The sequence below is a fragment of the Plecotus auritus genome, assembly GCF_963455305.1.
Source record: "Plecotus auritus genome assembly, chromosome: 1".
Classification (NCBI taxonomy): domain Eukaryota; kingdom Metazoa; phylum Chordata; class Mammalia; order Chiroptera; family Vespertilionidae; genus Plecotus; species Plecotus auritus.
Window position 1 is genome coordinate 57289206 of NC_137770.1, and position 121896 is coordinate 57411101.

General features: G+C 43.7%; 2 protein-coding genes across 5 annotated transcripts; both read right to left on the reverse strand.

Annotated features, from left to right (window-relative positions):
• Positions 1-5908: 5908 nt before the first annotated feature.
• POLR2M (RNA polymerase II subunit M) lies at positions 5909-15002 on the reverse strand. Its single transcript, XM_080662482.1, has 4 exons — positions 14744-15002; positions 12531-13172; positions 9916-10120; positions 5909-7607 (listed from the first exon to the last, which is right to left on the reverse strand). Exons 1-4 carry the CDS (start codon positions 14854-14856, stop codon positions 7461-7463), a joined length of 1107 nt encoding a protein of 368 aa, XP_080518608.1. The 5' UTR covers positions 14857-15002; the 3' UTR covers positions 5909-7460.
• A 15722-nt stretch (positions 15003-30724) lies between these two features.
• Positions 30725-118759, reverse strand: MYZAP (myocardial zonula adherens protein). Of its 4 annotated transcripts, none has more exons than XM_080662447.1 (13): positions 118588-118750; positions 105093-105179; positions 91825-91980; positions 88858-88950; positions 85882-85995; positions 82449-82601; positions 79087-79212; positions 77936-78064; positions 74207-74286; positions 72456-72561; positions 48968-49051; positions 38645-38745; positions 30725-31703 (listed from the first exon to the last, which is right to left on the reverse strand). In XM_080662447.1, exons 1-13 carry the CDS (start codon positions 118660-118662, stop codon positions 31604-31606), a joined length of 1404 nt encoding a protein of 467 aa, XP_080518573.1. In that variant the 5' UTR covers positions 118663-118750; the 3' UTR covers positions 30725-31603. The 4 variants fall into 4 exon arrangements, with proteins under 4 accessions (XP_080518573.1, XP_080518575.1, XP_080518574.1 ...); XM_080662448.1 differs by lacking the exon at positions 30725-31703 and adding an exon at positions 37593-38158 and having other exon boundaries at positions 118588-118748; XM_080662449.1 differs by lacking the exons at positions 105093-105179; positions 118588-118750 and adding an exon at positions 101412-101652.
• Between the last annotated feature and the right edge of the window lie 3137 nt (positions 118760-121896).

The following is a 121896-nucleotide window of genomic DNA, read 5'->3' on the forward strand; positions in this document are numbered from 1 at the left end:
TAAGAAACCCAAAACACCAATCAGAAAGAATATATGCACCCCTATGTTCATAGCAGCACAATTTACAATAGCTAAGATCTGGAAAAAGCCCAAATGTTCATCATTAGATAACTGGATTTATAAAAGCTGGGGTACATTTATACCATGGAATACTATGCATCAGTAAAAAAGAATCTCTTACCCTTTGAGACAGCATGGAGGGACCTGAAGGGTACCATGCTAAGTGAAATAAGTCAGTCAGAGAAAGACAAGTATCACATGATCTCACTCATATATGGATCTAGTTAACAAAATAAACTGATGAATGGAGTGGATCCAGAGACATGGAAGCAAGGAACAGAGTGCAGCATCTCTGAGGGAAGGCGGGAGAGGGTGGGTGGGTGGGAGGTAATCAACCAAAGACCTTGTATGCATATATGCATAACCCATGGATGCTGACAGTGGAGTGGTGGGGGGCAGTGTAGTCTGGAGGAGATCAAGGGGGGAAAAGGATATATGTAATACTTTCAAAAATAAAGATTTTTTAAAAAAATAAAATAATAAAAAAATAAAATAAAGTTTATATGAAAAGGTCAAAGATACCCAATCCACTCTTAAAAAATAGGATGGCAGGCTTTACTCTAGCCTTATCATAGAGCTGCCATAAATAATGTGGTGAAATATTAACACAAATAGATTAATGGAATCTCAGAGAGAACCCAGAAAATAACAGACATATACATACACTTAATACGCGGAAGTGCATTGCATGATGCCAGGACAAGTGGCTACGCAGGATACTCCCTCACACAGCCACAAATAATTTCCAAGTGGAACCAAAGATGTAATGGGAAATGTAAAATTATGAAACGTTTTTCAATGAAAAAGATTTTAAAAGGCAAGAGAATACTTTTATGACTTCAGGATAAACAATGATTCCTTAAGATAGAAAAGACACTAAACATAAATGATTGATAGACTTGCCATTAAAATTTAGAATTTCTGTTCATCAAAACCACCATGAAGAGAATGAAAAGTAATCCAGAGAGGATAAGGATATTTACAACAAATATAAGCAAATAATGATTAGTATCAGGAATACATCCTCCAAATCAATGAGAAAAAGACAACAGAAAGATGAAGGAAAGACTTGGATGGGCACTTTTTAAAAGAAATCCAGTGGACAAGAAACATATGAAGATGTTCAATGCCATTCCAATAGGGAGGTGCAAAATAAAACCAAATGAATATCTACTGTAAAAACATATTGGCTAAAATTAAAATCTGGCAATATCAAGTGTGGATGAACTGGAAGTGTCATACATGGTGGATGGGTCATGGTGGAAATAGTCAATGTTAAAGATGTGCACAACTTCTATTTCAGCTCCTAGGTAAATATCCTACAGAAATTTATGTGCACAAAGATACTTATTGCAGCATTGCCTTTAATAGCCCAAACTAACACTATCATAGAAGTGACTATAACAGAATGGTATTAACAGAATGGCACATGAAACAGCAATGAAAATGAATAAACCACACTTACACATGATGTGAATTTTATAAACAATGTTGAGTGAAAGACACTAGATACAATATACACTATGATTCCATTTTTGTAAGTCAAAAGTCAGCAAAACAAACTAAATAGTTGCATAAATAACTGGTAAAACCATTTTTTAAAGATGAGGGAAATATTACCGTAAAGTCAGGAAAGTAGTTATATTTGGTGGGGGGGGGAGAAAAGGGGAGGAGGTAACAGGGGACACACAGGGAGATTCTGAAGTACTGGCAGTAGCTTTTCTGCATCTGGTTTGTGATTACATAGTTGTTTGCTTTATCCATTAAAAGGCACACCTGTGGTTTTTGTTTGTTTGTTTGTTTTTGTTTTTTAATTTAATAAATCTTTATTGTTCAGATTATTACAATTTTTTCTCCTTTTCCCCCCCGCATAACTCCCCTCCACCCGGTTCACACCCCACCCTCTGCCCTTACCTCCCCCGCACTGTCCTCATCCATAGGTGTATGATTTTTGTCCAGTCTCTTCCTGCACCCCCCCATACCTTTTCCCCCTGAGAATTATCAGTCCACTCCCTTTCTATGCCCCTGATTCTATTATATTCACCAGTTTATTTTGTTCATCAGATTTTTAATTCACTTGATTTTTAGGTTCACTTGTTGATAGATATGTATTTGTTGTTCATAATTTTTATCTTTACTTTTTTCTTCTTCCTCTTCTTAAAGAATACCTTTCAGCATTTCATATAATACTGGTTTGGTGGTGATGAACTCCTTTAGCTTTTTCTTATCTGTGAAGCTCTTTATCTGACCTTCCATTCTGAATAATAACTTTGTTGGGTAGAGTAATCTTGGTTGTAGGTTCTTGCTTTTCATCACTTTGAATATTTCTTGCCACTCCCGTCTGGCCTGCATAGTTTCTGTTGAGAAATCAGCTGACAGTCGTATGGGTGCTCCCTTGTAGGTAATTAACTGTTTTTCTCTTGCTGCTTTTAATATTCTCTGTCTTTTGCCCTTGGCATTTTAATTATGATGTGTCTTGGTGTGGTCCTCTTTGGATTCCTCTTGTTTGGGGTTCTGTGCGCTTCCTGGACTTGTAAGTCTATTTCTTTCACCAGGTAGGGGAAGTTTTCAGTCATTATTTCTTCCAATAGGTTTTCAGTATCTTGCTCTCTCTCTCTTCTTCTGGCACCCCAATAATTCTGATGTTGGTACGCTTGAAGTTGTCCCAAAGGCTTCTTACACTATCTTCAACTTTTTGGATTCTTTTTTCTTTTTGCTTTTCCGGTTGAGTGTTTTTTGCTTCTTTGTTTTTCAAATCTTTGACTTGATTCTTGCATTCCTCTAGTCTGCTGTTGGGTCTCTGTATAATATTTTTTGTTTCAGTCAGTGTATGTTTAATTTCTAGTTGGTCCTTTTTCATATCCTCGAGGGTCTCACTAAATTTATCGGCCTTTTCTAGGATATTCTTAAAAAGCCTTACAACTGTGGTTTTGAATTCTATATCCAGTCATTTGTTTTCCTCCATTTCTTTCGTTTGTGATCTGTTTCTTTGCCTCCGCATTTTCGCTGCTTCCCTGAGTTGGTAGGGTAGCTTTGTGTGCTAGGTTTCCTATATGGCCCAGTGGGTCAGCCTCCCCAGTTAACCTGAGGTGGATGGACACTCTTGGTGCACCCCTTTGTGGACTGTGTGTACAGCCTTGTTGTAGTTAAGTCTTGATTGTTGTTGGTATCACTGGGAGGAATAGACCTCCAGGCCAGTTGGCTGTGAAGATCAGCTGTGTCTACAATGGGAGAAGTTTGGTGCTGGAGACAGCCTTATAGGATTAGACTTGCAAAATTGCAAAAGCCTCTGTGCTCAGCTTGGATGGGGCGGAGTCTCAGGGCGGAGCAGACAGTCTTGGCTTCCCGTCAGCCCTGCCCTTGCGCGCGCGCCTCCAGACCTCTGCCTTCTGCGACTCCCCTGAGTTTCCGCCTTACAGTCCAGATTCCCCCTGTAAGAGCGTGGGTCCCCAGGGGCTTGCCCGGAACTGGGGTTCAGTGCAGTCGGAACTAGGGTTCAGTGCAGTCAGGAGCTTCCGACTCCCTTCCGCTAGGGAATGCCTGCGGCAACCTCCGCATTCAGCTTTCTCTGCGAGCACTCGTGTGCGTGCGCGCGCGCCCCTCCAGACCCACCATGGCTCCCCCAGGTCTCTTTGTCTCTGAGCCTCCGTGTGCCTTTCTCTCTACCTGACAGTCCAGACTCCCCCTGTATGTGTCTGGGTCCACGGGTTTCGCCCAGAACTGGGTTTCAGTGCAGTTGGAACTGGGGTTCAGTGCAGTCGGGGGCTCCTTCCCCCTACCACCAGAGAAAGTCATCCAGGTACTCAGCCGTCCTTCCTCTCTGCGCACATCTCCATACCTCAGCTCTCCTTTGCTGCTCCTCTGATTCTCCGTGAGCTTTCCTCTTTCCTTCTAGTTGTAGAATTTCCACTCAGCCAGCCTTCCTGTGGTTCTGGATGATGTCCGTTCTGCCTTTTAGTTGTAGTTTTGAAATTGTTGTGCAAGGCAGCAGTTTAGGTGTTTACCTATGCCGCCATCTTGGTTTCTCCTTCAATGCACACCTGTTTTATGTTATATTTTATAAAATTAAAAAAGCTGTATTTTATAAAATTTTAAAGAATGAAGGACTTGTACTACCAAATATTAATGCTAATTAAAGCCATAATTATTGAAAAGTGTGGGGAAAACAAAATAGGTCCAAGACACTAAAGACATCTATGACTATTCTATGGCAGCAATACAAATCAGTGGGGAAATGGTGGTTTATACTAAACCAATTGATCAACTATTGGCAAAAATTAAAATTAAATCTCACCTCATACAATATCCCCAAATAAATTTGAGATGGATCAAAAATTTCCTTTTGAGTTAAGGATAAGTATAGAAGTGAAATTTTTAAGAAGTACTAGAAGAAAATAAGGGTAAATATGTATCTACCTTTAGAGTGGGGAAAGCATCAAGCACAAGCATACCTGCAGAGGTAGAATCCTAAAGAAAACTTCTACATTAAAAACACCATGAACTGTATTAAAAGGCAAATAATACACTAAAACAATTACAACAAAAGATTGGCATCTTAATTTATAAAGAACTTATAAACCAATCAAAATCACAAATTTTCCAAGAGAATATAGATAATAGAATATAGAATGCCCTCAAAAATGTATATACTAGTAAGTGGTCAATAAACATGAAAAAAACACCCAACCTTCATTAAGTAATCAAAGAACCACCAATTTTACAGTTTTCCTTTTCTGCAACTATTCAATTTGCAAAGATTCTGAACAGCAATTTTCAATTCTGGTTGTTTGATATATTGCTAGTGGGAATGTAAATGGACACAATCTTTGTGATGAGTGATATATATGTCAAGATTTTCAAAAACTTACCTTTCACCTAGCAATTTCACTTCCAGAAAAAGATCTTCTGGAAATAAGTCATTTTGTACATGTGTGATTATCTCTTAAGATGTTGGTAGCATCATTGTTTAGTTATAATTAATAATCAAACTGTTAAACACTAAGTTGATTTTAAAAGTTATGGTACACCCCTAAAATGCAATAGTCTGCAGCTATCTAAAATGCAAAATATTTATTATGGGAAAATGTTTACAATATATTGAGCAGACTGTGAGATAATGTATACTGTGATTGCACTATCCTATATAATAAAAGTCTAATATGCAAATTATCCCCTCAGCCGGTCGTTCGACCGCTTGCTATGACGTGCGCTGACCACCAGGGGACAACGTGGAACACAGTGGAGGCTGGCATTGGAGGCACTGCCAGCCCCAATGGGCCCCGACGGGCTCCAATGAGAGCAGGACCATGGCGGGATGGTGGAGCAGGTGAGCAAGTGGCCCCAGGTCAAGGCAGGTGCGAACGGGGGCCCAATCACTCTGCTGATTGCCCCACAGATGGCGACCAGCAGCAGTGGTGGCAGGGGGCAGGGCCACCACCCAGCTTCTAAGCACTGAGGGAGTCTGGTGGGAGGCCCTGGCCCCGATCAATCATCCTGCAGGCGGGATGGTAGAGCAGGTGAGAGGGTGGCACCAGGCAGGGCTGTGGGGCTGTGAGGCTGGGGGTGCAAGCTGGGTTCCCGATCTCTGCAGGCCACCCTGAGGGACCCACCTGTGCACAAATTCATGCATCGGGCCTCTACTTGAAAATATACATGGATAGCTATGCATAGAAAAAAATATGTACAAGTACATATATCCAAGTGTTCACAGAACCTCTCTCTGGATAGCAGAATTACAGGAATTGTGCATGTATACATGTGAACCCTTCCACCTTATCCTACTTTACAGTCACACCAGTAACATGTATTATTTCATCCTCTTAACAAAAGAACATCGAATAACTTTGTTGTGAAATCATTTACTATTAGTTTTATAAACTAAAAATAATGAAATTGTTAGCTCAGTATGGTTTTGTTTTTCTTTTTTTTTTTAAATATATTTTTATTGATTTTTTACAGAGAGGAAGGAGGGATAGACAGTTAGAAACATTGATGAGAGAGAAGCATCGATCAGCTGCCTCCTGCACACCCCCCACTGGGGATGTGCCCGCAACCAAGGTACATGCCCTTGACCAGAATCGAACCTGGGACCCTGCAGTCCCCAGGCCGACACTCTATCCAGTGAGCCAAACTGGCTAGGGCTAATAATTTGTTTTTCTGGGGGTAATAGGGGCTTGATATAGAACTCAGCCCTTACTCTCCTTGTACATCTGACCTAAATGTATTTTCCATCAAATTACATATATGAAAAGTCTCTTTTAAAGTTAAGTTAAATTTAATTAAGTACCAGTAACACATCACCATTAAAATTTTGAAGTTGCTCTAATTAATATTTTATTCTTGCTTTCAATGCTGTTTAAAAGCTCCAACATATTAAAGAAATGTTTGATAACATACATGTTAATTTCTCTGGAGATAATCATATAATCCTACAAACATGAATATATAGATTGAGGTTTCTGCAGCCTACATATGTATGTTTCTTTGGGGGGGAGGGAAACAATGTATTGACAAATAATTCAATTGTAGCTTAAAAACAAAAAAAAACCTGTTTTTTTCACCAAACTGAATCTATTATCTGTTAAGAGCAATGAACTCAAATCAGGTCAAGTATATGAACAGCTACTCCCTTCACCTCATCAGTCATCTTAGACTTTCCTATATTTCATGTTACCCTAGGCAAAGCTGGTCATTCAGAGAGACCATCCACCCTCCAACATGGACTAAAAATAGTTATATACAATTTTCAACTGAGCAGGTTGGCACCCCTAACCCGCACATTGTTCAAGAGTCAAATGTACTCCTTATTCGTAATCAGAAGAAAGATAACATTCTTCCAAGGGAAGACAGAAGAAGGAAACAAACATTTAAGCATTTTTCCATGAGTGTCTTCCTAGGTATTTCCCATCCAGTACCTCAATAAGCCCATGCAAACATGCACAGAATTCTTTAGACTGCTCCCTTCATTACTCAAAAGAAGAGGGAACTATATCTTCCTAATTCATTTTAGGTGATGCCTAGGACAACTAAATATTTCACTGAAAGGCATGTAATAAAAGCTATTTGATAGAGGTAAAAAGAAGGGAAAAAAGCAGTCACCTGCTTTCATTTGGCTTTAGAGAAAAAAAATGTTCTTTACTATATACTAAAATATCAGACAACACACAACACACTGCAAAACTTTAACACAATGTTTAAACACAACATTCAAATGTTAAACTTTTCCAGTACATGAAAGTTATCTTCTGAAAGACAAACTATTTTTATAGCTACTGTTGCGTAACTTTATAAAATTATTTCCCTCAACATCTGACACTGATCTTGATACTTGTTAGAAAAGTCTGATGTAAGAAAATGACATCTCAACAGGCAGAGTCAGGAGAGTATCCCAATGCCCATCTTCAGAATTCTCCATCAGAGGACTGATCATCATCTTCATCCCTTACTTCTCGGTATTTCCTCGAAGACTCCCCTTCTGGATTATAGCTCTGCATTTTAATATTCAGTCTTTCAGCTAATTTTTGTGCTGCGAGCTTTGCTTGCATCTCCTTTAAAATAAAATGTAAAGCAAGAAGTTACACACACATATTTTCCCTACAATTCCTAAACTTAGAGCTCTACAGCAATGCACCGAGTCTGACAGCTGTTTCTACCACAGACGCAACGGAGCTGTGCTGGGAAAACTACTAGCCTGCTACAGCTCTAGTTACAGATGTCCATTAATGAAGTGCATGGAAATATCCCACCTCTTCATGAGAAACTGAGTAATCAGTTCACACTACAACAGTTATAAATACAGATATATTTTTAAGTATGTGGACACACACATCCTATCTAATAAAAGAGTAATATGCAAATTGACCATCACTCCAACACAAGATGGCTGCCACAAGATGGCCAGCAGGGGAGGGAAGTTGTGGGTGATCAGGCCAGCAGGGGAGAGAGTTGGGAGGGACCAGGCCTGCAAAGGAGGACAGTTGGGAGGGACCAGGCCTGCCGGGGAGGGCAGTTGGGGGCAATCAGGCTTGCAGGGGAGGGCAGTTAGGGGCAACCAGGCTGGCAAGAGAGGGAAGTTAGGGGTGACCGGGCCAGCAGGGGAGGGTGACCAGGCCTGCAGGGGAGGACAGTTAGGGGCAACCAGGCTGCAGGGGAGGGCAGTTAGGGGCAATCGGGCCAGCAGGGGAGCAGTTAGGCGTTGATCAGGCTGGCAGGGGAGTGGTTAGGGGGTGATCAGGCTGGCAGGCAGAAGCAGTTAGGGGCAATCAGGCAGGCAGGCAGACAAGCAGTTGGAAACCAGCAGTCCTGGATTGTGAGATCGGGCCTAAACAGGCATTCGGACATCCCTCAAGGGGTCCCATTTTGGAGAGGGTGCAGGCTGGGCTGAGGGACACTCCCTCGCCGTGCACAAATTTTGTGCACCGGGCCTCTAGTGTGTATATATACAAACTCATAGAACAATCTGAGCTATCAAATGTCAAAAATCACTAATGCTATGCTGATTCTCCAACTGACAATCATCTTTCCTAGATTAAATCATGGCTTCTAGGCTTATGAGTTACCTTTCAATGCCACAATAAAAATCAAAAAGTTAATACTGGAAAGCTGACTATGCTTCTCCAAATAAAGTCCTAAGGAAATTACTATGTAGAAAAGTGTCCCAAGTAAATTCCAGATTCTGGCAATGTGCTTATATACACCCAAGGATAAACCACCAATGTATGGCAGGCAGCAATACTCATTTCCAGTTCTGCCCTTCACGTTCCTCGTGCTTTCTCCCACATCACAGGAGCTCCTTTAGGACCGTCCCCTCAGGCCACGGACATTATGGAAAAGTAGGACTGAAGCAGGAGCTACTACTACTCTGCCAAGGAAGTCAACTTCAAACTGAAGGGTGTAATTCAACCTAAAAATGTCTTAGGACCAGCATTTAAGACCATATAGACAATTTTTAAAAAATTCCTCAATGCTATGGTTGTATATAATGCACTGAGAGGAAGAAAAATGGCTTTAAAAAGGAGTGCCTTGACAATGCCAATCCATGCCAACTGAGCTTTTATGATAAGCCAAGGCAGAATAGCCTTGGTTCTGTATTAACTGGTAAATACTACCTGATTAAAATCTAAGCAATATTAAGATGTTAGGCTACTATTTTTTTGGAGACTCAAATTATTACTAAATATATCAAACCCTTTCTTTTCTCACTAAGGTTCTCATACCTGTTTTCTTCCATCTCATTATTCTGTACACAAATTGTCAATATACATGTTTAAAGTTCTATGTAGAATGTACAGATCTTCAAAAACAGTCCTATACAAACATGATTAAGTCACTATATGTAGGAGATTCTTCTATCTTCACAAGGGCCTGCCGATTAGGCTTTTAAGCCTAATCCAATTGTCTGTTGGAACACAACACTGTTCCCCCCGCCCCTTTATGCCCTCCCATGTATCACAGGAGATGGAAGCCGGAAACCACATTTCCCTGGTTCTCTTTGCAGGTCCTGGTTAGATGCCACCACTAAGCAGCTCTCCCATGGGCTTTATAAGGTAGAAAACACAAGTGATACTACTGCTGTCCTAAGAGCCTGGGCTTTCAGAGATGTGCCATGTTGCAGCATTTCCTGGTGAATACCAGTTTGATGCTGCAGGTTGCTGTGATCACCTCCAGCTGCTTCCTGCAGTTCTAGCAACTTCAAGACTGAAAATTAGAGGCACACATCCGAGAGATGACGGCACTCATCTGCCATTTCTCTGGTACCTAATCTCTCTGTTAAATCCCGTCCTCCCTGAAGTAAATTCTGACTTACATAAGTAGCATCCAACATACAGACAGTAAACAAGTAATACTCTTAAATACCTCATAACTCTGTTTCTGCTGTTGCTGAAGTGCCAAAGACTCTTCTATGGAGAGCAGCTGTGCAGGCAGATGGTGCAGTGGTAGAAGCCGAGCCGCTGTGATGTCATCGAGATGCTGCTTATCCCTGCGGAGCCTTTCCTCTGAGGAAATAGGAGACCCTCTTCTCTGCTGATGACTTGATGAATCATTCTGTTGGGAAGGTAACCTGAAGGAGGGAAAACTTATATCACCTTTCTGTAGACATACATCTACCACACTCTCACACAAGTGGCCTTCAACCGTAACTCTTTGTGCTTTCCTTCTCTCTTCAAATCTTATACTTGAACTGAAGCTACCGTTTTGTTTTGTTTTTCATTCAAAAAACATTTGCAAAAGGGCTTACTATCCAGTAGAGGGAAATAGTTATCAACCGTTTCAGCACATCACAGGGGTGGGACAAAAGTAGGTTTACAGTTGTATGTCCAACAGTTCATTCCCATATTATTTATTAATGATTGTACTATTTTCCATATGAACTGTAAACCTACCCTGTATAATACCATAGGTACCATGATTCATATCTATATATGGTACATGGGAACATAAAGAAAACGTCAATTCTAATGGGAGACAGGGAGGTTGTCAGAAAAACTTCAAGATGGTGAAATCTGAGGAGTCCTGAAATAGTGCCCATCAAGAAAATAAGGGGAGGAGGGCACCCCAGCAGAGGGAGAAGCGCATGGCTGCAGCACACTGGAGGTGCAAGAGGGAGAGTACAGAAAAGGCAGCCAGACAAACCCGGGAAGTAGACTGGGTCCAGACATAGTGAAAAGCTCTATTCTGGGGAACAGGTTCCGATTTGATTTTACAAATTTTATTCTGGTAGCAGTGGAGAAGATGGACTGGTGAAGAGTTAAGGCGTGAGGCTGGAACAGACCATAGTTATAGCCCAAGAGGGTAATAGTCCTCCCTTAGGAAAGAGGATGAAGGCAAAGAAAATATATTATGTAGGCCTTCATAGCTAGAAGATATCGAGATGAGGAAAAAGGAAGACACCTTGGGAAGGGGAGGGGAGATGAGGAGGTGACACTAATAATTAGGAAAAATGGGGAAAAGTCAGTTTGGGAAGAAATGAGTTCTATGTACGTGATAAACCTGAGGTGCCATGGATACACACACAGTCACATTACATAGGTAACTGCAGTGTAAATCTGAAGTTCCAAAAAGACCAAAGCTAGAGATAGGAGCGTGGCAGCCTCCAGCATCCTGGTGGCAATGGAGCCAGAACATGCAGGAGGAGGCAAGGAAAGAGCAGAACTGGAGCCTTACCCCACTTTCCAACTGCCAAGCAGCTGTTCATGCTCCCCTCAACCCCTCTGGCCCATGGCCTTCTATCAAGGCCCAGCCTTTCCTGATCTGCTGTAAGTGCACAGGAGCTCCTTCTGTTCAACTTCCTTAACCCCTGGTAGCCCTCACTGCTACTCCCATTCCAGCTCAATGACAGGATCACAAAACTGGGATCAGGGTATTCTCTGTTATATTTTTGTCTTCCCAGCAGTGAGGAGATACTTCTTTGCACACAACATGAGAGGTTACTTAATCAAAGATTACTTTTTACTCCTAACTAAAATTAATGTAACATAATCCTGGTTTTCTAGACTAAAGAAATAAAATGTTTTGAGGTTAAAACTGGAGTAGGATTAAACTTTAAAGTCTCTTTATAACAATAAAAATGGTTTTAGGTATTTTTAACTAGAGGTCTTCAGTTTTTAAAAGGAAGGCAGTAGTGATTCCCCTATGTATCTGATAATGCTACACCCTTGTAAATCTAGGCCTTACCAGTTCCTACACCCTGATTTGAATGCCACATTTGCATACAAATAGGTAACATTCTTTCTTCAAAGAGCTTTTCTTTCTCGGAAGAGCTCAGAAACAAAACTATGAAAAGGAACTTAGAAGCAGGGTTAGTTTGCGTCCTACCCCAATCTATTTTCAGGTGTTTTTTTTTACCTCTTCTCAGCTTCTTTCCCTCTGAAGTTGTTATATGGTTTGTTCTTCCAAGTGTGTAAGCTCTGGGTCCTCATCTAGAGCCTAAACTCTTTGATGAGCAGAATCTGTACTTCTGTGTCACCAAAGCACCTGCTGCTACATCCATGAGCACACACAATATTTCTGCTGAGAAAGTCTGTGGGCTCCTGCAATTGCTTTTTCTTTGGCTGACATTCTAATCAAAGGGGGAGCTGTATACCAGAAAATGGTTCTGAAAAAGTCATAATAAATTCTGTTTATTATAAAATATTGGCTAAGTATCCTGAAATTTAATACTCCATCTGCTATTTAAAACCTTTTCAATTATTTGGCTAAAATATTAAAGTGTTTTCCAACATGAATCCTCCACTCCAGGCAGGCCAGTCTCACTGTTTCCACAGTACACTCATTCCTAAATACAAGTAGTTCTCACACAAAGTCCACTGAACTTAAATGTTCTCCCAATTTTTTGAGTTTAACAAATATTATGTTCCTGTGACAGGTCTGTCTCCAAGGGTACTTACACATTGGTTTTAAATGTTCTCCCAATTTTTTGAGTTTAACAAATATTATGTTCCTGTGACAGGTCTGTCTCCAAGGGTACTTACACATTGGTTTTAAATTTACGTGGTGGGGGCACTGGGTTTCTGGCTCGCATGTCTAGCACTTCCATGTAATGAGGTTTCTTCTGTGTCCCACTACGAAGGCCTGTCAAGTTCTCAGTCCTCGTGTTTTCTTCCGAATGTTGCTCATCTGGGTCTGCAATTGTGATCCTTTGTAACTTGTCAATAAAGAGGTCGTCGGAGCTGGTAGAATTATCTTCTGCTGGACCTAAGACAGGATGCTGAGGGAGACACTCAGTGGCTTCGGGTGAGGAAGGTGCGGTGGCTCTGTTGCTGGAAGCTGGGCACTTGTTCACTGGGTACCCAACCTGAGGAGCCTCTTCATCACCTTTGTGACTAGAATGAACAAGTCCCTGTTGTGAGGTTGTTTTAGATGACGTGATGTTATCTACAGAAGAACAGCCAGGAACTAGTGATGAAGTATCAAGTATCTGGTCAGAATTCTGGGCCTTATCTGTGTCCACGTCAACTGCGATTGCTTTTTGCCTTGGTTTACAGTCTAAACTAATGGGATGAAACAGTTCACTTTTTCCTCTAACTTCTTCACGTTCTGCAATGGCAGCTTTCAGTTTGACAACAGAGTCTAAGATCTTTTTACCGTTGTCGGGCAATCTGCAAATGAATTTTCTGTCAAATGGAAAAGAACATGTATGCATTAGAGCCATGTTTTTAAACTTGAGATATAAAGACAAAGCATTATCTTCAAAGGGAAAAAAAAAATCTATCTTTATGTGACTTCCAATTGCCCCGAAGCAGGAATGTAATTATCCAACTACCTGCCCCCCCAAAACAGGGAAATCCTGAAAGAATGGGGAATATGCCTCATTTGTCTCATCTAATTAGAATTTCAGCAAAAGTCTTTTATACAACACTTATATAAGATATTCCAAGAATCAACAAAAGTATGAATGATCTACAAGACCTTTCTGGGGAGGGGAGGTGGCCGTGTCTGGAAGGCCCAAGTATTTCCATAATAATACTAAGTAAGACACTTTGCCATTTCCACTCCCATTTTCTCACATGGGTACAGTGGAGTCTTCCAGAAGCCACAGGGATATGTGGTTATCACTGCTCTGGCTAATAGAATGTGTGAGCTTGTATATTCTTGTGTTTTAAAGATTTCTCACTTGTAATTCCTAATACATTGGCAAATATCCACAGATATAAAACAAGAGCTCTTTGGGATACTCAGTAAGTGGTAAAGAGTAGAAAAAGGGGTCCTGAGACCCCAAAGTTAATTTGCTGCCATGGATGAAAAACCCATTCTCAAAGTCAAAATACTTGTGTCTACTAAGAAGCCCCCAAGAGATCATTTGTCCCTTTTGCTGAGAGTTTCTCTTCTGATTCCCTTGCTTCAGCCACCCAGTAAATGCGGAGGGAAGGTTACACCTCAGGCCCTACATTCTTTCTCCAACACCACATTCATTCCCGCAGTTTCCACTGCCAGCATCCCCGCCGGCGGAGATTCCTGTATTTCCCTAGCCTTCTCCTCTCTCTCGGGCCCTGCGACCACGTTCTCCACAGATTACAAACCTCGGCCATCTCTGCCAACTACCTACTCAAATCAGTCCAAGCCCCACGTCGCTTCCCCAGCACCACAACTGCTTTTCTGGTTCACGTTCTACCCCCTCCTCGTGGGGTACCTCTATGAAAATACCCTCCCACTGTCGTCAGCCTCTCATTCCTTCGACGCGCCCCGCACCGAGCTCACGTCGGCTTCCTTTAAAAACACGCCCCTTATCGTGCCCCTGCTAAAATCCACCCAGTCCGCCAACTGGAGGAGAGGCAAACTTTCTCTGCCTAACAAACCACTCTTTCCACCCCACTCTTCCCATCCCAGGGATTCCGGTAAAAACAGGATTTACAGACGAAACTGCGAAGGTGTTTGGGATACGATGTGGGGGGTGGGAGGCACAACCCTCGTGTCAGGAACCCACACAGCGGCGGGTAAAGAAACCGAGGAGGAGCCAGGCAGCGCGGGCACGCTCGGCGGGTGCGCACACGAGCCGGCCCGCGGGGGGAGCGCAGGGGCCGGTCGGCTCCGCGGGTCACGTAGGCCGTCCGCTCCCCGCGGGGCCGGCCCGCAGCTGCCGGTGCCCAGGTCACCTTCCCCGGAAGGGAACAGGGGGCGGGGTGGGAGGGTCACGTCCAGGAGCCAGAACCAAGCCTGGCGGTGACTCGGCGGGACCCAAGCTTACTCGTTGCGCAAAAGTCTCTCCTGGCGCTTCAACATCTCCCGCAGCTCCGCCAAACTCCGCCGCCCCAAGTCCTCGGGAGCTGGGGGCTCGAAGCCGCGGGGCAGCGAGGACATTCTGCGGGGGCTGAGGCTGGCGGGACGGCGGGCACTCGGCTCCCTCGTCAGCCCCCGCTGCCAGCGCCGGGTCCGCGGCCGGCGGCGACTCTGGGGCACTCGAGGGCGTCGCCATTTTCCCGGAAGGACTGGTTTTATTCGAACCGAATCGAGCTTTATTGAAACGCCGGAAACAAACACAGACAAGGAGAAGGGGGTGCCTGGAGGAGTGCGCAGGGGCGGAAGTTTCGGAGGATGACGTCGGGCCCAGCCTGGGCGTGAGTGCGCAGGGGTTTGTTACTTCATCTGTCAATTCAAAAAGTTCTGCTCTCTGTAATACTGTCAACAATTAAATAAAAATTGAATTTAATTTTAAAAAGTTGTACTCATGCCCAGCTGGCGTGGCTCAGTGTTTGAGCTCGACCTGATTGCAGGCTGGACCCCCAGTGATTCTCATCATTGATGCTAATATCTATCTCTACTTCTCCCTTCCTCTCTGAAATCAATATATATATTTTGAAGTTTTACTCAGTGCCACCATGACCCCAACAATAGCCACAGCCCCTGCCATTGTGGAGTTTACGGAGTGCTGGAGAGAGCAGACATCAGTCAAATAATAAGACAATGTAATGGTAAGATTGGTGTGGGCACCAGGGGAGGTATCTGAGAAGGGAAATGTAAGTCCAATCATGAGTGATGAGTTAGCCATTGGTGAGGTTGGGGACTGTGCAGGACCCGGCTCGGGGAGGCCCTGGTCTGTGGTGTGGTGCCCCCTTGCCCGAATGGAGTCCTCAAATGTTAAAAGTGGGAAGGATCCATAGGGACCATTCACTTTTCTTAATGGGACTCTGTGGCATGTGGACCCAGACTTTTATTCATTTGTGGCACTGCCCCAGGCATTGCAAGACATTTGGTGTCTGGCTTCAGAGCCTCTCTTAACAATTTCAGATTTTGCCTGTAGAAAAACAGAGGCACAAAAACGGAAGTAAATATTCCCAGGGCACAACACTAGTGACAGCACCAACTTTCAAACTCAAATGCCCAGCTGCTCTTTCTACAACACCAATCTTAAAATCCCCTTCACTTTATGCCTATTTCCAATGTTTTAAATTTGTTGAAAGGTGTTGTGTGTGTGTGTGTGTGTGTGTGTGTTTTAAGGCTGTTGAGAAGAGGAAGGCTGTGTAATAAGCACCACACCTAATTCTTACCCTCTCTTTATAATTCAGCTACCCGAGCTGTGTCCCAAAGGAAAGACTAGGAAGCATGCAAGAATCACAAGAAATATCAACTGGGAGGTTTGAATGGCCCCATAATTTCCAACACTGCCTCTCCATTCTTTGATATGGAAAATTTATATTTTCTCAGTCCTATGTAAGGTGCTACAATAAACACAGCAATTCCCTCCAAATCAGACAGATGCTCTAAGTAATATCTGAAGCTACCCTGGGGAGCACAGTTGAAGCCATTTCTGTGTCCTCCCAATCTAGTCCATTCAGATCAGATTAACTGATGGATCACAATTCTCAACATAAGCCCTACTTTCAAGGACTTCAATAACCTGCTCTAGCCCTAACTAAATAAGAAATACTGGAGTAAAACCCTTGGCTCAGGTAATTGTCCCCTGGCAAGCTACCCCAAACCTTCCTCATCTTGTCCCTGGGCCAAAGCTGAGGCCTTTATTACCCCACAGGAGTGAACCTCTTCTTCTGATCCTGTACCACAGGTGTCCCAAGACGAGGATGCCTTCTGTCAAGCCTCAGAATGTTGCCCCCAGCTGTTTTCCTCTTGTGGAAGGCTGTGCCTTTTCCCCTGCCCATTATAAATCTTAGCTCAAGTCTCACCTTCTCCCTAGATCCGTGGTCGGCAAACTGCGGCTCGCGAGCCACATGCGGCTCTTTGGCCCCTTGAGTGTGGCTCTTCCACAAAATACCACGGCCTGGGCGAGTCTATTTTGAAGAAGTGGCATTAGAAGAAGTTTAAGTTTAAAAAATTTGGCTCTCAAAAGAAATTTCAATCATTGTACAGTTGATATTTGGCTCTGTTGACTAATGAGTTTGCCGACCACTGCCCTAGATTATCCCAACCCAAACTGCTCTCTTTTGAGCATAACTACAGTGTTTAATTGAGTTAGAACCTCACTATATTAAGCATATTATGCTTTTCCAATTATGTTATGCATGGTGATTTCTTTGTCCTTTCTGATAGAATTGTAAGGTCAGGGAATTCTGTAAGGGGGCTATGTTTGTACTTCTGTCTCTCCTAATGCATATTGACTAAATCTCACTCATAATTTTTCTTTCTGCCTTCCCCCCATATTCCTCTTACTCTTAATAAAGTGTCCCATTCATATTTAGAAATCTTAAACTTTTTATATAAATATTAATGATAATGACTGGAGATATTGTCTGTGGTATGGGATAGAATCTTTTACACAACCTCGCTTAGGACTTCAAGGTTTCATAATGAATATCTGAATTCATAACAACACCCACACACAAACTTTCTAGTTCTAAGCTTTGGATACATAATAATGAATAAGATGAGTTTCCTACCACACTCAAACATATATTCCATCAGATAGTATAAGTGCCACACAAAGATTTAATCAGGTGATGTGATCAGGAGTGATTGAGCGGCTACCTTGATTAATTAGATGATTGAGGTTGGTTTTTCTGATGAGGTAATTTGTAAGCTGAGACCTGAACGACCAGAAGCAATTAGCCATGGGAAAATTGACATAAAAACATCTCAAGTAGAGACAAGAGCAACTACTAAAGCTCTACAACAAGTATGTCAAATTCGCGGCCCACAATGAATATTTTTGCAGCCCAGCCAATATAACGGTATATAAGAAACATTTGAATTAAAAAATTGTAACTTAATTTTTGCAATATCTTGTTATACATAATTATTAATAACGAATTACAACGTTCACTAGTGACTGATAACTATAATTGTGTTGCATTCATTTCCCTTACGCACCTTACTGGCACCATTTCTCTCCACTAATACTAGCAGTGAATATTTTAGCAGCCGATTGCCATGTCATTAGTCTTGTACTGACTTGTTTGGTGTGCGCAACAGGAAATATTTCGCTTTTGGAGAACAAGAAAAATAGGCTTATTTGCATTACGCTTATTAATTTGTGCAGTTATTCAGTGTCTGGTAAGTTAATGTTCAAGAAAAAATATTAATTTTTATTAAAATGTTCTATTATGTTATGTTAACGACTTACTCATTTATTTCAGCCCTTTGTATTCAGCATGTCTCTATCAAAATAAACCTACGTTTCTATGAAAATTGAAGCTTTTGTTTTATTGGGGCCCACGTAAACTTAAACTTTGTTTATTTGGCCCATGTTAGCCTTTGAGTTTGACATGCTTGCTCTACAAGGAAAAAGAGCTCAGCGTGTCCAAATAACAAACAAACGAAGAGGCAGGGCTAGATGTTGCAGTCCTTTGTAGACTAAGACATGGAGATTAAATTTTATTCCAAGAGAAATGGGAAACCACCTGTCATTGCCAGCTCTAGGATGACACCCACCAGTCCTGCCTTGGTCTAATCCCCTCCCGTTGAATGTGGGCCAGACTTACTGATTTGCTTCCAACAAATAGAATATGGTCAACAGGATACAATTGGCGAAAGTGATGGGGAGTCACTTCAAGATTAGATTATAAAAGATTTGAACAGACATTTCACCAAAGAAGATGTACAGATGATAAATAAGTACACAAAAGGTGACCAATGTCATTAGCCATTAGGAAAATGCAAATTAAAAACACAATGAGGTACTACTACACAACTATCAGAATCTCTGAAAGACTGATCATGCCAAGTGTCGGAAAGGATGTGGAGCAATTGGAAGTCTTATACACTATTAACGCCAATGTAAAATAGCACAGACACTTTTGAAAACAGTTTGGTAGTTTCTTAAAAGCTGCCATGTGACCCAGCCATCCCTCAGCTAAATTTTTACCCAAGATAAATGAAAGTATGTCCATGTGAAGATTTGTAGATAGGTATTGATAGCAACTTTATTTGTAATAGTCCAAAACTGGACACAGCTCAATGTCCATCACTAGGTGAATAATAAACCAATCATGGTATGTCCATTTACTTGAATACTATAGTCCATGCAACAACTTCAATGAATCTCAATTATAGTCAGTGAAAGAAGCCCCCCCCCAAAAAAAAAGAATTTATGTAGCTTCTAAAAAATGCAAACTAATCTATTGTGTCTGAAAGCAGATCAGTGATTGCCTACTGATGCGCCGTGGCAGGGAGAGGGTGGAGGGAAGGATTACAAGGGGCAAGAGGAAACTTTGGGGGTGATAGATATGTTCATTATTTTTATTGTTGATAACTCACAACTTAACACGTTGTACAGTTAAAATATGTCCAGTGTATGGCATGTCAGTTATGCCCCCTAATTAAGCTGTTCAAAGTGCATCTCTAGCTTTCATCCTCTTCTTTTTTCAGATACTAGCTTCCTCAAAGACTTATCTACACTCTCTGACTGCACATCTCCACCACTCTCACCAGTGCCATGAACCCTCTCCTGGTTGCCAAACCCAAGGAGCAGTCTTTTTCATTTTTCTCCTCCTTGCTGTATCTGACCCTGTTGACCACTTTCTCCTTAAAACTCTCTCCTACCATCAATTCCATGTTACCAGTCTCTCCCGGATTGTCAAATCTGGAGTTTTTGTTCTGATCTAAAATTAGAGTCAGGGTAAGGACCTGACCACCTCTGTCCCAAAGGTTTCTTAGGTTCAACTTGTCCAAAACTGAACTGATATTTTCCTCCCCCAACCTACTCTTCCTTTTAAAGCTCCCACAGTTTGGTATGGCTCAGCTCAGTAGTTGGGCGTCGACTTATGAATCAGTTCGATTCCTGGTCAGATAATACACCCCAGTTATGGGTTCCATCCCCAGTGTGGGATGTGCATGAGGTAGCCAATCACTGATTCTCTCTAATCATTGATTTTCTATCTCCCTCTCCCTCTCCCTTCCTCACTGAAATCAATAAAAATATATTTTAAAAAATAAATACAAGAAAATTCCTACGGTTTAATGGCAATACCATTCACCTAGTTGCCCTAACCAGAAACCAGATATTCATACTTGACTATTCTTTTTCCTTCAACCCAATTGATCACGAAATCCTGCAGCCTAAATTCCTTCTTCTCTGTACCCTCTGCCTCTTGCCAGCCTTTCAGCACCTCCCCATACACCTACTGCTGCCTCCATTGTCTCTGTCCAAGCCCTTCATAAAAGCTCCTAAAAGATCTCCCTACCTGTAGCCTAAGCTGTCCTGTTCCTCTGCTGTCAGATAGTTTTTTACTTAAATCTAAGTTTGCCTCCTTCACTTGGGATACTGATTGGAAAACACCAATATTGATGCAGCAAAGACTGGAAGTGTTTGATTCCACACTTGTTAGGCCTCTCAGCACACAGAGATGGTCTGTCCCCACATTGGATTACTGGAGCAGGGGAGGGAGGGGGCGTGGGGGAAGTACGGCAGGGGGCCAGGGAGAAGCATGCCCAATCTTTCTGCCTAGAACTGACCATCGTGGCTGTGGTGCATGGTCATCGTGGCAGTGGCATGTGAGGCAAGTGTAAATTAAAAATTTAGCCCAACTCCTGCCAAGTGGCAGGAACTCGGGCAGCACAATGATGGTTAGTGAGAGGTTAGTCCCAAAAGAGAATTTAAAGGAGTGGATAGTCAAAGATTGAAACCAGACAAGGCCATTAGAAACAATGATCACCAACAAAGGAGCCTGTGATGGTTAATTTTATGTGTCAACTTGCCTAGGTCACAGTGTCCTGATATTTGGTCCAACATTAGTTTAGATGTTTCTGTGAAGGTATTTGTTGGCTGAGATTAACATTCAAATCAGTAAACTTTGAGTAAAGCAGATTGCCCTCAATAATGAGGATGAGTCTTGTCCAATCAGTTAAGCCTTTGCTAGAACAAAGACTGGCTTCCCCTGAGCAAGAAGGAACCCTGCCAGCAGATGCCCTTCGGACTTGAACTGCAATGGTGGTTCTTCCTGGGTCTCCAGCTGCTGGCCTATGTTGCAGTGATAATCACGAGAACCAATTCCTTAAACTGAGAGATTCATTTTACAGAGTCAACCCCATTAAGCTGTTAGAAAAATCAAGGCTTGATTGATGCCTGGACTTCCGGGTGAGAGAGGGGACTGAGAAGAGGGAAGACTAGCTTTTGGTCTGCCCTTGCTATGTGCTGGGCACGTGGAGAGGAGATGGGAACCAAGGGTCATAAACAGATTCAAATAAAATTCTATTTTCTTTCGTGTTGTTGTTTTTTAAGCATCCATTTGGGAATGAAACATGCTGAACTTTCAAACCATAGCAACCATAGCTAATAAAAAATTAATAAAGAATGGTAAACCTAAGACTTTATTGAACAATAATAGCTGACATCTGCATACCATTTACCAAACCTCCTCTTCCAGTCACTCCCCAAACTGCTTTCTCAGGTAGAGCACTGGGGACTAGGCTCACGGCACAGAGGGAAAGGCAAGTGCTAGGACCTCCTGACCCCTCCCTCTATGGGCCAGTCTTGCCCTGCTGCCTCTTCTGTCTGTCCCTCAGCATAGAACTTCATAAATAACTGACAGGAGCCCTGGCCAATTAGGGAAGAGAAAGTAAGGGAGGTAACAGGGAGTTGGAACTAGGTATGAGAAAAACAGAGTGAAAAAAGGAAAAAGAAAGGAACTGGTAAAGAGGGAGACAAACAAGGGGACGGGGTAGGAAGAGTAATAACATTTCTCTGCACAGGAATCAGAAACAGAAATTTTCATAGGAAGCTTTGTGCTGAGGAAATCACAGATAAATTCTTCATTTCCCTTCCAGCCCTAAAACTCTATACTTCTGCAGAATGCCACATTTCCCCCTCTTTGTATTTCACTGTGATCCCACTGCAACAAAAGGTTTTCCTCACCACCCAAGGGCTTAGGCTGTAAAGAGAATGTACTCCACACTAAAAGTAAATTCTTGCATTAGTTATCCAAACTGTTTGAAATGAGGGACCAAATTTTCAGCTCCTATCTCCCTCTTTATCAGCAAATAGTAATTTAAGGCCATTTACCAGCGCTGTGGTTCCCAGCTGACAGACTGTGGCCTATTAAAATTAATCCTGACAGAAGATCCTTGTTGCTTTCTCCAAGCATATTCAGGCAGTGGGTTTATGAACAGGATGCACAGCGGCCCATCCCAGAGGGCTGGCGGGAGGAAGCGCGTTAACATGGCCGCCTACAGCTTTGTTTGCTCAGCTGCTTGGAAAAACTAAGACTGAGGGAAATGGGATTAATCAAGAGGGCAGTTGCCCATGGAAAAAAAAAAAAAGAAAGAAAATAGGAAGACTCTGGTGAGAAAATCCCAGCCAAATAAGGTTCAAGTTGAAGGGAAAGAATTTTTTTTCCCTCGTCAGACTTTCATGTGGTTGAATGTTATTTGGTGTCCAATCCCCCATTGCAGGCCACCACCGTGTTTTATGATCTTTTTGATAGTGTGGGAAGAGATCATTCAGAAAAAAAATTACTAAATGTTTGATCCTCTAAAATTGCATGTGATTTTGTTTTTTAATTAGATTATGTGACAAATTGTGGTTGAATAACATCTTACGATTTTTTTAAATAGTTATTAATTTTGAGGGAGAGGGAGAGAGAGAAACATTGATGCAAGAGTGAAGCATCCATCGGCTGCCTCCTGCACGCCCCCCACCAGGGACGGAGCCTGAAACCCAGGCATCTGACCCAACTGAAATCGAACCAGAAACCTTTCAGGGCACAGGATGACATTGTGCACTAAAAGTGAGCCACAAGGGCTAGGGCCTATGATTTTTACATGAATAAACTCACAAACCAGAAAAAAAGTCCTTGAAAGATCACACGTACTGATCTTTGGTACAGACGGCATAGGCATTGTAGCTGAGGCTCCTCCTCTTAGTTTAGAAGAATCTTGAACAAGATTTAAAATATCTTCCCCTCCCCTTGACTTACTTCATTTTCCTTTGACAAGTTAGCTGAAATCCCACCAATAAGATTATTTGGTTAATAAGTATCTTCCTTTCAGACCATAGATCTTCTGGAAGGGTTGTGGCCTATCAGTCATTTACACATGAGTGTGAATTTGTTCCAAATTGCTTTCTTACAAAAGCTTAGCTGAGGTGATGACTTACACTAAAAGAGTAAAATTTGATTGGTGGGAAAGGGAGAAAATGGAATTAATTTTGAGTAATCGGAGAGGAAGAATAGACCAGAGAGTATTGCAGCAGTGAGTTTAGGATAGCAGGAAGATCCCAGAAGACCTCCTCACCAAGATTTGGAGAATATGTAGGGCAGCCCAAAAGGAAGGATGTCAAAACCAAACTTTACTCAGAACTGGTTCAAATTCCATGCTAGAAAGCAGGATCTCCATGTAAATGGGGCTTATCTAAGATTTTTCATAAGACATCTCATACATTGTGTATCACAAAGTCTGGCTATAAGAATTATTTCATTACCCAGCCGGTGTGTCTCACTGGTTGAGCACCAACCCATGAACCAAGAGGTCACCGGTTCCATTCCTGTTCAGGGCACATGCCCGGGTTGCAGGCTCGATACCCAGTGGGGCATGTGCAGGAGGCAGCCAGTTGATGTTTCTCTCTCATTAATGTTTCTATCTATCCCTCTCCCTTCCTCTCTCTCTAAAAAAATCAATAAAAACATATATTTTTAAAGCAAGAATTATTTCATTAGTAAAATACATTCAGTATGTTTATACTTCTTTTGTATTTGAGGAAAAATGGTTTCACATACATTTATCAGAAAACAGAAAAGAAGTTCAAGGGAGGTAATTTGTAAGGTCACCAAAGGTGAGATTACAAGATTCCCTTTCAAGTTTCATCAGGGAGGGCGTGGGAGTTGTGCCTTTAATGGAGGAAGGAAGGGCCTCTGCAACCATCAGCACACCTTATGTCTCACCCTGGGAAATATGATGTAAATCAGAGGCCATGACATAAAGAAACTGGTGATCAGCAACAGGATGAAGTTAGAGAAGACTGACTACTCCTCTCTTCTTGCTGGACCTGGCCAGAATCAAGTGTCTAGCCACCTTTCGCGTTCTGTCTTGCATGAAAAGAGAACACAGCTCTGAAAAGCTTCAGCTAGGGGAAGTAGAAAAGGAGGAGCAAGGGATGCTTGTGTAGAGTCAGGGGAATTATTCGGGGGAAAAAGTCCTTCATTTTCTTCCCAGAAATTTGGAGGAGAGAACAGTCAGGCATAGTATAAAGGACAATAAAGGTATACCAGATCAGAAAATGAAGGAATGTGGTGAGATTTGTCAATCCCCAACTATGCTTTTGGGGGGAAAGGGTTTGCATGCCACTAACTTGGTGAACAATTTGACTTCTCTGGGCCTCAGTTTCCTCCTGTTTAAAATGAGGGTATTGAACCAGACAGATTCCAAGATGCCTTTCAACACTTAAATTATATGATTCCAGTATGATTAATGTTATAATGCATTCTTTGGCAACATCTGCATCTATTTAAGCTCATAAATGTTGAGAAGAAATATTTGGTATGCAGTAAACCAGGAAGCAGGTAGCTCCCTTTAAATAAATATTCATCCAACACTGATGAAGTTTCAGGTTTTATCAACCTTTGCTGGACTCCCACAGTTGCCCATATCTTATGAGACTGGATAATGTTTCCCATCACCTAGAATTCTTGGGCTTAATTTAATTTTTATATCTAATGGATGACAGCTCTGAGTAATTTAAGATTGTTTATAAGGTTTTTAAAAACTGAAGTTGTCAAAATAGCAGAAGACAAGCAAACTGTAATTAATGATGTGGGAGGAACATCATTCCAAGCAGACTGGAGGAAAAGATGATTTGAAGGAATAAGAATTTTCTTTAGAATGCACAGAAAGAAAAACAGACAATGCAAAATTATGAATTTGAGTGACTTTAAGATAGACATGTACTTCAATCTGGGTGAGCATCCTCCCCACCCCCTTCCCACCAGCCACTCACCCCCATTATCCTACCCTAGACCCTTCCCACCTTCATGCAAACTTCCTGGGCTCCAGGGCGTTTGAGTTTGGGTGTGTGATGCAGGTATAAGTGAAAAATTTTGCCCATCTCTTTTCTGAGAGGCTACAATTTATAGCACAGAAACTTCCTAGATTACTAGCAGAAGATGTGAACTTGTTATAGAAAAGTGTTCTTTCCCTCTAAATCTCAGTCTTCCTAAGACTTCTGTGATTTAAGAATACCCACAGCCAGGCAGAGGTGGCTCAGTGGTTGAGCATCGACCTATGAACCAGGAGGTTATGGTTCCATTCCTGGTCAAGGCATATATGCCTGGGTTGTGGGCTCCATCCCCAGTGGTGGTGGGGGGGGGGGGTGTAGGAGGCAGCGGATCAATGATTCTCTCTCATTGTTGATGTTTCTGTCTATCTCTCCCTCACCCTTCCTTTCTGAAATCAATAAAAATATATTATTTTAAAAAAAGAATCCCCACAAGTGGTTCTCAGATAATTCATAAATTTAATATCCCCTCATATTATAAACTTCATTGAGACTACAGGGTTTTGTTTTTATCCCACCCCCCCCCCACCCCCACTCCCTGGAATTAAGTGTGAATTTTAATTCAAAAGGACAGCCTTTCTTTGGGGAGAGGGGAGGCCAGTTTCCTTATTTTATAGTCAGACTAATAAGTGCTCTAGTCCAGTGGTCGGCAAACTGCGGTTCGCGAGCCGCGGTTTGCCGTTCTGTTGACTAATGAGTTTGCCGACCACTGCTCTAGTCAAAGCATCCTGTTATTTTGAACAATTCCTAAAGAACTGTTTTCGAGCATCTCAAACAAAACATAGGCATTGTTCACAAAGCTTGATATAACATTTTTATCTATGACAAAAGCCATTTTAAAAGGTCAAAGAAAATTGCGAATTTTTATGATCAGTGTAGACACATTAGCATCTTTATAACATTTCCTACTCTAAATTCATATTGGAGATTTTGTAAGGAAGAAAGGTTAACTCAAGATAACCCTTAATTTATTTTCCTTCAGCACCCCAAAAATGTTTAAATAAATTAAAGACCTTTTATTTTTAGAGTTGGGCCACAAAGTGACCAGTTAAGGTTTTTCTGGCCGAATGTGTTTTGTTTAGGAGGTGGCAAGTTAAGAGAAAAGGGGGGAATTAAAACATTTGCGAGATGCCATTAATCTCCAGCAAGAGCCTAGAGTTGTTTTTTCTCCCTTTCATTTCAGAACTAATCCAGCTTTCTGTTATTTGGCTCAGAAAAGTCTTAAATCTGTAACAAGAGAGTAACTTCCTGTTCTCAAGAGTAAGGCTGCCAAAGAAAACATTTACAAGAAAAGTCCCAGGGCCAAAAAATTGCCTACTAATTATTTCTCAACCCGCCCCCCCCACCCCTAATGCAGGAAGGTGAATGCTGTAAATGCTGTATGTTAAAACTCTAAAGTATGTACTGAAAAATTAAGAGAAAACCCCCAAGAACTGTTTGCCATTTATTTATATTTTATTGCATCCAAATTACATCAGTTTTATGGCCCTTGGGCACACATTAAATATTTCTTATAAACTTTGTTGGGAATTCCACAAAGATTATACTGTACCTTTATCAAAATACATTATGGAAGTTTTTACCTGGTACCTTCCCAGCTGAAGAAGAGCGAAGTCACTCCTGGTTCCAGGAGCTGACCTAGTACTGCCAGCGAGGCTGTGATGTTGCTACGAGCTGGCCTGACATTCACAGGCAGGTCTTGGCATTCTCCTTGGTGACCTATCTATCCAGTGCCATCCCATCAAAACCCCAGCAGCCCTTTGGTAGAAACTGACAGACTGTAAAATTCATATGGAAATGCAAAGGACCTAGATTAGCCAAAACAGCTTCAAAAAAGAAGAGCAAAGTTGGAGACTACCTGGCTTATGGTAAAGCTACAGTAACCAAGACAGTGGGGGTATTGATGTCAAGACAGGCAACTGAATCAATATAACAAAATAGAGAGGACAGAAGTAGAATTATGACTGTATGGCCAATTGACTTTCTACAACGCTACAGGGGCAATTCCATGGAAAATCGGTAGACTTTTCAACAAATGGTGCTAAAACAATTGGATATTCACATGTGAGAAAACTTCTTTCATTGATACTTCTCACCACATATTAGTAATCTAATTCTGCAGTGTCCAATTACCCCCAAATTTAGCAGCATCTACCTCTGGTCTCTTTTCAAATTTGTATAGGAGGAAAAGGAGACTAACTTCCTGCTTATCCAGCCACTACCACAATCCCCTACTTTCCTTCTGTACAATGTATGTCCAATGAGAGGAGATACTGGCTTTGCAAGTATTCATGGTGCCACGCCTCCTTCCCAGCAATTACTAGTAATCGTAGCAGGTATCAATTACTGGCATGCCTCTGGTGCAGAACTGGAAAATTTTCCATGCTATTTCATGTGATCTGCACAGCAAGGCTATGTGCGGGGTGCAATTCCTTTTGCTTCCTAGGCAAAACTTCTTACTGGGGCCTAACCAAGGGGGTATTGTGATTCAGTGGCAGACCTGGGACCGAGTCCAGGCCTCCCACCTGTGTTCCGGAATCAGACAGGCTTTGAGTTTGAGTTTCATCTCTTTGAGTTTCAGTTGCCTTATGTACAAAATGGTGGTGACATACCTTCCACACAGGACTGTTGTGGAGAGGCAGTGCATGTAAGCTGTGCTGCCTCAGCAATCTCGGGCTCCTTTACTTCCCCCACCAAGGCCCTTTCTGGAATACTTTTCCTTTGTAGATTTCTTCATGCTCATCAAGGTTGGGAATGATCCTCTCCAAATTATGTATGGGAAACTGCTTCCAAGGTGCTTACATCACTGGAGAGACAGAAAATCGATGTGAGGATAAATGATTAGCTATGAGAGTAGGAAAGGTGGGCAGAGACAGCCAAAAGTCAGGAGGAGCCTGACTCACTGGGACAGGTTTTGGTATTGACAAGGTCTTGAGGTGCACATTTGTGTTTTCCTAGCACCTGGCACGCAGCACCTGGCACACAGCACCTGGCATGTGCTGGTTGACCTGAACTGAACCGCTGAGTCTGGATGTCAAGAAAAGCACCAGGGTCTGATGTAGCCTGAGCTCCCCACCCCTTGCTCTGAGGACCACCCTGAAGGTCCTAAAGCAGGCAGATAGCATTTGCTAGGGAGAAAGTGGGTGCCCAGAGTAGACATACTGGTACATCCTTGGTTAGTGTGCCCTCTAATGGGGACCATGTCACACCCCCCTACTCCAAGCACTTCCCAAATGTTCTCCTCTCCCTGGCTAGCTCTGAAATCTGCCCTCCGGGGCATGTCCCACTCAGATTCACACCCCATAGCCTGAACTTCCCTGTCTCATAGCTGGCTCTTGCTCCTGGCTCACTAAGCAGCAGGCCCTCTCTGATTCCGGGACCCGGGGGACAACTTCTCCTCTGAGCCCAATCCTGTTTCCTGTCAGCTGCCAGGCACTCTCTGGGCCGTGGAGATGCTACAGGCCTGCAGATCACACCTGCAATCCCTGAGCTCAGGTCTCCAAAGGCAATATCCTGAAGGAACTTTCTGCCGGCCTGTTTGGAGGACATATGCGTCTGCTTAAAGCAAGCAACTTTGTACATGCCTTCCTTTCTCATCCCCAATGCTGGCAAAGAGGCTGAGAAACCACATTCTCATTCTGTGGGTGAGAGTTTCAATGGATTCAAATTTCCACAGGCCAAATTGGACCTAAATATACATAACTTTTGACCCAGCAATTCCTTTTCTAGGAATTTATCCTGAGAAAATAATTAGGCAAATGTACAAAGACATATTGTACAGGATGGTTCATCAGAAGATTGTTCAAAGGGAGCAAAATTCCAACAATAAGGAATAGGTCAAGAGAATCATAGAACATCAATAAATTGGAATCCAATTAATTATAAGAAACAATGGTGTAGATACATAGAATTACCATAATAAGTGCAAAGTAGTTACAAAAGTATGCAATGGTAACAGGCGGCATTTATTGGGTGCTTGCTATATGCCAAGCACTGTTCTAAGAACCTCACAGATGTTAACTTGCTTAATCATCACACCAACCCCACTTAGGAAAGAACTGTCACTGTCCCCATTTTACAGGGGTTTGAAGGGATTCTATAAGTGGCTGAGCACATTCTGCATCTCAGAATAGGAGCATATTTAAGAACAAAACAAAATAAATGGTGTGTGTGGGTGTAAGGAAATCTGGAAGAACTAGAATAAAAGTATTAACTGAGGAATAGTATAGTATGGGATGTTATCTTTTTTTTAAGTTATATATACTGCTGTTCTTCATTTCAATAGAGTAAGTTTGCCATGTCATGTTAGAGTTCATTTTGCCAGTTCTACACGTGACCCGCTCAGGAGGAGATGAAGAGTTTGACTCTTTCAGGTAGTGGGTCAGGGGTCACTAGAGTTAATGTTGACAAAGGATCAAGAAGGGTCATCTCTATTTCATTTCAGTCTATACTGCTCAGGAACTCACTTTGTCTTTCTGAATCGTTCAAATAATGTTCAGAATTCTCTACATGTTAAAGATATATTTAAAAATGCAAAAGCCCCAGCCCTGGCCAGGTGACTCAGTTGTTTGGAGTGTCATCCCATACACCAAAAAAAAAAAAAAAAAGGTTGCAGGTTTGATTCCCAGTCAGGGCACATACCTAGGTTATGGATTCCATCCTCAGTTGGGGCGTGTAAGGGAGGCAGCCAATCGATGTTTCTTTCTCACATCAATGTTTCTCTCTCTCTCCCCTTTCCTCCCTCTCTAAAAAAAAATAAACAAATAAATAAAATCAATAAACATAACGTAGGGTGAGGATAAAAAAAATACAAAGGCCCCAGATAGACCACCTTTAATGCTATAGAATGATCCATTGTATTCTTTGAATGTAAAATTACCCACTAATTTTTTCCCTTTTTCGTTCTTATTTTAGGAAAGAGAAAGGAGGGAATGTGGCGGTGCTCACGGAGCAGTGTTCATCTCTGCCTTGCTCCCATTAAAACCCACATTCTTTCCTGTGTGGCATTTCATTTAGAAATGGCTGTCCAGCCAGCTTCTCTAGAAGCCTGGGGCTCCCAGTTTTCTCTGCCACTCCAAGTCCAGCTTCTCTCTCCCGTTCCCAAGGGCTGCCTTTGTCCTAGATGCTCCTTTTCTGGGCATGGTTTCTCACGGCTGGGACATCCCCATGAGGGGAACCAGGAGGCAGCAGAGCCTTAAAATTAAACCTTCAGAATGAAGCAATTGCTCCTGCGCTCAGCACCCGGCCAGTGCCTCTGTGTGAAATACCTCGTTTGGCACTCACATCAGCCTACCAGGTAGGAGTGATTATCCCAGGTTCTTAGAAGATGAAGCTTTGATGACTGACCAAGGTCCTACAATCATAATTTAAATACCAGTTTGGCTTCAAAAATGCACATTGTCCTTTTTACACTATCCTGATTCACAGGGATTTACCCAACTGAGTTCCTTTGCTTTATTCCTTTGGTGCTTTATTTTTTTGAAGTAGGGAAGTAAGAGCAGAGGGGAATTGGGCAAAAGGGAGGGTGATTTTTTAAAGTAAAAACTACTTTTGTATTTTATAACCATGTATCTTATTCTTTTCAGAAGGAGAGTTAACTAGTTAAGTTTCAGAGTTTAAAAATACACACACACACACACACACACATACACACACCTTATGGTTCATAAGTGCTTCTATGGATTATGCTAACTGAAAGCTCACCATGCCCTGACCTTAACACCCACTCCAGAGTCTGATTCCACTCTCGACCCCTTGTCCATGGTCATGGGTGAAACACAGAGACAACATCAGTAGAACAAAATATACGGCATTTATTAAACAGATGTGACACGGGTAATTATAATATCAGAGTAGAGCATGCATGAACAAATTACTCATTCGTTTAACAAAAACACCAATCAATACTGAAAACATGACATGATTAAATTTCCATAACATACAAAATTCTCTTTCAGTTAAAATGAGAAAGAAAAAAAATCACAGGTCGAATAAATACAGTGATTTCAGCTGGCTCCGCAGAGGCATAAGGCACAGATTAAACCAAGGGATCGGCAGGTCAGAATGAAGCATGTCTGCCCACACGAGGACCATCTCCAAGGGTTCCCTCAATGCTGCACACAACCGAGAGGAGACCGACCGCACTTGTGCTGGGAACAATCCACCCCCCACCCCACACCCCACACCCCCCATCAAGTTCCCCGGGTGCCCATGCTCTTGTGGGCAGGCTTCTCTGTTCCAGAGAAATACTGCCTCTAATACTTTTACGGGTAAACAAAGCCTTCATGCGTAACAAATGGTCCTGGCCGGAATAGCATGAAATTTCAAATGAATGCCCTTTTTCCTCCCAACTGAAGTCTAGTAAAACAAAATAGATTGTGAGGGAATTCTTCTGACAGGACTTCAGCGTATACTACGTGGAAAACTAACAATGGCCCAGGACAGCAGAATAGGCTGGTTGGGTGTTTGAAATATGACCTTGTAAACCTCTCTCCTGCCCTCCCCCTCCGCCTCCACTTTCCTTCACATCTTATGAAATGGATCAGAACCGCAGCAATTTCCATTCTGGCTTAAACTGCATATACGAAGAAGCAACAGTCACCCTTTCCAGACTTCGAGCCATCGGGTCCCAGGGCCTTTGTCCATCTGTAAAAAGTGCACGTCTCTGAGGGCCTAAGTCAGAGTTTTCTTCATGGTTAACTCCAGGACTCGTGCGTATGGGGCATAGTTCCTGGAAGGCATTGCGGAGACTTCACGGGTCCGATGTGCTTCGCTGAGAAATGAGAAAAGGCTGGTGAGGAACATGAAACAAAACTCTCCATGCTCTTGGGTAAGTCAACTCTAGGAAATAGCTTTTCGACACTTAAAAATAGACGGTAATAATGCAGTTGAATATTTCATTTAAATGTTACAAAAGGGACCATTATTTGTAGCAAATTGTACAGGTTTAGCACGTGCAAGACATCCACGATTTAGAAAAATATAAAACATGCATTGAAGGAACTCATAATTTGGTGGGAAAGATACGTACATAAATCATTTTAAGATTATGTATTGGGCACAACTCTAATAGAGCCATAAAGAGCTCCATTTGCCCCCTCAGATCTACTTTCCCCCTTCTCCACTCACTCTCAGCCCTGAGAAGCTGATCTGAAGGTCAGCATCAATGGACTCCCTCACCGTTCATTGGGTCATTTGACCAATTGGGACATGATAGCGGGAGATGAGAAAACAGGAGGACAGAGAGGTCAGAACATTTGTTCCCTCCTGGCCAGGTGGCAGGTGGCAGGTGGCAGGTGGCTATACTCCTCTGGCAAAGGCCACAGGTACAGCCCTACCCTCTACCTCTTCCACTGGCTTTCACCCCTGCCTCTTTAGGCCCAGACTCTGCCACTGTCCTTTGCTTATCTTCCTTAAAGGTGTCCAAGTCTTTACAAATAGTCCCTTCATTTAAGTTTCTTCAATATTCCCTTCCGGCCAGTACCCTGAGAAATTAATAGATTATGGGCAAACTGAGGGCAGAACAAGCTAGCATCACTAGGAGGGCATCTGGAAATCCGCACAGGGAAGGTGAATCTTGGAGGATTCCCAGGCATTCCTCAAGTGGGCAAGGAGGAGACGGGAATTCCAGGCAGAAGAAACAGCATGTGCCAAGCCAGGAAGGGTGGACACGAAGGCCGCAGGTGCGAAAGGAGACACGCTTGGTTCAACTGGAGCAAAGACTTCAAAATGGAAAGTAGGCAAAGCTGAGATGTGGTGAAGGGCCCTTTGTGCTCCCCTAAGGAGTTCAGAAGGGGACAGAGAGGCACCAAAGGCTTCAGGGGTTTGGGGGGGTTTTAAACTTCACATGTCTCTCCCCAACTGATTCAATACGTCCTTTCCAAGCCCTCCGCCTTACCCTCACCGTAACACCCTGAAAAGGCCTGTCACACAGGCTTCTGACACACTGGGAGCACCCCCATGGCACCCTCTGGTCCATGCATTTGTCTCCTCTGCTGGGTGTCAGTTCTTGAAGGGTGAAAACTGCATCTCACTCATCTTCACGGCCCCAGAAGCTCACTCAGGCCAGGCACAGAGCCCTCACTCCACATGCAGGTGACGGAGGGAACCAGAGGACGAAAGATGCTGAGAAGGATGCTCAGAGTGTCACCTGCCACACTGAGGAAGCCACAGGATCTGGCAACCCAGGGGTCCGCAGTGACTTCACCAGGCAGGTTCGTGGAGTGCCAGGGGCAGAAGCCAGATGGCCATTTCTGCCAACCACTGTGAAAATTCCCTATAACAGAAATGGTCTCCGGTGACAATATCCTAAAAGCTGTAAAGTGCAGAAATATTTATAAAGGTGGACCTTCCGGGTTTCAAAAACAGGCTCATACAGCCCAACCAAAAAGAGTGAGGTATTTTATTCAGCTGATCGCTAGGAAACAATAAGATTTAAGAACAATAAGATTTAAAAATTTTTCAACCATATAACTGAAATTTAACCATTTTCTTTAACACATTAAGGCTATTGTTAACCATTTATAAATCCATAAAGAGGAAATTCCCCTGGGGGAATGATAGCAGAATCAGCAACTAAAGTTGTGACAAAAGCTACTTTGTGTTCTGGTCTCTGCAACAGAAATTTGAAAATGTGGGCATTTTAAAGTGCTTACTGTGTGCTCGGCACTTATGACCACAGGGAATATTTTTCATTAAATTGTACCTATTAAGACATAATTTATGAGTTTGCTGGAAACCAGGTTTTACTCGGGGCAGGAGTAAGAGGCCTCTTTTCTTTTGTTATTTTTGTTTTCACTTTTCTCTGTGAACTAAGGTTAGCTGACCTGAAATTGCTCTCCATGGCTTTAATTAGCATACATCAAACCTTTCAAATAAAGTGGTTCAATCTTTTATTTTAAAAATAAGAGTTTAAAAGCCCCTGAAATCACACTGAGTACCTTCTCGCTTCTTCCCCTTCTCCTTGCTCCATTAAGAGATCCTTGCTGTCCAGGAATTTGTGTAGCAGAGATTAGATGAAGGAGGGGAAGGATTTGAAGAGAAGAGCCTGGAGGTTGAGAGGTTAGACATGACACTAACTAACCTCAGGCAGTGGGAAAAGAAAGATATGAAGCAAGTCATGAAGGAAAAGGACAGCACTGTATGAGTGAGTGAGTCTAGGAGCAAACAATCGTGTCTCAAAGGTGACTGCAGTACATTGAACTTAGGTAACTGGGAAAGCAGTAGCAGCAAAAGAAAATATGCAACTGTGGTCACTGCACTGGGGACCCTATGTCTCTCTCTTACTCATCTCAGCAAGCTTCTAAGGGAATTACTATCTTGCTATTCTAGGTGAGAAAACTGACTTGCACAGCAGTGGATGTAGAAAGAGGAGGCAGATCCAGGACCTAAACCCAGATTTAACTTCCAGCAAGTATTCAACCACCACTAAGAGAAACTGACTTTGATAGAGGGACTGACTGGCTCCGTGATGGATCCCGGGGTATGAAGATCAAGCAGACATAAGCTGGGAGCGTCCAACAAGCAGCAGGAAATGAAGACTTGTATGCAAGACAGAGAGATTCAACTACTTCATGGCTCAGCCACAGGGTAAAGCCAGGAGACTGGATGCCATCTTTGTAGGAACTACTGTACCAAGCTAGAACCATGAGGAGTTCCTACAGTGAGATCTTAGAGGAAAAAGAGGATCCATCAAAAAACACGACGGACAGGCCAGGGAGGTAGGAGAGAACCGAGAGAGGAAAGTCCTCCAAGGGTAAGAAGCAGGCATTCTTCTGCTAAGAAGGACTATCAAATGCTAGAGCGGGATGGCTCCAATCAACAGATATACGTGCCTATTATGTGTGAAGTACTATTCTAAGTAGGTCCCAGAGAGACTGCAGTTAGTGAAATGGATGAAAATCCCTGCCCTCATGAAGCTTACATTCTAGTGGGGGGAGAGAGATAATAATAACAAAGAGGTAAAATATAAGCAAGAAATGTTTTTCCGAGTCCTTTATTAAATAAACGAGAGGCCCAATGCACAAAATTCCTGCAAGGGACCCGGACGGTCGTTCTGCTGTTTGGTCTAATTAGCATATCAGCTCTTTATTATATAGGATCATAACATAATACAGATCAGCTGCCTAAGACCCCACTTGGTGTATATCTTTCATTCAGTCAGTCATGAAATAAATGCTAGACCAGGGGATGGCACCCTAGCATCCCTGTCAGTAAGATACCCAGTGTTGGCAGTGATGGGGGAAATGTGTGTGTGGGGAGGAAGAAAGGAGATGATTAAAGGGGATTGATGGCTCTGTAAGTAAGGAAAAGGCTGATTTCAATTCTTTTCAGTAGTGCATCAATATAGAGCAGCTCTAACAGACAGATGCTATTAGCCATAGCACAGCTATAGCCCTTGCAGGTGTAAGGAGAAATGAGTCGTAGGGCTACCCTACAGTGAGATTTTGTGCCGGGGTCTGGGACCCGCTGGGGCCACTCTGATGTCTCAGCTGACAGAGCCTCTTCAACCACTAGGCCTGTCTAGAGCAGGGGCGGGCAAACTTTTTGACTCGAGGGCCACAATGGGTTCTTAAACTGGACCGGAGGGCCGGAACAAAAGCATGGATGGAGTGTTTGTGTGAACTAATATAAATTCAAAGTAAAGGAGCGGAGGGGAGAGCAAGAGAACCCTCCGCTCTTTCGGCCCCACAGCCGAACAGGCCGGATCCGGCCCGCGGGCCGTAGTTTGCCCATGGCTGGTCTAGAGGGTTTCAGACCACTGATAGCTTAACTGAGGAGCTCAATGCATACTAAAGCACTACGCCCTTGAATAAGCTATTAATACATTTAACAAGGTCATTAATAACCACCAATAAGAATTAACTTGGATACATTGTCTTAGCACACACAAATTCATTTATATTTGATACAATGTCTTACAAGTAAAGTCAGAGATTTTACTTGGTTAATAGTAATAATAGCTATTATTTAGGAAGTGCTTAATTTAGGTCTAGTTACCATGCTAAACACTTTGTACACATGTTTTCATGTAATCCTCTTAGCAGCCCTCTGAGATCTGATATTGTCATCTTCATTCCCATTTTAAGGTGGAAATCACTGAGGCTTAAGAGAGATTACGTAGCTTGCCCAAGGCAGTGCTCAGCTGACAGCTGGCCGGTCAGGGCACACCTGCAGCCCGAGGCCCCCAGCCAGACCACACTGCCGAGTCCTTTGTGGGAGAAGAATAGGGAGTAAGAACCAAAACCCGTACATCCCTGAGGCGTAACTCAGTACTTCCGTTGATCTAAAACACTGTGGAGGAGCCTGTTTGTAAAATATTCTGGAACACACCATGAATCTTGTATTGGTTAGACGCAAGTCTGAAGTCCAAATAAGAACCAGGAATTTTGTTGGAACATACACAACACAATTTAGTGACTCTATTTATTATTTTAAAACCACAAATGTACCACACCAGAACTCAGAAAGCCTGGTTCTAATCCGGGCTGTGTGGCTTCCAGTCGTCACTTTATCTCTCTGGGCCTCAGTGTTGGTGTCTATAAAACATGGGGATTAAGCTAGACCAAGGGCTTCCAATTTGTTTGATCACAGAACTCTTTATTCAAACAAAATCTTACTTGGAATCCAACTATAAAACACACTAAAAGCTGAGTTCTTCTCGGTTTGTTTTCTTTTGGTGATGGTGGTGGTGGGGAGGGGGTCCGCACAAGCCAGCTCCTTGCTAATGTCCTCGCCCCAAAGCCCTAGCACAGAGCGTGGCGGTTCCAAGAAGCACAGGTGGAAAACTACTGCCCCAAATTATCTCTAAAGGCCTTGTGGTCCTCACCACCCTGGCTGGCATGGTGCCTGTCACATAGTAGGCACTTAATAAATATTTGTGAGGAAACGAATGAAATATTATTCTGCCTTTTCGGAAATGTGGATACGTAGTTTTCATTTCCTCTGCTGATTGACCCAGGTAGTTAAAGTGCTAAGATGGATCCTGGGGGAGACCAAATGTTACATTTATGGAAAAGCTGCTTTCAGATACTGAAGTGGCTTCCAAGTTCACCGTGGCCATAAGTTAAGGGTCTGTCAGCACTTCCATTATGAAAACCGCTTTGTGGTTTCATGACTTCGCCATAAAAGTTTGCTTCAGGCTATCCTTCGGCATACAAATTGAAAACCATGTTTTAAGCCAAAATGTGGGAATTAGAAAACAAACAACTGATTGGTTTCAGACATAGTTTTGGACCTGTCCTAGCCCAACAAGATTTATTATGTGGGCAATTAGAGTGGACTAAGTCACTTGGTTCTTAAAAAATGAAAAGGAGGGAAATGGCCTAACTATATTTCAAAAGGAGTTCCTGAGTATGATCAATAATTTCTTTTTAAAATTTTTCATTAATTTATTGAGAGAAAGAGAGAGAAAGAAAAAGAAAGAGAGTGACGTGGCATTGTTGTTCCATTTATTTACGTATTCACCGGTTGATTCTTGTATGTGCCTTGACCAGGGATGGAACCAGCAACCTTGGCAGATGGAGATGTTGCTCTAACCAACTGAGCTACCTGGCCAGGGCGCTTTTTGGCTACACTTTTATTATGTACTCTGTATCCCACATGGATGAGACCTGGGGTCTATTTACATAATCTTCTCCCCCTTTTTTCTTTCTTTCTTTTTAAAAAACTTTTTCTATTAATCATATCGGAGTGATGAAATTTGCCTTGCTTTTACCAGAAAACAAGCAATGTAAATGAGAACAACGTGACCTTGGTGACCTAAGTCACAAGCTACATGTCATCAGCATCCTTCTTATCAGCTTGTTTTATGTCCTCTTTGAGTCAAGCACAGTTGTGAGCACCTAGAGACGGTGGGTTGGTTACAGGTTCCCAGGCTCTAATCTTACTAGGACGAGACCTAGGCATGGGCATGTGGAGCTTAACATTGAATGTGTCAGTCCTCTAGTGCGGAAATGCAACTGAATGCAACAGGCTATGGTTATGGTATATCTGCTCATGACTGAAGCACATCGTTTATTTATGAATCTGATTCAGTGCTTGACAATATTCTGTTATGGTGCTGGGGCATAGATGAATTTTGTTCAAGATTTAGACTCTCCCTCCCTCACAGGTCCCTCTCACACTGTTGTAAGTCACTACCAAATATCTATCTCCCCTTCCAGGCTGCACTCTGGGACAGGAACTAAATCTCATTCTTCTCCATGTCATAACTGTCTGGCACAATGTCTGTGGAAGGAAGGAAGGAAGGAAGGAAGGAAGGAAGGAAGGAAGGAAGGAAGGAAGGAAGGAAGGAAGGAAGGAAGGAAGGAAGAAAGGGAGGAAAGGAGGGAGGGAGGGAGGGAGGAAGGAAGGAAGGAAGGAAAGAAGGGAGGGAGGGAGAGGAGGGGAGGGGAGGGGAGGAAAGGGGAGGGGAGGGAGGGGGAGGGAGAGAAGAAGAAGGGAGAAATGCACTCACTGATAGTGGTACTCAATCTCTCCCTGAAGTGGCTCCCCAGATCTCTCCTTTACCTTCCCTCCCCCCTGAACAATGTCCCCCCCCGCCCACCCCCTGCAACTCCCACAGAAACCACTCAGATGCTTCAGCAGTCACCACTTATCTTTGAAGAAATATTTTTGATAGAAAGAATGCAATTCTCATCATAACAGCTCAAGAAAGTATTTTTTTAAGTCAAAGAAGAATTTGAGTCAGAAAAACAGGAAATTCCAAAATACCTGGGTACAAGATCACAGCCCACTCCAACCTCTCTGGTTTCCACTTCAGTCTTGGACTGGGTTTCTATTAAGTAATCCAACTTGCTTTGTAATTCATTATTCTAGAGATGCGGGAGAAAAGAGTATTTTTAATAAAGCAAATATATTCCCCCACAAATATACATGATATAATTTATATGTATTATCAGATTTTCCCCTATGACATGGACATCCATCACAATGTATTAATCAAGCATCTCTTATACAGCAGGAATTGAAGAAATACATAGATTGGATTCTTACAGGTAGCTTTCTGTGCATGCACATACATATGAATCCAATTTTATATAAATGGAAACAAACAAAATATCCTGATCTACATATTAAATCTGTTTTTCACTTAACAATTTGTTGTGAATACCTTTCCACATTTATTAGTTTTCTTTTTATAACAACAAACTCTTTTAATGCATTCATAGCATTCCACTGTATAGATGTACATTATTTATTTAACTTATTGATGGGAATTTAGATATTTAGTGCATTTTTACAATTATAAATAAGGTAAGTTCAGCTTTTAATACTCCCTTATTAAACTATAAAATGAGTAACTCTATTAATTTAATTTAATGAGAAATACCTCTATAACTTAATAATTAGTATTTCATAGGTGTGGAAAATTCAGAATCTCAAACATATAAAATAGAACAATCTCTTTGGGATTGAAATTAGCATTCTAATTATTTTTTTTCAAGGCAGGGCCAAACATTACGTAGGTTGATGATCACATGCTCGGGAATTGGAAATTTGCCCCATGGGGAAAATGAAGGACAAAGGAGCAAAAAAAGTTGAGGATATTGGAATGAAAACATGAAATGATGGTGCCTAAAATCTAATGGACAAAAACTTACACAAAAAATTCAGAAAGCGGTTAACAGTGGTTATCTCTGTATATTGAGATTTTTAGATGTGTACTTAAAAGTTCTACTTATTTTCTATAATGCTAGACTACATTTTCTCGTGGCAATAACCATATATATCTTACTGGTTATATCCTCAGAGCATGGCATGTAAGAGATGCACAATACATATTTATTGAATAAAAAATGTATAAATGCTTTTACATATTATTTGCATAACTAGAAAAAAAATGTTTCAGCATTTGTCTTCTCTTTAAGTTGGAGCAGAAGCTGAGGCTCCGTCCTAAGGTACTAGATAGCACATAAACGTCTCAAAGTTCTATGGAAACAGAGACTTGTTTGTTGGAGAGGAAGAATGTGGGTTACAGCTCAGAAGCTCCCGCTCTGAATGGGTGCTTGGATACAAACTCCTGGAGGGTGTAAAGAGCCATGAATTCTTTCCAATAAATGTGAAGTGTAAAGGAAGGGAATTCAATCCAGATTCCCTAGCAGCTGACAAGCCATGACAGACCTGCAGGCTCCGAATCTATCCCCTGACACTCAGTATGGGAGACCCCTGCTGGCTCCCTGCCAGGGGCACATCAACATTCTCTCTCGTTCCCCCATCCTCCTCCCCCATCCCCCCCCCCCATCCATTCTCCCCTGTTCTCTCATACGTAAATAGATTATATTACACATACTTTTGTACTTCGTTATTTTCATTTATATAAGCATTTCCTATTATAAATATTTTAATGGTTGCATTATATTTTCTCTTAATCTCTTTAAAATACATATGATTTTTAAAATAAAAATTACAACAATATATTGTGAGTTTATAATGTATATAGATTCAATACATACAATAATTGCAACAGCAGGGGGAGGGGTAAATGGACCTATATCATTGCAGAATTTCTACATTTCACATGAAGTGGTACAATATTACCTCTAAGTGGACTGGGAACCCTTAATGATGTATATTTTAATACCTAGAGCAATCACTATTAGAGAAAAGACACACAGCAAAATTCCAATTGATAAATTGAAATGGAATTCTAAAAAATATTGAAATCATTAAAAGAAAATGGGAAGCAAAACAAACAAAAACAAAGGGAATAAAAAACAATAAAATGGTAGACCTAAATCCAACAATATCAGAGTAATTAAATATCAATAGACTATATACTCCAATGAAAAGACAGAGACAATTAGAATGTATAAAAAAGCAAGACCCAACTTCATATTGTCTATAAGAGATGTACTTTAAATATAGAGGTATAGTTCAGTTGAAAATAAGTGGATGAAAAATATATACGATGCAAACGCTAAACATAAGAGGGCAGGTCTGGCTATATTGATAACAGATACAATAGACTTTAAGACAAAGAATATGAACAAAGGTAGTGACTAACATTTCATAATAATGAACAGGTTAATTCATCACTAAGACATAGCAATAAAAAATGTGTATGTACCTATTAATAGAGCATCAAAATACATGCCATCAAAAATAACAGATTAAATAAAGAAATGGACAGTCTAAAACCATAGTTACACATTTCAGAACCCCTCTCAGCAATTGATAGGACAATTATGTCAAAAATCAGGAAAATATAAATAATCTAAGCAATATTATTAACCACCTAAATCTAATTGATATTTATAGAACACACACAAAAACAGCAGGATACACTCTTTTCACAATATTTAACCGAGAGAAACCATATGTTGAGTCATAAAACAAGTCTCAATAAATTTAAAAGAATTAAAACCATACAAAGCATGTTCTCTGACCATAATGTTTAAATTAGAAATAAAAAACTATAAGATATCTAAAACAAAACAAAACACACACACACAACCACAACTATTTGGAAGTTAAACAACACACTTCTGAATAATGCATAGGTCACAGAAGACTCTCAAAGAAAATTAGGACATATTTTGAACTGGATGATAATGAAAATACATCGAAGCTTGTGGGATGGTAGCTGAAGCAGAGCTTAGCGGGACATTTATAGCTTTAAAGGCTTACATTAAAAGAGAAGAGAGGTCTATAACCAATGACCTAAGGTCCACCTCAAGAAGCTAGAAAATGAAGAGCAAAGTAATACCAAAATAATTAGAAGGGAGGGAATAATGAATGTCAGAGCAAAACTCAATAAAATGGAAAACAGACAATAAAGAAAATAAAACTAGAAGCCATTTTAATTTTTTAAAAAAAGAATCAACAAAGTTGGTAACCCAATAGCTAGACTGACCAAAGAAGAGGAGGGGGAGGGCAGGGAAGGAGGGTGGCACCGATTATCAGTATCAAGAATTAAAGACATACTGAAAGGAAGCAGGTGGGTATCTAGGTGGGGAAAAATCATCAATCTTTACACTTCATACAAAACACAAAAATGACCTCCAAAAGGATCACAGATCTAAATTAAAAAGCAAAAACTATGAAATTTTTAGAGGAAATCATAGGAGAAAATCTAAAGATTTCAGAGGATGCAAAAAGCATAAGCCATAGAAGGAAAAAAAGATAAATTGAACTTTATAAAAAATAAAAACCTAAACAAAAATACCTTCAAAATATATCCAGAAAGTGACAAAGCAAATGGAATGAGAGAAAATGTTCACAATACATTTATCTGACAAAGAGCTGGAATCCAGAGTATACAAAGTACGCCTAACACAATAATAAGAAAACTAAAGAATCAATAAAATAATGGGCAAAAGGTTTGAACAGACACCTCAAAAAATAGATATATAAATGGCCAATAAGCATTTTAAAAGATGCTCAACATCCCTAGTGACCACAAAATGCAAATAAAAATCACAGAGATACCACCAAATAATCTCTAACATGGCTAAATTAAAAAGACTGACAATACTCAGTCAGATGTGCAGAAACTGAAGCCCTCCAACTGCTGGTAGGAATATAAAATATTACAACCCCTTTACCAACCTGTTTGACAGTTTCTTTAAAGTTAAACCTACATCTACAATGCAGTTATTTGACCTAGGAATTTACACAGGAGGAAAAAAACATGTCCACATAATGATTTGTACAGTAATGTTCATAGCAGCTTTATTCAAAATAGCCCAACTGGAAACAACTCAAATGTTTATCAACAAGTGAATGGATAAATGCATTGTGCTATATTCATACAATGGACTACCACCCTGCAATACATCTGAAATCATAATGCTGAGTGAAAGAAGAGTACATATCATATGATTCCACTTACATAAAATGCAAACAGGTCAGAGTGACAAAAGTGTCCCCTCCTTGAGGGAAAAAAAAAGTGATTGCCTAGCAAGAAAGATTGACAAGGGAAACAGAGTAGCTGGCTGGGGAGTGAGGGGAATGTTCTCTTTCTTGATTGTGGTGGTGGTTTCACAGGTATATATGACTGTCAAAACCCATCGCATTATACACTTCATTTTTGTAGTAAAGTATAATGACATACAGCATATTAGTTCCAGATATACAACATAATGATTCGATCTTTGTATATATTGCTAAATGATCCCCATAGTAAGTCTAGTTAACATCCATCATTATGCACTTTAAATAGGTGCAGTTTATTTACATAAATTAATATGTATTAACGTTGACAAGGGAAAAAGAAAAGGTGGTGAGAGCCTGAACCTGGGTAGTACAAGGAAAGTTGTAAAGGGAGGGACAGATTTAAGAACTACTTAAAAATAAAATGGACAGGGCCCAATACAGGAAAACACAGACTGCCTGCTGCTCCCAGTCTTACAGAATTCGACTAAACTGGACCGACAAGAGCAGCTCAGACTGCCTACCGCCTGGCCTGTGCGCTTAAGAGGTTGCCTCTAGGATCCGGAATCAAGTTCCAGGGTTTTCCTGCTTTCAAATACCACCACCTTGTGTTTAGATGTGAAATGCATACCCTCCACTGGCTCTGGAGGCTGGGTGTCTTCCAGGAAGGAAAAAGCTTGGTATGGCACCTTTTGGCAGTCTTTTGGAAATTATGTCACAAATGCATGGCAGCCACCACCTCCCCCGACTCTCTCAGGCCCGAGAAACAAGCAGCAAGGCTGTAGCACACACACTAAACAAGAATGTGTGTCCAATAAAGTGCGTGCATGGAGCCCTGATGCCTGAGGCTGCTGCCCCACTAGTACACAGGGAAGTTAATGAGTCCCAGGAATGCACAACAGACATTTATGGACCACACAATACACATTAAATGCAGGATGGACCAAACCAAGACATTTGAATCCTTCCCTCTGACTTTTAAATGCAGCTGTACATGTAGGATTTCCAGCAGAAAAAAATACGTAAAATGGGATTTATGCAGAATTTCAGAAAGCTTACCAACCTAATGAAGATGTATGCTTGGAATTTTATTTTATTTCATTTTTTAAAAAATATATTTTATTGATTTTTTTACAGAGAGGAAGGGAGAGGGATAGAGAGTTAGAAACATCGATGAGAGAGAGACATCGATCAGCTGCCTCCTGCACAGCCCCTACTGGGATGTGCCCGCAACCAAGGTACATGCCCTTGACCGGAATCGAACCCGGGACCCTTCAGTCCACAGGCCGACGCTCTATCCACTGAGCCAAACCGGTTAGGGCTGGAATTTTATTTTGAGAATATCTTCTATATCAAAAGTAGGAAATGGGATATTTCTTATTCAAGAGGTGAGCAAATGAAAATTTGGAAAAAAGAATGGGCATATTTTTGTATCAGGAAGATTTGAATGAGTTGATGAAAAGGCAGTCTAGTGGGGCTAGGCTAGACAAATTTGGGGGGATCTGGTTGGGGTGGGAATTGCATAAGCATCAGTAAGTACAAATGATGAACCAGGGACCAAAATTATCCTTATTTCTCTATTTAAAAGAAGAAGGGGGAAGAAGAGAAGAAGAGGAGGAGGAAGAAATATGTATCAATGACACCTAGACAACCGAAGAAATAATAAACACATATACTTTTCTAATCATGTAGTATTAACTAATTTAATCTCTGTAACAGCTCTGTGGAGAGGATGCCATACCAAGAGAGGACTTCCATTTATAGATGAGCAAACCAAGGCACAGAACAGTTAAGTAATTTGCTCAAGATCACGTAAGTAGTAAGTGGCAGAGTTGAGATTTGAACTCAGACAGTCTGGCTCCAGCGTCTGCAATTGGGCCCTTAAAAGAAAGTAGCTACTTTATTAATAAGACAGAATATAGGAACTTATCAAATTTGTTTACCAAAACTTTTCAAAGAGATCTGAAACACCATTGGCAAAATTATGGCTTAAGGCATGGGGTGAAAAGTCACAGTATAAAAATTACTGGTATTAGAATAGATCAACATAATAGATATTTTTAGTACCCAACAGAACCCTGTATTGTAGAGCAATGTAATTAGATAAATTTGGAGAACATTGGTGTGACCTCATGATCTTAAAAAGATATGCATTTTCCCTAATCCTGTTACTAAAAAAATTGCCAGATAGTTAATCTTCAATGTAGTTCTCCACTAAAATGAAGCAGAGTTGCTTGGAGACAAGCCAGTGTCCCACCCTGGGACAGGACAGAAACGAAATGGGTCTGGAACACTGTGTTGTTCCTGTGCAGCAAGAATGACTCCAAGGTCATAAGGAACCCTGCACCTGGGCAAGGCAGTTAAGGTAGCAGAACTCTCCCAGCTGAGTGGCGGCAATTTGAGCAACAAAACAAGGAGGAGGAGGAAATAATTATTATGGAAACAAGAAGAGTCTGAGAAATGTCCTGTGTTCATAATGTAACTCAAAAGGAAAGTTAATATAAAGTGTACAAAAATATAGTTTTAATAAAAAAAGGAGGGTGAATATAAGATGTGACAATTTGCATAGATTTTTAAAACTAAGTTAAGGTGGTGTAGTTTCTTTTACAGAGTATTCATTATATGTGTGCTTATAAAATGTCTGTGTTAAGGAGGAAAGAATAACAAAAGGAATCAATTGTAAGTCAGGTCATCCCAGCACATCAGAGCCCATGGAAAGACTGGTTGGCCTTGGTAGTCATACAACCAGTTAGAAAGGGGCAGCAATTCCATGGCATTAGCGGTCGCACACAATGAGCAAGGAAGCAACAGTCAGCAGTGTGTCTGTAACACGCTCAACTAGTCACACAGCCGAGAGAGGAAAACCAAGTACTCAGACTCACTCTCTCATGTCCCAGGAGATGAAATCTCTACATGGTCCAACTACGTATGGTGGAATAGTAATAAGGAATGTATTCATTTCCAATAATGCTGATGACCAGGTCAATGCATCACCATGACTACGGGTCCTGAGTGTGAATCACCCTGAAGCCACCTAGTCCTATGACCTAAGAATCAGCAGGGGCCGAAACCGGTTTGGCTCAGTGGATAGAGCGTCGGCCTGTGGACTGAAGGGTCCCGGGTTCGATTCCGGTCAAGGGCATGTACCTTGGTTGCGGGCACATCCCCAGTGGGAGGTGTGCAGGAGGCAGCTGATTGATGTTTCTCTCTCATCAATGTTTCTAGCTTTCTATCCCTCTCCTTTCCTCTCTGTAAAATACCAATAAATATATTAAAAAAAAAAAAAAAAAGAATCAGCAGGGGACCCACCCACATCCTCTCTCCTTAGCTATTCAGAAAAGGATTCTATCTCCTTTGGATCTGAGAGGTCACTGCTCCTGTCCGGAAAGTGCCCAAATGATGTTAAGTCTAAGAAAACACAGAAATAAGTAAAACAATCACCTTTAGAAGAGAGAAAAAGCAAGAACAGAAACAGTGAAGAAATAAACTAGACTTGTAATATTTAAAATTTTAGAACAGGTTAAAGTGTAAATGTATTATTCAGTTTTGTCATTAACTTATTACGTACACGTTTTGTCTACTGTTTACGGGGGATGTTTGAAGTGGTCCAAAGAAATTAGCCATACTAACTTTGTAGTGGAATTTAAGTAGGTTAAGGGAATTTCATCTTTTCAATTTATAACCAGTCTTTAAATGCTCAGGAAAAACTGGTTCTCACAATCTTGCTTATTAGATACACACAGCAGACACTGCCAGCCCCATCGGTATCCTCTGGACACTCCCCATTTCCTGACACCCCACTGGGACACTTTACCTGCGGTTTCCTCGGGCCTCCAGAGTCCCATCCTCTCTGCCCAGGGCAGATCTGCCACAGCCCTTCCCCTCTGCCCCCCAGGCGCAGACCTCAACCAGTGGCTGGCGGGAGTGAGTGGATAAAGGCCCAGCTTCCTGAACTTCTGGGAAGGATAACGCAGAGCCAGGGGAACATCTCCTAGAGACCCCACAGTAGTACCTCCTCAATAAGGCCCCCAGGACTGGCTTTAGGCCCTTCCCTGTCTCACTGCCCCACTCCCCCAGTGGGGCTTCCTGGGATCACCTCCCAAAGAAACTGGTGAGCTGACACCCACATCTCAGGGTCCAGACAATCCAAATTAGGAAAGGAGATGTGTTGAAGAAATCAAGCATTAAACAGAACACAAATATGTGTGTGGCCTTCTCCATGCACACTATCCCTGGGGACACTTCATAAGCTCCAGGAGGAGAGCTGGCTTGAGTAGCCCGGCCAGGGCTGCTGGGCACTGTCTCTCCTGTCTGCATCTCTCTCTTCTCTCCTGTAACCACCCTCTCTCTAGACCTATGAGCTTCCACTGCGACACTCACTGTCTGACTCTCACTGGGCACGGTGTGATTCCCCTCACGGGAGCTCTGATTTCAGAGGGCAGCCTTCACAACAGAAATGCCCATTGATAGGGCTGGAGCTGGACCCAGTGACTGCAGAGGAGGAGACAGGAATGGCACAGGGCAAGTATCGACTGACGCAGCTGTCAGGACACTGAGATTCCTGGGCCTTGAATCTGCTTCCAGGGCCCCATGGGCACTAAGGGACTGCTGGTTATGACTTTTGTAGGCAGTCCCTCCAAAACAGAGTAAATGAAGACCCAGCTCGCCACCCCGACAAACATACTGGTTAAGAGCTCAGGCTTTGAATCCAGGCTTACCCATCTCTTCCACCACATTGGGCATGTTCCTTTATGCACCTACACCTCAATTTCCACTTCTGTAAAATGGGGGAGAATATAATCTAACTCACTGGGCATCCTCTCAATAAAGAGAGAACAACACTAACAAGTTACAGGTTAACAAGTGCTCAGTACCTGCCAGGCCCTCTCTATGCATCTCGCAGCACAGTCACACACACACGTAGATGCAGCTAACATTCGCATTTTATAAGAAACTTTCCCCAGCATCGCCCAGCCAATAGGAAGCAGAAGTCTGATCCCACTCAACGTCAATGTTATACAGAGGATATAGAAAGTCATTAACAGTGCCCAATAAGCACGAGGTGCTTAATAAATGCCTCTTCTTTCCTGGCCCCTTACTTCATCCTTCTCTCCTGGACTGTCCCCAAGGGAAAGACTATAATGAAGAGTCAGACAAGGCGAGATTCATGGAGGTTCAGAAGGAAGAGGCTCAATGCCAAGCTCTTAATACATACCCTTCAGAGCTAATAGATTTTGGCTTCTCCTCCAGTTAATACCTAAGCCCTCAATTTTTTCCCCAACTCCATAATTTCCTTCTCTGGAACTTATATAAAACACCAAAATGATTTTCAAGCCAGAAAGTCAGGAATACTAAATAGCTTTAAAGTTGCGGGTGAAATTAAGTCACCGCTAAAACGTGTTGACTTAGTTTCCTAGAAGAACATTGGATTGAGAGCCCATCTCTCCACCCGGCCCTGGCATTACTGAGCTGGGTGATCCCGAGCAAAGCACCTGCCTTCCCTGTGCCTCCTCTTTAAAAACTGGTTAAGCCCTAGCTGATTTGGCTCAGTGGATAGAGCGTCAGCCTAAAGACGGAAGGGTCCCAGGTTCGATTCTGGTCAAGGGCACATGCCTGGGTTGTGGGCTTGATCCCCAATAGGGGGTGTGCAGGAGGCAGCCAATCAATGATTCTCTCTCATCATTGATTTTTCTATCTCTCTCTCTCTATCCCTTCCTCTCTGAAATTAATAAAAAGATGTTTTTTTAAAAAAATAAACGTTGGTTAATACAAAGATAACAATCCTGCTCTTGCCTTGCTTAGAGCTGCGGAGAGAATCGTGTGAGGAATGCATGCGAAAATACTTCGCAAATTATGAAGCACTATACAAGCGTGGGCAATGATCAGTATTAATCAAAAGCTTATCAGGCTTGCTAAGGAAATTCTTGAACAAGAAAAATGAGAGCCTACATCAGAGGTGAGCGGCAGGCGGGGCTGAGGAGAGCCAGGTGGCAAAGAAAAACTAGCTGTCAGAAGCTCATTTTCAGTGCTGGCAGTTAACCTTCAATCCATTTTATAAGGCCAGGAAGTAGCCATATTTTTAATTAAGTGTTGATGGTAGGCTCAGCAACATAAAATGTAATGGTAGGGAAGACACACCAGCTTAAAGAAACAGCTTCTTACCTCTCCTTCTAAGAAAGATATCTTTTCTAAAAGCTGCAATATTAAGAGCTGCTTCTGTTGCACCTTTTTCTTTAATGATTCAATCTGGAAAGAAAACAAATTAAAGATTGTTAGTCAAAAATACAGAATTGTACAAGTTAATCCACCGGAAGAGATGCCTTTGATTTTCATTTAAACAAGACCTATATATTGGTTCTGTGTGTTCCATGGAACAGTATGAACATGAGAAGCTCTGTGAAAAGGGAATTCCGTGCCCAGGTAAGCCTGGGACATTAGACATGATTTTGGAATCCCATGTCATTAGGTATGTGTAACCTAACCTAGTCACACTGATTTTGCCGTGTAACCCTTATTACCATCCCACAGAACATGCTTCGGGAAATGCAGATTCAACTCTACATAAAATAACTCCTCAGTTTAAATATATGAGGTACCCAGCATATCAAACGTACAGCTCTGTTATTCCTGTTAGTGCTTCATATTTGCTCAACCAGGTGTCAAAAATTTTGGTGTGGGGAAAGGGTAACTGTCACTCAAACAGCTAATGAAGCTCAGAGGACTGGGGACTCCTGTGGCCTGGGGTGAGCAGGGAAGGCTCCCTAAGAGACAGGCTTGAGCTGGGCTTTCACCTTTGCTTTTTAATACATGTATTCTCTCTTGGACTCCTCTTTGCTCTTCTTTCACATATCATGTCTCCATAGACAAACCACAGATGCCCTAAAGCATGACCCAAGGTACTGTGTACCAGGCCGTGTCTCAGAAACTAGTGGGAATAGCATGTAGGTTCATTAAGTAACTCAGGATTTTGAAGAATGCACTAAATTTCAAGCAATCTTATATATTAAATTTGAACATTTGCAAAATCGTTTTTAAAAACCCTTTCAATGCAATATGACACAATTCCTATAAAAAGTACAAAAATATAATTGCATCTACCCTTTGACTCAACAATTTGATTTTTTTTTTTTTTTTGTTAATCCTCACCGAGGATATTTTTTCCATTGATTTTTTTAGAGAGAGTGAAAGGGAGGGAAGGAGGGGGAGAAGGCGAGAGGGAGGGAGGGAGGGAGGGAGGGAGGGGGAGAGAGAGAGAGAGAGAGACATCGATGTGAGAGAAACACATGGATTGGTTGCCTCCCACACATACCCAGACAGGGGCTGGGATCAAACTTGCAACCCAGGTATGTGCCCTTGACCAGAATTGAACCTGTGACCCTTCGGTGTGCGGGCCAACACTCTAGCCACGGAACACACCAGCCAGGGCAGCAATTCCACTTCTAAAAATAGATCTTGAAGGCATATTGGCCAAAATATGAAATGACTTAAACAGGATTTTGTTTTTTTTAGAAAACAAAACTCTATCAATAAGTGGCTGGTTAAATAAACCATGGTGCATCTTAGCACTGGATGTCTATCTAACCTTCAAGAAAAATGAAGATCTCTAAAACATTGATCTGGTGTATTATAAGGAATACATGGTCTGCTAGCATTGGTGTAAAATAGGTGAGGACATATGAATGCATACATATTTGCAAAAGAAAATACTGCAAAGATAAAAACAAATCTGAATTTAAAAAAAAAAATAGTTTCCATAGGGAAGCGGAGAAAATTAGAGGACATAGAACAGAAGAAATACTTTTCTGATAAAACTATATTACATAGGTTTAATTCTGAAAGCATATTTTATAGATTCAAAAAATAAAACTAAACCAAAATGGACAAAATAAGTGAATCCTAAAACTTGAAAACAAACTGAAATAAAGGAACTTAACTGTATAGTAAATTGGTGAAAATAATTAATCCAAGCATTTTAACAAGGTAATTTGACTATATTTTTTAGTGAAATGTATTCTAAAGATAAACAGAACTGCAAAAAAAATCTCTCATTCACTAGGAAAATTTTTAGTAGTAATATCAGTATTGTTATTTTTAAACTAATATATTGTTAACATCCTATATGATAAAGAGCTAATATGCTAGTTAGACCGAACAGCAGAATGACTGTCTGGATGACCTTCCAGACAAACCCGGGGCTGTGAGGGCCGAGCCCCTTGCACAAATTTCGTGCATCGGGCCACTAGTATTTTATATTTGGAATCAAGATTTTTAGTGTAATAGAAAGAAATACAAGTATGAAATCAAAGAAGTAAAAAGAGTTTTATTAAATTTGAAATAAAAACTTAAGTAGGAACTCATAATATTTTATTTTCTTTTGTTAAATATGCATTTCCTAACTTTTTCCATGGAGAAAACTTAAAAATAACAATAAACACATAATATATGCTGATTGTGGTCTTTAAATACCATTCCTCACCAAAAAGACACAGGACATCTTGAAGAAATGGCCCTTTTCATGGGGCAAAAATATACTAAATGAACCTAGACACCTTGTTATGCTTGAAAACAAGGACATGAAAGGTTTTCCCTGGGCCAACGTTGGGACAATTTGAGCATCAAAAAGAATAATGAATGGGATTGAATGGAATATATATGAGTATTTTATGATTCTTCAGAAATAAAACAGCAACTACTCGCTGGACACCATTGGAAGTGAAAGGGCACAACCCCTTATTTACAAACTTGGCAATTTAGAGGAAAGAATAAACCATTTATCCTGCCTTTCTTGTACAAACTGCATTTTGAGATGACTAAAAAGTCCTAGTCTATAAGGGGAAAAGTTGTACTTTTCAGAATAATTCCAGTTAATAAATGGGGAAAGAACAATAAATTAGAAAATTTAAAAAAACATACATAAAAAAAAACAAAACAGAAAAAGAATAAATGAGGAAATCACCACTATGCAACCCCCATGAAACAACTGACTCGAGCAACCACCATGTATAGATGAAAGCGTGAGGGGCAAAGCTGATGAGGAACTTTACAACTGCTTCAGCCTGCCACCATCTGAATCCATCATCAACCTTAGCATCATTAAAAGTGGGTCAACCATACACTGCGTGCCCCAAAATGATGCAAAATAAATCATACAGCAGCACCACTATGAAGTATTCTTGCCTCCCCTCACACACAAAAAGTTGAAACTGAATCTAGGAGAGCTTCTAGAGCAAATAAGGAAAGAAAAAGTCAAATCCAGAATGTGGGAACTTTTATAGGACAACCAACTCAAGGTCCCTGGTGGAGGTAAAACTGGTGGTGGTGGGGGGTCGGGGGTAAAGGAGAGCAGCAAGCTGTAGATTAAAAAAACGTTAGAAACATAACAACCAAATGTAATGGACCTTCTCTGTGTGCTGATTGGACCAAAGCATCAGTAAAAGACATTTTAAAGACATTTCAAAAAATATTATCACAGATTGGTTTATTCAATGATACCCAGGAATTATCATTAATTTTGTTAAGTGTGACAATGGCATTATCTGTATAAAAGCCTAAGTGACCAAATGACCATTCGACCGGTCACTATGATGCACACTGACCACCAGGGGACAGATGCTCAACACACAGTATTGGGCTCCCTCCTGTCCGGATCACGCCTGCAGGGATCGGGCCTGTGGAGATTGGGCTCCCTCCTGTCTGGATCAGGCCTGCAGGGATCAAGCAAAAGCCGGCTATCCGACATCCCCCGAGGGGTCCTGGATTGCGAGAGGGCACAGGCCAGGCTGAGGGACCCCATCGGTGCATGAATCCATGCACCAGGCCTCTAGTGATTATATAAGAAAAAGTCCACATGTTTCAGAGATGCACGGTGAAGTATATAAGAAACATATGCAGGATGTCTGGGAATTGCTTTAAAATAATTACATGAAGCGGGGAGAGGAAAAGAAGAGACAAATATAGCCACATTTTACTGTTGTTGAATCTGGGTAGTGAGTCTAGAGAACTTCATTGATTATTCTCTCTGTCCTAAGTGCATTTGACATTTTCATTATAAAATATTTTAAATTCCACCCAGTGTCAAAAAATATAACCCTCCAACATGAAAGCAAACCTTACAAAATAGAATATCCGAGTCACACTTAAGAAAAATGTCCAATGTTGATAATAATTAAAGAACTTAACAGTTTGAAAGAGTAATGAGGTATCCTTTAATACCTATTAAATTTGCTCCAAACTATTGACTGAAGAAATCAGTGTTGGAAGGGGTGGGAGGGACAGCTACTCTCATGTGTTGCAGGTGGCATTGTAAATTAGAATGACCCTTTGGGCAATTCAGCAATAAATATTAAGAGCCATAAAGCTGTTCGTACCCTTTGACCCACTAATCCCACTCCTGGGAATTTATCCTAAGGATATAATTCAGATGTAGGAAAAAAAGTTATATATACAAAGATGTTCTTGCTCCTATTATTTATAATAGAGAAAATGGAAATAACCTTAATGTCTAGCACTAAAGGAATGGGTAATAAATTACGGGATATCAATTGGATGGAATATATTACACCAACGCTAAAAACAAATATATTGTAAAATGGGAACACGTTTATCAAAAGCCCAGAGGGATAGAAAAACAAAAGTTTACAATGACGAAGGTAAAAGCTGCAAGAGAAGTTAGATAAACTAAATCAGTCTGGGGTTGGGGTAGGATTATGGGCAAAACAAAAAAGTTATAATGCTTAAATTTCAACGTTTGTAGGAAAATTTTCCAAAACTCATCTTTATAATGGTGTTCCTTTTTCATTCCTCCCTTTAGAGTTTAAGGTTTTTAAAAGTTGACTTTTAAAATCTTAAATGATAGGTAAAATGGGTTCTGAAATGAACTAAAATGTTCCAGGAAGGTCAGAGGCAATATGTCATCAAATAACCTAAAGTAACATAGAAAGTAACTTCGCGCACACACATTTCACCGTCTCTGAAGTGATCAGAGGGGTTTGTAAGTCAAGAGAAGAAAGAGGTGCGGTAAGGGCACCCTAATGAACAGCTCATGGGAGCATTCTAATTTAAAAAAGGAAATAAATACAAGGCAAGATGTCATCTGCAGAGAGCTGAGGGGAGCATTCTGAGCATTCCAAGGGACGAGAGGGTTGGTTCTAACGAGGCCCCTCATTCTCGGGAGAGAGGACAGGCTGCGGGGAGGATTTGGGGTGCTCAAGTTTCTGCCCAGGCTCATGTTTGTCCGCAGCTGATGCCTCATGAAGTGACGTGCTCTTGTGCGGAATGAAAGCTGTGCGTGCACATGTCCGTTCAGCCTTGAGCGTTTCTTACAGAAGCATCGTGTACAGGGCCTTCTGTGACCAGGGATGGCCTGTTCAGATTAGGAAAAAGGGCAGTAAGACTAGCAGGCAGGGCGTGGCTGGCCCCTTCTGCCCTGCGGGTGCCAACTTTGAATCCCTGCTTAGTCTGTCCTGGAGCCTGCCCCTTGGAGCACATCCCAGGCCCTCTCCCGAGTGAGAAGGTAATGCTTCTAAAATAAGCTGACTTGCCTGCTTCTGGGTTTGATAACGTTACAGGTAACAACTGACTTCCAAATATGACTCTTTAGCCACAACGGCTAAATCACACATTTGTGTGGAAAATGGTGCTATTTTTGACTGCCCACTTCAAAGAGCCTTGAAATATTATCTCAAAAAGCACCTAGCATATGATAAACACTCAAAACATTAGCTACTACTACCGCATTACTGCAATTTCTCACTCAGACTATGAGCTCCTTGAGAGTAAAGACCTTGGTCACCTTTATATTCTCAATGAATGAATGAATCAATGAATCCATCCACCCATCTCTGAACAATCCATCCCTAGACTTCTGGGGAGAAATTGTCTGGAACAGACTCTTGGAGAACTTGATGAACCCAGGTGAACATGTCCCCTCAAAATCAGGGGCCTCTCAAAATCCAGGGTGCGAGCAGCTTGTAAGTAAAATCCATGTGGTGCCTTTGCCCTCACTTTTTGACGAGCTTAAGCTTACAAATTTGACCTTCAACAGGTTTATGTGCCCTTATGGAGCAGCATTTAGGTCACCCTTCGTGAGGTGGCGGTAAATGACCAGGTTACCAGGCTCTACTCAGGGCATCCGGAAATGAGAAATTAGAAGCACTGGCTTTCCAGACCTCACCTACTTTATCTATACCAGAAGGTAATCTTGTTGCAAAAGTTACATTGAAATATACAATTGTAGGCCCCCTTATAGAACAAAGGGAAGAACCCCATCTTGGTAAAATCTGGAACCTTTTAACGGATGTTAATAGAATCTTTTCTAATTTTTGTCTTCATGAGCATGGTTTTTGGTAACTCAAACTGCATATATGTCTTGCAGCCTAATTGCTCATGCAGGATATTAGTTCTGTAAGACAGTGGTCGGCAAACTGCGGCTTGCGAGCCACATGCGGCTCGTGAGCTGCAGTTTGCCGCTCTGTTGACTAATGAGTTTGCCGACCACTGACCTAGACTCTCGATTCCAATAATTACAGGCTGTTGTTGTTCCTTGTGATTAAGCCCCTATCCCAGTGGTCGGCAAACTCATTAATCAACAGAGCCGCAAACCGCAGCTCGCGAGCCGCATGTGGCTCACGAGCCGCAGTTTGCAGACCACTGCTCTAAGACTACAGGCCAGTTTAATATTTAAGGAGGAGAGGAGGTCTTAGGACTGATAATGGCTTTTCTTCACATTAGTCACCATTGAGTGGCCTGCATAGGTGACCTGGGTTAAGCAGCCCCTCTTATCCACAGCCACACCCTGGAATCCATCCTGGGCAGAGCTTTTATAGAAAACCCAACTTCTAGGCTCTACCCTGAGAGATGCTGAATATCACTCTCCTACTTAAAAACCCATCCAAGCTTCTAATATTCAAACATCCAGCCCTCTGCTGTGGTCCCACTCTATCTCCCCAGTTTTGTGTCTTGCCTGTCCTGTCTCACAATGAATCCTACAGAAAAGCCACTCCATCCTCTCAACACTCCATGGACACAGAATGGTCCTACCTCCATCCCTCGGCATGGGCTGGTGCCACGCTCCCTCCCCTTCCCCACCAGGAAACCTCCCTCTGTCATGAAGAACTCAACAGTCACCTCTCACTTGTCTTCCCAAGTCCCTCAGGCTGGCCTTGTGTCTCCCTCTTCTGTTCTACCTCAGCCCTCCCAGCAAACCCTTAGGACAATCACTGCCATTTACCATCCTTTATTCACATCTTGCCCTTGCACGAGACAGCAAACCCATCTGGGACAAATGTTCAGTGTATCAATTATCTTATAGGAAAGAGCAGTTCTCTGAGGAGATGAAATCACCCTTATCAATCCACACGTCTTTATAAACTGCTTTGGAAATAGATTGCTAGTGAAAAGGATTCCTCCTAATTTGTTTCGAAAAGAGCTTATGTGTCAACCAGATCAAAATGAAATTGTACAAAAATTGAATGAAGTCCTGTTATGTATGGATCCATACAACCCTGGAGGTTGCAAGGCTCTCAGCTTCCTGGAGGTTTTTTCCATTAGTGACAGATGTGGGACACAGGTTGTTTCATGTTAGACGACAGAATGTGATACAGGCCTGTAATTAGAACTGTGAGGACAGCACCCAACTGTGCAAGACTCGTGAAACATAACTCAATATTGAGGTTGGGGATGTGGCAGAAATGAAGAAATGTAAGAAATGGCAGCAGCAAATAAGTATTAAATGCTAGGTAGCACTTGACGTGGTTTTTAAAGAAATTGTGCTTGCGATGCTTTCTTTTACCAGCTGGCGACTGATAATATGCAGGTATCTGAAAAATGCCTTACATAAGACAGGAAACACACTGAATGGAGTACGATGCTAGGAGTTACGTTATTTTTTGTTTGTTTGTTTACTAATAAGTTTATGATATTGTTTATTTTCTTTGAAATTTGTTTTATTTTGTTTTCATTCTAATTTTTAAAAAATATTTATTGAATTTATTGAGGTGATATTGGTTAATAAAATTATATAGGTTTCAGGTGTACAACTCTACAACGCATCATCTGTATATTGTATTGTGTATTCACTACCCCAAATCGTCTCCTATCACCACTTATCCTCCCTTTACCTTCTTCTGCCGTTTTCATTCTAATTTTAGGAATAACCAATTAAAGCCCACAGGCGCTTTTATTCAAAACCAGGGTATGAGGGCGGTGTGTGGTGGTAGGAAGTTCCCAACCTCTATCAGCAACACCCCTGCCTTTTTACTCCTTCCCGTGGGCCCTCACTTAGACACACTTCCTGCTTTAAACCTCGCTGATAAAGAAACAAATCCTTTTCCCATTGCAAGACATATCAGAGAAGAAGTGCCAACCGAAGCTTCTCATCAAAATGAGATCATCAGGGTTCTGAATTCTAGGTCAAAGTAAAGCAATATGACACTTTATGGTGAGTCCCTGTAGACTTTTCACAGGACATTATAAGCTGTGAGATGACTTGAAAATTTCACAAGAAAATAACTCAAGGATCCCCATTATTGTTTTCAAAATGCCTAGAGGTCCAGTGAACCAGGGAACTGCCCAGGGCAGGGATGGGACAGGACTGGCAGGAACCTTCCAGGGCTCACTCAGGCTTCAGCACCTTCTCCCTCGGCTTCCTCTTGTCCTGACAGGGCCTCGTGTGATCTGGCAAACGGTTGTCTCTATTTCCCTCAACAAAACAGGAAGCACGCGGGACCCTCCTGCACCCTCCATGAAAAATGGGGATAACCCGCATTTTACACTCTTTCTCCTGAACAGGTATGTGTGTTTTTAATTTTTCCTACAGTTTCTCTTAATTCTATTTTACAAGTCTTGTGACATTGTCATTTCACAGTAATGCGTTTTAAAGTGCATCCTCCTCCATAAAGACGACCGAAGTAAGAATTTTAAAAATAATAAAGTTACCCTCTTTTCCTGAGAAATAATAAAGCATAGAGAAATACGGCACAGCCAGAACCCGGCCTGCACTAATGCAGCCTGAAAGGACAGCTTTAAAAGGACAAGGAAAATGGTACATTATCTCATTTTGGGGGGAGTGAAGGAAATGAATTAAGGCCACAACAAAATGAAACTGAAAAATTGCTAAATGAAGCTCTGAGTGGGGAAAATGAAAAATCAATGAAGGGACAGAGAGAAAAAGGTACATTTTTCATCTTCATGAGCTTGATTGGGTTTGCAGAAATTCATTTTCAATTAATGTGTCTTGTGGCATTCAGCCAGGCTGGATATGAACAGGGCCCATATTTTAATCAATTTTTTTCTATTAAGTTTGAAGTTATATATAATAATAGAACTATACCATTCAAAAGGATCAGTTGAAACTGGCTTCTGAGGTAAAATAATCTGATTTGGTTTGATTTCTATCTTATATTAACGATAACTCAACTTCCCTTGGAGAAGAGCGACCCGAGTCTCCTGGCGCCTAAACGTGACTGAGCTATATACACATCAGGGAAGGATGAGTAAACTGGCCCTGCGACCTGCATGCATTCACGGGGAAGGAAGAAAGAGGGGTGCCCTGGGTACCGGGGCTTTTGCTGGGCTAGCTCACTATTCTCAGAAACAACCCTAAGAGCAGTCATCCCCAAAGAGGAGGAAACTGAGGGTCCTAGAGTTGCATCATCGCTCATCCCTCAATAGTCACCTGTGATCACCTCTGCAGTGGACCCAGTGTCAGGTGCTGAGCGAGGAAGACTTCGTCTACACCTTCACAGAAAAAACATCCCAGGGAGGAAGGCCGGCAGTAAATAGAGAAAGAAATGCAAAAGTGGGTGCAATAAAGCGAGCAGGCAGAGGGATGTTTGGTACCCCCTGAATATGGAATGCACCTGCCGGCTGCTGATGGGGAGAGGAAAAGGTTCAGAACACAGGGCTAACGACCCGCTCACCCCAGCTTGCAGTTACTTTCCAGGCTTTAGCACTGGAATTCTCATGTGCCAGGAACTTCTCGGTCACAGGCAAATCAGCACAGTGGTCACCCTGGAGCTTGAAGCTGGCAGGCCTGCGATCCAAACCACATCATCTGATAGCAAGGCTCTTTCATTCACACCACACTGATGTTCAGAGGTTGCCTCCACCCTCCCTGGGTGACAACCTATCGCTGTGATGCTGCCCAGAAAGGAGGCAAAGCTGGGAAGAAATGCTGGGGCCCTAAGTCTTGAAGGCTGTTCTTTCTGTTCTGTGACTTTAGAGGAGGAAGGTGGGATGGAGAAGAGGGTGCTCTAAGCGTCGCTGTCCCTGTGCTTTCCTCGGTGGATGCAGGATCAGGGGCAAAAGACCACACACTGAACAGGAATATCCAGGGAAAGAATCATTGGAGATAAATGCAATGATATATGTATATGGTACCCAGCTCCATACCTAGCACAAAGCTGGAGCTAAAAAAAATAAAAGTTCCTCAGAAAGCCAAGAGACATATGATAAATACTCAAAGTAACTAATCACCTGAGAGATGCAAATAAGAATGACAATGAGATATCACCTCACACCTGTCAGAACCGAGGGTGGGTGGGAAGAGATCAACCAGTGAACTTGTGTGCATATATGCATAACCCATGGACACAGACAATGGGGTGGTGAAGGCCTGGCGGGGAGGGGGACAGGAGCGGGCTGGAAGAGATTAATGAGGGGAAAAGGAGGACCTATGTAATACTTTCAACAATAAAGATTTAAAAAATAAAATGAAAGTTCCTAAAGTTCAAGGGCCCTGAATATGGGCCCTCACTTGCACTGGCCAGGACTCTCCTGGGAGCTTCCTAGCTGCCCTCCCTGCCCCTTTCCCCCACCGCCCCCCCAATGGCCCAGCACCCCCTAAAGAGCCATTAGGAATTGAGAGTAAAGCAATAAAGGACATTCTCTTGGCTTAGTGCTGATAACCCACCACAACTGGCCTCAACCCACATTTCCAGCCTCTTTATTAGGATTCCCTCCCACAGTCTAGTCAAACTAGATTAGTGCTCCCTAAACTCACCCCGCACTTACTGGCCTCCATGTTTTTGTTTATTCCATATCTTGTCTGGCATGTCCTTTTCCACCCACTCAATCCCAGCCTAAAAATTTCCAATCCATCCTGCAAGACTGGGTCAAATATCACCTCCTCCCTAAAGATTCCTGCCCACACTGGAATTAGTGAGCATGCATTCTACCAGTCACTCCTCACAACCACCTCTGAAGCAGGTGCTGTTTCATCATTTCCATTTTGTCGATAAGGAAACAGTGTTGGAAAGAATGAGTAACTCACTAAAGATATAAAGCCCACCCAGGAACAGAAGCAGGACACAAACTCAGATTTCATTTATTACTCAACGTCTGTGAGCTTAACTACTGTTGTCTCCAGGTTCTGTGCCTCGGCACCCAGATCATACCCCTGCGTACAACATCACATTCTGCCTTGAGTTCTCACAGGTTTTAATGTCAACCAGAAAGCCCTTTGAGGGCATCAATTGGACCTGGCTCATCACCCGCATCCCCACTCCTGACCCTGAGGACTGGGTTTCCCGCAGACTTTAGCACAAGGGCAGGAGTGCAGAAATATTTTTTAATGTATATTTTTTATTGACTTCAGAGAGGAAGGGAGAGGGAGCAAGAGGTAGAAACATCAATGATTGGCTGCCTCCTGCATGCCCCACACAGGGGATCGAGCCCACAACCCAGGCCCTGAACAGGTACTCAACCGTGACCTCTGGGTTCATAGCTCGACGCTCAACCACTAAGCCATGCTGGCTGGGCAAGAACAGAAATATTTAAAGATAGTGGCACAAGGGAAACATCTCCAGCTTGATAGAGGTGGCATGAAAAAAATCAGTGGGGCAAGGATATACCATTCAATTAATGCTGTTAGAGAAACAAGCTTTCCATGTTCTCCCACTCCCCCCCCCCCAAAAAAAAAAATAACACAGAGCCCTATTCATATCACATATACAAGAAATAAATTCCACATGGATTATTATTTATTTGTTCAATAAATATTTATTGAGCATCTCCTCTAGGTCAGTGACTATTTCAGGTTTAGAGATACAGCTATGAACAAAACAAACAAAAGCCACTGCCCTCGGGGAGCTTACATTCTAGTGGAGGGAAACAGAACAAATAAATAAACAAAACAGATAAGTGTAGGACGTATTACAAGAAATAGGATAGATAGGTATGAAGAAAAAGTAAGAGAAGGTATGAGTGGGTGGGTGGGGGCTGTAATTAAAGACCTGGAGATAAAAACAGACCTCTAAAACTATTATAAAAATAGCCTTATGATAAACAAAAAAGACACACAACACCACACAAAAAGTTGGTAACTTTAAACCAAAATTAAAAACATGTATATTATACCAGACATCATAAACAAATAAAACACACTGACTGGGAAAAGATAATGGCATCAAAATATTTTTTGATAAATTATGAATATTGATAGTATACAGAGTTTCAACAAATCATGTGGGGAAAAAAGATAAACAACCAAAGAGAAAAATAAACAAAGACATGAACAGCCAATTCATAGACATGAAGCCTGAACGGTCAATAACCTTGTGAAGACACTCAACTCGCCAGTCGCAATGAGTAATCAGGCTGATGCAAATTGAAACCCAAACAAAGAGATATTATTTCACAAATGGCAAAAATTATAGTCCAACAGTGCCAGGAGGTGTGAGGATGTGGAGAAATCCACCTCCTCACACATGACTGGTGGAAGTGTATGTTTGCTTTGGAGATCAATGGGCAGTACCTGGCAGAGGTGAAATTGTGCCTACCCCGGGCTCTGGCAATTCCTCCTCTAAGTATATTCCCCAATTTGAGAAGCACAGAGACATGTTTGGCATTGTTTGTAAAAGAATAAAAATTTGGAAAAATGCTTAAAGTCTATCATTAGGATACAGTATCCTATATTTACATAGTGGAATATTAGAGAGCCATTAAAATGAATAATTTAGATCTATGTGTAACGACATCAGAAACAAAACTGGGAAAAGAACTTGCAAAATATATACAATAAATTTTACTTATTTACATAGTATAAATAAAAATGTACATACATCTTTTATCAATAAACTAAGCTATATGCTGATAATAGACACATATGTAGGTAGTAAAAGCATCGACACATGGTCTGCATAGAGACCAAATTGCCTCTGAGGAGGGAGGGTGGGGGGAGAAGGAAAAAGATCAGAACTGGAGAGGGATAAAAAGAGAAACTCCCCTTTGTACTGTTTTCTTTTATTTAGAAAAATCTGAAATATATGCCAAAATGTTAACATTTGTCAATTCTAGAGGAGAGTACCAGGGTTTTTGTTTAAATAACTCTCTATAATTTTCCACATTAAAAATTTTTCCCAAATAAAAAAATAGAAGCAAAGAATGAATGCTGGTTTTGGAATCAATGAACCCGAGACCAACATCTTTTGCTAAGAGATGGATGGCTACTTATTTTCTAAGACACTAAGTCTCAGTTTCCTATGCCAAAAAAAATTGGGCTAATAATACCTTCCCTAGAGGTTTAGTGTGTGTGGGACTGTGAGGTCTTGAAACCTGAGAAACACCCAGTAGGTGGTAGTCACGTGGACAGGAGCACAGCCTCACATACTCTCTATGGGAAGATCGTGGGCACCTGGTCTTTAAAAAATATTGCAGAGCCAACTAGAAACAATCTCAACAAAGAGAAAGTGGGTTCAGTGACATTGACAAAGAAAAGACCTTCTCCCTTGAAAAGACAATCTGTATGGTGAATACATGTATCAGTACATGTCATACAACGAGACTGCAGTAATCCTTTCAATAATGCATAGAAGAAAAGGCTCCCACACATATGAGCTTTCTGATACCTTCTAAAAACTACATTTTAGATAAAGTATCTAAGATTTTAAAATAAAAACATGAGTAATACAACATTAAACACTAGGATCTGAAACCATAACATTTTAATTTACTATAAATACATACTGCCTCAAATTTCTGAGTAGCACCTTTTTTGGGTGGAAGCCTGAGTGACCATGAGACAAAACTGTAGCCTTAAGAGCCAAAAGCTAATGATCCAGTTAAGGGGAGGAGCATGGGTGGGTGCAGCAGAATGTGAACACATAACTCAGGTGTGACAGGCAATAAGTCAAGTTCTCACCATCACAATCCTGGCAGCAAAGTGCGAACTGGACATAGGCAAAGGAGGGAGGGGCAAGTGAAGGGAGGTCCTGTCAGGCCAGTTGGTGATCTCCAGGTCAAGGAGATCACCAACTGGCCGAGGAGCTAGTGCCAGTTCTAGGGGGATGTGGATGGGGTGCCAAGGGCATAACATATTGGAGGCTCTCAGGGTCCTGCACACAATCAAGGCCCCCCTCTTTGCACAAAATAAAGCCTAGTTGGCCTCCAGAGACTGTCTGTCACCCACAAGAGGGAAGAAGCTCCAAGGGCAGAAGGACAGCACACGGTTCTGGGAGAAAGGCTCACCTGAATGATCCACTTTCTCTACAAGTCATGACATTTCCATTTCATATTCTTCCTTCCTTCCTTCCTTCCTTCCTTCCTTCCTTCCTTCCTTCCTTCCTTCCTTCCTTCCTTCCTTCCTTTCTTTGAAACTAGGTAATGAATCTATGCCACTAGAACAAATGCTAGGAACTTTTCCACCAGAGACTTAGAAAAACATGAGGGGAGTGAAGGTCTGTAACCCTATGAACAGTGTAGGTTATAACACTAGAGTGGCATCTGGGTCAGCAAATCTCAAATTTGACTCAAATCTCCCTAGCAGAAGTCTGAGTTCCCAGCAGAGTATCTGGGGACCTGCACTGAAACAGGATACCAAGGTAGGTTAACTGCATTAACAGTTCATCACTAATCCGGGAATTTATTCATCTGCTTCCTTTCCTGTCCACTGCCTGCTTGCTTAAGCTGGACAGAAGCATCTCAATGAAAGCCCAAAGGCAACTATTGACAAGAAAGCATCTACCTGTCCACCTTGCCGTGAAGAAGTGGTGGGAGTGGAGAACATCAAATTGACACTGTCCCCTTAATGAACTCACTCCATTAACCTAGTCTACTAGCGTAGGTGGGCTAATATCTCCCACTGATTATTATTACCACCACCATTGCTGCTGCTACTAACTAGATTTAAGCAACACTACATTTTGATGAGATACCAGCACCCTATAAAAATAAAGCAGGCATGAAGCATATTTCACTTCAATATATTTCAGCCTAATACATGTCTCTCATCATCAGCTATACTTCTCCTTTTCATGAAGTTAGTTGAACCGTCTATTCAGGCAAAATGCCTGTGGTGATAGAAGTCAACCAAACTCTCCTTAAAGCAACAGGAAGAGTGCTAAGTTGACTAGTGCTATTGATCTCCACTCAGAGAGGACATCGCTGGGCCACCACTCACAGATAAATAAAAGCAAACTACATGGACACTCGGCTGCTTCTGTATTTTCAGGGGTGTGATCTGGTGGGAGCACTGGAGTTCTTCAAGCCCACTTCCCGTCTCCTTAGCAGGGTCCTCGGCAGCTTCTCCATACGCAAGGCTCCATTCTCCAGGACCTGACGACCAGCCTCCACCTGGCACTTTCCAAATTATATTTAGGACTATTTTTCATCGTGGCTCCTTCTTTGATGTCTAGGAACTCAAGTTTCTAAAAAATGGTCTGTGGATCTTTGAACCCTCTTGACTCTGCAGTGTGAGGATGTAGGAGTTGAGGTTACAGTACGTGGTGTTTCCACAAATAAGAGCCCTACATGGTCAAGTGTTCCTTTTAATAGCGTGTCCTTCCTGTTTTGTTCATCGGCTCATCAGATACATGCCACCTCTTCCCAGCAGAGAGTGCAAGTGTTCTTCTAATCACGAACAATACAAGGAATTGCTTCCAACCCAGGGCAGGCTACCATTTTATCATCTTCCAAAGAGCCGGAGACTAAATCTGGAGAAGAGTTCGTGGGACATGATCTGGAAACAGTTGAATTGGGTGGATTAGGGTTGCGGGCTCAGTGCTATGGCTCCTTCCCCTTCCCCCATTTGGCTAATTATCAGTGTTGGAGATTACACGGAATCCTCTCAACACAGGGCATTTGGCAAAAATGTACTTTTGTGTTGTACATTTCAGCACAGCACGGGATAATTTCAAAATAAATTGCTAATAAATGGCTGATCCATTTAAAATGGAAGGTTCTTGGGATGTAGAGAATTGATTTTTTAAAATTGCTTCGTGTATAGCCCTGGCCAGTGTAGCTCAGTTGGCTAGGCACCATCCCATGCACCAAAAGGTGCCAGCTTAATTCCCGGCCAGGGCACATGCCAGGGTTGCAGGCTCTATCCCCAGCAGCGGGCATGTGGGAGGCAGGTGATCGATGTTTCACTCTCACAGAAATGTTTCTGTCTCTCCCTCTCCCTTTCCCTCTCTCTAAAAATCAATAAAAATTATTTTAAAAATGGCTTTGTGTATAAATATTCTACTCAAAGGACAGATGGCTAAGCTTGAACGCAGCACAAAGCACAGGAGGAGGAAGAAGGTTACCCAAAGACCCATAAGATTGCCAAGGAGAGAAGTCCTGTGTATCGGTCAAAAAATCAACCCAGTGGCTTTTGCTTTTAACCATTTAACTTTACCTTTGGTATTCACAGCAAGAACCCACCCATCAGTAGTAGTAGTAATAATAATAATAATAGCAGCTAATATTTATTGGGTATTTCCTATGTTCCAATGGATATGCTGTATTTTCTATAGGGTTGATCCTTAAACAACACAGATTTGAATTGTGCAGGTCCACTTATAGGCAGATTTTTTTTCAATAAATACTTAAACTATAGTTTCTCCTCCTTATGATTTTCTTAATAATATTTTCTCTTCTCTAGCTTCATTTATTATAAGAATACAGTATATACTACATATAATACACAAAATATGTGTTAATCAATTGTTCATGTTATAGGTAGGACTTCCAGGCAACCGTAGACTATTAGTAGTTAAGTTTTGGGGGAGTCAAAAGTTATACACGAATTTTGGACTGCATAGGGTAACCTACATGTTGTTCAAGAATCAACTGTACATCACCTCATTTAACTCTTACAAAAAATCCTCTCAGATATATACCGTTATTGACCTTGTTTTACAGACAAGAAACAAATAACTTTTTGAAGGTCCCACAACTAGTAAATGTGAGCATGTCAGCTTCTAGAAAATCCATGCTCATCTCCAGTTTAGGTACCTTTCACTGTAAACCCATAAAGTTTACTCCTTCCTCTAACTTACTTCTCCAGGGTCTCTAATGCAGGGGGTGCATACAGATTTGGGGCCTGGGAGGTAAGTTATAGGGATTTGCAAAAAGAAAAGAGAAGCCCAGCTTTGCTGGCTAGCTCAAGAGCCGGAAACTAGTAACTCAAACCTCAACTCCCCAAAGAGTTACTAATCATCTATTCTCCCTCATCCAATTTGTCTCCTCAAAAAACTGTAGAGTTATAACAAGAAATTCACTCTTTAAAAATCTAAAGGATGATAATCAAATACTTTCAAAATCATTTCTTAGGAACTGCAAAAATGTTCTTCCTCGTCTTGCACTTGAGACGAAGTCATTGTTAATACTATTTTTTCAACAAGGTATCGTGTGTTTTTCTTTCTAAGGAAGGCCAGTGTGGCCAAAAGTAAGGACTTCTGTAGACAGAAGTGAGTAATTTAAACCAGGGCAAGGCTGTACATATGCACACACAAGCACTGGGGAAAGAGGATCCATGCGAACCACTTTTGGTCTCTTTGTTAGTGGTAGTTCTCGGCTTCCACTGGAATTGGATTCTGTCCCTTTAAGTCTCTATTATCTGTTTAACAAGTGTGCCTAAATATACCTGCCTTAGTAACAACGTCTCTCTAGGTGGCCATGGATAGCCTCTGGGAAGTTTTATTGCCTGGACACCACCAGGCCAGCAGAGCTATTAAGAGTGAGCCATCGATGGGGCTTTCTAGATGGAGCTGTCTAGATGGGGCTGATAGGACTTCAGAGGGTCACACACTTGGACCAGCCTCCCACTTCAGTGCTCCTGGTCCCTGCTGGCTGGTCTCCTGCACTTTCTTCCCTTGAGCCCTTCCTACCAGCTTTACTGCCAGCTTCTCACCTCAGGCACAACAGCTCCTGAGGGAGGCTGGCTAAATGCGCTGATGACCTGAAAACTCAGCATGGAAACGCATGCCACTGTTTTAAGAACCCGGAACATTGGTCGTATATTGGAATCTTGTGGGGCTTAAAAACCAACCAAAAGCACCCCCAATCACCAGTCCCTCCCTCCTACTCCCATCTGCTGGGTTCTGGAATTTTTTAAGGCTTCCCCGTGATTCTAATGCGCTGCCTGCATTAGAAAATCAATTCCTTGCACCTGTGCACTCATTAAACATCTAAATTATACAAGGGGGTCAGGGGTGCAATTGCTTTCTGCAAACGAAAACTCTAAGGAAAAATGCCTTCTCTGGAACTGAAAGGAAACCTCTTCAGACACTTGCTGTTGGAAGAAACATTTCACCCATCACAAACACAATGGGAAATTAGAAGGCCATGATGAAACAAAAGGATGCCTATGACTGAGGTGGAAAAGGTAAAGGAACTCTTATTAAAGTACTATGTATTCAGCTGAATAATATCATTGCCCACTGGCAAAAATGTAAGTCTACCCTTTTTGAGGGCAAATGAGAATTTGCTTTTTCCTCCAGCTAATTTCCCCTTGGCAGAAAAACCGCTGTGGTTGGCAGGAGACTGGGCCTTGGTGAGCACAGGTAAAGAGGTGAGAATGACCCTCTGAAGGCCAACTAAAGACTTAACACTTGAAGATGTGTCAAGGTTCCGCCCTGCCCTTTGCTCCTCCTTGAGTCCGGGTTCCTTTCATGGCAAGCTCAAGAATGCAGCCTGACTGAGGCACAGGACCTATCCCCAGTGCAGCTTTTCAACAGAAGCAGGACACCCCAGCAGGAGGTGTCTGGAGCTCAGATGACACCACTGGGGAGATCCAGAGCCACACCTGCGCCTCCCCACCTGTCCCAGCCCTGCACGGAGAGTGCTGGCGGGTCTAGTGGACAGATGGATGAGTGAATTTCCCCACAAGAGCTATTTCTTTCAGTCCCTCTATATCTTCTGGCAAACCTTTGAAAGTCTAAGGAGCATATGTAGGGCTAGTTCTTTTTTTTCTTTTTGTCGGAGTTAGAATCAGTTAGAAGAAGGAGTGATGGAGGGAGACACCAGTCCCTTCCATCCACCCCAATAAAGATCTAGCCTGTGGGGGTATTTGGTCTTACACTTCACACAAAATTCTTTGAGCTGCCTTTTTCCAATGAACTTGGCCCCATAAGACATATATTAACTTTTCATTTCTAAAAGGCCCATTCTGCTCTTTTCTTAGATGTGCAAGTCCTTACTGAAACATACTGTCCTACACAATGAAAATCAATTACTGAGCTATGGATTGCAAAACCTAGGCTGGGTATATTTTTGTTTGTTTTTATATATTTTTATCGGTTACATTTTATTCAGATTGTTATATTATTAAGAAATTGCATTGTACTGAGGTGGAAGGAAATACATTGCCTATCAATTTAAGATTCCAAGGACCTCATGGATGATTGGAGCTGGGAAAAGAAGCACATCATTTTAATAAACGGAGTTTCTTCATAGACACTGGGACGAAAATGACACCAACAGTGGGTGGAGACTGGATTCAACCGTTGGTGAATGTGAAGCTACCACACTGACAAGCTTTCAGACTTCCTGGGAGGGAAGGAAAAGGGACCCTGACATTTGCTGCCTCTGTTTCTAGGTCAAATTGTCTTAATGTCTGGAGTTCATGGATAAAAATATATTTCTCTTCTAAAGTCAGAGTTCAAGATTCCACAAGTAACTAATTCAGTGGTCTGGGTTTCTGTTTTGTTTTGTTCTTAATCCTCACCCGAGAATATGCCTTTCACTGACTGTAGAGAGAGAAGTGAGAAGGAGAGAAAAACGTCAACTTGAGAGAAAAACATCAATCGTTTGCCTCACGCACATGCACTGGCCCTGTGGTGCACAAGACACTCTAACCACTGAGCACACTGGCCAGGCAGTAGTCTGGGTTTTTTAAAATTTGGTGCAAATGCCCTGAAGTGATTTAGTTATAATTTTGCTGATTTTGGTCATTGGGCAAATTAATGATAATGCTGCGATCATAACAACAGGCACAGCCTAGTAAACAATAGAGAATTCTTTATTTATAAGGAGCTTCTATCTCAACTTCTTATGTCATAAGGAATGTACCCGTGGTGAAGGGCAAAATACCTCCCAGGGCAGCAAATATTAGAAACCAGAGGCCCAGTGCACGAATTCGTGCACCAGTGGGGTCCCTCGGCCTGGCCTGCAGGATCGGGCCAAAACCGGCTCTCTGATATCCCCTGAAGGGTCCCGGATTGCGAGAGGGCACAGGCCAGGCTGAGGGACCCCACTGGTGCACAATCGTGGCTGGAGAGGGACATGGGACGTTGGCCAGCCGGGGAGGAACAGCGGGAGGGCTTCAGGGTGTATCCGGCCTGTCTTGCTCAGTCCCAATCAAATGGAACTGACCCCAGCAGCAAGCTAACCTACCCACCGACTGTCTGCCCCCTGGTGGTCAGTGCACATCATAGCAAGCAGTTGAGCAGCCTTAGCATATCATTAGCATATTACGCTTTGATTGGTTGAACAGATGACCGGATGACCGGACACTTAGCATATTAGGCTTTAATTATATAGGATGTTTTCCTTATGTTAAACCCAGAGCTGAAATTTGCCTTTTCCTAAGTGCCACCCAGTGGTTCCAGCCTGGCCTCACATGGCGATACAAAACAGATATATTCCCTCTTCTCGATGGCCATTATCTAAGATGTTAATTCAGCTCTCACGTCTGGCCCCCTGGGCCATCTCTTCCCCAAAGCCTTCAACCATTCCCTGAATTTCCAGAGTTCTCAGCTCCTTTCCAACATGATCCTGCGCTTCTGAATGTGCTCATTTGTCAATATTCCTTTTTCCATGTTTCTAACTTAAAAAATAATTCACATAAGTGGTTATAGCAATTAAGATTCTAAACCATCTTTTTGTTGCAAAGTTAGCACAGTGTACTAGACACATTAATTCTTACTACTTGACTTAGATGTTTACATTTAGAATAAAAAGCCTTTTTCTCTCTGTGTTTAAGTCTCCATCCACTGCTGAAATCCAACAGGCCCCTGAGTGAGGCTCCCTCTGACGGTGCCATCCTAAATTTCAGCCTGTCATCTCATTCCAGTGCCTGGGTCTCCCAGACCACATCATCAGGACTTAGGGAAGCTCATTTTGGAGTCAGTCAATCACAGGTAGAAAAGCAGGGCATGGACAGTGATCTTTATAACTTCCCTTATTTTCATGTATAGATATTCCCCCACTCCACTCCCTTCAAATTGGTGGTTCCATTATGCTCCAGAAGTAAATTAGAAAACAGCGAATCCTAAACTTCTTTGAAAATGTCTTTTTAAAAAGCGTCTCTTGATTTTGGTACCAATCATAAACATTACAAATAATAATTGTATCAGAAGCCAACCAGTCTGAGGTTTTAGTCACTGGTTCGCTAATATTAGATATGAGATCAGTACAGAGCACCACCCTGTGGTGAGGAGGGGGAACTGCAGTGTTCCACAGTAGAGCCACAGGTGGGAAATGAGAACAGCCCAGCCTTAGACTTCACGTGTGTGAAAGTCAGACACAGAAAAGCTATGCTCTGACAGCCATGGCTCCCAGAGATGCTAACTGTGACAACATGATGCTCTTTCTTGGGAAACACACTCCTGACATCGACCTAGAGTGCCATTGGGCAGGATCTACCATCGCTGATGCCGGCAGTGCTCCTGTAAAGGTGTGCAAAGGGGCTGCGAAGGTGCGTGCATGGGTGCCTCGTCGGAACCTCGGACACCCGTTCTTTTATTCTGCTGCTCCCAAGGCTGGCACAGGAGCCAATACAATATGCACAGGATTCAACTCCGTGTGACTGGATTCCTTGTTTGGGAAGCAAATTTTATCTAATGTGTATGTTTATCCTACACACAAGAAAAAACAGTGTCCCTCCCCATCCTCACAACTCCCGGGCTTTAAGCCCATGCCGCTAATATCTCCAACAGTTTAGCAGGGGTCCTCAAACTTTTTAAACAGGGGGCCAGTTCACTGTCCCTCAGACCGTTGGAGGGCCGGACTATAGTTTAAAAAAAAAACTATGAACAAATTCCTATGCGCACTGAGGGCCTGGGACGAGTGGGCTGCTAAGCAGGACAGGCAGTGGCACCTGGCGGGCCGGATAAATGTCCTCGGCGGGCCGCATGTGGCCCGCGGGCCGTAGTTTGAGGACACCTGGTTTATAGGTTAATCAAAGAGATATACTTTTAAACTCCTATTTGTGTCATGTGTGTTAATTATGTATTAGAAGTAGATATACTTTTAATCTCAGTAAATCAATAATGAAAGAAATAACTTTTCAGAGTAGTGCTTTATATAAGGGGAAAAAAATTTTTTTTTCAGTTTTTTTCACTGCCAACCACATGTTTAACTAAATTGAACCATTTTATTTTCTTTGCAAGTTAGAGAATTAGACCCTAGAGAATTTTTATAAACCTGCTAGTACTAACTGTTCTTTTCTTCTGTCTGATTTTTTAAAATATTTTTTTATTGACTTCAGAGAGGAAGGGAGAGGGAGCAAGAAATAGAAACATCAATGATGAAAGAGAATCATTGATTGGCTGCCTCCTGCATGCCCCCTACTAGGGATTGAACCCGCAACCTGGGCATGTGCCCATGACTGTATCAGACCCGAGACCCTTCAGTCCACAGGCTGACGCTCTATCCAGTGAGCCAAACAAGTTAGGGCTTCTGTCTGATTTTTTTAATTGAGCAAGAAAAAATTACAGTAATGTGTTACTGCCTTTACAACAGCATAAACTTTCTTCTATTGAGCAATCACCACAAGAGAGGCAGATTACATTAACACAGGTTAAAAGAATTGTTTTCTTAGAGATTATATTCAACTTACCTGTCTTTATATTTAAAAAATAGAATAGTAAACTATACCCAGCATATAGTAAACCTACAACTTGGTTTCACACATAGGCACTTAAGGAGAGAAAGGATGGTGGAAAAGTGAAAAGATGAAGAAACAGGAATAGGAGAAGAGAATGAGGGGAGAAGGCAGAAGAAAGAGAAAGGAACAGACAGGAAAAGAGAGTGAGAGACACACCAGAAATGAAGAAAGGACGAGTAGTAGCCAGGGGAGGCAGGCAGGGGGCAGTGTAGAGACCCGAGCTGAATTAAACTTTCCTTGTCAAACTTCCCTTTGCTCCCTGAGCTGCAGGCACCTGTGCAGGGTAGAGAGTGTTGCTGTCCTCGGAGAGTGGGTGAGCTATGCCCTGCACCTCATGGCTTATTAACTGTCACCCTCTGATGTGGAGAAGACCCTCTTTTAGAGGGATTATCAGCAGGCGGGGGGAAACATACGAGGAAATTTCCCTCGGGGCCAAGACGGAGGTGATCTGAATGAGTCCACTGTGAGCCCCAGAACACTGGGCTGAGGTAAGATCTGGCTGCAGGGCTGAAATGTCCCCACCGCAGGAAGCAACCCAGCCCATGACCTCTGACAAGTGCTTACCTCCTCAACCATCTGCTTGACCTTCTTCTGCTGGCAATGCACCATGTCATCCAGATGTCGGATCCGTTCCCGGAGGCTGGCCGACGCCTCCTCCAGCTGCTGATACCTAACACAACAAGGGAGAGAGCCACTGAGTCCCACACCACAGGTGTGCACGGACCGAGAGTCCCCGCTGGGAAGGAATGCTGCCACAAACAAGAGGGGGAACGCCAAGATGCGTGTCCTAGGTCAGTGGTCAAAAAACTGCGGTTCGTGAGCCACATGTGGCTCTTTGGCCCCTTGAGTGTGGCTTTTCCACAAAATACCATGTTGCGGGCGTGCACGTACAGTGCGATTGAAACTTCGTGGCCCGTGCACAGAAGTCGGTTTTCAGCTCTCAAAAGAAATTTCAATTGTTGTGCTGTTGATATTTGGCTCTGTTGACTAATGAGTTTGCCGACCACTGTCCTAGGTGATTACCTCAAGCAACCACCTCGCGGTAGAAGGAATAGAGGGCTCTTTTCACGTTCCCACTTGTAAGTTTCCTCTGTAGAAGGACAGTTATACTTTCCAGGCACCGAGAGGGAATCTGCTGGTACCACGTGCAGGTGTGAGAGGCTGTCTGTTTTAGAGTTAATACGGTATCGGAACAGCCAGTAAATTACGTTGATTAAGGGTCAGAGAAGGAGAGGCATCTACGGTAGCAACACAACAGAATATCTGAAATGAGAGCTCCCAACAGAGCCCTGGGAAGTCTGGAATTATCTTTGTTCTATATGAGATTATTTGGGGAGAATGGGAAACCTGTTGAAAGACCTTCTCTTCACCAAAACAGACTGAACTACAGCGTACAACATTTCACACTTTGGTTTTAAAATAGCAAAAATTATTCTCTGACTTTGCTGGTTTCAGAGGAACCAAAGGACCCAGCAGATGGGGGGCCCTGGACCGGACCACTGGTGCAGGGTCTGGTGGTGAGCTCACCGCTTCCCCCCTCTGCCGGGTCCCTCCTCAGCGCTATATTAAAGACCAGGCAAGACCCCTATGACTCTGCAAACTCTGAAGTTGCATAAGAGGAAGGAAAATGGGTATTTTTTCAGCAAATGCTATGTGGCAGGCAGTACGTCCAACATGTCCCTTATGATAATAACCCAGTGAGATGGACGCTGTTATAATCACCACAACCCCCTCCTCCTTTAAAAAAGAATTCCCATTTCCAAGATTGGCAAAGATCTCGGGAGGATAAAGAACTTGCCCCAAATGCTCAAATCATCCCAACCTGGTTCCCGTTCACTAAGGGGCCACACGAGGCCTTTCAGCCTTTTGGTTCCTAGAAGAGTCCACGCACTACTTCTGCATTTTCCACGCAGGGCTTCGTACACTCAGAGACAGGGGACAAGGCAAGAGTTGACGGAGCAATGTTTGGAAACACAGAAAGACATTTTAAAATTAGCTTCCATGGCAACGATATTAATCACAGGTGATGTTTTCTCATCAACAAGGTGCATCCGGTGAAGTTCAAGGTTATGGAGAACATTGGCAGACTGAACTTTTGCACTGTGACAGTGCAAAATTAAAATGTGTGCCACGGCTGCCGGATGTGGCTGTTAGGCTCCTAAAGAAACCTGCTCCATACGGGAAGCTCTCAAGCACTGTTTTCTGCAGGAAGGAATGACCAGGTGAGTGGAAAATGAAAGGACCAAGTGAGCCCACAAACACACAGCACGTCCACCATCAAAACCCATCGCAAAATAAAGGGCGCTGCATCTTACCTTTCGTTGTCAGAGTCGGTTATTTCCCCGGACATTTCTGTTTCGTGCTCTAGGAGTTGTAGTTGCAGCTGATGGCGTTCCTAAAGCAGACAGACACTGGCATGTTCACCAACGGATTAAACCAAGTAGGACAGAGAATGTGTACCTCTGTCGATTCCAGCACTGGTGAGCTCAAGTCTATATGAAACACACTGTGAGTTTTACACACCCACTCACCAGAGTCCTAACGCAGCTCAAAAATGCCAAATTTGTTGGTGCGTGTTTCTAGGCGTATTTGTAAGTAAGGGACAAACACCTTGGATAAAGCCATTCAAAGTATTCTGCCAGCCTAGGCTCAGATGCCTTGTGAAATCTGTAGTTCTAAATAATGATAATCAATACTCTATATCAGTGGCCTGTGATACTTCAAAATTCTTGATTATTTTTTGCAGCAACTAACGAGGCTCTATAAAAGCCTATAGATTAACCTGGGGGGAGGGGTGTTTACATAGGTATGTTCACCTGTAAAAATATACTGTGGTCATAAGAACAACAGCTACCAACAATGCCACATCCTGATCTCTGAATCCTGCGAATATGTCACGTTACTTGAGAAAAGGAGCTTTGCAGGTGTGATACAGTTCACGGGAAATCACCCTGGATCATCCATTTGGGCTCTTCCTGGAGGGACAGTCAGAGTCAGAGAGAAACAGAGATTGTAAATGCTACCTGCTTTTCCAAAGCTGGGGGAGGGGCCATGAGTCCAGGAATATGAGTGGTCTGAGAAGTTAGGAAAGGCCAGGAAATGGCTCTCCTCTGGAGCTTCCAAAGGGAACCCAGCCCTGCCAACACACTGATTTTAGAACTTGTGGCCTCCACAATAATAAGATAATAAATTCACATTGTTTCAAGCCACTAACCATGGTAATTTGTTACAGCAGCAATGCGAAACTAATACATATATCAAGCTGTGCATTAAGATGTGTAAACTTTGCTGCTTATTAGTATATGTAAATTTAGAAGCTTACCCAAAAAAAAAAAGCAATAGAATCTGGACAATTATTTGTTTGGAGAGACTGGGAAATGTTAATAAAAGCATAGTGCCCATCGTAATCAAAATTATACTAGCAATACAATACTGATGTTAGTGTAATAAATTTCCTTAAATTGAAGTTTACCACATCCTGCTCACTAATTGAGAGGAGATGGTTTTACTATAGGCCCCTAAATACTACTGTGCCTCATCTTTATTCTCAGAGATGCCCCCCAACAAACTCTTACTTGTTAGATAGATTCCAAACCTCTTTCCTGCAAAATTATTAAAAGCAAGTCTTTGAAAACGCAAGTCCCACAACTTCTGAAGCTGTAAGCCATGGTATACCAGGAGGCAGCCACCCTGGCAGGAAGAGAATATTACCATCGATGTTTTTGGTCAAAAAGGAAGACCGACTTCCGGTGGGGTTTTGTTATTATTTCTCAGTCTGTACAGGGAATGCACATTCTTGCTGCCCAGCTTGGGCAGGATGACCCCTGCCCCCACGTGGTAGGCGATGGGCCGGAAGTTTACATTAGGCCTGAAATAAAAATGATGAATCTTTCACAAGTGAGCCTCCCTTTCAATCCCCCCAAAAAAGCTGTCACAAGTAGGGCAAGGCCTAATTTATAGCATACTTTAAAACTTCGATAATTTTCTAAATTGAGGTTGAACAAATCTTAAGTGTACACTGCCCAATCATTTCTTACGTTTGTATACACCTGATTACCTGGTGAAACCACCACCCAGATCAAGGCATAGAGCATTATCTGTTCTGCAGGGGGTCCCTGGAGAACACACTCCTTAAAAGATTGTTACTGACCACAGAAAAGTGTTCTGAATGCAATGCTCAGAAAGAGAAACAATAAACTGAGGTATACAGCAGAGAAGCCATTCAAAAGCACCTGGTCTGTCCTTGAGCAGGACACATACCCCGCCACAGGGGTGTGACACAGACTTGACCCAATTCCTGCTCTCAAAGATTTACTCCTGAAGGGGAAAGAGCAGTCCATCGGTATTCCTAATCTTAGCTAACAAAGCAAACATTTCTCTAGCCTAAGTGGAAAAGAAGACAATACATTTTCAACCGCTAAAGAAAAAGCCCTCATACCAGCTCCACATGGAAATCGGGAGGAAAAGCGGGAAACTTTCAGAATCACAAGGGTTCAAAGAAGATAAGCTAAAAAACAGATCCAGTTTCAAAAGGCGGACACGGGGGCAGACATTTAAGCAAGTCTGTAACAAAATAGAAGTGCCAGCCCCCAATTTCTGAGGCCCTGCTGGGTACACGCCAGGCACTGTGCTTAGTACCTTGAATCGATTTTTCTCATTCCTCCTCCTGAAGCCCAAGGGAAGACTCATGATTATCAGCATTTTACAGAAGAGGAGAGCGAGTTTGGAAAAGTCAACTCACTGCCCACAACTAGAAATAGAGGCAAGACTCAAACCCTAGGTCGGTCTCACTGCAAAACCTATATTCTGAACCACCACGGGGACTTTGCTTCTCTGTCCTGCGAGAGAGCGTGTGTGAGAATGGGCATCTTCTGCTCCTGCAGGAGAACAGGAGCATGGAGCCTGCTCTCTCTCCCGAGTCCTAGAATACGCCCCTGGTGCCTGATCCTCACTGTCACCACCTCCCACCAACACGGATGGTCTTAACCACCTCACATCCTCTCTTCAATAAAAGACAGGGTTCTGTTTTCCAGGGGAGAGGTGAAATGGTCGTTGACTCTTTAGTTGTTCAAGTCCCCCCCAAATAATGATATTCCCTGGGAGGAGAACCCCAGCAAGGCCGAAGCTCCACGGCACCGAATTCAATGCCCTTCCCACTCAGGCTCAACCTCACCTTGTCAGGGGAGGGGCTTAAGCTGCAGACATGGGGGTAAGGAGACCTCTTTTCAGAATCACTCAGAAGCCCAGATGTTGGCCTTGCTCACGTCCTCATCCCCCTCCCACCGTCACCAGAATCTCAGCACCCAGCATGAGTGTGGGGTGCTGATAAGTCACGGTCCTGGCAGGTCACCACTGTTCTGCAAACTCACATGTGGCTAGAGAGCCATTTACCAGAAATCAGTCCCGGGCTTGGCCCTCAGCCACCTCCCTTCCCCCAGAAGTCAGCTGTCACCTGCTAAAGGTCACAGGCCCCTCTTTTTTCCCTCCCTTCCTTCCTTTTCTCTTTCTTCCCTCCACCCTTTCCTCCCTTTTCTCCACTTCTGCCTAACCTCTGGCCTCCTCCCTTTCTCTAGGCTTCATTATCTCAGCTGAGCGCCTGCCTTCCCCGCACAGCCCCTGTCCTCACCCAGAGAAACGTGCTGCCCCCCACTCTGAAATGTGGGGTGTCAGAGAAAAGCCTCCTTTCAGATACACTCCCAGAAACAACAGGCTTGCGGTGCGGATGTAACATCTAAATAGGACTTGACCATTCAACTAAGTTCATGCTTGAGGCCCTAGCAAAGCAGAGCCACTAAAATATTCATTTTTGTAAATAATTTTAAAGGTATCGTTTTTTAAAGCATCAAAATGGTCACCAGGGAAAAATTAGAACTTTCGTGGACTTCCCATACTTGGACAGTTTGGTCTTTTCTTTGAACTCACACATCGCAGGGCCGAGAGGTGTCAGTGCTGCGGGCGTCTGAGGCCTCCACGCAGGCCTGCGGGAGGCTGCGGAAAAGCTGGGTGTCTGGGCCAATGGAATAGACAGGAGCTGTGTCTGTTACCTTTTCCATGCGCTCAATCAGCCTGTCCAGCTCCCCGATCCTCTGGTCTTTCTCTTCCAGGCTGATCTCTGCCGCCTGCATCTTCTTATTGGCTTCTTCGATCGTTTTCAGAAAACTATTGGTTTCTTCCTGCAAAAGCAACACACGTCCTCAGCAGAGCCATGGAGACCCCAGACTACCAACCAGGGTGTTGCTAACGATGCCTCTAATGCATGACGTTGGGGCCTAGATGCATCACGTGGCTTTTTAATAAGCCTAGTCATTTTTCCCCTTTTTCCCCTTGAGTCCTTATGTGTAAAACGAACCTGCGAAGGTTATTTAGCCCTTGACTAGACACTCAGAATGTCAATATATGTGCCAACAACGTGAAGGGGATGAAGACCAGATATGGAGTTGAATGCTGAATACCCAGGTCTTTCTCCCTTATTGCAAAGCACCAGCTCAGTCCATCTCTCGGCACATTTATGACGCCTGTAAGGGCGCAGGTTAGGGCAGACATGGAGTCCCCACCTTCAAGAAACGTTTGCTATCCTAGGGAAGCCAAGGTGTGAGGCATACAGCCCCTCTCCAATCAGGGGTACAGAGAAGGCCACGCGAAGTGCGGGGAGAGTGTGCGGGCTTCGCAAGGGCAGGATACTGCCAGCTGTGGGAATGGCGGGCCCTCACTTTCACGGCTCCCAGGGAATGTGGGTAGGATCGGGGACAGGAAGGAGGAAATTCCAGGTAGAGAGGAGCAAGTGGGGAGAGGAAGGACACAGCTGCAGGCCCAGGACCTGCCTGGATGCTGGCAAATGGTCCGATTAGCAAGAGAAAGGGATGGATTTACAGCCAGAGATTGGGGGCTATTCTGAGAGGGGAGAGAGATGAGTAAAGGAAAGGAGGGAGAAGGGAAGGGAGTGGATGAGCAAACAATAAATTCCTTGAGCCCTCACCCAGTAGTTAGTCCACCAACTCACCTCCAGCCAGAAACCCTACCAGAGTGGGGCACAAGTAGGAATACAGTTGTGAGTACACCAAACACAGAGTTTATTCTTGTATTATTTACCATACAAACAACTGTGACCTACTTTCGCCCATCCCCGTGCTTGAACCTCAGCGACAATACTGAACCAAAAACCCTGCTCTGTTCTGTTCTCCGCACCACGACGTACCAGGAGCGCCTGCTTCTCGGCGCTGTGCCGCTGCTGCTCTTCCTGCAGCTTGTCTTCGTACTGGCTGTACAGCTTCCTGGTCATCTCTCTCAGCACCTCGGCGTTGGCTTCGTGGGAGGACTCCACCTACAGAGACACCCGTTTCAGAGCGGCAGCTTTGCCGGTGCCAGGGCATCAGCCCTTTTCACTCTGTATGTGTCACAGGTGGACACACAGAGGAGGGGACCCGCCAGCCTGGGCTCGGCAGAAGACAGAGGCAGCAGGAACTCACGGGCAAAGGGATCGAAGGCAGAAGGAAGGGGGTGAACAGGTGCATAGGAACTAAAACGTGGCACCTTATGCTAACTTACTTGATCTTATCAGGAAAAGTATTCAAGAGGTGGAAATTTACCTAGGTATTAACCCAGCCTCCCAAATGTAGGCATTTTTAAATTGAATTCTCTATAAAACGTGGGTATGCTCCACTGTGTTATTAACCCCATTCTTCAATGACTTTTCCTGTCTAATGTTCTTTTGACCCTGAAATTTGACTATTTTTTATTCTATTAGTTTTAATAAACCTTTTCCTCTGCATAATAGGTCCATGCTGTAATAGAACCCAGAAAGATATGTTCTTTTTAAGCCTTAAGTATTCTGTGTGGGCTGAGAAATAAGATCACTACATTATTAGAACTGGGTCAGAGTAGAATCTATAAAATAAAAACCCAGTGGTCATAACGCCATAATGACCAAAGACCAGTCACCAGGAGGCTGCATGTGTGGCGAGGCACACACGGGTGGGTGGGGACTTGACTCGGGGTCTCGCGGCATCAGCAGGACTCAGGAGAGTCCCACAGCGCAGCGGGGTCTGGGGTCCTGGGTCTCCTGCGATTTCCCACGGGTCTGGGTCTCGCGTGATTTCGCGTGCTGTGTCACTAATAAACTATAAAGTTAAAAAATTAAAAGGTTATCTGGAAGAGGAAGGGGGAAGTAGAAGTGGAAAGGGAATATTACAGATATAAATATTCTACTTCTGAATAAACTTTGTTTTGTTTGTAGCATTGACTTTGAAGCCAAATAATAATTTCCCTGTTATAAAAAATTAAGCTTCAAAAAATTATCTATCAAGACCACTTGATGGGAAAAGAATAGACTTTTCAACAAATGGTGCTGGCACAACCAGGTGGACACATGCAAAAGAATAAAACTGGACCCTTAACACACCATGTATAAAATTAACTCAAAATGGATCAAAGGCTTATATGCAAAGGCTAAAACTGTAAAACTCTTAGGAGAAAACCTAAGGTAAATCTTTGTGACCTTTAAACAAACTTCTGTTCTTCAAAGAATACCATCAAGGAAGTGATGGGAGAAAATATTGGCAAATCACATATCTAGTAACTTGTATCCAGAATAGATATGAAGAATAATTATAACTCAATAATAAAATATAAACAACCCAATTTAAAAATGGGCAAAGGGTCTGGCAGGCACTCCAAAGAAGAGACACAGATGACCGTAAGCACAAGAACTGATGCCCAACATCACTCGTCGGCAGGGACACACACACCCGCAGTGAGGAACCACTGCCCACTCACTAGCATGGTTGTCAGCAGTGAGGTAACAGTGACACGTGCTGGTGAGAATGTGGAGAAACTGGAATCCTCTTACCCTGCTGCTGGGAAGGTAAAATGGTGCAGGCATATCTCTAGGTTACCTTTCATAGTGTTTGACTTCCCTCCCCCCTGTATGTTCATATGTTACTTTACAAAAACTACGTCAGAAAAGCAGGGAGGCTGTTGAAGAATAGTTGTCCACATGGAGTTGAAGCTGCCCCATTGGTTGCACTAACCCAGTGGTCAGAAAACCACATGCAGCTCGCGAGCCGCGGTTTGCCGCTCTGTTGATTAATGAGTTTGCCGACCACTGTCATATACTACCCTTTACCTCTTTGCACACAATATGCCACAATTGCCTAATCCTCACAGCTTCCAACTACATGGTAACATTTAGTCTAGTCCAGTGGTCGGCAAACTCATTAGTCAACAGAGCGGCAAACCGCGGCTCGCCGACCACTGCACTAACCAATAAATCACTAGGAAAGACTTAAGCTCCTGTAAGAAATTTGGACTCATCCTTTCCATACCTTTGTGCTTTCCCAAATGTTGCATTTGGAAACATTCCCACCTGGTTTGGGCAACATTAAGCTGGGGACTCCTCGTGGCTCGGACAGACCCAGCTTAGGAGACGAGAAAAGTCAGTGGAGTAGTGGGTGGGAGGTGGCCCTGCACTGGCCTGTGAACTTCACGCCATTGACCTTATGCTGTCTGCAGCCCTTCCTTCCAGCTACCGCTTGTTCCAGAATGCTGAGTCTTCTGGATATGTAACCCTGGATAAGCGAAGTGTACTTGAACCTCAATAGGTTACATGATGTTTACTGCAAAGATGCCCTTTAACGCCCCCTTCTTGTCACTAGGCATGCTTTGGTACCCAGAAGCCACAAAATGAAAAATCCTGAACAGGGCTGTCATCAGCTGAGAGAAACCCAATGCATCCTGCACCCCATTTCCACTGCAAACACGGACTCCGGAAAGGTCTCGTCACCCGAGTCCTGTTTCCTCTGCATCCAGGTCATGTGGAACACTCTGACTCCTATAACTTTATTTATTTGGAGGTCAAGTAAAGCATTAGTCTCTAAAACAGGCAACTGTAGGCTGGATTTAGGGGCTTGGTCTCCTTGGAAACAGCCAGACTGCCAAACTGCCTAACGATGTACCCAGTCGCCAGACGCCGGATGCCAGCCCTGGAATAAACAGGAACGTCCAGGACAGACACACAGTAGACACTCAATACGGGGTGGGTCAAAAGTAGGTTTCAAATGTGGGAAGGCATTAGAAGCCCAGCAGTGGACTAAGCACAGCCTGGTGAGCAAGAGGGACATTGCCCAGAGTCCTGGTCACCCACCGGTTGTCTTTCTGTGTGCTCTTCAACTCTTCATTGTCAAACCTCACAGAAAAGCTAGGGCCTCAGAGAAAATCTGATCAGTGAAGCTGCTGAAATCGCAGACCTGAGGGCATCCCAAGTGCCTCTCAGTATTGACAACAGTGCCAGGGTGACTGTCTCAGCAGCCCCTGAGGCCACAGGGCCCAAGGCAGGAGTGCCCAGCGGGGGCTTTATGGGGCACCCCGATCTGGACTGACATTTGTGAGCACAGAAACCTCCTAGTGCCTTTAAGCCAAGCCCTCTGGGGTTGACCACAAAAGGGTGAGAAAATTTAACAAAGAGAACAGAGAAAAGGAAATGGAAGAATTGAAGATGGGAGGAGAGAGGAGAAGGAAAGAAGAGAAAAGTTAGGAGGAAATCTACACCCCGCCCTACTTTACCTTCATTTTCAGCAGCTGGTTTTCAACTTGCGCGGCCTCTAACTGCCTCTGCTTTTCCCGCAGCTTGTCCATGGACACTTCATATGTCTGCTGCAGATTTCTGATTTGATCCTTAATGTTGCTATTTTCCAAAGTAACATCCACAAGCGTTTTCTAATGGGGTGAAAATTTAAAAAAATAAATAAAAAACACAGATCTTGTGGTGTGAGAAAACATGACCAGAGTCGTGCATGCACTAGGACATCTTTGTTGTTAACCATTGAAATAGAGGTCAGGCCACCGAGACGCCAACCCGGAACCCTGGTGTTTGAGGGGTTGAGGGCCCCCATGGATGGACCAAGAACCTCCCCCATAACACCCTACTGCTGCTGCCAGTACCCCCTGCCACTGCTTAGGATGGACGGCAATGGACTAACATGGATGCTTTCCAAGGAAAGTGTTCATAATACATGATTTCACATGGAGAAAACACGGTTTTGAAAATAGTAAGTATAGAACAATCTCATTTTGAAAAAAAAATGTAAAAGCGTTTGTTCAAATCTGTTTATACAGAGAAAATTTTAAAAGACTAGCACGAAATTCATCCAAATCCAAATAATGGTTTTTCATGTGATAGGATTATGGATGATATTTATTTTCCTCTTTGTGTTTTCTATACTTCCCAAATTCCCACAATGAAACCAGAAAATAAAATATGTGTTTTGTAGAACAGAAATGTTTTCCTTTTTTTCTTGCAGGGGCCCTCACTTCTGTACTTTTGACTGCTTGCCAGGACAGAGACAGTGTGGCTGAGGTTGCTGTACGCCTACATTGCTTCACCTTCCTCTCTTGGGCAGAGGTAGTGGTGGTGAAGGAGGACCAGGGAACAGGGTTCAGTGACTCAGACTAGTGCCTGACAAGTGTCAAATGGCTGTTGATTATTGCTCCAGGCCACCCACTGCAGCAAGAATGTTTAAATGAAGAGTGTTGCTCCTTAACGCTTCACGTTCTACTTGGTTAACTCTCTCTCCAGAGCCCAGAATGCCTCCCACTGGACACTAGGTTCTGAGCACCTCCCAGCACCTCCCCTGATCATCTATCATTTTAAATCAGAAGATCTGGTGTTGGACACTTTCTCAACCCTTTGTCCTCTTTGTAGATGATCAGTCTCTGAAGTGCCCCAAATCCTTAGTCTCCAACTTAAATAAAAAGCCTCATTCCTAAACATACTTGAATCAGAAAAAGAATTTTCGATGGTAATAAACACGGGAGCCATTGGAAGCATGGAATCACAGAACACTGAAGCTGCCAGAGGATACAGAAACCACGTGGCCCAACCACCCCTTTCCAAGTCCCACTGGCTCTACAGATACTTGTAGATACTCTTGTGCTCATGAATCTACCTCTGGACCAAGAGACCCGGGTTCTAGCCCTGGCTCTGGCACTAGCTAGATACCTGATAAAGTCATTTCCCTCTGTTGGCTTCAGTCTGTTTATACATAAACAAGGGGGTTGGAGATCATCTCAACAGTTCTTTCCAGCTCTGATGTTTATGAAATCAGACCAAGGGTCTGGTCTCGCTGTACATAATAATGAAAAGAGGGTATAATGGACAATGGAAGAGGTTGGGGTCTTGCAGAAGTAAGAAGTCAACTATATTCAGACTCAGGTGTTTCCTGGCTGTGAGATCATACCTTTCTTTACTGCCTTTTTTCCCTCCTTTTTCCCCCTATTTCTTTTTCCTCCCCTTCTTCTCATTCTCCTTTTTAATAATGGTTTTTAATATTTTCCTTATAAGGTTCCTCTGTCTGCCCAAGACTAAGAGGCTGGACCATGACTAGGAATCAGTCAAGTACCTGGGCTATGGTTGACCACGTCCTAACAGCTGACCTCTAAAGTAAATGCCTGGAGCCCTAACTGGTTTGGCTCAGTGGATAGAGCATCGGCCTGCAGACTCAAGGGTCCCAGGTTCGATTCCGGTCAAGGGCATGTACCTTAGTTGTGGGCACATCCCCAGTAAGGAGTGTGCAAGAGGCAGCTGATCGATGTTTCTCTCTCATCGATGTTTCTAACTCTCTATCCCTCTTCCTTCCTCTCTGTAAAAAAATCAATAAAATATATTTAAAAAATAATAATAAAGTAAATGCCTAGAGTGTCAGCAAGATAGCAAATCAGAAGGATCATGGGGAAGAAAACCCAGAAACATCATAGATGCAGACCAGGAGTGAAACAGGTAAGGTACAGCATCTCCTAGCTGGCTGGGAATGAGATGTCCAAGAGGGAAGGAGAGGGAGCCTTGGCGAGCCCCCTTGATGGCAGGAGTCAGGGAAAACAAAGGCTGCTGGACGGAGCAGGGCCTGGCCTGAGGCCAGGGGAACGGGCATGCGGTATGGAGAGCCAGGAAAAGGGTGGGACCAGAAACGGGGCTCCCAGACACATCCAAACAAGGGGCCCACCCAGGCCCGCTGTGGGACATTGGCCTCGCTTTGTTTGCGGCCATGCTGCCCCAGCAGCTGTTATTAGAGAACACCAGGTTCTAGGGGAAGAGGGTAACCCTAACATGGAAATCTGTTTGCTTATCTGAGAAGTTATTTAGATGGAACCAGAGAGGATGTGAAATAGCTTATGGAACTTTTAAGAGGAGGGGAGAAAGATAAGAGCCACATATAGTTGGAGGTGAGGCAGAAACTACTGTTTGCATATTTAAAAACTAAACCCAAGGGACGCAGCTTCAGGTGAATTTATTTTGGTCATTTTCAAGTTGATTTGCATGTTAGATGGGGGGAAGGCTCAGTTGGAAGAACAGCAATGGGCAGCATCTGAGGGGTAAACTCCCAGCAAATCAAATTAATCAAGAGAGCAAGCCCCTTAAAGGGGTGGACACATACAGTTGCACAAATGTAAGACCCTGAGGCTTTAGAGAAAGGATCACTAAACAGGTTCAAGGACCTCCTTTAACCTGTCTGGTGCTACAAGAGATTCTTTAAAATGCATATTATTTCTTTTCATGAAAAATAATTTCTAAATTAGGAAAAAGTGCTTAACAACCAGTCATGAATACAGTTTGCCTCCTGTCCTGTGATTGGGTGGAACTTCCTGTAAACCAGGGCTGCAGAGGGTGGGGCTGATGACACTGACCCTTAAGACCACTTGGGGATCTAGAGGAGCAAGTGACATCTCCAGCATGAAACTCAGGATCTGAACCCCCATTTTAATGAGGGCAAAACAACTGCAACACAAAGGTTCAGAGGCTCAGCTTGGAAGCGCCCCCCTCAGCTTCCTTCACCGTCTTCCCTGCACAGCCTTCACTGCAGCCAAGCTTAAAGGATTCCATGTGAGGAGCTGAGGACATTCTGTGACTCACATTTGTTTCTACAAAGGCACGGGGCCACTCTGGTTAGGCCTGCCTGCCCTCCAACAGACGGCACCCCACCTACCAGTGAGAGAGGAATACCTGCAGGTCAATGGAGTCTGACGCCAGCGCCGAGTTCGTGGCATTAAAGCTGTCCAGGGCCGACGACTGTGTTTCGATGTGATTCTCCAGGTAGTCCTTCTGAGCCTGTGAAACCTGGGCAGAGAGAAGAGACAGTTTTATAAAACCAACCAAGACGCCCCCCAGTAACCTTTGCTTGGGCTGGAACTGTCTCCTGACAGTAGCCACATCCACCTCAATGACAGTTCATGGACAGCCTCAAATTAAAAAGTCAACATCTGCAGGACCCAGAGACCGAAAGACAGGAAGACTTCTCCTTTCGATAGTTTGTACACATTCACGTACTGGGCCTCAGCCCTCACAACAACACTATGTGGCAGCCACACATGGGCCTTTATGGGGAGGAAACAGAATCAGAGAAGGTAAGGAATTTGCACCCAAAGGCCTAAGAAGTGGCACGGCTGGAACTCGAACCCAGTTGGAATATCTTCTTGGGCCCTATTGTTCTTTCTACCACCCTAGAAAGATATACTTTGGGCTCACCCCATTCTCAAGAGTTGTTTTGTGGCTGCTGCTGCTATTGGGTTGTCTTGGTTGGGTGTGTGCATTTGATACTTTGAGAGAGTTCATCAGAGGCCTATTTTGAGCTAAAACTTACAGGAGGGCTGGCTAGAGAGGGGCAGGGAGGCAGCAGAGCTAGGGGAAGGGATCTGGGTAGGCTCAAGGGTGATCCTTGTGAGAGCCACAGAAAGCAGGCAGCACGATACAAAAGGAGGTGCACCCTGAGGATGGGACAGAAAGATGAAACAGCCCACCAGGACCCAGAATGGGTGGTGCGCTGTTGTTTGGGGCGTGTTCACATAGCAGTGGTTTAGCAATCAGTCTGGCTGCAGTGTGTGGTGTGGCCTGGAGGAGGAGGAGGCTGCAGGCAGAGAGACAAGCTCCTGTGACAGTTCTGGCATGAGACAACAAGGGTGATCAGAGACCTGTTATTCATCTTTGCAAATCCAATCCTTTAGCATTAATTAAAGTTGTTAGTGTCCGTCATTGGATAGCTGAGTGAATTTCCATCAGTAGGAGAGGATTTTACAAATCGCTTCCTACGCGCCAGGGAGAATGGCTGGGTGGATGTGTTTATAAACCCTTGCCCCTGTAATGAAGGCAGTAGGTCTTACTTAAGCAGATACTCTCACAGCCAAGTCGTAAAGTAAACTCTGATGTGTGGCTGTTGTAATTGTGCTCCAGTCCTGCAATGACTAACTCTTATGGAGAGTATGTAATAGACACATGGACTTTTTTCTTCAAGATTATTAATCACAAATATATATTTTTTAAATTTTTCTCACAAGCATTAGCTTAGTTAAATCAGAGGAAGGTTGTCTTTTCTTAAATTTTGATGCAGTAACAGTCACATAGTTCAAACTTTTAAAAAGTGTAAAAGGTATGCACTAAAATAATCTCCCAGTCTCATCTGCCTTTCCTAATTTGCCCCTCAATTAAGAATCACTGTTAATTACTTTCTTGATTATGTTTTTTAGCAACTTTTTGTGCACACCCAAAACAATCTAGATACATTTATTTACCCTTCCTGTTTTACATAAGTGGTAGCATTACATTACATCACATTATCTTGAATCTTGCTTTTTCATCATCTACTCTATAATCTTTGTATTCATTCCATCTCCTTTTGAAGAGCTTAGTCATTCTTTCCATTCTCTCTCTTTTTAAAAAAATATATTTTATTGATTTTTTACAGAGAGGAAGGGAGAGGGATAGAGAGTTAGAAACATCAATGAGAGAGAAACATCGATCAGCTGCCTCCTGCACACCCCCTACTAGGGATGTGCCTGCAACCAAGGTACATGCCCTTGACCGGAATCGAACCTGGGACCCTTCAGTCCGCAGGCCGATGCTCTATCCACTGAGCCAAACCAGTTAGGGCTCTCTCTCTCTCTCTTTTTTTACAACTCTGTTCTATTGTAGAGATATAATTTCCCTGGAATTTATTCATATATAATTCTGTCCCAATAACATATAAGTTGTCACCACAGCATACAATGGCTGGTCCATTTTCCTCCCTTTATATGAGATTCTACATTTGTCACACATGGGGGTACATTTCTAGATTTTTTTCATTGATGCTATTTATTTTTCTGCCAATACTATACTGTTTTAATTTCTGGGCCTTTTTCAGTTTCTTGTAATGGTAGTAGGGCTAGTCTCCCTCACTGGTATTTTCCCCCCAGAATTCCCCCAACTCTTCATATTTATTCCTTGAAAGCACCTGGTCCAGTTGTAGAAAAACAACATAAAATAAAAATCTGTTGGTATTTTGGGTTATATTAAATTTGTATATTAGCTCGATAGTACTGACATTTTATAATGTCGAATCTTCCATTCTAAGCACGTGGTGTGTCTTTCCACTTGTTACCATCTACTCCTAGATATCTGGTAGGTTCTTTTTGTTGTTGCTGTTATTTCTTTTAACTGGTTGGTTTTTATACAGTGAAACCTCTTTCTTTGTATCTATTAATTTTTCACCCTGCTACTTTACAGACTTCTTTTATTGTTTATAGTAGTTTTTTTCATTGAATCACTTGGGCTTTCTAGGTATATAATCATATAGTTTATAAATAGTGATAGTTTTATACCTACCTATCTAGTTTTTATACCTCTAAATTTATTTATCTTGTTTAATTCCACTGGCTAGCACCTCAGACACAATGATAATTAATATGGTGACAGCTGGCTTCCTTGTCTTCTTCCTGAACTTGGAGGGAATACTTTGATATAAGGAAGAGTATTCTTGCTCTGGAAAAAAAAAATCCCTTAAATGATAAACTTTATTCTGTAATAAAATTCCCTCAGTTCATTTAAAACATGATCCCACTCATAAAGAACATCATAAACTCAAATGTCTTCTGATACTAGCCACTGAGAGGGAGCTCTAGACTCTGTCACCCTCCATAGTCCCACGTCATCCAGACATTGACTTACTGACAGCTCCTGGGTGATCTGCCGAATCTTCTGTCTCATTTCATCATAGTCTCCGTACATCCGCTTCCTTACTTTTTCCAAGGTGGCTCTCACCTGCAGCCCACAAAGTTGCTGGTTAGAGAGCAAGCTATAACATTTTCATGCGAGATTTCCCAATGGTTTAAGAAATCCTAAGGAGAAAAGGCCCCCCCTCCCCCACTACAACAATCTTAAGAACAGGACAATTTGGGAAATTAAGGAATAAGATCACTCCTGATATCTGGTTAGAAACCAAGAGAATTATATTAATAATAATAATAATATATATTATGATTATATAATTATAATCATTAACAAGTATTAATTATACAAATAATAAACTCTGGAGAGAAAATGCTTTGTTGAAATTCACCCATCACCTTCAAACCACAATTCAGGCAAAGTCTGCCCCTTTTCCTATCACACATTTTTTTACAAGTAGAAAATTTTAAAACTTGTCAGCAAACACACAGATGAGAGGACCAATAAGAAAAAGCAACCTCTAATTTTCCCTAGCTCTGCTCTGACTGCCAATAAAATGTCTGGAATGTAATGTGGGCGAGTATGAGCCCTGAAGAACCCATAAATTTGGAAGTCAGTTCCCCCAATAATCTGGTGCCCCCAGGATGGGCGAAGTGCTCAGGGATCTGCAGAGAGAACAGAGAATCTCTGGAGCTTCCACCACAGGAAGGGCTCCAAGGTTAGAGTAACCACAGGCATGCAGGGGACAGCATAGGGGACTCAATCTTAAAGTTGCTTTTACAGAATTAGCTCGTTTTAAAATCAGACATGTTTATTAGGGGTGACTGGATATTGGTGGATATTTGGGAGGGCAGTTAAGATGCCAAGCCTTCCCCAGATGAATTCTAATAATAATATACTTTCAACAAGATAGAAACAGACTCATAGATACAGAGAACGCCTGACAGTTGTCAGAGGGGAGGAGGTTTGGGGGGCTACGTGGAAAGATGCAGTGCACACTGGTAGTTACAGAATAGTCACGGAGATGCATATCACAGCACAGGGAATACTGTCAATAAGATTGTGATAACCACGGTATGTATGGGGCTCGGTGGGTACTGGAAGCAGCAGGGGGCCACTCTGTGAAGTACACCATTTTATAACCACTTTGCTATACATCTGAAACTAATTCAGAATAATATTGAATGTAAACTATAATTGAAAAATAAAAATTAGTAACTGCCTACTTTTCTGCCATTAACTACAAACAATTTGGGAAAATGGGACCAAACTCGGTATTTTTCACCGAGGGCAGGCAGAATGTCTCACCCATGCCCTGAGTCGGTTCTCGTGCTGCTCACCAGTAGGAGTGGGCGTGATCCTCAGCTGGGTGGCAAACACTCAGGAAGCCAGGGACCAGAATCACAGCGAGAGAGGACAAATAATCCCATAGACACACATAGGAATGAGCAGGCCAGTGATGGATTTGAAGCTACTATCAAAAGGGGACCTGGAGACTACTTTTAAGTTGCAGAGCACAATGGAGGTGGGCACTTCAGGGCAGAGCCACCCCTGTGAACTGGGCTCATGTCATCCTGGTCCACAGCCAGCCTGAACATGCTGTCTTTGTCTTGAGTGATTTGCAACTCTCCACCCTGCTGAGAAGGTTCACCTCTGAAGCCCTGTCATGTTATCTGGGGCATTTCAATAAAGGACCAAGCATTTCCATGAGAAAAATACAGAAGGCTAGAAATGTCCAAGCTGCTCCTCTACAGGTTTTGACTCTAGGGGTCCCTTCCCAGCCCCATGATCTACACATGAGCAAACTAAAGCCTAGAGAGGGCTAAAGTTTGGCTGGGCCAAACAGAAAGCTGGACCTTGAACCAAGGCCCATGAGGTACTCCATGGCCCCACAATGCCTTGTTTCTTATGAGAACCTCTAGTCCACAGGTCAATGTTTAGGGACCATAAATGTCACAGAAGCTCATTTTCTGTCTACGTAATCACTCTGGCTTGGTCAACAAAGGTATTGGTCAAGAGAAATGGAGATATATAACAGATAGATAGATACAAAAATTTTAGAAGGAAATGCTCCAAAATGCTAACTACTGCTCTGGTTGAATGGTGGAACTATGGGTGATTTTGTTTTCTTCTTATTACATTTTTGTATTTTCCAAATTTTCTAAAAAAAACACACACATTAATTAAAAAGATTAAAAATGTAATGTTAAATACAAAGTAATGGCATTGATTGGTCTGGATTTAACAATGTCTATTGGGTTGACTTTTCAGCATCTGTTTCAAACCAACTGATTGGTCCTAACCAGCCACAGTCATGCCATTCCCCACACCAGTGATGGATTTGGGAATGGGCACTGACCGAGTCCTGGTCCATGAGACATAAGGAGAAGCCTAATGGAGGGCCTTTAAAGAGTGATCAGAGATGAGAGACTCCTTTTCTTCCCCAGACAGTCATGTTTTCAGATGATACTATGAGCCTGAGGCTGAAGGAGGAAAGAACCAAGGGAAACTCTGACAAGAGCCTGGAAAATGCCATGCCTAGAGCCACCTACCCCTAGACCAATCCCCACATGAGACAAGTTGCCCTTCTGAGTTGGCTTTTCTGTTACCTGCATCCAAAATCATCCAAATTTATACAACTGTCCAAACTCATGCATTAGGAATGTCCAATATAATAAGCAAAACCAATTAAGAGCCCCCATATTATACACAAAAGAAGAAAGTCGCTGGTCTTCTGAGCGGTCCTACTAAGTAACACCCAGAAGCTCACTGTAGACCTCACTGAAGAACTACATCTGTACTCTTAACAGGACCATAAAGATATGTAGAAACATTCCCATCCAAAGTGATAACGCTAAGAATTCTTCCAAAATATGTGTTACATTCACATCAATATTCTAACTCCACCCTCTTGCATGCTACAGAGAGAGTATAAACCAGAAACAAAAAAATCCTTAAGTGACTCACATCTTTGATGTAATTCATCTCTTCTTTCAGCTGATTGGTGGACCACCCATACACCACCATTTCTTTCTGCTGATTTTGATCTGATCTTCGCACCACGCCATAGACAACACCCTGAGGAAGTTTCCTGGTTGGCTCCCCATTGCTTGGGTCAGGATGCTGGAAAAGGGTAGGAAAAGAGAAAGGAATCGTGACTCTTTAGGCCATGTGAAGAAAGCTGTAACAACAGGCCCACTGTATATGGTTATGCGGGCTGTGCCCAGCACTGGGTTGCCTGGCCGCAGGCAGAGAGGCCAGCAGAAACCCAGTCTCTGCTCACCAAGTTGCACTGGGCCTGGGCAGAGCCTGCCTTTACCCTGGAGGAAGAGTACCCTTCTCTAATTTCTCCAAGGCCTTGTCCACCCACCTAGAAGTGCATCTGCAGGGCCCCGTCTTCCCAGAGGAGCCTTTTTCTAATTCACACAAAAGGGCTAGACTTGTGTTGTGCCCAATAACAAGAGCAAGTGTGTGAACTCTGGCATTCTTGGTAATGCTGTTTTTCCCCTTATACCAGTTCCTCTGTGTGCCTGAAGTGCATGGGATTGAGATACCTGGGGGGAAATGTTGGCCACCCTCTGGCAGCCAAATTGTCCTCTGAGGTTAGGTCTGACCCTGGGACCAGCTCTGAGAAAAGGACATGGGGTGAGTACACAACCTGTTGTGACTATTCATGAAATATTTCCAAAAAACCAGGCAGAGGGGCGTGACCTCAGTGCAAAAGAATCTTCCCACTCCTTAATTTCTTCAGGTAAAGTTTTGATCAGTTTTGGAGTACAAATACCTTTAGGAAGAGGTAATGTGTCCAAGTCCTAACATACCTTTCTAGAATGAAGGCTCGAGAAGCAGGAGAAAAAGAAATTAAGACTTGTGGAGTACATACTATAAGCTAGAACTGTTCCTTAGCATGCTTAATCCTCACAGCCACTCTGAGACATAGTGATGGTCTTCTCTACTTTATAGAGAAAACGAAAGTAAAACTAAAGTTCAGAGAAGTCACACATATAGTTTCAAGCCCAATTCCATCTGCACTAAGTATATCTCCCCACTCGCGGGCTTTGTTATATGTCAGGGGACAGAGTAGGGGCCTCCCCAACATCGAAAGGAAGGAGCAAGAAAACAATCAAGACCAGGGACTGAGATTTCATAGCCAACCTGGTGGAGCCCCAGTTTTCCCGGGGGGCGGGGGGAGGGCACGCGGGGGGGCGGGGGGCAGTGACCCTGGTACCTCAACAATCGCAGCTCAGAAGCCTGGGTTCCATCACGGCCACTCTGCTTTCCCACTCATTTTTAGGTCACCTTTGCATAAATTCTTCTCAGGTAAATATGTTTGACATATCAAACTGTCATTTGCATTTTAAAATCATTCATTTGTGGAAGAATAAGGAGTACTTTATAATCCCATTCAAAATTTAGAAAAGTCTAGAAAGATACATGACAAATGATTAATAGTGATGACCTCAAAGGAAGGACAGCAGGTGGTGAGCTAGAGATCAGGATAACTGTCAATTATTTTACTGTGTACCCTTTCATATTGTTTGCTTATACTGGTAATGTGAGCTTTTAAAAAAAGTAAGATAACAAAACATTCATTGCTTCCTACCCTTCTGCACATACTTGGAGAGAGATGGGATATGAAGAACTTTGACCCTCTACGTTTGATTCTGGAAAATACTTCCACTTGAGTCCCTCACCCTTGTCCCACAGGCATTGATGAACTCTTGAAATAGTCCAACAAGTTGAGGTGAACGGACTGTTAAAGGGGTCTTGGTGGAGTGACAAGCTGGGGTTAGATATCCCTGCTTTACTAGGCATGGAATTAGGAAGAGGAAACGCTCTAATGAAACTCCCCCTGTACCGGGAAACAAAAGCATGCTCTTTCAGCCACGGACTCCACCCGGTTCCTGCAAAACAAGCTGGTGACGACATAAGGCTTTGGTGAGATGCATTTCTGCAAAGCACACCCTCCACGGGTGGATTAGCATCCAGGAAAATGCTCAGGTGGCTGGGCACAGAGGACTCTGCCTTCCTGCCCACGAGGGGAAATGAGGGCCACCAACATGGAGGAACATACCAACAAGGCCAAGGACAACAGGGTCTGCGAAGCACCGCTCTAGGGGTCATGGATCTAAACGTTGTGCACATGGAAAGCTATGAAGATCCTTTAAGTAAAAAATACTAATTTTCATATCCCATTTTTTGTTTTAAACAATGTGTGCTTGTGTGGATAAAACATCTAGAAAGATGTAATCCAAACCTTTAATGCCAGTTTCCTCAGTAAAACTGGGTATCGTTTTTTCATTTATACTCCTTTATACTCTTTGATTTGGGGGGCTAAAAAGGCATTATGTTTGAATTAATAATTTTTATTTTGATTTTCAAAGAACAAAAATTATTATGAAATCAGGTTGAAAATAAAAGGCCCACAGGGAAGGGCCCAGCCCAGGACTCCGTTCAGGAGCAGGACCACCCACAGGGGCCACACCACAAGGAGAAAGCTCCTGAGACCATGTGAGGAGCTGCTGGGCTGTGAAGGGAAGGGGAAGGAACTTTTATGAAGAAGGAGAAGGGGAAAACATTTGTTGTCTAGTCATTTTATTATACAATATTTTTTAATCCTCACAATAACCTTCCCATGTGAATATTAGTGCTTCCAAAGTGGCAACATTCAAGTGCCTGTCCATGTCTCGTCAAATGTAAGCTCCTTCTTTGACTATAATGCTTTCAATGTAGCCAAGAGTCAGAAGAGAAACTGGAACTCACATCTCCATGTGGCAGCCCAGACCTCAGGGTCCTGGGCCTTTGGGAAGAGGAGGGCCCAGGATGGGGAGGCTCTCCTCCAGCCTCCTATGGTCCATCTCCCCCTCAGCCTCTGCCCCATTCCAGACTCTCTGCCTTCTTTCTGCCCTTTTATCAGCCACCTTCCTTCTTGCCTCAGGCATTTACACAGGCTATTCGCTCTGTCTGCAGGGCCCTGAAAGGCCCTCCCTCAAGGACATCTTCACTGGTCCTTCCACCTGCTTGGGTCTCTGAGCTATCCACAACCAGAATGAAGTGACTATTAGTATTGTTATATATGGAAAGCCTGCTCCCCTATCAACTGGAAGCTCCAAGAATTCTAGGGCCCTGTGTGTCTTCTTTTCCACCATAATTCCTGGCATCTAACATGCAATGAGTTTCTCAATAAATATTTGCTGAATGAAGAGGAAGCTTTAGAAGCTGGAAGAGGTTCTGGGAATTACCCAGAGTGTGTACACAGGGTCTAGCTGAAAGAGACATTCTTGGGTCCTCTTAGATGGTGGAACAGGGAGCTGATGGTTTTGCCCCAATCATAAATTTGATATCCAGTAAAGCTGCAAAGGAGCCAAGAGTGCTATCATTTTTACCACAACGGGAAAATACAGAAAAAATAAATAAAAATGAAAAGAGTGACTTTTGGCACTATGTGGCTACATGTTCCTCCATTTATATCATTTAAAATATCTCCCTATAAGATAAATATTAACTTTTTTGGCATGAGAATAACATTGTGATTATATTAGGAGATAGCCTTTATCTTTCAGAGAAATACACTTAACTAAATATTTATGACATCAGAATACAGGGTGGAGGAAGTAGATGGGGTGTAGACAGGACAGGACTTGAGGTTTGAGGGTTGCTGGGGCTGGGTGAAGGGTCAATGATTCATTACACACTTTAGTCTCTTCTTGTTTGTGTTTGAAATTCCCCATAATTAAGTTTTTAAAAACTTCTTTATAATGATGCTTAGTATAAAAAAAAACACAAACACAATTTTTAAAACATGTACACTAGGGCCTACTAACAGCTTCCAGGGCATGAAACAATATTAGGCAAAATCTCCGAAAACAAAAGCCCTAATAAATGCATGGAATGAAAAGGAAGTTATCGCCAAAAAGGGAAAAGGAAACAACCAACACAAAGGCCATCCCAGAATCCCTAGGTGAAATGCAGCAGAATTAACAACAGGCATAATCATTAAAACATAGACTGGTCCCCGGGGATATACTCAGAGCTTAAAATTACTTACAGGCTTGTGATATGGCTGTTTTCCCTAAAGATATATTTAGCAACCAGTGCCTTAGAAAGGAGAAACCATAAAAAGGTAACTCAGCCTAATTCCTGCTACATGGGCTTCAGTGAGGCCAATGACAGGTGACTATATTTTCCAAACTCTAAATCAAAATATGTGATCTTACAAGGAGATAAGCTCTTCTTGAGGCAGAGACAGTATTGACTGTCTTTGCTGCTCTTTACCGGATACTCAGCATAAATAGATGCTCACTAAATACGTTGCGAAGGAAGGAAGACAGTAGAATATTTAGAATCGGGTCTATGCTGAATATTTGGAGTGTTTGGTCATCTCAGACACTAATCTGTGCAAAGGAAGAAAGTCCTTGGACAAGAAGGGTTTGCGGGGGATAAAGAACAGCAGAAACACCATTTAACATAAATCCAAACTGACGGTAGCAGCCGGCCACAGCCAGCCCCTGACCCAAGGGCCCAGAAGGCCAGCTGGTCCCACCTCCAGGCTGCCAATACAGCAAGGATGGACCACAACATGAACTGAATGACTTGCAAACTTGAAGCTGAGGGACCTCGTCTTCCAGCCAGAGGGCAGCAGCTGACCTAGAGCCAGCTGAGGGCTGGGGCACTGGGCATGCTCTCCATCCTCAGGCAGCACGGCACTTTCAGGAATGTGGCCTGACCTGTCTGACCTGTGCATCCCTCTCGGCAAATTATTGGCCCCTGGTCATTACTTACACTTGACATTGTTTTGCCTTCTTGGGACGCAAATGAACATGACAGCTGAGCCACAGCCTATCAGAGAAATAGGGAGGGGATGGGCAGCCCAGGCTCCTCAGAGAAATGGAAACTTTGACTATTGAGATATTTATTTCTGACTATCTCACAGACTGAATAGAGACCCCTTCCTAAATAAAATCATGCTGAGGGGGGGGGGGGGGGGCGGAAGACCACTTTGAATACTTACCTCTGAGAAGAAAAAGAAAAACTTCTGGCCACCCAGAAATGCCAAAGAGAGTGTAGTTCTAATGATAGTATCCTGATAGGAGGTAACTTTTAAAGATACTACTTTACAGCTCTGAGCAGACAACAGATGCTTAGGCCTCACAACCCAGGGAGGTAGGGAGGGGGAAAGAAGGACATGGGGGAGAGTGATCAGGAACTTCTTTTCTGGATCCCAATGGTGCAGTAGACACCTTAGGTAACCTTGACTGATTAAATATCCTAAACAGACTTTTCCTCATAGGAGAAAGTGTACAAGTTGGCGTTCCCATGACAACAGGGCCACGTCACAGACGCCAGTTGTAACTGCAAATCCTCTATGTGTAAGTTATTTACTTCACTGAGTTTCAGAGTCCTGAGCAGTAAAAAGGAGATAATGGCACAAATTTCAGAAGGTCGTTCTAAGGAATTCAGAGTAACATATATGTAAAACAACCAGATGCAGTGGGCAGACTAGTAGATACTGACAGATTCTGTTATTGGTAGTGGTTTCTTTACATTTCTGAGGATCTGCATTCCTACTCAAGTCTACATGTTTCTCTGGATGCTTCTGTCTATCTATCCACCTCCCTTTCCTTGGGTCTTTTTGCTGTTACCATCACAGCCATCAAATTGACTCACCTCTCGACTTGACTTGGGAGAGAATCACGGAGTCTCAGAAGTTAGAAAAATGGAAAGAGTTGTAGAGTCCAGGGGAGTTGTAAACCCGCCCCTCCTCAGCGTCTGATAAAGCTGTGGGGCTGCAGGGGCCCTGCTGGGCAGCTCACCCAGCCTGACCTATGGAAGCCACCGCCACTGCACTGCACTTTTACTGGTGGCACTTCTCTACATATTCACTGGTTCTAGGGGAATGTTTCCATTTGCTGGAAGAGGAGACTGAGGCCTCTAGAGATGTCTTGACTGGCCCAACACTACCTCAGTTGGTGAGGGAGCCAGGACTAGAACCCGGGCCTCTTCCCATCCGCCCACGGCCACTCTCTCTGGGAGACACGTAGATCCTGCACGCTATCAGCAGGGCAGCCCCAGCCCCACCCCCACCTGAATCATGGCAGCACACTCCCTCACATGGCAACAGCCCGTGATGTTGTGTAAACAGTCACACCAAGACAGGAACTCGGGCTTATTCACCCAGGGCTCTAAAGGAAAGGGGGCTATAAAACCCAAGGGCAAGGGTTGCCTCCTTTTCAACATTTTACTAGGCTATGAAAACTCCCGACTTTTCCTGCGTATACATACATCTGCTCTCCCTCACTTAGAGTCCTCAAAGGTCTAGAGAGAAACAGATTCTTTCAAAACACAGATCACTAAAGGACACCTACGATGGGGGGATACTAAGAGCTACTGCAAATATTATCTGCTTCAAACTACTTTGTCTATTTGCAAAAGGCTTCACCATCACAGACTCAAAATCAGCAAAGTTCAGATCACATTCTCAAAAATTCAACTATACGGTGAGACCCTGATTCAACATGGTAAGGCTGTAATAGTTGGCGTTGTGCCTGTCTCTTACTTCTCTATGTGTAAGAGTATGTGTGTTACTTAAGTATTCGCTGCATATATATTTGGCTAGAAATATGGATATGTGCATTCACGAAGTTCTTTGAAAATCATAGGAATTTAATTTCAAAATTATCTACCACAAATATTAATTTCAATGTTTAACAATTTTATAAAGATTATATTCCACACTTACCAATTTCTCAACATGAACTGTGTGCCTACAAAATAACCAACATTTCCTCTCCTAAATTATTACTGATTTTTTAATAAACAAAAGTCCATGGCTAATTCATCTGAGTTGTTAGTACAATTTAAGGTGATTATATCCTACAGAAAACGTATTATGGGTTGAACTGTGATATACAAATAAATGTATACCAGTGCCCTAATCCCAGACACCTCAGAATTTGGCCTTATTTGGAGCTAGGGTCAAGTTAAAATGAGATCATTAGAGTGGGCCCTAATCCAATATGATTGGTGTCCTTATAAAGAGGAGAAAAATTGGGTACAGAGACACATACACAGGGAAACACAATGTGAAGACTGGAGGGATGCTGCCACAAGCCAAGGACTGCCAAAAGCGACCAGCAGCTGGAAGCAGTGAGGAAGGATTCATCCCTAGGGCCTTCAAAGAAAGTATGGCCCTGCTGAGTGACACCTTATCCCAGACTTCGAGCCTCCAAAACCAGGAGCCAATAAATCTTTGTTATTTAAGCCACCCAGTCTGAGGTCCTTTGTTATGGCAGCTAACCTAGGAAACGAATACAAAGCCGAATCATCATAATCAATAGCCATTCATTAAGCACAAACTATGAGTAAGGCAGGTGCTAGGCGCTAGGGAGAAACAAAGACACCACCTCATTTCTATATGTGTGTAGATATGCATAAGTATATGTTGTGCACAAATTTTGCAGGAATGTGTGTGTAGACATGTGGGAGTTCTTAGCAGCAGGTGACTAGGTGCCAGGTGAGGGGCAGCCTGTGAACCTATAGTTCAAGAGAGACAATCACTGAAGCACGGGCAGTCAGGGGAGTTCTTGGGGAAGTGGGCCTGAAGGACAAGGAAGACATCAATAAACTGAGAGATGGCTGGAAGAGACCTTAGGCCTGGGCGAGGGCCTTAGCAAGGGTTCTGGGGAGGAAGTAGATGCCATGGGTTTAGAAGGTAATAAGTGAACCTGTCCAGTGAGGGCAGACCAGCCAGGAAATAAAAAAGGAGATAATACTGACTTGGTTTCAGGTGGACTGAGAGGAACTGGCCAGCAGGCTCTGAGTCCTGCTACCCAAACAAGGGTGCCACACTGGAAACAACCCAAAATACTGATAAATACTGATATTTATTTTAAACAACAAAATATAATTATTTTATTTAAAAGAAGAGATATCATGATCTTTTTCATCTATCCTTAGTCTTCATTTGCCATTTTATCTGAGAGAGGGCCTACGCCCAAGACTGAATCTCTCAGATATTTTGTTTGGGGAAGAAGGTTCCCAAACAACTAAATTTTCCTAGAGAAGGGTCAGGCTCTGAGAGAGAAGGGGATGGCTCTGGAGGAAATACAGGGAGGGGTCGGACTCCAGTGAAGGACAGGGAGTTGGGTGCTGGCACCAGCCTCCCCCACTCCCGCCCCCTCCCCCACAAACCCCAACACACTGTCTTTGTATTCCCCATAATGCCCTGCCCCATTTCCAGGATGATTCCAGCAGAGTCCCCTGGAAATAGATGAAACCCAAATGGCTCTGAGGGAAATACATATGCCGAACAAACCTAAGACAGGATGCAAGATGCCCTGGTGGCCTGTTGGTCTGTTGGTCAGGGTCAGAACAGTTTTTGAATGGGTGTACCTATACTCCATTCAAATTTAAATGAAGCCCAGAACTTTATGGGCAAATATTTTCATATAAAAATATGAAATCCAGATTTCATATTTTAATACTAAAAATAATGGTAAAACTCTAAAATATCTGTATCCTGTACATAAAAATACCATCATGTCGAGAACACGGAGAGCCAGTGAGGCCACCCACAGGACAGGGCTCAGGAGAGCAGAGCTGGTGGCCTGGTGGGCATCCCCCCAGAGGTGGCACTGAGCTGTGTAAGGATGAGTTCTCAGAGGTAAGGTCGTGCAGAAAGAAGGGGCCAGGCCTGGTGGTATGGGCAGAGGGATACTCAGATTTATGGAAAAGGACATAATGACATCAAGGCTATGCAGCAGGCACAGCCTAAGAGGGCAGGGGAGATGCAGGCTGGGCACTTCCAGGAAGGGGACCGGCTCCAGGAGGGTCCAAGGGAGAAAAGCAAAGAACAAGAATCATGGTTGTGGGCGTCAAAGGGAAGCAATCTGGCATCCAGTCACTGCCACTGCACTCCGTTTTATAGGCCAGACACTGAAGTGGGCCCTTGGCCTATATTAGCTCATTTGCTCTTTACAACCAGACATTATTGTGCCTGCTTGAAAGGTGAAGAAACTGAGGAGCAGAGACAGTATTTGAGAGCTCACCTGAGGCCTGAGAAAACAGCCTCAGGGCCGCTGACATCATCTATAAGAGAAAGTAAAGGAACAGACAGCCTCCCACATCTACCCCATAGCCCCATGACTCCAGGAAAAGACACTGCCTCTGTGGTGCCTGCCCCAGAACCTCCAGACACATCACTGTGAAGGTAGGCAGCATGTACCATGTGCCACACCCATCCGCTGCGAGGAATCCTCTCTCTGGTGACGTGGGAACAGTGGACAGAAAAACGGCCCCACTGGCAGTAGCATCTATGTGTGGCCAGCCACTCCACGTCATCTCACATCCTCAAAGTACACTAAGCATCTTCCGTGGCTGTGGAAAGAATAAGGCCTAGCCCTGCGCTCAGCCAGGGCCCTGGAAATCCTCCGAGAAGTTGCGCTTCATCAGAAGCCACTTGGGCCATTTACATCTTCCTGCCTTCACATCTCAGCCAGTTGCAGTCCCCAGCCTTTGCACACCACAGATCCCCCAAAAAACCAAAGTCATCTCACCAGAACTCCTGGCATCTTGCAGGTGGGTGGGATACGATGTCCCAGGGAGGGGCTGCCACGTGGTAGGCACATCAGAGGAGGTGGCACCTCCAGGGCCTCCTCGCTGGTGCCTGCCTCTGGCTCCCAGTGACTTCAAACCAGGAACCCCGCCAGGACTGGTGAGGAAATCACCCAGAACAGCCTCGTATTTACCACCAGTGCCTTCGAGTGCTGCCACCACCCAAGGACTTCAGTCCTGGGGAAACAGCCAGCCCCACCTCCTCCTCTCTACCCCAGTTCTTCTGCAGTGAGTCACCAATGCATCACGGTCGGGCACTCCGGCTGCACACCTGGTCCACCCAGTCTGAGCGGCATCGTGGCACGGGATCTATGCCTGCAGTTTCTGCCTGGTGCTCCGGAGTTCCCAGGCAGGAGGGGGCCTGAGGAGCAGGGTCACGGGAGACTGGGAGGACTCTGGCCTTCATCATCACTTTTGCCTGGATTATATAGATGGGCTTGGGATAACATTTTGATCAGAAGGGAAACAAAGAGGGTTCAATTGCTTTAAAACGTTTGAAAAGCACTGTTCAAGACAAATAGGCAAATCAGTACACAACTTGGTTACCAAATCCCGCCTGACACGGGGAAAAGTGCCTGTTTCTTTGGGAATGCCTGGTTCTTCTTTAGCAGTGACGATGTTCCCTCCAGGGCTTCCCACTGCCCCAGTGTCAGCACCGGGAACCCTTCACAAACATCCCCGCAGGCCTGCAGCACGGGTCACTCCAACAGAACAAGTCCCCCACCTCCTCCACCATGCACAAGGGGACAGCCACCAAGGCCCTGTCCTGTCACTCACTCATTTGAGACCCTTTTCAAAAAGTGCTCCTTCTGAGCCCGGCCAGTGTGGCTCAGTGGTTGAGCGTTAACCTATGAACCAGGAGGTCATGGTTGTATTCCCAGTCAGGGCATGATCCCTAGTAGGGGGATATATATATATATATATATATATATATATATATCCACTTTTTTTTTAAGTGGTCCTTTAACGTCCCCATGTGCAAAGCTATCTATGTGCCCCTGGCCATAGCCCAGGCCCATTTCTCTTACAAATCTATCAGCTCTAAAAGGGACAGAGAGGAAGGGGTCAGAGAGGACAGAGCGGGGACACACACTCCCAGCAACAATAGGTCCCCACTCGGTCCTGGTCACCAACAAGGATCCAGTGGCTGAAGCCAGACCACCCCTGCTCTCTTTTGGTTACAAGCTTTTTTGGTTACAAGCTTTTAGCCCCAAATGTTTTCTTTGGAGAATGTTCAGAGCTAATTATCCCAATGTATCTTTTATAGAGTTTTTTCATCCAGGATCTAATCAAGGTTCACCTATTATATTTGATGTTAAGTCCCTTTTATCTCCAACAGATTCTCATCTTTTTTTTTTAAATAACATTGAATTTATTAAGAGATTCTGGCCAATTGTTTTGCAGATAGTCCCACGTTTTGGCTTTTTCTGTTTCCTTATTATTAGGTTCAGTTAAACAAGTTTGGCATGAATATTACATAGGTAACACTGAGTACTTTTTACTGGGACCACCTCAGAAATCACATAGCATCAGGCCACCCCACTATTGGTTACTAAACTGGACCATATATTGATTGATTTCAGAGAGGAAGAAAGAGGGAGAGAGAGATAGAACCATCAATGATGAGAGAGAATCGTTGATCGGCTGCCTCCTGCCTCCTACTGGGAATTGAGCCCACAACCTGGGCATGTGCCCTTGACGGGACTCAAACCCAGGACCCTTCAGTCCGCAGGCCGACACTCTATCCACCGAGCCAAACCAGCTAGGGACCTCTGTACCTTTTTAATCAGCAAGCAATCTGTGAGACCATGTGAATATACTGTTCCACAATAATCGCTTACCTATTAGTTTTTGTGTCTATTGATGACTCAGCCTAAGAGTTACAAAACAGATTTTCTAAATGCATTAGCTAATGTTCTATAAAGATCTCTCTCTCTCTCTCGCTCTCTCCCTATTTCTCGCTCTCTCCCTGATTATTATGATACACTCATGAAGGTTGTTTTTACCATTCAATGTGTCATAACCCATTACTGTCATTATTCTCTTTGGTGCCCAAATTGTCCCATGTTTGCCAGTGAGAGCCCTTTCGCACCAGCTCCTGGGTGCTTTGCTATGACCCCATTCGCCTTTGAGTGCTCCCTTGCTTTCTAGCAGGTGATATCCCAGGCTCACCTGGTACTCTCCCTGCTCCAACCTGGAACCAGCTATTTTATAGGATCCTTCCAGTGGGACTCATCCTCTCTTTCCCAGCAGATAAGCAACTTCACATTCTCTCACCTTGCTCTACTCATAACCTCATTTTCTTTCCTCCCTACCTCCTTTCCTGGTCATTCATCATTTGCATGAGCACAGATGGCTCTTTGTCCTTGGCAGCAGGTGGGGAGAAGAGGGGTGTAAGAGAGGGGAAGGAGACAAAGACCTACAGTAAATTTGGGGATGCTATCAACTATTTACCAGACAAGAAAAAGCTTCTTTTTTTCATAGGTGACCACACAATTGGTTATTTCCAAAGCACGGCTTGTATTCTGAGTCAGTATTGTCTTATGATTTCACGTATAAAATTTATATTATATCATAGTTTATTGTTTTACTTTACACTTATATAAAATGCATGCAGAAGAAAACCTACTACCCACACCCTGGTATTCTTGTCCCCTTCTCTTGCTTAATTTGTCTCCATCGGCACTTACTACCTTCTAAATTATAAAGGCTGCTTCATTTTTAAATTTTTGTTATTCTCCCAATAGAACTTATATTAAGTTCTATGAATGATGGACATTTTTTTGTTTACTGCTTTGTTCATTACTATGCTCACAGTGTCTAGAACAGTGCCTGGAATACAGTAGGTACCCCATAACTGTTTGTGAATGAGAAAAATGACTTGCCCAGGACCACAGGCCTAGAGGTGAGCAGGATCTGCCATGTACCTGTAAGCCTCTGCTTCCATGTCACCCCCACCCCAAGCAGTCTGTTACCCCCTTCCCGTGTTCCCAGAGCCCTTCTTACACTTCCGGATGCTGACACGAAGTATCACATCATCACTGTTTACTTACATGTCTGTCTCGCCTGAAACACTGCAAGTTTCCCTGAGGCAAGGACAAGGTCAGACTTATCTCCATGGCCCAGCACTGAGCACAGCAGCTGGCACAGAAACGCCGGCTCCCTCTGACCTGCAGCCAAGTGCCCTTGCCCTTGCCCTTGCCCCACACCCGTGCCTGCTGGGCTTCCCCTCTCAGGCGGCCTCTCCACAGCGTGAACCGGCTCCAGCTCCAGCTGCACAGAAAGGCCAGGCCCCACCAGCAGCTCACAATGGGCCCTTTGACTCTGCCGGGCTGCGCTCTCTCAGGAAAAACACGTTCTCTGCCACAGCACCTGTCACTAAAGCCAACACAGAGCCAGTGTTCATCAGGAAGCAAGGGCAGGGGCAGGGGCGGCAGAGCCAGCAGTCAGAGCAGTCTGGCTTCTGGAGGACAGACGGGGTGCAAGGTGGAGAGCCCTTCTTTCAGCAGGGCTGCTGACACTTGGCTCTGAGTAGCCTAGAGAGATGACGGGAGGGGAAGGGGCCAACATAAAAGAGTGCAAAGAGTAGAAATTGTCAAAGCTTTGCCTCAGAAATGCCTTACTTGCTCTTTTCTTTCAACCTTCTTCTCACTTTCCTCAGAAACGGGACTCTCAGGAGGTACGGTCAGCCGCAGTCTGCAGACATTTGCCTGGGAGAGAGAGAGGAGAGGCCAGTTATGAACCTGTGTTTGGGGTAGAAAAAGCTGGGCAATCTTGTACTTCTCAGAGCCTATTTCCCTGACTTTGCAATGAGGGTAATCGTTCCAACCACACAGGGTACTGAGGGAAGACCAGACTTTGCCTGCCCATCACCGGACATGCACCAGACTGCTGCTCAAAGCAGGGAAACCACTGAGTGATTTCATAGTTTTCCAACAGTTTTTTTAATGGCAAATAGTATATATAGAATAATCTTATTTCACATGCATAGTCTATATGCATATACAGCTAGAGGGATAGAGGCCAAAATACACACAGTGATGACTGGGGTACAAGGTTGCTTTCTACTCGACAATATATTGAATTTTTTACAATAAACATGTACATTTAATCACAAAGTTTTTTTAAGTTTATACAATCATGTTCATAGCTTCATCATTCACAATAGCAACACAAAGGTGGAAACAACATAAATGTCCATTGATGGATGAGGGATAAATAAAATGTAGTATGTCAGAGAAAGAAATGCTATACAGCCTTAAAAAGGAAGAAAATTCTGACACATGCTACAACATGGGTAAACTTGAGGATATTATGCTGGGCGAAATAAGCCAATAATACAAATTCATAGAGACGGAAAGCAGAATGGTGATACAGACATAGATCCTATAGATAACCCTCTGATTACCCGCCTAAAGAACTTAAGAAAGAATGTTCACGTGTCCAAACCACCTGACATCCATTATGCCAGAAGCTGAAGAGAGAAGAATGAGCACTTATTATGTAACTAGAGGCCCAGTGCACGAAATTCGTGCAAGGGGGTCGGCTTTGTCTGGAAGGTCGTCTGGAATGATGTCCAGTCTAATTAGTATATTACCCTTTTATTATTATAGATGGGTATGAAGTTTTCATTTGAGAAGAAAAAAAATTCTGGCGACAGATGGTGGTGTTGTTTGCAAAACAATGAGGATATACTAATGACACATGATGTCTGTTTTACCCTGATGTCACAGGCTGGTCCTGCTGTGACATTTCCCAGGGAGAAAGGATCCTGCCATTAAAAAAGCCCAAGGAGCCCGGCTGGCGTGGCTCAGTGGTTGAGCATCGACCTATGAACCAGGAGGTCACATTTCGATTCCTGGTCAGGGCACATGCCCAGGTTGGGGGCTCAATCCCCTGTAGAGGGCGTGCAGGAGGCAGCCGATCAATGATTCTCTCTCATCATTGATGTTTCTATCTCTCTCTCCCTCTCCCTTCCTCTCTGAAATCAATAGAAATATATTTGGGAGTGGGGGGAAGCCCAAGGAGGGTTCCAGCAGCACCCGGAGTACCCAGCCCACAGCCGCGTGGGCTCAGCTTACAGGAGTGCTTCTTGGCCCTGTTACGGATTGATTTGTATCTCCCTAAAATTCAAATGTTGGAGTCCTAACCCCAGCATCTCAGGAAGTGACCCTATTTGGAAACAGGGTCCTTACAGATGTATTAAGTTAAAATGAAGCCTTTAGGGTGGACCCTAATCCAAAAAGCCTGATGTCCTTATGAAAAGGGGAAATGTGGAGACAGACACACAAGCTGGGAGGTCACCATATAAACATGCTGAGGAGAGGAGCCTGGGACAGATCCTCCCTCACAGCCCTGAGAAGGAACCCACCCGACCGACACCTTGGTTTTAGACTTCTAGCTCCAGAACTGTGGGACAATACATATCTGTTGTTTAAGTCACCTGGTTTGTGGTACTTTTTACAGCAGCCCCAGCAAACTAAAATACCCCCAACCTGATTTGCAGGGTCATGGGGTCTGCACTGATCCACAGGGTGGTCTCTGAGCAAAAATGCCCTGCAGCCGAGAAGCCCAGGGTGAGATGGGGTAGGAAAAGGCCATTTAAGTCCAACCTGCCAGCCTGTGGAGGAATGAGTGAAGAAAACCAGATGAAGTCAGTACAGCTAAGCTGACTTAAAAGAGAATCTGTATAGTCAAGCTGGCAAAACTGGTTCAGACCAAATGGGCTGAAGCATGAGGAATTGATTTTATTTTAACTAGCCTGAGGACTTAAACCTTTGAACTTTATAGGTGTGCATCAATGCCTGTAGATGTAGATGTAGATGTAGATATAGATATAGCTACAGATATAGCTACAAATATAGATATAGATATAGATATAGATATAGATATAGATATAAAGATCCTATAGATAGCCCTGTGATTACCCACCTGTAGGACTTAAAGAATGTTCAGGTGTCCAGATCACCTGACCTTCATTATACAGACAACCAGGTATCTGGAAGATTATTATCTTAGACCAATCCAGGGGCTAATAAGAATGTAGGGCTGATTCTTCTCAAGAATGCAACTTTTGCCAAAACCGGTTTGGCTCAGTGGATAGAGCGTCGGCCTGCGGACTGAAGGGTCCCCAGTTCGATTCCGGTCAAGGGCATGTACCTTGGTTGCGGGCACATCCCCAGTGGGAGGTGTGCAGGAGGCAGCTGATCGATGTTTCTCTCACGTCGATGTTTCTAACTCTCTATCCCTCTCCCTTCCTCTCTGTAAAATACCAATAAAATATATTTTAAAAAAAAAAAAGAATGCAACTTTTACCACAGAAACTCTTGACATTTCTTTCTTCCTTGGAACACTCTGTTTTAACTTTGCCATTTTTAATTGTAACAAAGCATCATGATTCATTTACGCTTGGTCAACACTATGAAGGAAACCCCACAGCTAACAATGTAACTGGCAGATGGATGCCCAGTCTGGGGGTAACATTTCCTACACATGAGCATTTGGGACACTTATTAGCTCTTCCACATACACCATCACCTCCCTCCGAAGCATCCCATTTTGCTGCCCAGCACCTCTAACTTCCGAGTAATGAACTACCATGTTCCGTCCAAACTCTTACCTAATAGACCTAGCACTGCCCTTGGGGACTGCAATACAATTCCCTTTCTCTAGACAGGCCTCCTGTCCTCTGAACCCCTTTTCCTCTGGATTAAACAATCCCAGTTCTTTCAACCACATGATTTGATTTCGAGATCTCTCTCCATCCTTACTCTCCTTAGGGCAAGCTTCGTCCCCCAATGGTCCCAAGGCTATCTGCCTTTTATGTGGCAAATTGTGTACCAAATCTTCAAAACTCACTGCCAGTCATGTTGGCCAAAGAGAAACCAACTCTACCACAGGTAATTCTCTTAGCTGACAGGCAGCAACACTGATGGGAATCTTAGTCCCTCCGGAGAAAGGCAACCCTCTTACTTCAGGCCACTTGAACTGGTTGAAACCAGTTGGCATTTACACAGACATCAAAGGGTAACTCACACCAGATAGGCAATCCAAGTCAGTGATGCTCAATAATCTTCCCTGATAGGCTGGATCTAATCCACAGTTTAATTCTGCAGAGAAAATAAGGTACTCTTCTCTGGTACCACATCCTCCCCCCACCCTCCACACACACACACACACATGTGCACAGGTGCACACATGCACACCCAGGTTCCAATACCTACCATCTGTGTTGACTACGGGACAGTTATTTGAGCTCTCTGAATCTCAAGGGCAAAATGTGAATAAAAGAAAGATGTCTGGCATATAGTAAGCCTCTATCAACATCAGGGATTTTTATTATTATTTTTTAATATATTTTATTGATTTTTTACAGAGAGGAAGGGAGAGGGATAGAGAGTTTGAAACATCGATGAAGAGAAACATTGATTAGCTGTCTTCTGCACACCCCCCTCCTGGGGATGTGCCCGCAACCAAGGTGCATGCCCTTGACCGGAATCAAACCTGGGACCCTTGAGTCCGCAGGTTGACACTCCATCCACTGAGCCAAACCGGTTAGGGCAGGGATTTTTATTACCTACATAGTCTCATCATCCCACAAGTTCCAAAATGAAATGAGCCTACTTGGTTTCACAACTCTGCTTACCATGGAAGTAACAATTTGGTCAATGGATCTAGTGGGCATTAGAACTGTGATTTTTTTTTTGGTAAGTCGATTGCCCTAGATGGGTAATCCATAATGGCAATAAACTACAAAACTGAAGAGGAGACAAGGCCCAGAAGGGTCCCCAGGGGTCCTACCACCCAAAGGTGAGATGTCCCCTTCCTCAGCTTGAGCCCATTCTTCATCTGCCCACCCCACACTTCAATATTCCTCAGCACACTTCCTGCAGCTCTCACTGAGCCATGTGTCTCCTGTGGTACACAAAGCCACAGGGTAAATAGAATGCAGTTCCCTGAACTACCAGTTTTACCTGGTGACAGATAATGAATTAAAATAAAATGAACCTCAAAGATATCTGGCAGTTGTAGAGTGCCCCTGGATTGTTTACTCTTATCATTAGAGGTGCTCTGATGGGAACACTAAGGACCCTGCTAGCATTCTTTAATCAAGGCTGAGCCACTGATGACTAGTTATCTATACAGAGCAATTTAAATCCAGGAACAGGATCAGATGCCTTCCTAACAAGATGGCCAAATATGATGTCAGGGAAAAAAAAAAAAAAAGCTGCATTGAAAAAATGTTAAGAATAACCCATTTTTGTTTGTTTGTTTGTTTGTTTAATCCTCACCTGAGGATTTTTTTTATTAATTTTTAAAGAGAGAGGAAGGTGGGGGAGAGAGAAAGAAACATCGATGTGAGAGAGAAACCTCAATCGGTTGCCTCTTGTATGCACCCCAACCAGGGACTGTACCTGGAACCTAGGTATGTGCCCTGACCAGGGGAATCAAACCCACAACCTTTTGGTGTACAGGACGACAATCCAACCAACTGAGCCACCTGGCCAGGGCACATTTTTGTTTTTTAAATACACTCTGATCACTGGTGTAGATTTATATGAAAAAATGTCTTTAAGGAAACACAACCAAATGGTTGATGGCAGTGGTAGTCTCTAGAAAGTGGGATTTCTGCATTGTTTGCAATGTTGCAAGTTTTTTAATCTACACTAATACAAGAGTAAGATGCAAATTGACTGTACTTTTGCAACGCCCACCAGCCAATCAGGAGTGAGTATGCAAATTAACCCAACAAAGATGGAAGGTTAGTTTGCATATGCAGGCACCCAGCGGCCTAAGGTGGGGCAGGATGTTTGTGCCGTTGCCATGGCAACAACACAGGCTTTCCGCACTGCCCCAGCCGCTCTAGACCTCTGGACAGCCTGGGAAGGCGGAAAGGCAGCTCCAGCCTGAGCGAAGGCAGTGCTGGCAGCCAGGGGAAGGAAGGCCCATTCTTGCACGAATCTTCGTGCATCAGGCCTCTAGTTAAAATAATAACAGTATTAATGATAGCACTAATAAAGATTGAGAGCAATGTATCAGAAAGATATCAACCTTTCCTAAACCCCCAGGACTGCCTCGGGAGCAGCAAACAGAACATCTCAGTGGTCTGGATGGTACACTGAATTCCTCAACAGAAGCATTACGAGAAGTAACCCCTGAATGCACCCATTAGGTGGACCTGGTGTGGTTTACCTCTCCTTATTCATTTGTTTTCAGGAATCCACTTGTGGGGAAATCTCCCACTGAGTAAGATCAAGGCAAATCTCTCAGCATTTGGTGATGCTGATCTCAATGGTTTCCTGAAACTCAGATACACAATACTCAGAGCAAGTCAGGCTGGGCACTACCTGAGAGGCAGGTAGGGTACTTTATTCTCAGGGGTTCCCACAGTGGCTGGCTCAGCCTTGTGTTCTGAACAATGAGGAATGCTGAAAATTACCTATTTTGAACACCATGGTTATTGGGCCAGCCACCCCTATATGTGAGGGTCCCCTCCAGTGCATAAAAGCAGAAAGTTGGACTCAGTGTATTTGATCACTCAGTTACTGAGCACCCACTACTTGTAAAATACTTTTAAGGGCTCTGAGGGTCCCAAGATGAAAAAGGAACAGCCATGCCCCCAGGAGCTCAGAATCCAAAAGCACACCCAAACAAGGCAACCAAGAACACTTAGTGTCACCAACACAAGGTCCTGAGGGACAGGATAGATTGGTGAACTCCACTTCCTGGATTCTAATATTGGCCCCGACACCAACTAGCTCTGAAACCTTTGGAAAACTACTTAATCTTCAGCTTCAGTTACCTTAGTTGTAAAATAGAGCCAACAATACTGCAGAACCACTCTCTTAGGACTGTGGTGAGGATTAAATTAGCTAGTACATGTCAAGGGCTGAGAACAGTTTCTGGCACATATTAAACCTCTGTAAGTGTCCTTGATTACTATGGGAATATAGGAAGGAGAACAATCATCTTAACTGGAGGCAGGAGCATATATGGAAAGGCTCCTAGAGGTGACATTTGTACTGGGTATAGAAGTACAGAAAGAACTTTTCAAGTCAGTGAGGTTTGAACAACTCATAGTCAGAATAACAGACAACTACTATGAAAGGTGTTTGTCCCGGCTGGTCAAAGGCGCAGAAGCTGGCCTGTTCTAAGAATGGTAAGTGGGCCAGCAGCCTAAGCTGGAGTAGAAGAGAAAATGGGCAAATAGGCAGAGGCCAACCTCTAACAACCTACAAATGGCTGCTGCAGAAGCAAGGCCTCTAATGGAAGGCTGGAGGAAGGAACTAAAGTTCAAACCTGAGTTCAGTGATTCGATAGCAATTATTGAGTACCTCCTGTTATGTCCACACACTGCAACATGACAGAAGGGGAAAATGGAGAGATCAAGCAAGCTTTGTGCCCTAATTGAATTGGTAGCCCTTACAGTGCTTAAAATAGAATCAACACAACACAGACCCTTGCTCAGTAAATATCAGTATGGATTTCTTTCGGGGTTGAACTAATAGTAATACACAGTAATACACAGTAAGGAGAATATGCCTGAAACTCCCTAGAGAGCCTCCCACATTCTTCAAACTAAACCCTATGGGAAGGAGTGCAAGGGAAGGGTAGACAGCATTCAAGCCACCAACACAAACATTCAAGCTTTCGCCACAAGAAACTACACAAGCAAGCCCTTGTCTGCAACTCATGGTTCCTGGAAGCTAAGCATGCTCTCTGGGGCTTGTTTCCGACCCCTTTGTGGAGGCAGAGGGCTGGTCTCCATCTGGGGGCGGGGCGGGGGGGGACGGGATGGAGGGGTAGGAGATGGGGATCTACATGCCATTATGCTCTCAGCTTCAGGCACCTGGGCTTACTTGAGGAAAACTATCCATCTCAAATAAAAAGGTGTGGAGAAGATGACCCTGAGAGGTGACAGGTGTTGCTAACCCGTTTATGACCATGGATTTCCCTAAGGAAATTAGCCAACTGCATTTACATTTCTCTCAGCCCTGGTCTCGCTGTGACTGTGGGGCCCTTGCCCAGCTCCATCTAACAAAAGAAGGTGTGGACCCTGTGGCTGTGGTGGGAGGATGGATCCCACACCCTCTCTACTCAGCACAAGCATAAACTCTCCAGAAAGCTCAGGGTGAGCAGTGTGGAACAGGGCATGCCTATTCTGGAGTAGGCCTCTTATCTCTGCTGTGGCCCTGAACTTGAAGGCCTGATTATCTACATCAGGGTGGGGCAAACTTTTTCTGTAAGTACCAGAGAGTAAACATTTAGGTTTCCCAGGCCACTATAAAAATCATGCTTAGCTCAAAGTATACAAAATAGGCCAAGGACTGGCTTTGGCCCATGGATAGTAGCATGCTGACCCCTGACCTATATAGTTGAACACTTTTTTCCCGTGTCAGGGCTGGCTCCAGAAAAAATTCATAAATAGGAGACGTGACCTCTCTCCCTGTCATGCTGGCTCACTTCTGTATCAGCACACAACGTGCGAACGCCAAGATCAGGGAGAGCACGCAGGTAAGTGAATGCTCAGAGAGATAGCAGTGTGACCTGCAGTGTATGACCCCCATCTGCCCCTCCCAACAGCCTGGCCTTTCCAAGAGGCCAAAGGGACCTTCCAGAACACTGTCCCAGGAGTGGCTGCACTTCCACAAAAGCTGTTAGGGAAGAGCAAAGCTGGAAGAAGGAAGTGCGATCCTTGGCTGCACCTTGAAGTCACCTGGGAAGCTTCCTGAACAATACAAATGTTGTTCTCTGCTCTCTGAAGTTCTTGTTTAAAAGGTCTGGGGTGGCGCCTGGGCACAGATATTTTAAGCTTCTTGGTGATGCTATGTACAACCAGGGTTGAGAACCACTGACTTAACCAAAGGAATGAAACTCCCAACTATGCAACAGGATGAGGTAACTGCAAAATTGGAGGCCTTCCCAGAACTGTCAGACTCCTCTCCTCACCTGGGCCAGCACTCCCATCCATTTGTCACCTGCATCCTGCCCAGGTGAGCCAGAGTTGATGGGCTGGCTTTACTCCCAAGCTTCTCTTCCTGTTTTCCCCTTTGCCAATCCAATGCTAAGTGTGGCTCGTTTAGGACCCTGGTGACGCGCCTCTTTTTAAGCACCCAGTACAGCAGGCCTGGGGAGGGAGGGTCCCTGAAGTAGTTAATGGTAGGTGATGCAAACAATGACAGCGTTCACAAGCCTCTTGGGGCACACAGGAGATGAGGGTTCAGGGCATGCTTCCTGGAGGAGATGACCCTTCATCAGAGGAGAGGTACAAAAATGGCAGCAAGACAAGGAACAGCATGGAAAGCTTGGGGAATGGTGAGTAGTTTGGAATATCTGGGAAGAGGATACATGGGTGGGGGAGGAGAGGGCGGGGACAGGGAACGAAAGGCAGATCAGAGGGGCCTGGATGCTAAACTAAGGGGTCTGTACTTTCTCTGGCAAAGGGAACCTTCTAGAACACTGTCCCAAGAGTGTCTGCCATTTCCACAAAATGAGAGGGCTCTTGAAGCAGGACTCAGGTGACTAAATTTTGCATTTCACTCTGGCCTTAAGGAACAAGTAAGAGTCAACAATGTGATTGACATTTAGGGAATATCTCTCATCTAAAGAGGGAAAAGCAGTAAATACCACTGTGTTACTCTTCAGTGTATTGGGCAATACTAGAATTGTTTTAGCCTGAGAGGGATCGCCACAGGAAGCTCTCTAAGACCATGACACACAGAATCACTGAAAGCATTTTTTTTTTTTTAACCCTCACCCTAGGATATTTTTCCATTGATTTTCAGAGAGAGTGGAAGTGAGAGGGAAAGACAGAGAGAAATATCGATATGAGAGAAATACATCGGTTGGTTGCCTCCTGCACACGCCTCAACCAGGGCCTGGGCCGGGGAGGAGCCTGCAACCAATGGAACCTAGGGACCTTTAGGTCCGCAGACCAACGCTGAAAGCATTTTAGATCGAAACATTTCAACATGGTCTCTAGTTAGCTAGCACTGGATCCACAGCTCCCTGAACTCAATTAGACAATTTTTGAAGCTGACTGACTTCAAAGGGTTTCCCAAGTGACTAGAAGCTTCCAGGTCTCAAGTTTCCTTAATAGTCCTGAGGACTCATCCTACACCTGACACAGCAAGATAGGTGAACCAAAACAAACCAGAGAAGCTGGGACATTTCTTTCTTTCCTTTCCTTTCCTTCCTTCCTTCCTTCCTTCCTTCCTTCCTTCCTTCCTTCCTTCCTTCCTTCCTTCCTTCCTTCCTTCCTTTCTTTCTTTCTTTCTTTCTTTCTTTCTTTCTTTCTTTCCTTCTTTCTTTCCTGAGATATGACTGTCAACTTTTAGTGGCAGAGGCTTTTGGGCTAAGCCCCAAGGATGCCAGGGTTCCCAAGCCTTGTAACTTGTCCTGTCAGGGTCTGGCTCAGGAGGGCCCTAGTAAAGGGCCAGCAAGCCCCCTGCCCATGCCCTCCCTGCTGGATGCTGCAGCCAACTTCCCTCCCTAGACCCTGAGGTCCCACAACACCCTATGTCCCTTCCTCAGAGCCTGTGGGACAATACAAAGGTTATGCACACAGTGTTTCTGTGAAAAGGAAAGGGAAATGAGGTAAATACCTATCAAGCCCATTCATTGCCCAGCTAAAGAGAATTCTTTATATTGAGCCAATCAGACAGAAATGGGACCCAGGAGAGTGGTGCACGAGCTAGGAAGTGATGACTGGCAGGCCCATTCTGGCATTTAACAGAGGAAGCCTCTGCCAAATAAACAGAAGTGTGGGCAAGAGCAGGCTAGGAGACAGTCCTACCCCTGTGGCCTTGTTGGGTTTGGGATTTGTTTTTTTAGTGTTGTTGTTTTGTTAATTGACTTTAGGGAGGGGCGGGGGGGGGGCATTGATTTGTCGTTCCACCTATTTATGCACTTATTGGTTGATTCTTGTATGTTCCCTAGTCGGGGATCAAACCTGAAACCTTGGCGTACCTGGTCGATGCTCTAACCAACTGAACTATCCAGCCAGCCAGGGCCAGGGTTTTGTTTTGTTTTGTTTTGTTTTGTTTTGTTTTGTTTTATATGCCACTGAGGGGCCATGATAACAGTAACATCAGTCAACAGTCTTTTATTATCGGTAGGAGATATTCATAATACCTAATGGTGCGGGAAGACACTCTTGACAGGTCTCACACCACCCTAGCTGGACAGCTTGACCAAAAATATTTGGCTGCACAAAGCACCATGTGCCTTCCCCCAAAAGCGCACAACCTGGCCACACAACTGACCTTTCACTTCAAAGGCTCGTTCAGTGGGATTAACTGCATTTACAAAATTTCTTTCAAAACCATGAAGCAATGTCAGTATTTTAAAAATATTTTCCCCATTCTCCAAGGTCATTTTTCTGTTTATGGTTATTCTCCAGCCAATTTATCTTCCTGCTGTTGCCATAGATAAAACTATTTTTAGAGCACAACTGGTTTGGAGGCAGATTGTTTTAACAATTTCACAACCCCTGCTGTTGGCCTCCATACATGCCTCTTAGAGCTTTGTTTATCAGCTGACAAAAATTACTCTCCCACCTACAGTTGTTGTTTTCTTCCTTGAAAGATGATTTCAGATAAGAAGGAAGTATAAATTGCAGGTGGCAGCCACTCAATGAAGGATAACTGGTGACAGTCTGGTCTGGCCACACCACCCCTGGCAGCTGACTCAGAGAACTCCCTGCTCAGTGTCAGTTGTCACCACCATTTCTGGTTGACTTGAATGTCTACATCAACACAGCCTGGTTCCCCTGCAGCCCCTAATTTGGCAAGAAAATAGAAATGCTATTTTAATGGCCAACGTTATTGTTCAAGACCATCACTTGTCCAACATCAGAAAGGAAAGACAGAACAGTGCAGAGTTTATTGAAAAACTTTCAACTTCAGGAACACGTTTCATGATTACTTGTTTGGTCTACAATTTTATTTTCAAGACAGTGTGCTCCTGTTTTTCAAAAAAATAATAAGTGTTTTGCTCTAAAGCAGGCCCAATATGCCACTGTTATATGGTTTATGTCAAAAGAGTTCCATTCAGAAGAATGATAGTTCCTCCTTTCAGCATCCCCAAAATGTCAATGACCCTGCAAACTCCTACTCACCCTGTAAGACTAAACTCAAATATCTCCTGCAGAGGGAGGCCTTGCTCAGATGCTTCCAGAAGAGCCTGTCCTTGCAGCTTCCACTGGACTTATCAACACTCCACCCCACTAAGGCAACCATCACACTGTATGATGGGAGTCTGTGACAGTTTGCCTCCACAGGGAGAGTGAACCCCAGTGTCTGGCCCTGAATCACACGGAGGAGATCTATAAATGTTGTTTAATAAATCAATCAAGCATCTATCAAAAGATCACAGCCTCTCATCTCACACACACACCCCCACACACATACACATACAGACAGTACTCATGACATTTGCAAATCATGAACAGAGGTGGAAATCATAAAGGAAATCCTAGAACCTTTAGATATCTTCTCAAAACAAGTACTCATATGCTCAGAACTGCATGGTTTGATTCAGGGCCCTGACCCCTTCTCTCCAAAGTATTTAGGTTGTCTTATTCAAAAGGCAGAGTCTCCTCAATAGTGTGTCCACTGTGCCAGACACCAAAACACGTAGAACTAAAGAAATTCTTGAAACTAAATTTTGAGAAAACATCTTCAGAAAGGTTATCTTGGTACTTGTCACGTTTGCAACCACCCACATTATCACTCCAGCTGCTCCCATCAGCTCCCACCTCTGGAGGGGGACTTAGACAATGTAATTCATGCAGTCTGGTTCACACATGACTGTCCTGGCTCAGGATTAGCCTTTCAGTGACTCTATTTTTTCTCAATCATAACTGTGTTCCAACTGTGAAGGATTTCCACAGAAAAAGGCAAATACCCATCTTGAATAAGGCCAGGACTGTAGTTGGAAACCCACTTGGACCTAATGGGGATCATGCTTTATGAAGCTAATGACTGAACAACCAGAATTGTGTCAATCCTAACTGTCCAGTGTATGTGCACATTCATGCGCAGATGGGTGTGTGCACACACACACTCACACACCTGCACACACAGCCAGAACTCATCACTTGGTCCACACCCAAAAGTAACACAACACCTTCCTTCCAGAGCTAAAGAAAGACAGCATAAGGCAACTGCTAGTCACTCAGCTGAAGTATATCCAAAGCAATTAAGCATGTCTACAAGACTTGACCACAATTAGATACCAAAGTGGCCCTGACTTGGACTTAATCACCCATTTAGCTAAACCCTGGGGAAACACACTAGAGATGTCTCAACCATGGAAAAGAGGCACCAAATAATAAGTACTGAATATCATGATGAATAGATGAACTGAGAAGCTCAAGCCAAGGCCCTGGCACTGTGCTCTGAGGAGCTGATCTGGAAGAGAAAGATGCAACCTGCATGTGCCTAGCATTTCTTTCCCAGAGCACCTGGAAAGGCAAGAAAAGATGCAAAAAAAAAGGTCGCAGAGATACAGAGCGCTTCCAAAGGGCAACCTTCCTGGAGATGGTGCCCAAGGCTACCAGGGCCGCTTCTGCTGCCACTGTGCTCATATTTAAATCAGAAAGAAGAAAGTGGTTTGCATAAATCCACGTCACAAGCAACTGGGCCTCCAGCTGCTGGCCCCGACTTTTTCCGGTGAAGACTACCTTGGCTAAGCGCACTCCACCAGCAAGCGGTGTTATTCTAACACCAGTGGGGACCAGAGACCCTTTTTCAATCGCTGGAAGGAGGGAAGTTTGGGTGTCAAAGACATTCTTTACCTCTGAGTCCCAAGGTAGGGATGCTGCAGAAATGTCCCCCTTGCTTTTAAAATGGTGCCAGTAAACTTGGCTTGGCAGGGGAGCCAGGAAAGAGAGGAAATCTCTGGGAATTCCAGAAAGTCCCCTAAACACTTCCGCCCCCGGGGCGTCCAGATGAAGGGTCAAGGCCGGATCTGGAGCAGCATCCGAAGGCTGAGCCAGGGTGGGCCGTCGGGGCCAGGGACCCGCTCCCGCGCGACCCCTTCCCCAGACCCCTCCTGCCGGGCGGCTGGACCGGACCGGGGAAGCAGGACCTCGGGGCTCCGTCCCCAGCTACTCACCCTCCGGCTGGGTGTCCCGGGCGTCCTGGTGCCGCCGCCGGAGAGCAGAGTGACGGTGGACGTCGAGCGCAGCATCCCGCAGCGGCAGTAGACGCGGGCTCCGAGCAGCGCTGCTCGCGGCGGAATGAGCGCGGTCCCGCCTGCGTGGGGGCGCCGCCGGCCAGTAGCCACTGCGGCTGGGGCGAGGCGGGCGGGGGCGGGGGCGGCGGCGGGGGCGGGGGCGGGAACGGCGAGGGGGGCGGGGCGGGGCCGGGCCCGGGGGCGGAGCCGTTGGCGGCCCAGAGCCCTCGCCTTACCCGTCAGGCTGCATTTTCTCCGAAGGGGGAGGAAGGCCAAAGTGGAAAGGCATCCTACCCCTAAGGCGATGTGCGTCCTCCCTGGACGCCGGGGATCTCACTGCTGTCTGCGGTGTCAAGATCCACCTGTCCCTTCATCCTCAGATGTTCTGACAGCCACTCCCACTCTGGCTGCCCCAGGAGGCTCTGCCATACCCCTGGGGGTCGCCAGGACCCTCATCCCAAGTCATTCATTTAGTATTTATTGAGTGCCTACCATGTGTCCCTCCCAGCAGCCTGCAATCAACTGTCCCCTGTCCTCCCGGAGTTTGCAATCCGGTGGGGACACAGAGATGACAGGTGTTGGTAATTTGGTGGAAGAGGAGATGCCATCGGGAGCACTCAACCTGGCCTTAGGTGTTGGCCTGTGTAGCAAACACCCCCAAGAGGAGCTGATGACTAAGCTAAGACCTGAAATACAAGTAGGATAGAGTGTTCACCACAAACTGCTCCTGTTTAATATTCAGCGATTACTGTGGGCCGCTGGCAATCAGTCGCCACAGCCAGCCTTTGAGGTAGGCACTATTATTAGCCTGCACCCCCATTATGCAGCTGAGAACATTGACTCACCAGGAGGTTGAGTAACACAGCAGGGGCCCCACTGGCTGGTAAGTGGCAAAGCTAGGATGGACTCCACAGTTTGACCCTGGTGCCTTGCTTGTCTACTATGCTGCACCCCCGCCCCCCTCAAGCAGAGGAAGGAGTTCCAGGCCAAAAGAATGGGGCCTGTGCAAAAGTGGATAGAATGCAAGAGAAGGTATGGCCTATTTTTGAGGAACTGAAAATATCCCAGTGTAAGGGGCTAATGGTAGAGAAGCAGCAGAAGGGAGTCCAGGCAGATCATGAAGAAGTTGATGTGTTTTTCTGCAAAGACAATCTCTTTCTACTCACCCTTCAAAGCCCAGATCAAACACTGCCTCCCGACCAAGCTCTCCAGGACCCTCCTGCCCTGCACACCCAACCTCATGAACCCAGCAACTGTTAGAGGTGTGTGTGTGTGTGTGTGTGTGTGTGTGTGTGTGTCCCCTTCCCCAATGATGAGCTGCTGGACCATTTTCAACCTCCAGTGTGGCACCAATATGGAAGATGCTCAATGTTGCTGGACAAACACTCGCTCCTTCTGCAGATGAGGAAGTGAGGCCATCATCACCACTGCCACTGTGCCTGCATTCTAAGTGCTTTATAAGCATTTTCTCACCAATTCTCACCATGACCCAGCAAGGTGGATGCTGTTATCATCCCCATTTGCAAATGAGGAAACCGAGGCCCAGGCACATTAGGGTAATTGGTGAAGTGCTGGGACTAGACCTCTAGCCTTCTAATTGCAGGGCTACTGCTTTTTACCACATTTCTCCCTGCATCCTCCCATCCAACCATTCTTCTAAAAAGAGGTCATTCATGAGGGGTGTCTTTCCAGTGTACTTCCATGCAGCTCCTACTCGCGGGAGACTTTTGCAAGACTAAAATGTGGGTCTGCTTTCAATAAAACGCCGTCAAAATGTGGCTGCTGAAAGCCAACATGGGTTACAAAGAGCTGCATGGCTACCTCAGCAGAAAAAGGCTAATGATTATTGTTGTTTTGTTACGTTGCCCTGAGGAGAAAGGAAATGGGCTGCTGTTCAGACAGAGTCAAAATAGCATGGCCTCATCCATGTTTATTTACATTATGGCGACCACCCAAGATGGAATCAGCTTCTGAGAGGAAGTGTGGCCCATGGACTCATTTTTCCTCCATCTACCCTAGTCTTTTTCATATTGTTAATATTATGCACTGTGTTATGGTGCATTATGAAAGCAGCAGGCTGCACACCTGGATGTGAGCTCTTTGTGGAAACTGGATCTTGTTTACACCTCTTCCTGCCCAGTACTCAGCACGGTAATTGGCATGTTGTAAGTGCACAGTAAATGTTGAAGGAATGAAGAAATGATGTTACAGAGCAATATTTCAACTCACTTATGCTCAAGCAATACAGAAACCAAGATCCTTCTCAACCCAGCTTCTAGGGGGGTGAGGGTCTCCAAGCAGCTTGCCAGCTGAAGCAGCCAGAGCCCCAAGATGGTCCCAGCCAGAAAAGTTCCCCATGCCGGCTGTCACTAAGGGCTGTGGGTAGTGGGATTGGACAGAGGCCAGGCTCTGGCTTATGCCACAGCCCCTCTCTGCCAGGCCAATGCATAAGGAACTGCACGAGAGAGGACAGTGGAAAGGAGGAGAAAGGAAAAATGGAAAGATAAGTAGGGATTGAGAAATCAGTGAAAAGATGGGTCTAGAAGGACAAGTCAAAAGTGAAGTCACAGCCCTAACCGGTTTGGCTCAGTGGATAGAGCGTTGGCCTGCGGACTGAAGGGTCCCAGGTTCGATTCTGGTCAAGGGCATGTACCTGGGTTGCGGGCACATCCCCAGTAGGGGGCGTGCAGGAGGCAGCTGATCGATGTCTCTCTCTCATCGATGTTTCTGACTCTCTGTCCCTCTCTCTTCCTCTCTGTAAAAAATCAATAAAATATATTTAAAAAAAAAAAAAAAAAAAAAAAGTGAAGTCACAGTCACAGGTTTCTATGAAGAGTTCTGGGGGAAGATAAAAAGAAAGAATTGACTCTTCGAAAGAGGAATCAAAAGCTGAGCACTTCTACCCCAGCCAGAGTCCTCCACGGTCCACAGAAATGAGGGTCGGAAGGGGCAGACTTGGCAGGGACAGGAACAGGGCTCTGGTGTGGCAGGTCACCCTATTCCCCTTCAACATTGCCCCAGTCTACTCTAGCCCCTTCTCCGCCCCCCCCTACCCCACCCCCCCGCTGTGAGCACTGGTGACAGGATCACCACTGTTTGGCCTGGAGGGCACAGGAGCACTAACAGAACTGTCTCCGCAGCCATCCCTTTGCATCCACAGCAATAGCCACATATTCCTGAGAGCGGTCCTAAATCTCTCAGCTAAAGCACAGGTCTGCAGACAATTCTAGAGGTCTGTATAACGCCCTT

Coding starts and splice junctions, on each gene's coding strand:
- POLR2M (XM_080662482.1), bottom strand. CDS start 14,856: ATGTCCTCGCTGCCCCGCGGCTTCGAGCCCCCAGCTCCCGAGGACTTG. Junction 13,173..14,743: donor GAGAGACTTTTGCGCAACGA/GTAAGCTTGGGT, acceptor TCCATTTGACAG/AAAATTCATTTGCAGATTGC. Junction 10,121..12,530: donor CGTAAATTTAAAACCAATGT/GTAAGTACCCTT, acceptor TCCCTCCTTCAG/GTTACCTTCCCAACAGAATG.
- MYZAP (XM_080662447.1), bottom strand. CDS start 118,662: ATGCTGCGCTCGACGTCCACCGTCACTCTGCTCTCCGGCGGCGGCACC. Junction 91,981..105,092: donor AGGTTGAAAGAAAAGAGCAA/GTAAGGCATTTC, acceptor ACCCTTTTCCAG/CATCCTGACCCAAGCAATGG. Junction 78,065..79,086: donor CCGAGAAGCAGGCGCTCCTG/GTACGTCGTGGT, acceptor TTGCTTTTGCAG/GAAGAAACCAATAGTTTTCT.